General features: G+C 40.8%; 1 protein-coding gene across 1 annotated transcript; it reads left to right on the forward strand.

Annotated features, from left to right (window-relative positions):
• Positions 1 to 8,128: 8,128 nt before the first annotated feature.
• Positions 8,129 to 79,375, forward strand: LOC132397405 (deleted in malignant brain tumors 1 protein-like). Its single transcript, XM_059976177.1, has 16 exons — positions 8,129 to 8,415; positions 12,014 to 12,213; positions 30,742 to 30,774; positions 31,612 to 31,926; positions 39,945 to 40,256; positions 46,977 to 47,291; positions 50,313 to 50,627; positions 52,032 to 52,346; positions 54,289 to 54,606; positions 54,866 to 54,940; positions 64,243 to 64,554; positions 64,666 to 64,701; positions 66,438 to 66,554; positions 68,843 to 68,950; positions 77,114 to 77,224; positions 78,811 to 79,375. Exons 1-16 carry the CDS (start codon positions 8,129 to 8,131, stop codon positions 78,858 to 78,860), a joined length of 3,219 nt encoding a protein of 1,072 aa, XP_059832160.1. The 3' UTR covers positions 78,861 to 79,375.
• Positions 79,376 to 144,179: the final 64,804 nt, after the last annotated feature.

Below are 144,179 nucleotides of genomic sequence, written 5' to 3' on the forward strand. Positions count from 1 at the left end.
GGATTTGGAGGTAGAAGGGTGGGTTGGTAAGTTTACAGACGGCACAAAAATTGGTCGTGCTGTGGATAGTGTTGAGGAATGTCGCGGAACTCAGAAAGACATTGACAGGATTGCAGAAGTGAGCTGAGAAGTGATAGATGGAGCGCAATCCGGATAAATGTGAGGTTGTACACTTTGGAAGGACAAACTCCAAGGCTGAGTACAAAGTAAATGACAGGATACTTGATAGTGTCGACCAGCAGAGGGATCTGGGGGTACATGTCCACAGAACACTGAAAATGGCCTCACGGGTAGATAGGGTAGTTAAGAAAGTTTATGGATTCTTAGCTTTCAAAAGTCGATGGTGAAAGTTTAAGAGTCGTGGAGTAATGATGCAGCTCTACAAAACTCTGGTCAGGCAACACTTGGTGTACTGTCTCTAGTTCTGGCCGCCTCACTATAGGAAGTATGTAGAAGCTTTGGAAAGCGTACTGAGAAGATTTACCAGGATGCTGCCTGGTTTAGAGAGTATGCATTATGATGAAAGATTAAGGGAACTAAGGCTTTACTCTCTGGAGTGAAGGAGTATGAGAGGAGAAATGATAGATATATACAAGATGATAAGAGGAATAGAGAGAGTTGTCAGCCAGCGTCTCTTCCCCAGAGCACCGGTACTCAATACAAGAGGACGTGGCTTTATGGTAAAGGGAGGAAGGTTCACGAGGGATATTAGAGGAAGGTTGTTTACTCAGAGGTTTGTAAAATCTGAGAATGCACTCCCTGAGTCAATGCTGGAGGCAGATAAACTAGTCAGATTTCAGAGACAGCTAGACAGCTATATCGAGGAATGTATGGTGGTCGATTATGCGGAAGGCAGTTTTTAAGGGTCGGCAAAACTTTGTGAGCTGAATGGCCTATTCTGCGCTGCATTGTTTTTTGTTCTTTGTTCTTTATTTTTCTTTCCTCGTGATTTATTCGAATAGGGCAGGTCCTGGCTGTGTGATCAACAGATTTATCGTTACTTCGAAAGAACCGTTGTTTCGGAGAGGTCTCTCTGTAATGACTGCATTTATCACATGCACTTTTGAATATATCTCATTTAGTCTGTGCTTGGTTGATACCTCGTTCAGAACAGTTTCTACGTTGGACTGTTTGTTAGATATTACCGCCTAACTGTTAACTACTGGTAAAGTTAGTAATTTGCTTTATTTTCTAAGCTTTGAGCAGAGGTTAATAAATCTCTGGATTTGTTTTAAACACTCTCTCAGTTTCGTATCCATTTTCCTGCATTCTTAACAAATCTGTCGTCCAAACTTGATATCAATTTGCTTATTTAATTACCGATCTGATTTGGAAAAGGGAGATGCACTATTTTTTTTTTGTTTGATTGGTGTGTGCGTTAGCAGCAATGAATATTAATATTTTCCTGGATTCACCAACACATTCGGTATTAGCGTATGCAGCAACGGGCGAGGTGCAGGATACTGTAAGACGCCTGGACCTTAAAGGAATACAGAAGATTAAAACAAGTTTAGTACTTCAGAGGAAAATCGCAGAACACTTTACAAATTCCGCCGTATTTGTCGAAGCAGATAGGTAAGTTCGCTCTCAGTAATGAGGTGATCCAGCTGCAGCTGGAATAGGTAGCGTTTGAACACCTTAGAGTGGAAGCTGACTTGGAACGAAATCGATTAGAAGCAGCAGAAAATCAAAGGGATTTTCAGCTAGCAATATCAAAGTTAAGGTCCGAGAATCGGTCCTCTGGTTCTAGGGAACCATTTGGGACTAGTCAGGGAGTTAAATTGGTTTTTGCATACAATGTGGCAAAAATACAGGCGATTTCCGAGTTCTCATTTCAACTGGTTAAAATGGAAATAGTTAATTAAACACCAATTTATCGTTAGAAGTAAGCTTAATTTTATAATTATATGATATTTTAATAACGCATATTAAAGGCAAAGATAATGTGATTGGCGATTGCCTGTCCAGATGTTGAATTTACAATGTAATTTTTTTATGTAGTTGAATTTTATTATTTGTAATACTCCTACCCGATAATAGTTTATCCGGTGCTGTAAAATAATTATATGTATATTGTACAATTTATGGGTTTTATATATTTGTATATATATATAGTAGACGGTTCTTAAAATTCTGCGCAAAATAGATCAATATTTCACCTGTTTTTTTGGGGGGGGCGAGGGGTGTTCCAAGTTTACAGTTTGATCTCGGGACTGTGGGATGATGCAATGGTCTTTGAATTGGATGACGTAATGGTCTCATGACCGTGGAGGGGGGTGATGTTATGTCACGTGGTGACATATTCCAAACTGTACTTAAACCAACGCCGTGGTCTGTGATGTATTTCTTATTTTTTGTTTATGTGCCACGTTGTTGTTGACGGTCGGAAGCTCTACCCCGGTTTTGTTTGTTGCACCTTTGTTACTGCCATACAGTCCAGTATCGAAGAGTTAAGACATTACCGGAGTTATCCGAGTTCAAAGAATTGAAAACATTTAATGCCGTTCAGCTTCTTGGGAATGATAAACCTTCGTGACTTCGATCAGGAATAGTGGCATGCACATTTGAGTTGAAACCCTGCAAAGTCAGGAAGGTTTGTGCAATGAGCAGCCACCAGTCAAAAGGTCAGTTTCTTTGATTTCCTCGTGATTTCTGCGAACTAGACATCTCCCGGCCGTGGGTCGGCAGATGCTCGTTACTTCGAAGGAATCTTTTGTTTCGGGGAAGTCTCTCCTTAATGAGTGTGCAAATCACATTGACTTTTGATTTTTTTTCAGAATCAGAATCATAATCCTTTCTTATCTCCAAGTATGAGAACACATACAGGGATTTTGATGCCGATTTCCCTGACCTCTCTCTGGACAGCATTAAAAGCAAACAAAACAATAGTTCAAATAATCATAAACTATATACAATGTGGTCTCGCTAATTGAATGTACAGTTGAACTTGATTTATAATGGACGAAAATTCAAGTGTTCATAAGATTGAATGCATACGGAAAGAAACTATTCTTGTACCTATTTGTCCTGGCATACAGTGATCTAAAGCGCCTACCAGAAGGACGGAGTTGGAACAGCTGATGTCCAGGGTGTGATGGATCTAAAATAATGCTGCTTGCTCGCTTCCAGATTCTCGATGCATATAAGTCCTGGATCGAGGGCAGCTTCACACCAATAATCCTTTCCGCAGGCCTGACGATTCTTTGGAGTCTGTTCTTGTCTAGTTTGGTAGCTGATCTAAATCAGACAGTAACGGACGAACGGAGAACAGACTGGATTATTCCTGAATAGAATTGAATCAGCAGCTCCTGAGGCAGGTTGTACTTCTTGAGTTGACGTAGGAAATACAGCCTCTGTTGAGCCTTTTTGATAAGAGTGTCCGCTTTGGGTGTCCACTTCATGTCCTGGGAGACTGTAACACCCGGGAAACTGAAGGTCTCCACAGCAGACACATTATTGTCGAGTATAGTGAGTGGGGCAGTATTGGGGGGGTGGGCTCTTCCTGAAGTCCACTGTCATCGCCACAGTCTTGAACTTATTTAGCTCAATTTGTCACTTTAACCCTGTGCTTGGATGAGAACTCGTTCAGAACAGTTTCTAAGTTTGACTGTTAGATATTGCCGCCCAACTGTTAACTTCCGGTTACGTTAGTAGTTTGTTTACTTTTCTAAGTTTTGAGCTGATTTTAATACATCGCGGGAATTGTTTTAACCCCTGACTCAGTTTCATATTCATTCCTGTTGCAATCGTAAGATTCCTGCATGTGTGCTGTATCACTCACAGTGAAAACATACTTGGAACATAGGAGGCTGAACTGTGACGATGTAGTCACAGAAATGTATAGCACACGTTTCTATGTGTGTTTTTTGTGAATGGAAACATTTGGATTGTTAGGTATGTAGTACTTGACTGCTGATTACAGAATAACTCATACTTCAGCCTCTGCGTTGATAATAAATAAATATATCAAAAATTGCTGCGGTATCCTCCATTGAGTTTAGGGTGAGTTTAACATTCACTAAGAGTTTCATGCAATATAAAATTTCAATATGAACATCAATGGGAAGGGAATGCTTCTAGCATCCAAGCCCCGAAACCATCCACTTGGTTAACAGGTCATCCTGCATAATTGAAAAGTCTGACAAAATAATCTCAGCTTCAGCCACTTAGAACAAGGATGGTAAAAAAATTCCTGTAGTTTGAGCGTGGCGAATGTGCGGAGGTCATTGCCACAAATGGGGGTGGAGGCTAAATAATTGAATATAGTTAGAACAGACCGTTAGGTACTTGATTAATCAGGGCATCAAAAATTTACGAGGCAGCACAAGATTTGAGCTGAAAGCAGAAATGAATCAGCCAGAATGGGATGGCGAAGCCTACCTGATGTGACGAATGGACTAATTCTGCTCCTATATTCTAAATCTTTCTTATGGTATTACAGATTCGAATTCTAACATATTATATTATATATGATGAAATTGTGGTGGTGAAAACTCTGCATTTGCAGAATGCTCCTTGCTTGCTGCTAGGCGTCGCTGTTTGGAACATTCGGTTCAGTATGTGTGTCAAAGGTGATTAACGCCTTACTTCCGCAGAGCATCGTACTTAGCAGAAGTACAACAGCTTAGTTATTAACCGCAGGCTGAGACGTGACATACGATGTGCTTACTTTCTTTACGTTAAACCGTTTCATCAATCTGTATAAAGGTCAACTCGCATACGCGTTTGGTCAGAGTCATTATCTCCACCGTGTGGGTTGGCTGTCCGTGATCATCAGGACAATAAAGGTTCTCGCTGGGAAATGAGCCCAGAGAGTCTCTGTCTTTTATTTTAAGTAAAGTGTTAAAACTCTGCTACAACAGCTTTGGAGTAGTCAGGCAGGATCCCAACAAAGGGGTTCGGACAAAGAAAGCAGAGTTGGGTCTACAGGTGAGGTAAAATTTCCCCCTCTCCCGCGCGCTAGCCCCAGGGGAGTCCGGGTGAGAACGGCGGGGGATCGTACAAGAAGACACAACATTCATACTTTAGTCTACAGGGGAGTTAAAATCACCCAGTCCCGGAGTCCGGGTGAGTGCGGCCGGGGGTCGTACGAGAAGATATAGCTGTAGCATTATGGTCAACAGGGAAGGTAAAAATTCCCCCTGTCCCTGTTTCTAGCCCCAAGGGAAGCCGGGTGAGTACGGCCGTGGGCCGTACATGAGGAAACAATTCTAACTAATCTAATTTAATTTGACTTGGGCTCTGGTCGAGGCGGAACCTTAGTTGAGCGCTCTAATTGTCTGTCGGTGTCTGTCGGTGTTAAGTGTAAAGTATTTGTATAAGACTGATTTGCAGTTACCATGGGACAGAAGAACATCTCTGGTAGAGTGTCAATGAAAGACGCTCCCAGGCAAAGGAACAAGAGGGGATGTGGATCAAAGACCCCGATAAAGCTAGGAGATAGTGATCCAAAACTGTCGGGGGGCTAAACTAATGAGTCCTATCCCAGACCTGGATCACCAGCGGATATAGTTTATCGTGAGACTCAGTTAGGCAGTTATGTGACTCCTTTTTGTCCCAATCTCCACGGGGGGTACCGTGATCAATGTTTGGATGAAGGAGATTGACCTTATAATGGGACTCTTAAAACACATGTAATACAAGCATATTGGAATGATGTTAAGGCGGGAAATCCCGATTGGGATTTACCGTAAGTCTTGAGCTGTTTCCCCGTATGCAAGAGAATTGGAGGAAAATATAACTCGCCCATTACGGCGCGAAAATTGGGACCCCCGATGTTATCCATAAGTCCAATATAACAATCGACCGCCTGCTCACCAAATCTAATTATGGGTATATCTGCCCACTGATGTAAGTCTCCTTTTAGAAGCTGCCTACTGAACATCGTGGGCCAATATGAGCGATCTGTTTGCCATCCCCCTAGGTGAGGGAGGGATACGGAGAACCGATGACACCCAAGACGGAGAAGAGTCGGGATACCTGGCTGTGAGGGACAGGGAGAGAAGCGGTAATGCAGAGTGCTCAGCAACACGGGGACTTCTCCGAGGTCACTAGGTGTCTGTAAAAAAGAGGGGAAACGGTACCCGAGTTCAACGCCCGATTTAGAGAGAACTGCAATGAGTGGGCAGGGATTCCTCTAAATGTTAACCACCAGTTAGCGGTATAAACGCTGGTTAATTTTCTGGACTCCGGGTATGTTCAAACCTATAAACTAAAAGTACTAGACTGGCAGAATAATCCGTGGACCGACGTAATAACGACCCTGGTCAATATAGATAGGGCAGGCATGTTCCCTGCTCCCAGAATGAAACAGATGTATCGGTACCGACCCCACCGTAATTCCGATAACAAAACCAAGTGACTCCCCAATTTTAGGACTCAGCGGGATCGCTCCAATGATGTATGCCGAAGATGTGTCAGGAAGGGTCATTGGGCCAGTGATTGTATGTTCCCCGAAATCCCAGCTAACGCTCCAGCGGGACTAAGGGTGGCCCGGGAGGGAGGAGTAGCAGGCTTCTCGAATTAGAGCCTCTTGTGAAGGGAATGTGCCACCCATGATCAAACTCCAAATAGGGGGAGTGGAGGTGGCGGCCGTGATTGACTCAGGGGCAACTATGTCCTCCATCCCTCCCTCCCTGAGGATACAGCCCAGTGGAGCTCAACCATCGGAGTTGCAGGAATCCCCCTCCGAGGACCTCTATCTGTACCCACCCCTATTAAAGTAGGGAACCAGGAAATAGTGGACAGTTTCATCAACTCCACTAACGGACCGGTCCCTTTGTTAGGCAGACAAGCGCTTTGTAAACTACTAGCTATAATTTTCAGCACAAAGGAAGTGGTTTTCATCGACCTTCCTGCCCCACAGATGTATCAGCTGTCGCGTATTCTGACCTCCGAAAATATTTTTATTCCAGCCCCCTTGGTCAGCAAGGGGCCAACACTGCACTGCTGGTCTCTTCACTTCCATCCCTACCGCGATTTTCTCCACCACCTGTGGAACGCGCTTAGAACAGACCAGACCCCCGCGCTAGGCACTTTGCGCTGGGTTCTAGGGACTAGCAGACAACATGGCCGAATTCACTGCACTGCTCGGTACCTGAATTCCGATCTAGTGTACAAAGCAGATTACCCAGCTCCTGTGCACGGGCGATTAAACGAATCAGACACCTTGGTTCTGGACTCTCATATGTGTTTTTGACAGGAGTACGGGCTCAACTTTCTTGGCGTCAGGCAGACCTATTCCTTGAATCTATACATTATACCTGGACCCGCTTTCCTCAGGGGTACACCGAAAGCACCGCTGTTTATGCCGCCGTCGTTCACCGTGATCTGGAAGAATGCCCTCTTATCCGATCGGTCCTCCTCCAGTACGCCGATGATCTTTTAACCGCTTCCTCGGACATTGAGGCTTCAATGTTCGACTCCATCACAGTTCTGAAACATTTGGCGCATGGCGGCCATCGAGTCTCAAGACAGCAACTGCAGATCTGCCAGACTCGAGTGCAGTACCTTGCGTATGACCTGAGCGAAGGATGTCGCAACTGAGCAAGCATCGGATAGCGGCTCGCCATTCTTGGCAAGTGTTTCCCGAAGACGCGCCGGGAGGTCCTCGCCTTCTTATGCATGGTCGGCTACTGCAGTCAGTGGATGCCGGAGTACAGGTTACATGATGCTACCCTGCGTGAAGCCGCCAAGCAGGTCACCCCCGAAACAGCCATCGACACACCTGAGCGACAAGCCGCCGTTAACCATCTGAAATATGCCACATCCACTGCACCCGAGCTGGGAACACGTTACGACAGACCGTTCCGCCTTTATGTTAATGAAAAGTACATTTTTGAGACAGCCGTACTGACTCAGGAGCACGGCTCCGATCAGCACCCAGTAGCTTATTACTCTATCCTACTGCCACCTCTGGTCCAAGGGATGCCCTTTTGTTTACGGGTTGTGGCAGCCACCGCTGAACTGGTAGAGAAGGCTTCTACGATCATTACGGATTATCCATGCACTCTCATTATACACCGTGCCGTACTCCTACTCCTTAATACCAGCCGCCCGACGGACGGAGTATTGCTGGCCGGATAAGCTGTCACCTCCTACCAGAATGTGCTGGAGGTAACCCTTCCGCATGGTACGACAGCGCAGGGGGCCGAGCTCGTTGTCCTCCTCCGTACATGCGTGCAGGTCACGGAAAAATTCTGCTACTATATATACCGATTCCAGGTACACTTTTGGAGTGGTGCATGATTTCGGTCAACGACGGAAGAACCGCGGGTTTATAACATGCGGGGTGGAGGAAACACATCAAGCACTACCGACTGGTACGCGACCTGTTGTCAGCGATCCTCCTTCCCCGCCGTTTTGCGGTGGTCAAATGTGCGGCCCATTCGGGGGGCACCGACGCCGTAATCCTCGGTAATGCACTGGCTTATGCGACGGCCAGGCGGGTGTCCATGGAAGGTGACTGTAGTGTACAGGCGGCGTCCCTAGTTGCTCCCCCTCCTTTTCCCGATATTGCGCCGGCCCAACGACGTGTCACTGTCCCTGAACGCCGCTCATGGGATAGAGCCGGCTGCACGATTAGAAATTACATCTATATGTACTTGGATGTCTCCCCCGCGCCCTCTTTTTGCCCCTGGTTCGCCTCGCTCATGGCAGGAGTCAAATGGGCAAAGGGGGGATGTAGCACGATATCGCGCAAAACTGGCTCGCCCCGGGCATAAAAAGCAGTATCGAGAGGTTAATCCGACGGTGTGATGTTTGTCAGCGACAAGGGTGGGGGGGGGGGGGCTAATCCCCGGCCGGTCATGACCACAGCCCCATGCCGTTTGAAAAGCTACAGCTCGATTTTGTTCATATGCCCCGGCATTAGGATGCCAATACATTTTAGTGATAATACACATGTTCACTCGATGGGTTGAAGCCTACCCCACACGAAAAATTGATGCCCGCACAGTAATTAAGGCATTGACTAAGGAGCTCATACTCCGGTATGGGATCTCCAGGGAATTATACAGTGACAGGGGAACTTACTTTACCAATAAGATGGTACAGTCACTGACACAAGAACTAGGGGTTAAATGGAAACATCACACCTCTTATCACCCCCAATCCTCTGGCATTGTAGAGAGAGTAAATGGAGAAATAAGGAATACCTGGGGAGACTGTGCCAGCATACGGGACTGAGATGGCCAGAAGACCACCCCCTGGCCCTTCGCAAAATGAGAAATTTAAAAAATCGCAAAAACGGCCTCACTCCTTACGATGCTCTAATTGGGCGAGCCATGCCATCGGGAATGGAGCCTTCTAAGACACTGTCCGGGGTAACCTTAATGGAGGGTGGAAGAGCGAAGCCTCGGGTATGCCCAGGAACTCTGAAAAGCCGCTGGGAAGTTGTATGACAAAGTAAGGGAGGGACAGTGCCCTCTCACAGATGAGCCTATGCTCCCCTTTCAGATAGTAGACTTAGTGTTGTTAACAGCATTGAAAAGGGACTCTCTTTTCCCCAGGTGGAAAGGACCCTACCAAATGTTGTTTGTTAACCGCACCGCGGTTGAGCTACAAGGGAAAATAGGACTGGGTTCACGCCACCCACTGCAAGAATTACTCATCTCCCGACCCCCCGCGCCCAATTGACAGCACACAGGAAACCTACATCTGAACCCTGTGCACCAGACAAGCAATGCAGCCCCGAAGCCCGCTGATGCCAGATGTGATGGGCCATGCCTGCTTCGTACATCTAGTGGCCATCGGGTGGGGGGGAGGCAAAATGGGGAATTTGTGGTGGGATACCCACCTCAATTTATGTGGACCGGAGAGGGTGATATTGTGTTTGTCTGTGTATGTGGGTGTTTTCGAGCAGTTTGTATCAGGGCATGGAGTTCCTTGTTTACCTCGAAATCCAGAGACGATGTGGTGCAGTTAGTCAGAGCACCCACTCCCCATGAAGAAGAAACCTACCGCTTTCAGTAATACAGAAGCGAGGGGTGTTGATCATAATAGATTAAAAAGGGGGAACTGTGGTGGTGAAAACAGCAGTTGCAGAATGTTCCTTGCTTGCTGCTAGGAGCCCCTGTTTGGAACATTCGGTTTAGTATGTGTGTCAAAGGTGATTAACGCCTTACTTCCGCAGAGCATCGTTCTGCAGAGAACTACAACAGCTTAGTTATTAACCGCAGGCTAAGACGTGACATACGATGTGCTTACTTTCTTTACGTTAAACCGTTTCATCTATCTGTATAAAGGTCAACTCGCATACGTGTCTGGTCAGAGTCAATCTCTCCACCGTGAGGGTTGGTTCTCCGTGATCATCGCGACAATAAAGGTTATCGCTGCGAACTGAGCCCAGAGAGTCTCTGTCTTTTATTTTAGGTAAAGTGCTAAAACTCTGCTACAACAATATTAGAATAAATTATGATAGTATAGAATAATATGATATTATGTTACGAATTATAGTCTCCGTCGGCTTGTAGACAACGATAGGCTATGTGTGGTCTGTTCCTCCAGTGTGTGTTAGGGGTAGAATATGTACACCAAGATTATTATGAACAAAGGAGTAGAAGTAAAATGATTGACACTGAGATCCAGACAACCTCACGAATGAAAGAGCTGGAGGTGTTTGGACAAATTACACTCCTCTGAAATACTTGTCATAGGTTGATAAACGCAGAAGATGTCAAAAGAAATAGGTAACAATCCAACATATTACTGGACCCTGCAGCAGTTTAACACAATCTGATTATTTACAAAGTCACAATCAAGTGGAAATAATTATTCATCAAAATTTTGCTTTACGATGGAAGATCAGGAATTGAATCGCACCAGACTATAAATACCAGCCTAATCCAGTTTTAGAAGCAAATACTACTACTTATATTATGACCAATCGCATGATACAGATCGGGCAATCCATATATTCGTTTTGATATAATACTACACCATAAGCAAACGAGAACAATTTATTTAATAGATCTTGATATTCCAAACACACATAACTCAATAAATGTAAAACAACTGATAGATGCTGAATCGTAAGAGGACAATGAAATACTTTGGAAAATGTACAAAGTATGCATTGCGGCGGTTCTAATATCTCTACCTGGCATGATCGGAAAGGCACTGAATAGTATTAAACAATTAGGCCTGTACAGTAACAGCTACATAGATATTCAGCAAGCCACAATACTAAACACTACTGGAATAGTCCGGAAGTTTCTGACAATTGACAAATGAGCGTGCTTGGCTATGTTCCGCCTTCAGTTTCTACCAGACTGAGCTGAGACAGTAATATTACTACTACTACTATTACTATCTACAACAATAATAATAATTCTTGTAAATAAAACTCTGAAACGGAATCTTACCTTATTATAAATGCACGGCCGAAACGACTTTATAGTCAAAATTCCACAAATTATATTACCATCAATCATTTATTAAAGATGCAGCATTCCATAAGTCTGCCCCACTATACAAGATAAACAAGAAACAGTAAGTAACTTATAGATGTATCCATTAAATTCACGCACAACATTCAACTCTCAGTAAGGGAAAGCTTAGCTGTAGGCAACTGTCCAACCGAGAGGATCATGGTTTTGAGCCTCTGGTGGACGCTGTCCACTCCTGTGCGCAAGATTGTGCCGGAAGATTTGAACAAACTGCTGTTGCCCATACAGCGGTTAGCAACACTTTCCCCACTCCCCACCACCCGGCCACTGATGTAATCCAAAGGAAGAAGAATAACCGATATAGCTTCACATCAGTGTCGTCGTAAAGGTTTCCTGAGTGAATTTGTAATCAACAAATCACCTTAGGGACCCCGGCTCCGGATTTCTTCCTGGGGTTTCGTTCGGAAGCCTTCCTTGTGGGTGTGTATAGCCGTAGGCAGTGGAGCTTAAACTCTGTTTTCCTTCTACTAGGCCGGCTGCCTTCCGAAGCTCTCGAGCCGCATCTGCCCGAAGGAACTGGTTTTGAGGTATCGGTGGTCCGTATTTACTCCTTTTTTTCTCAGTAGAAAGAGATGCGCTACGCCTAGTAACCAAGCCACACGTAAAGGCGAAAAATTGGACGTGTTTGTCAAAGGGTGTTTCGGGCAGCACGCCATTTGGAGCACATTATACGTGGTGGGAGCTTTTCCGCACTACCAGCCTTGCTACGACAACCGTCGGAAGCAGCAAATGAAAAAGAAAATCATATATATAGTGGATTTAAAGAGTAAGTTGAAAGACCATAGAATATTAACAGGGTATATTTTGCCCCAGTGTCGAGAACGCCATCATCCCAAAGTAACTACAAAATTACATTAAAATAGAGTTAAAAGTAATATCTATGACATTAGTAAACATCAATCGAATACTCCAAAAGTACTATTTGACAAGAAATTGTCAAATGAGCATGATTGGCTATGCCAATGTGTGGTTTACATGGATAATTTCGAATTATGTGCTCTTTCATCAGTTAAGTTAAACCGATTGATCCTAATAGTATAACAATTTTCGGAAGGTAATAACCTGAACTTTGGACTGGATAAGTGTAAAGCATTCAACCAAAAGAGGTGTTCAAAAAAGTTAATAGGGTATTACAGTGCAACAGATACTGTACAAATCATAGATGGATATAAGAGATACAGATATCTGGGATATCAACAAAGAAAAATGATGATACTGCCATTCAAGTAAAAATAAATACATTCTTCAACGGTTCAAAAAATTTGCCCAATAGGGCTCAACGGTAAGAAATATCACAGAGGCAATAAGCCCGTTCTCAGACCAATAACTAAGTATTCTTTGGTCATAATATCGTTGTAAGAATCCAAATAACTGAACTTACAAGGAAAATATTAGAAACAGAAATAACAAATTTCAGAAAATGTTATATGCAATTCAGTACACTTATATTAAAGAACAAAGACGGGTGAAAGATGAAACAGACTTCTACAATGGGCACTGCAGTGCTGTGTCTCAGGGATCTGTTCTGGGACCCTTTCTCTTAGTAATTTTTTTCAATGACCTGGATGGGGAAGTGGAGGGATGGGTTAGTAAATTTGCTGAAGACACAAATGTTATGGGTGTTGTGGATGGTATGCAGCGCTGTCAGAGCTTATATCGGGACATTGAAGGAATGTAAAATTGTGCTGAAAAGTGGCAAATCGAGTTGTACCTTGACAAATGTGGGGTGGTTCATGTTGATAGATCAAATATGATGGTAGAATATAGTATTAATGTTAAGACTCTTAGCAGTGTGAAGATCAGAGGTATATTGGTGTCCGAGACCCTAGGACACTCAAAGCTGTTGCGCAGGTTGACTCTGTGGTTAAGGCAAGCGGTGTATTGGCCTTTATCAACTGTGCGATTGAATTAATGAACCGAGAGGTAATGTTTCAGCTATATAGGACCCTGGTCAGAACAGACTTAGAGTTCTGTGCTCAGTTCTGGTCACCTCACTACAGGAAATATGTGGAAAGTATAGAAAGAATGCAGAGGAAAATTAAAAGGATGTTGCATGCATTGGCGAGCATCCGTCATGAGAATAGTTTGAGTGAACTTGGTCATTCCTCCTTGGAACGACAGAGGATGAGACGTGACCTGATAATGTATAATGTGATGAGAGACAATGATCCTTTGGATAGTCAGAGGACCTTTCCCAAACCTAAAATAGCGAATACGATAGGGAATAGTTTTAAGGTGCTAGGAAGTAGGTACAGATGAGATGTCAGGGGTAAGTATTTTTTACGCAGAGCAAGTGAGTGCGTGTTATAGGCTTCCGGCAATGGTGGTGCAGGGAGACACAAAGGGATATTTTAAAAGACTCATGAATAGGTACATGAAGATGTGAAAAAATAGTGGGCTGTGGGTAACTATAGGTAATTTCTAAAGTAAGTACATATTCAGCGCAGAATTGTAGGCTGATGGGCCTGCATTATGCTGTAAGTTTTCTATGTGTCTGTGATAGATAAAATTTCGTGGAGAATGCATACGCTCAACGCAAGCTTATGCAATGTAATATGGAGTATACACTACTTGATTTAAACGAAAATATAGCAGAGAATACATTATATAAAATGGAAACGTAATTTGAGAAAATCTTAAGTACAATGGAAAACACTTAGAGTAACTCTGGCTTCGACAGAAGGGGAAGCAGAACAATAGAGATGACTCGGCGGTCAGATAAAACGTCTGCCGATAATATTCCATTACCGAAAACAATATTCAGCACCTCACGTGGCCAAAAGGCATTCTTATTTGAACTGCATTCCACTAAACTCAAGTAAGAGCACAACCCAGATCAAATGAAGTTATTATTCCTACGGTGGAATACTTTAACCAATATAAAAGCATCACACCACACTCACACCATGTAAGATATTCCTGTGTTCTCATCAGACTGGATGTAGAGGTGGATACGTCGTCGAAAGATTGGTTCAGATATGAAGACCTCCTCACAGAAACGGAATGGTTCCTTATGACAAATGAGGATGAGGATGTTTATGGAAAACAATAATCAAAAATACATAATAAAAGACCGCCAAATTCAAAATGATACATCTGCTGCCAAACAAAGACAAACAACACACTACAATCCAACACAATTCAGGATCCTCTAGCAGTATTTTGCCCGGTCAATCAGGTGGATAAGATCATCGGTTAAAAAATTGCTTAAATATACAAACTCATTAAATAAACATAGCTTACAATAAGTACAGGCCTGATCCAGGATTAGATTCTGAATAACACAAAATATATTATAGCGAACCAACTATTACAGAAAACTAAATCCATAATAACCATCTGGATGTAATAATATTGTATAAACAACCAATAACAGCTTATGTGATATATATTTCAGAGACATAGAACTTAGAGAAATCCACTCGTGAAACAAGCAGTAATATTATAAATTAAATGAAGAATTTGAAAGACTTTGGAACAGGAATAGGGTTTAAATTTTGCCAATAGTAATACAAACAAATTGTATCATTCTAAAGGCACAACACAATTGAATTAAAGAGTTAGGGCTACACAGTGATATCCATCTGGATCCTTAGAATAGCGCAACATTAAACTCCACTAGAATAGTCTGAAAGATCGGAGCAATTGACAAATGAGAGTGCTTGGTTATGTCCATGCCTTAGATTTAACCAGCTTAGACAGAGAGAGAAGAATAACTTCATGTTGCACCTTTCACCTATTAATATGTAGGCTCGATATGTTTATGACAGTTTCGAAAAAAATACCATCTGTATAGGTGTTTGATTTTGAATTGAAAGAAGATGAACATCCCGATTATCAATGTATTTGCTCAACAATTTTTGGATGTTGCATTGAGAACTAAAGCTGAAATTGAAGAAAGAATTCTTGGTCAATTGCAGACATGAAAATGGAAAAGTAAATGATGGATTTTGGACAAAACTGAATCATATGGATTTCTGTAACAATACTATAGCTGAATAAATTTGATTACTGAGTCTATATTTTCATAGAAACATAGAAAACTTACGGAACAATACAGGCCATTCAACCCACAACCTTGTGCCGAACATGTCCCTACCTTAGAAATTACTAGGCCTACCCATAGCTCTCTATTTTTCTAAGCTCTTTGTACCTATCCAAATGTCTCTTAAAAGACACCCTCCACCACAATTGTTGGCATCCCATTCTACGCATTCACCACTCTCCGAATAAAAACCTGCTCATGTCATCTCCTCTGTACGTAGTCCAAAGCACGTTAAACTTGTGTCCTCTTGTGGCAACCATTTCAGCCTTGAGAAAAAACTTCTGAATATCCACTCGATCAATGCATCTCATCATCTTAAACACTTCTATTATTTTGTGAACAGAGCTGATTTTACTTGTGACAATAAATTTTGCTTGTCCGTAAATACAGATTTTCTTTGTGCCTCACTGATAATTATTACATTATTTATAATACTGTTTACACTTAAAATTGCATTTTGATATTGTCTACTTTGGTTGAGCACCTGGATCAGATCTGCAACCATGAAAATTTCGATTCAGAACAGAGCATGGTGGCAAGCATAGATTAGGCTTTTAAATATTTCAGAGGGGAAGATAAAAGATGCGTAAAGAAAATTCCAATATAGCAGGTGTTTCCTGCCAGCTCAGTTTAAAAAAATGTTGTGACTTTGATGTGTTGCTGCAGAATGTTGTAAACACTTTCTATAGACATCAAAGTAAATATATGAATAATTAGACGCATTTTTCAATTACTTCTACTCAATGGTTCCTTGAAAATAGTTTGCAAAGAAAAGAAGAAGCAGCCCAGCAGGTTAAAATGTTTAATTACCACAAAACGGGAATATGGTTGAGTACATTTTTGAAATCCGTGGAAAATTGCCATGGAAGCTCAAACTGATTATATTTTTCTTTGTTCCGAAGCAGCTGTACATCTCAGCCTACTGGACAATGCAATTAGAAAGAGAATTATAGTTTAACAACAATCTCTGCTATTGGGCAGAACAGGGTATACTCAAGTATAACTTCTGGCAAAATAACAGTTTTTACCTAATGGGTCCATTCTGCAAACTCTCCAGATGCTAAATGACCAGAAACAAAAATCCGAATAACGTTTGTGCTGTGAAGATTAATACAATAAAACAGCGAGAAATCATCACTGTGAGCTTAATGAGGTTGGTGAAATGTGGCACATGAAAAGGGAAGGTTGAGGTTTGTAAGATGGTGCAAGTATTTTAGAACATTCTCAAATATTGCGTGGAAATGGTTCTTATTTTTTTTATTATTCTGACCATTCAAGGGAACTGATGAGGATTTTTGTATTAATGCTGTCATATTGAATTAAGTAGAGAAATACTTTAGTTTTGACAGATGCAGTATCACGGGTTCAATCGCATAAAGACGAGACACAGGGTGGGGCAGTGCCCAGCTAAGTGTAAAAATAAATCATCCACTCTGAACACAATAGGTCTTGGCTCCTATATTTACCTAATTTTATATTCGAATGGCATTTTTTGGATGTAAGAAATATTTTATTTCTCAACTTCATGTATCTGCATTCTACTCTGACTTCCAGTGTTAATCTGTGCTTTTCCATGTTTCATTTGATACATATATATATATATATATATATTGCTTTTTTTTTTTCCTTCACTCCACATGAGATAGGAAAGTTTAGACTGTAAAGGCAGCTCAGTTTTTCTGATGAAAGGTGATGTCATTTTACTGTACTTTCAGATTTCTTTTCCATATTTCCAAAAGCCTCAGAACTTTTGAATTTCCATTTCCATTTCAAATTATCCATGGGAGACTTCCATGTTCATGACATATTTTGGACGCCGTCCGTTGCCTGAATCTTTTCATGATATGTTCACTGATTACAACATTTCACATTGAAATGGCTCTACTATTATCTTGCACTCATTGTGATGAGATTGCTGGTAGCAAGATGACCAGGTTACCCATTACTTATTTCCAGAGATAAGATGAAGGATAAATACCTATCCAGAGAAGGAACTCCCAGTATCTTCTGCAGAGTCCTTTCAAGTTCAGCGAGGTAAAGTCACATTAAACGAGTAAGGAAACATTATTGGAAGACATGTCTGCATAAGACTATAACACCATAAGAGATAACCGGAGTTGAGCATTACATCAATCGAGACAGTTCCGCCATTCCATCATGGCTTATACCGGATCTCACTCAACTCCAGGCACATGTTTTCTACCGATACCCTTTGATGCCCCGAACAAACAGGAAACAATAACTATCCCCTTTAATTATACCCACGGATTAGAACTCTAACGTAGTTTGTGGCAGAGCATCCTACGGATTCACTACTCTTTGGCTAAAAATAACAAATAGTAAATTCTCCCCAACTGCTCTGAACGGCCTTCTCTCAGTTTTGATGCTGTTGCCTCTAGATCTGGTTATACCAACATAGGAACCAATTTTGCCACATCCAACTAACCTAGTCCTTTAAACATAAAGTAGATTCCAGTCAGATAGCACCTGCCCCAAACCCACCCCAGCATTCTTCTGAATTCCAGTGAGTACAGGACCAAACCTGCTGAACAATTCGAATATGTTAACCATTTATTTTCCAGAATCAACCTCCTGTGGACTCTCTGAAGTGACAACACGTCCTTTTCTGTCTTATTTTAACCAAACTCTTGACAGTGCTCCAAGTGCGGCCTGAGCGGTGTCTCCTAAACCTTCAGCATAAATTCTTTGATTTTATATCCTGTTCCCCGTGAAATAAATTCCAACATCCCATTTATCTTCTTTAACACAACCTGTAACTTATTCCTTTCAGAACCTTGATGGAGGATTCCCTAGTCGCTTTGCATCTCTGATAATAGTCTGCTCCATTACGCCTTTGGTTAAAATACATTATCACATATTTCCAAAATTGTATACTTCTGTTGTCCATTCTTCCAAACTGTCGAAGTGCCGCAGCAAACGCACTGGTTCATTACATTTCCCACTTCTGCACCTTGTCTTCGTAATTTCCGTAGGTTACTTTTTCAAAAATCATCAATTCCACTATCTAGATCATTCACAAACAATATGATTCTCCCAGAAACTCATGGTCCTCTCTCACTTTTGGCGTTTTCCACAGTGAATATGATGAAAAGCCTATTAAGCTCATCTGTCATTTATTTGCCCCGCATAACTACCTCACCAGCATAACTTTCATGCGATCGAAAAATAGCACTCACTTGTTCTTACTATGTATATAATTGAAAAAAAAACTTATCGTATTCTAAATGATTGTATTCGCTAGATTGCCATGAGATTTCATATTTTCCCTTCTTTTACTGTTTTAGTTGTTTTTGTTGGATTTTAAATGCTACCAAACCATCAAACTTCCCACTGAACTTTGCTCCCTTAAATGTTCTTCCTACTTCTGTTTTTGTATCAAATAGTAAACATTCCTTATCGGGAAGTTGACTTCCCCTGCCATTTGAGAACCTCTTCTTCGGGGGACTTACCTGGCCCCTGCCTTATGATTTGTTCTCAGAAATTTCAGACATCTCTGCTCTGTCGTCATCCCCACCAGTATCCTCTTCAAAGCAATCAGTAGACGCTCCTCCTTCCTGTTTCGTTAATCTCCTTTAATCCATTCTGATACTGATACATGTGACTTATTCTTCTCCATCCCATATTTTAGTGTGAATTCATTTATGCTATGTTTACAGACTCACAGGATTGTTAACAGTAAGGTCCTTAAATCATTAGCTCTTGCACATGTTACGTACTAAGTAACTGGGTATCGGACCAGCAGAAATAGAAGAATCAGTTGGAGTCTGGCGGTACTATAAGGTGTTTATTAGTAAAATAAGCAAAACATATCAAAAATGCAAATACGCATATAAAATTATATAGCAATTATATATCTAAAAGTGTAGGAATAATAAAAAGCAATAATAAACAAGCTCTATCAAGGTCTAGGGGTAAATGAATTGTCATAGAAGAGTCTAAAGTTCAGTTCAGTTCACGCGTGCTGAGGTAGTTGTGGTTGTATTGCAATCGTTGGAGAGAGATAGAGAGAGAAAGAGAGGGAGAGAGAGAGAGAGAGAGAGAGAGAGAGAGAGAGAGAGAGAGAGAGAGAGAGAGCAAGAGATTGCAAGAGATTGAGCAGCGGCAGCCAGAAAATCTTCTGTTGCCTTCTGATTCGGTGATACCGATGTGGTTATTCAGTTATGACCCCTCTGTTCTTCAGCTAGACCGTTCTTCTATGGTGGACTCGTCACTCTGGCATGAGTGGACACACACACAAGTCACCGGCCCTGACGTCAAACTGTGAGCTTTATTGACCGATCTCCTGATTCGGTCCTCGAAGCCTACACCTTCCTGTGGGTGCACAACACTCGATCAATGTCCACTGGTGTGTCAAAGGGGTGCCTCCCCAGACCTGTCTTTTATCCCCACTCACGGTGTATCAACGATCCATCAACTCAAAATGACCATGTCCATCAAATTAGGCCTCTACTGCTGTCACCTTAGAAATGTTAACAAGCAAAAGTACCGTCCTTGTAGCGAAATGTAAACAGTCAGTGAAGAGACAAAATACAAAAAAAAAATAACAGTCTCTCTCTCTCTCTCTCTCTTATCTGTAGCAGATGTTCCTACATCTGTGCTTCATCTCTCTCTCTCTCTCTCATTAGCGGCATAGCAATAGTAATGGTTCATAGTTCTCAAGGGGGGAGGGAATTGTTAACGCTGCACCCCATTACCATCAGGTCTGTTCAACATTCATAACACTCAATTTTGTACTTTTGGACAGCACCCAATCTAAGATAGCTTTTCCTTATTAGTCTCAATCACAATCTGCTATAAGCATCCATCTCTTAGATATTCATCAAATTCCATTTCTTGTGATTTGACGACAACCTGATTATTGCAAGCCCTGGTATATTTAATTTCCCTATAACAACTGTGACATCAAAGTTATTACATGTCTACTACAGCTCCTTTTACAATCACAACCCCACATCATGGCTCCTGAGAGGATGCATTTATATATTTCCCATAATTCCAATATAATTCCCCAACCTGGCTCACAGGTGACATAAAACAACCTATTACTCAATGTCAGCAGTATCAGCAATGTGGTTATAGATTTCAGAATGAGAAACCGATCTAGACCCCTTCGGGCGATCAGAGTCGGTTAGATATATCGACTTTAACTTCCTCTGTGCTATATTTTTATTCCATTGTCCATCATGTAAGTACGATGAAAGTTCAAAAGATTCCCTGCCTTCTGAGATGTTTTTTGAGATTCGACATATCTAACACATTAACAATCTTCTAGAGATATTTGGTGAAAGACAAATTGACTGTTTGCATTTTGACCTGGCATGGAGTCACCAATGGGCTGCAACGGAAACTCCTTCAAAATGGAGTGGATACTGCCCAGTTCTTCACTCGTAAAGTTCCCCACGATCTTCAGAGCCAAAAGAAGCCATTATCAAGGACCTCCACCATCCCGGCCGTATTCTCTTCACGATGTTGCCATTAGGAAATAAAATGCTGGCAGCTGAAGACGTACCACTAATTCAGCAGGAAGTTGCTCCCCCTCAGTCTCTCGTTCTTTTTTTTTTTAATCAGGGGGAATAACCTCTGTCAACTCCACTTGCCCTATGCCTAAACTATTACCACGACCTATGAATTCATTTCATCATCTTATGGTATTGATATATATTGTTTACTTATTTATATTATTAAGTATTTTTGCATCCTCACAATTTGCTGTCTTTTGCACATCAGTAGCTTCACAGCCCTGTTCCGGAGACTTTCACTGAGTCTATTGTTTGTTTTTTTTTTCTTTGATTACAGTTCTATCTGGTGAAATGTACGCACCTTGAAAATTATTTTCTTCGATCTTTGAAATTTGAAGAGAATAGCAGATATATAGTCATCGGAAAATGCAACATTAAAGGTACCGAACTGGAACCGATCCTTACGATCATACCGTGCACCGAGCACAACAGCAAATTATGGTAATTCCTTCTGCCTTCCATTGTTATTCACGCCAAACTCGTCATGCTCATATGTCCATCTGAAAGACACCCATGGACACCTAGCATATGTACTTCCACTGCTAACCATGGCAAAGTGCTGAAGGTGGTGATCCTCGTTGTGTAAAAAACTTACCCAGCAAAGTCGTTTTTAAACAATCCCTACACTAATTTTAAAGCTATGTAGCTTCTTTTTTCATTCCTCTAACATTTCTATGAGACTGGCTATTCGATCGACCTATTTCCCCCAGGCTTATACATTTTATCTGGCCTCTGCTCGGAATATGAGAACTTTAACTATCAAGCCCTGATAGGGAAGTCGCTATAACTCTGACAATTCCCTGAAAAAAAAAACCTCTTCTACACTATATAAGATGAAATGTTTACGTTTCTAAAATGGTTGACTTTAATGGAAAGTTCTCCTCCCGCTACTACTAGTCAATCTTTTTCTACAGCTACATCTATGAAATCCATGAAATGCTGACTTTTGTACAAGTTGGCCACCACGATACTGATATGGATGCCATTTGCGATCCCTTCACTCACTGAAATAACATTACCAGTTTAACGAAAGGATGGACCTTAGACCACTCCCAAAATAATACACCTGTTATCAACGAGGAAATTTACACGTACTGCTTACCTGCGTGCCTGCAATACCTGACACTTGCGCAGGTTGCCCTCGATTTGCAATTTTCCAGCCAGCTAGGTGTAAATGCTCTATATCATATTGCATCCGTTGATGATTTTCTTCTCTGTTCAGAACTTCACGATTTTGTGTCATCTGCTTAATAGAAAACAATGCATCTGCTATATCGAAATCAACTGATATCCTGGCAAAATATTAATGGACACAAAAGTTGAGCCAGAATATCGCTATTCCATCACTGGTGATTAGTCTGCACTTGATTAGTCACAGTATGCCCCTTAAATCTGTACATCAGTTTCTATCATTTCAAGTATTTTGAATTCCTGTAAAGTTGAGCAGTCAACCCTGTCGTAATCAGTGTCGCTGGTCTCTCATTGAAACAACATTATTGCTTCATGCAAAAATTAAGGCTCTAGGTTTACCTACCTTATATCTAATGCGCCTTGAAATCAGATCAACACAATATTATTCCTACCATATTCCTTAAATTGTTCCTGGCTGTCTTAGTTGTATTTATACTTCTTAGCTCTTCTTAACCTCCACAAATCTCTCCAACATTCTCTGCAGCTATGCTTCCCAAGGTCTGGCATTGTGGATTATCCTCTCAGATTGCAACTTGTTCACACCACCCTGCAAGTAAATTCCTTCTATTTCTGAAGATTAGCTGCACATCAAATAAATACAGGGTTCCTGCTACTACAGCAAAACGCCCAAAATCCCACATTACTCAAGCCTCCGTTCAATGCTATCTCCTGATCCATGCATTGACCTGTCTTCTTTCCCAATTATTTACCTCACCAGTTCGTGACATAGTCTGTAAGTCTCCATTTACTAATCTGGAATTCCTTCACTTTTCATTTTTTCAGTCCTGGTGAACTCCCTAAATTATGTTGGAAGTTGTACTACTGGCTATGCATTTGTTGCCAAAATAATCCACAGCTTATTGAGGCAAAACATCCCCATCAGCATGCCAGTTTCCTGCGTCATTGAGCCTTCGTTAAATGAGGCAAAGTGTCACTCTGGGTTCTGTTTTCTTATCACAAAAAAAAAAGAAAAAAAATAACATCGCATTCCGCTATATTTTGAATTTTTTTTCGCCTTTGCATCCCAGGATTCTGCAATGAACTTTGTAGATCCTCTTTCTGATTGCTACTGTTAACTTCGCGAGGGAACAGGGCAATTTAATAGCACGTTAATGGGTATTTCTTACAGAACTGTGTGAATCAGGAGAATACTGCATGCATACAAGCCTCCCTAATTATTTACTTATCTATATAGCTTATTATCTCATTACATTCCTCTCTACCTCTTCCGTTCCGCACAGGTGGTCCGGTTTCTACTGCTGACATATCTTTTACATCTCCTTGACTGCTCCTTCATTTCCCCATCTATGAGGAGGAGAAGAGTGCTCCATTGACTGTCCTGATAGTCCATCGCTCAATGAAACTGTCGGAAAATTAAGAAGAACGACAAAATAAAACGAAGGGTCTCGGCCCGAATCGCTGACTGCTTATTTCAACGGATAATGCCCGACCTGCTGAGTTCATCCAGCTTTTGTACGTGTTAAAATAAAATTTAAATTGCAGTTACTTTGACTTTCCTCATCTTCTTTTCTGAAGTCTTGTCTGTTCAAATATTGCAGTTAACCTCCTAACCGTACATCCACCGCAATTTAGTTAAGATGAATATGACTGCAGTAATACAGCAGGCCTTCCATTTTTATCGCTACAAGCAGTTATTTCTTGCTAATGACCAAATATCTAAGCAGTTCGGTGTCCTCACATCTGATGTATTTTCTCTCTCCGTCAGCTTGCTAAATTCTATTGTATTGTCTTTGCCTCCACTTGTGTGGATTTCTCTTACTGCAACTGCAGAAATTGTTGGGATTTTTTTTCTTTTGTTTTATACATTTGGTTGCCAGATCTCAAATTAAAATCGAAACAAGGGCCAAATCAATGAACTGTGGTGCATGAAAGGGTTTAACTATGGTGAGTTCCAGAGTGAACGGCAGGGAATATAATTGAAATAAAACCATTTGCGAAGGAACTAATCCGGAAAAAGAAGACGAGTGATGCTGGGAGACCAGAATAATTGAACTAACATGCATCTTAAGGCCAAAGAAAAAAATAGAACAGGTGCTGAGAAACATACGAAGATTTAATATCCATTCTTTTTTATGCTCATAATTTTGGGACGGAAATAAATTAAAACATTCGGTGCGACAACATGAAGTATGTACGGATTGGGATGGAGGTAAAAATGTATTATTGGGGTTATTTATTGGGAGACAGGACAGGAATCCTTAGCAAACCAGCAAGTGACCAAATGCATGATGGTGGAAACGAGGAAATTGAAAAGTGTGGTTTTATAAATAAAAAATTGCAGATCAGAATCTGTCTCCGTAATGATCTGAATAATCTCTCCCAGCACGGTCAGATGATATGACTTAATATATTATAAGTTGCAATTATCGGGTCGGTGACTCATCGCCATTGCAGATTCGCATAGCTGATTGATTTCTCAAGAGAAGGCCAATGAAAGACGATGGTCCCATGAAGTCCATTAATGGATAAGTTATCTCTTATAGGTGCGTTGCAGCAAATTGCTATTCACGCGTCAATTCAGTGAAAATCTATTGGACGATGAAAGAGAAACTTCATACTCTAAAAAAAAAGTTGTCAAAATATTTGCTTTCAGAAGAATTGAGGCATCAGAATATTTTGGAGATGCTCTTCTTTGTCTGCCGTGCCAAATCGTGTAAAATGCTAGAACGATCGCTCTCAATCACTGCCGAGAGAATACGGCGTTTTTTCTTTGCTCTGATGGTGTTGCAGAGCATGAATTGTGAGTTTGTTTAAATACTGATAGTATCCAACAACGTATTGACATGTTTTTAGCATTAATGTTTAAATTCGGATAACTTGATAGCATTATTACTGAAAGTTGAGTCGAATGGAAAACAACTTGCCTCTCTTGTTTTTAACATTTTGTTAACTCAATTTTGAAATAACTAAAAGGTGTAACTTATCTTTCTCTTTAGAGTTACATGTCAAAATCAATGGATAATGTCCCTCTGTATTTAGAGCATAGTGGCTTGATACAATCAGGAAGCATGCATACTTGTTTCCAATTGATGATGTGATGGAAATGTGGCGCTGATATTTGGAACTTGCTTTGTAGTTTCATTAATTGTGTTCGTTTGTCTTGTATTAGTAAGCTTAATTTGCTATTACTGGCGACGTAAGTGTTTATCTTAAATGCATGCTGTTCCCAATGATTTTCTGTCACACATTCACCTTAAAATTGTTCCTAAATGGAATTCGACTTCATTTCGGAAACCTCCCATCCGAAAATTAGCTGTTGTTGTCAACTAACATTCCACACTGTTTTCTAATCGGAGTTTCATAGAACTGGAAAGTAATCTTCGAGGGAACAAGCACGTCGGAATCCAAACTGCATCCACCAGTGAATACGAGCGGCAGCCAAAGCTGCAGCTATTCTTGGCTGTATGTTTGTACACGTTACCATCACGGGCAATGAGCAGTTACAGCTCTTTTGTACTACCATGGCGGATGCACGATCAAGGAAAGCAAATTGACTAATGCACTCAGACTCTAGCTTTAGAAAATATGTTAGCATTTTATATCAATGATATCCTCTTGTAATACAGAAGGGCCCAGAGCAAAGCAAGCATACTTTTTTTTTGTTTGTTTGTTTTTTTAAAATCTACATACCTTGTCCTTGTCCTGCTTAAACTTCTTGTGTGCAGATTTTAGAGGCAGATGTTGTATTTTTAATTTTCCATGGAAATTATGAAAAAAAACAACTCAAATATTGGAGTGTGGTACAGCGGGAAACACCAAGGTAACTGCAACATCAATTCTCGAAGAGTTAATATTAAGGCAGAATATGCAGTGTTTGTGAAATGAGAGAAAAAAAATGTTGACTATCTTTCTCTTTGCGCAGATGCAGCCTAATCTGCCGTGTGGTAACTTCTATTTCCTTTGCTGAATTCTTACTTGTTATTTCTTAAAACAAAATGAGTGTAAGAATACATCAGATTTTATTCGCAGATGTTTCAATCGCAGGGAAACGGCGATAAGCATTGTGAATTGTAAAGGCATTTACCATGTATCTGTTTTTTCCCGGCATCGAATTTTTACCCTAAATTCACTTTTTAACTGTTAGTTCATGCAAACCGGAGACTGACTACTGGAAATATTTACTCATGAATCCTTGATGGATTTAAATTCCAATTGAAATTGCATTATGGCTCAGGATATTGAATTAAGTTACCATCCATCTGATCTGAATATTGATAAGCTTTCTTACGTTCATAAAACATTAGTATTTAAGTATACCTTCTTCTGTAAAGTTTTAAATTTAATCGTTTAATTCCACGTTAATTCTTGATGGACATGGCAATGTCTTGATTTCATTCTCCGAAATACAGCTGTTCAGTCAAGCATGCGTTCAGTCCTTTCTGCCATCGAGTCTTTGCCGAGCAGCAAAATTATTGGAACATACTGGAAGTAGCTTTTTCAACAATAATTCGTGGTTCTACAACAGTTCGATGGTGACACCTCATATTGATTCTAACCCTTGGTTTAGTCTGTGAGATATTAGTGTATGTGGTACCGCTGAACTCGTCTAGTTCTCCCGAGTACTCTGGTTTTGTCCAACAAACAATAGAATGCTGATTGATAGGTTAATTGAAAGCTACAATCAATTGCTTAGTGAAACGAGACTTTTGTTACAAATCACAGATGATGGGCATTTGTGAGCAGCTGATCGCAGATAAGGACATGAAGGATTGAATTATCGATCTTCTTATTTAGAAACAGACGTTTCTTCCAGCTATTGAATAGCAACTTTCTTATCAGTAGCTAAGGTGTTCCAACATTAAAACATTTCAAAATTATTGACAAGTGCAGCTCATTCCGCTAATAAATCTGCCAAAATTCCTATTCGCATCCAGCACTTAAATAACTATCAGCATAGATGTGAAAGTCTCTAAAATACTACTCTCAACTGCACAAATTGGTAGTTTGCTCTATGTGTCCCCATTCCGTTGTCTATGTAAATGCTTCTTCATGTTCGTCTTAAAAATTCCTTTACATTTGTGGTCCCGAGTCCTTATTGATAGATTAATTTTGCAGTACCAGTTCACATCTACATTGCCTACACTTTTATTGTGTCTGAACAACTCTATCAAGTGCGTTGTCATTCTGCGGCTACATCGGCTAAACATTTCTTCAGAGAACAAATAAACGTACTCAGCCTCCTCTGTACATTTTCTGGTTCCTTCACATCCCTCCCATAATAAGGAGACCAAAATCGATCGGAGAACCCAACGTGTGCCTCACAAACACTATATACTTCTTCAGGGGAACGTCCCCAGACTTGAACTACACTGACATATTATATAGCCTATAGCCTATAGCCTATCAGCATTGTTAGTCGCTTCTGGGCCGATGTTAAAAGTGCGGAGTCCAACAAACACTTCTCATATAGTGCCCTTTCTAACTGAAGCCAGCCATTGCATATCTGCATCTAATATTTCTACTTCCTACAAGTAATATTTTCCATTTACTCTCATTAAATTACCTCTGCAATTTATCTGCTCTGATCTGAATTTTGCTTAGATATGTCTCTCTTGATTCTGCTGACGGGATTTTATCAGCCTGTCCCCCTAATGGTTTGTCATTAGCAAATGGATTTGCATGTGCTTACACAAATCATGAAGGTAAATTACAAATAAATGCATCCACAAAATTATCCTTGCGGATCCCCACTTTTAACATATTTGAGAGCTGAAAATAATCCCCTCACTACAACTCGTTGTTTTCTAGTTTTCTGCATTCATTCGCTCACTTTACCCTGAGCCTCTACCTCGTCTTCCCTGATTATTTTTCACTGCTATAGCACCTATTCAAATACTTTCCTAAAATCCAAACAAATTATATCAACGTGCACATTGTTATCATAAATTTTACATCCGTCTTAATAGAGTTCCAGCATATTACAGTAACATTATTTCCCTTTATGAACTTTAGTTCTGCTAACAGTCCTGTGCTTGCCATCTGTCTTTCTATCTTACTTTATATTATTGTTTACATCATCTATCTATGCTAGACGTAAACTATTAGTCTATAGTTAGGATCAGTGTGGTTACCCTTCTTGTACACCAGAACAATGTCATTCCATTTTCAATTCTCAACGATTTCACCAGTCTTCAATCACTTTTGAAAAATATATCTGATGTGGTTGTACATATATCATTAAGTACCCTTGGCTATATATGTTGTATGGGCCAGGGGGTGTATTCAATTTGAGACTTTTCAGGTGAAATAGGACGTCGCTTTCTAATATTTCGAAGTCACTTAAAACGAAGTTATTTTCTCCGTGCTTCGCAAGGAAATACTTCAGAAATAAACAGTGAGTTATAAGTATCTGCTATGTGTTTCTCTGTATAATTAGACACTCCACTCTTTTCCTTAATGCATTCAGCTACCTTCTTGTGTTTTCTTTCTCGACTGAAGTTTTGCAGAGTTTCTTAGGACCGATGGTTGCAGTATCAGCAATATCCTTCTCAAGCTGCATTTTAAAAATTCTAACTTTCCTCGAGTATACCCCTCAGATTTTCATATCCCTACGGATAACGTTAGTGCTATCCTTTCCGTATTGCTTATATAGTCGTCTTTCTTCAATATTTTTGTGTATATATTTATTCATTCTTCTGTTGATCTGTTGTTTTATTAAGTCAAGCACCTGGAACTTAATACACAGCGAAGAGATATAAGCAGCAATCTGAACTGGGTGACTATTAGTACAGCTTTCGCTAAAAAAAATGTAGAAACTTTACCTACCTCACATATGTAAATAACAAAATATAGAACATAGAAATCTACAGGCCCTTTGGTAAACATTGCGCTACCCATCATGTAAACGAATCTAGATACAGCCTCCTTGAATTTCCCGAGTGCATGGCTATCTATTTTTCTAATCTCCATGCACCCACCTAAGAGGCTTTAAAAATACCCGATTTTATCATTTCCACCACCGCCGCCGACAGTGCATTCCACGCACCCACCACTCTCTGTCTGAAACACCTACCCCTGACATCACCTCGGTATAAAACTATGACCGCTCGTGTTATCCATTTCAGCCCTAGCTGTAACATTATCTCAGGGTTCTTGAACTTAGTCCCACGACTGATAAATGCCAACAAACCATAAGCCTTCTTAGCAACAGTTGAAATAACCTGAGAAATGTAGGTAGAAACAAACTGTGGAATGTGGAGTTTGACACTGGAGCAACGTTGATCAGATCACGTCACAATCCGTTGTTGCTGCATCACCCTGTGTATCAGCAAACCTATCTATGCACTTTAGAATATAATTTTATCAGTATCCACAACAATATGTAGATATAAAATAACACTGCGCGCCTCAGTGAACAGACTGAAAATCAGGTTCATTTAGAGCAGAGTAGCTTAATTGATTTTGCATTCAAGTTGTATTGCACACAGAAGGCAATGTTGAGCAAGGAGAGTGTTATGAAATTCTCGAGTAGGGGTTAACAACTAGTCATTTGTAATATCCAGAAATACCTGAGTAGTGAGTTGAGATGGATGATGTTGAAAACGTGATGATATCATTGTTGTCGCCTTCTAAATTTAAGTTTAATAGGAGAAACGGTGTTGGCGACTTCAGGGTCACAAACACAATGAATGAAGCTATACAAAGGGGTAGGAGATTTGAAGCTGGGGTTGTATACGAGAGATGTGTGGCGTGGTCCTTCACCATCGAGTGCATACAATAGGCTTTTTTCACTGGAATACATCATCAGATGTATTCAACAAATTAGACGTATAGATAAACCAATTCCGGGGCTTCGTGGAAATCAGAAGTTAATTTGTCCAAAGCTGAGAGGAACAGAGATAAGGATAATGTACTTTGGCACAAGATTCCAAGAATCTTAAGGCAGAAGAACCATCACCAGTCACCCGCAGTTCTTTAAGATAACGTTCGTCGATGAGGCAGCAGTCCTGACCACAGAGCTGAAAAAGGGAGCATGAACAGACAAAGCAGCCAATCAGAACTTAATAAAAGCACAAAATGCTGGCAGAACTTAGCAGGCCAGACAACATCTATGGGAGGAGGTAGTGACGACATTTCGAGCCGAAACCCTTCATCAGGAATCCTTCACTCCTGATGAAGGGTTTCGGCCCGAAAGGTCGTCACTACCTCCTCCCATAGATCCTGTCAGGCCTGCTGAGTTCTGCCAGTATTCTGTGTTTTTATTTATTTCCAGCATCTGTAGATTCACTCGAGTTGCAATCAGAACATATTTCTGCCTTTCGTTTCAGGAATAAGCGATGGGAATCGATATTTGCTGTGACGTATGTAGAGAGTCGTAAAAATAGATGAAAAAATAATTCATACTTTGTAACAGTTTACTCTATTCAACCTCACTTTTATTGTCTGAACTTTTTTCTGTTAGATATAATAATTTGATATTCCGCCTAATATGAACATGCAGCTTCCTGCAGTCCACCCCTCAACTTCACGACACTTATTTCTATATTTCTCATTTCAGGCCGGCCGGTGGATAGTCAGACGGAGCCGTCAGGTAACTTGAGATTTTTTTTCACGGAAAGGAGGGTTGGGTGATTGAAAATAATTGTTATCGACGATGCAACTGAGAGTTGACGGCCGTGCTCATGGAACGACAATCAGCAAGCTCCAGCGTGGAGAGTAATGAGAGAAATATCCTGCGCTGACATTATCCCTAAACTCAAATAAACACCATTTTTTTTTTCATTTTCAGCATTTTAGTGCTGAGTCGAGTGTATTGTGAAGGCTCAACCTAGTTCTTTATCGTGTAGTATGCAGATCCAGGAATATCTGTACACCTGCAAATATGCTTGGTTCCATTAGCGGACCGACGACGTCTGAATACAGAGGGCGTTGACAGAGCAGCCCTCCCGCAGCTCCCCGAGGAACAAAAATGAACTAAAGTCACTATTCCCTTTCAGCTACGCTGGAAGTCTGCCAATAAGCAACTGAAAATCTCACAGGCATTTAGCCTTTTAAAACCAATTTCCAGACCATGTAAAATTTCTTCATCAGTGTGATGCTCGGTCCACAAAACACCGTTAAAGAAAAAAAGGGACAGCATCAACATGTTTTCTTGAGAGCCATCCATTTCTTTCCCAGGAAAGACCTGCTGATTCCCAGTTGTCCAGTCGTTCGCAAACACATTGCCTGTTTTGTTTTCTTTACCTCTGTCATTAAGCAGTTCATTTAGGTTTCGCAGAGCTTCCCCGTCAATCATTACAATGTGCTTATCGGGTTGAAATACTTGAGTCTGCATTAGGCAGAGTTCGCGATTTTGCGAGCGCTGTGTGTTGCTAGGATAAAATCTGTGCTGACGTTCGACATTGTTTTTTTATATGTTATTTTGCAGAAAGCATGTATATAAGGTTGGCGAATGGGGGAAGTCGATGTGCCGGAAGAGTGGAGATTCGACACAGGGGAAGCTGGGGGACTGTGGATGAAGATGATTGGGATATGCCCGATGCAACAGTGGTGTGTCGTGAGCTGGGCTGCGGCGCTGCGCTGAACGCCCTGACAGGTGCGAAGTTTGGGGAAGGATCCGGAGCAGTTTGGACAACTAATGTTAAGTGCGACGGGAATGAGTCCGCTTTTAAGGATTGTACATCACGTCCATGGGGAGACACTGGATATTCCCACAAATGGGATGTCGGTGTTATCTGCAAAGGTAAGAATCAGGCTTTGTCATTGCGATACCACGGTTTTGGTATCTTCGGGCGAGTCTCGAATGTAAAATATTTGAGCCCGAACGCTCTTCGCTTGTGTTGTCAATCGATATCCGATTTGTTTACATGAATTTTCCCGTCATGTTGGAATTATGAGTCGTGCTGTCAAACCACTATTGAGATGTTAATTAAACACCTACAACCGGTGTATAAGCAACCATCAGTCAGCAGAATACTTGGAGGATCTCAACTGATCCAACAATAATCGAAGAAATGTAACTGGTAGCTGCATTGATACGGACAGAAAAACGTCCAGACATCCTTCTCCATCACTGATGAATTGGATACCCCCAGTATCTCCATAGATGTTTTTATTTGCTCTAGATCCCAGCGTTTCCTACCGTTAATCAATACAAGATTGAAACATTACCGTCCAACCGCACAGCATCTTGAACTCATGCACGATGACGAACATTTTAATCTACGTTAATTTGATCAAATGGCTTCCCATATGCTCCAACATATTTCCTTTTCGTTTATCTGGCGAAATGCTTTTCAAATATTGTTATCTTACCTGCCTCAATCGCTTCCACTGGCATCGTCTTTCCATATACCATTTTCTGTATGAGAAATTTGGTACAGTTCTCTAAGAACACGCGTCCCTTCTGTCTGCATGATTATAGAACAGCTGTCATATATACAGTAGCTGTGACTTTGGCATGACGACAGGGAAGAGACAGTTGTCTGCAAATGTAAAATAATATCATAAACTATTAATGTTGTAAAACAGAGTGGCGTAGGTAGGGGAACCACGGCTAGAAGACACTATGCAGAATTTGTGGAAAAGATGTTGTTCAGACCTCAAACAAAGTCCTGAATGTCCGAGAATACTGCAACACCAACAATTGGTAATTTTAAATTTCCACCTATTGACAGAGTTTCCAGACTGTAAATGTACTAGCTGAGATAAACGTTATGAAATGTTTTCAGGATATGTCCTGAATCTCAAAGGTCCCCAGGGGAAAGTGTACATATTTGATCTGATATTAGAGAACAGGACAAGTCGGATTACAGAAAAAATGCAGAGGCAATTTTGGTTCCAGTGGAAAAACTTCCATTCCTTTCAAAGGGATTATATAAAAAAGAGGTCTGCTCCCTGAGTTGAAATTCGAAACTGGGGAAAGGGCAATGATGATAGTGTCAGAAAGGTTCTGGAAAACATGTAACAGGACTGTTTGATTCGGACAAAGTTTGCTTGGGAAGTGGGAAGCGTACAACAGTAAAATTCTGAGAGTAGTTAGCGCGACTACGTCTGTCTAAATTAAAGCGACATATATAATATTTAGGATCCTTGGTTTCCCGGAGAAATTGAGTCCATGGTTAAGGAAAAGGAGTGCGTTTGTCAGGCGCATGCTGGTAGGACCATATGAGATACCTATTTAGTGTAAGGAAAGCAACTGGACACCACAGAAAAAAAGTGTCGGGCGAAAGTAAGTCATTAAGGTACTGTACTCTGACAATCTGAGCGAAAGAGAAACCTAAGGGAATTTACAAATATGTTAAGAACATCGTTATTGCAAATGGCAACACCAGTGTTGCCATTTGCTTTCCAATGCGAGGAGCCAAAGGAGACGGGATATATCTGAAATTGCTGTTGCTTTCGTATTTGCATTTATTCAGGGCATAGGCAGGTATTTCACGGAAGTGAGGAAATCAACAAAGATTTCGTGGCCTCAATACAAGTTAGAGAGCAGAGGACATTTGCTGCCTTAAGTAGAATTAGATTTGATAAATCCTCTGTACTGACAGGGTTTTCCCTAGGACTCGCTGAGAAGCAAGGGCAGAATTTGAATGAGGTCAAGCAGAGATATTTAAATTATCCTTAGCGACATGTCAGGTAACGAAGCGCTGAATGATTGTTCATGTGGTCCGCTGTTTAAGAAAGGCCATACAAATAAACAGCGAATTTTATATGCAAATGTGCATACTATCGGTTGGGGGAAAATTATCAGAAGTTATTCTCAAGTCCCGGATATGTGACAATTTGGGTAGATAAACACTGATTTATGGATAACCAGAAAGGCATTGAGTTTGGGGCACTACTCAGTGCTGTGGAAATAAATGGCTCTGGAATGGGAGTTCCATACTTCATTGAACGCAAGGCGTACGTACACAATTTTTTAAATGTCGGCATTGGTACCAATTGCTACATTGGCCTTTGTAAATTAATGTGGGGTTCAGAAAATCGGACATGATGTTGAAATTGCTAAGTCATATATATATTTTTGTACGAGATGCCCGCCAATGTTTTCGAAACCAAGGCATTAGGTATTGTCTTCATTGTCTTTATCAATGCATTTGACGAGGTCCCTCGTGGGAGTTTGGTCACCAAGTTGAGATGGCTCTGCATTGGAAATAAATACCTAAATTGGGCTAGACATTGGATTTGTGAGAAAAAACAGAAATGAGAGCAGATGGTTGTCTCTTTGACTGGAGATGGCACATAATGCAGTGCCGCAAGGATCGGTTCTGGATTGTTATTATGTGTCGGCTCTATCGATGATCAGGATGATAGTGTAGTTAAATGCATTAGGAAATTTGGCAATAATGCAGATGCGGAGGTACAGTAGAAATCAAGAAAAAAATCTATCAGAGTTTATAGCGTGATCTGGACGGGCTGCAAAAATCAGCTGAATTAGGCCAGATGGGAGTTCATCCACACAAAGTTAAAGTGTTGTTCTTCGGTGGGACCTAACCTTGAAGGTCTTATACAGTGAGCTGTCGGTCACTGAAGAGTGCGGAAGAGCAAATTGATCTTGGAATGGAGTTCCATAATTCATTGAAAGAATTGTATAGATAGAAATGTTCGTAAAGACAACTGTTGGCACATTCACTTTAGCAAAATAGTGCATTCGGTACAGGACAGAAGATGTAATACTGAAGTTGCTTAAAACATTGCCTAATGTGCGGTGCTGCATGCATTCCTGGCACGGTCCTGCTGGAAATATGTATACAAGTTTGAAGTAGAACACAGAAAATTTATAGGATTTTGCTGGTTTGGATCCCCTGAGAAAGTGAAGATAGATACAGGTTTATTCTGTGCAACGTAGAAGGCTGAATTGAGGTTTGATTTACGCATACAAATTGTGTGATTGCACGCTGGTTTCCCTTTCATTGATGTTATGTGGATCCCCAACTCGAGGCCAGTCGTTAAGTTTGAAATGTGAAAACGGTAACCGTAACATAAGCAGAAAGGCTATCTCTCAGACGGACGAGACTGTGTGGAATGATCATAGAGAACAAATGGTGCACGTAAGCTCGATTTCAAAGTTTGAGGAAAAAAATGGAGAGATATATAGATATTACAGTTTTGAAGGGCTACAGTCCAAGTGTAAATCGATCAGGGTAGGCTATTTAAATGGTAGAGATTTGGGTAGATAGGCCGGACAGCTTGTTTCGCTGTTATAATTCTCAATGACTCTGTACAATTTTAAAGAAATATATAATCTGTAATTCTGCATTCTCACCGATACTGTCGGCTGGAATGTGGAGTATTTCCAAAAAATTGATTTTCAAACCAAAATTGTTCTGTCTACGGTTGGGGTTTTATGTGGACAGGACAATAAATGTGTGTCAGACGCCACTTGAAATCTTTCTGCAATTTATCACCAGGTGAATGGAATCCTCAATTTTCATTCACAAATTACGTAACTAGGACGTCACCTTCACTAATATATTTCCCTGATTTCTGAAGAATGACGATATGTGAACATAACTGATACTTACATTTCAGGGTGGCATTTGAGTTAGGGGCCGAGCTGTTGCTGTTCCCTCATGATATTTCCGAAAGTTACACAAAATTTTTGCTGAGCACTTTTCCATGTGGTTGTTCGAGGCTGCCTACTGCTGTCAACGGTGATAGTTATATTCCCTTCGTAAAATGGTGAAAGGAACGGTTAAAATTTTGATATGGACTCAGACAGGTGAGTTCAGTTAAAAAGCTTAAGGTTTTTTTAATATTATCTGAGGCATCGATAAAAGTATTGTCAGATTCTCATGCGTTTCGAAACTTCAGCGAAAGTATGGTGCCATGTAATCAACTGCAAAGCATTTACTAATTAATTTATTTAAGCATGCATGTATGTATGTATGTATTTATTTTGTTGGTTAGTTATTTTATGTTAAGGACACGGGACTTTCTGGCCCATGTGGGCTTCATTGCCTGCAGCCCAAGATATTGACCAGAGCCTAATCACAGGCAAATTTATAATGCCCAGTTAACATTATTGTTAATCACTATGTCATTGGAATGTAGGAGGAAACCTATCTGTTCAAGGTGAGGAATTACATACTACTTACACAGGGGACCTGTATTGCTTTCTGAATTCCCAGACTAAAATAGCTTTGCGCTAACAGCTGCGGGACAATGGTGATCCCGAAAGGTGAATCAAAAATGGCAGCAAAATGAAAGCTAGTCCTGAATCTGGGTAGCAGATAACGCTCACTAGGCATAAGTGTGCAAAAATTGCATAAGTATCAGTGTAATTTTCAAATTCCAGGCATGATGACATCTTAGCATGCCTCCACAAAATGCATGTATCTGCTGAATTCATTATTGTCATCATGCACCAACTTTCTCATGGCAGAAGGGAAAAATGGGTATACAATCGATTTCCCGTTTTTAGTCGAAAAGAAAGCAGGCACTTTAGTCAAACTGAAGTAGCCATTTGTTATATAAACCTTCTCCTCTCATTATACCATCATCGAGAAAGTGAAAGGCATTGAACTGAATGCCTCTGAGCCAAAGCATAATTTCGGCAGTGCATATTATGCAATAAATCTGAGCCCAGGTTTGCTTTGTTCGCAAATGTTTCGCCCACAGTAGAACTCAAAGGCATTTTTAATACGAAGAGTCATGCTCCGTCTTTGAAATCGAAGAGTATACTCGCCATTTATATGATAGAATGTTTCGCAACTGTTGCAAAATTGGTGAGATATTTTGCTATCATAAATACAACTGAAAATATAAATTATCTATTATAATATCACACAACGTAATTGGGAACCGATGCACATACAAAGGCAATGGGAGAACGCTGTGTACGTATTTTTTTATGATAAGCCATTCTATAATCAGTCCTGTCATGTAGCATCCGCCTTCAGTAAGCATGCATAGACATGACCAGACAAGATAGAGGACTCTTCAAATCACATTGTGTGCAAAGAATTAATTGACTGGAATTATGTATTGAAAAATAAACAACTGATTTACTTTAAATGTGCGTTATAGCGAAATGTTACAATGAATTTACACCGGTTTACAGCACTTAACACTTCTTTGTACTTAACTCTCCCCAGTGTCATTGTTCTGTTGATAATGCTGCATGAATGAGATATTTCAAAATAATATAAACAATAAATATTTTTGAAATAGAACTGAACAGCTCAGATTTTCCTTCCCGAATACTTCTAAGCGCCCAAGACACGCAGACACTTAGAACTACTAGGGAAATAGAAATAAGTTGCACTTTTGTCCAGGGGCATGTCACAGCATTGCCATATTTGCTTTCAGATGTGACAATGTAGAGAAAAAAAAAACGAGTCACCATGATAAGAGTTCATATAAGCACTGGTTAGACTAGACAAGAAATACTGTCTGCTGGTCCGTTAATTGTTTTGTAAGCAGCACGAGAATTTGCTCGAGGTGGAGCTGAACAGATGAATAACGTTTTGACTGAAATGGCGTTTTTTTGATACAAATAGTTGAAATAAGGATAAAAGATGACGTGATAAATATATAAATAATAAGAGGAAAAGCCAATCAGATTTTGTATTCCAATCCCGAACATAGCGACGAATATTTAAGATAAGTCGGATATAGGAAAATACAAGTTGCTCTGACGCAAAGTGCATGAAATCTGAGACCAAATTTTCCAATGTTAATGTTTCTTCCAGTTGACCTCATTATTCGAAGTTAGAATCCAGAGGTATGGGCATTTTTTTAAGCATGGATTAGACATGGTTGGGAGGAAAGACGTTTTTCAAACACACAGATATGGTCCGAGTTTAAAATTTTATTTTTCAACGTTTAAATGTAATGACGAGAACATATGCATTAAATTCAAAGAAACATTGGACCAGATGTGACCGTACTCACTAAACATTCTGTAACATTATCATATTGTGGTTTATAAAATCAGTAGTGGAATTGGTGGGGCAGTGTTTATTTCCTAGTTGGCAGAAGAGGCAGATGGATGAACCAGTGCGTTTTTCTTTCGATTCTTTTTTTATTTCCTTCCTATAAAAAGTGCAGCAACGCTTATTCTTTCTTTCTGAAATACAAATTTTGAATACAGTTTTTATTTTGCATTTTCGGTACTTAGGTATAATGGACCGAGCTTCTCCCAATGTGTTCTCTTTTTTTTATTGCACTCTCTTTAAAATACAATTTGGAAGTTTAATCCCTCTAGATTTAATATTTATTACATTTATAATCTCACAGCCTATTTACGGACATTTTGCTTTGACTATATCCTTTTCCCCGAATACCATCTGCAAATGGCTGCAAAACATCGCGACAGTTAGACATGGAATCAAAAGGCCAGCATTAATGTATAACAACAGAAACAGCACGATTTCTTAGCAAATAGAAATTATGTATTAGTTTAAGTATATGCTATCATAAAAGATTATATGGTCCCATTCTTATACATTATATATCTCAGAATTTTTGCCTGATGGAAATACGTCTCTACAAATGGAGGTGTACTTGATCCGATTGCTTAAAAGCCAAACTTTGTCAAGGTGTAAGATGTTGGCTGTTACACATCGCCGTAGTACAATACCCAGAAGAAGGCAATGACATACCACATCTTTCACAATCTGCCAAGAACATTCAAGGTGACAAAGCGAACTACAGAAAACAGAACTAACATTCTATTTTTCTAGTTAGCTATCTATGATCTTGTCTTACATGATGAAGAATGAGCGAATACGGCATTCTGCATAGCTCTATTAATCTGGTGTAAAAAATTTGGTATTTCCGAAAGGATGAGCCTATGGAATGTGGTGGCTTTGGAGGGATTGTTTGCCTTTTGCAATATTCCAGATCCAAGCTGTGGCAAGTATTGAGAACTGTATTTAAAGAGAAGAAGATTCAACGAAAGGGGAGAGTGTGTGCTCCTGTGCAGCAGAGAGGCAAATAATTGATTAGGTCATATTTTCTCTAGGTCGAATCGCAAAATCATATTGAGTGAGGGCCAAAGTTAGAAAATATTGTTATCGTGCTCGCGGATGTTAACAGACAATTAAAGAGTAGGGAAAATTATAGCTGCATATGAGTTAGATAGGCGTCTTCGCATCAAAGATTTGTCTTTGTAGCAGAGAGAGTGAATTATTGGACAATAATACAATCATTTGGAGAGGTGGTGAATCTGAGGAAAATTACTGCACCAAGAGACGGGGAGCTGTGTGATATTTCGACGTAGCGAATGTGAACAGGGAACAGGGAGTCAGTTAAGGTCAATTTGGGATCATGCATCTCAAGATCTATGGACGGAGCAGCGGGCAATAAAAGCACATTAATAAAGATAATGGATCTAGCTTAGTGAAAGAGAATTCGCAGGCCTTAATTTATAAGGAAGTGGTGAAAGGGAGCATTCTGTAGAGTTCAGAAATCCTAATGTGAAATTGGAAAATGTCGGCGAAAAGTCGAAATTACAGTATGCACTTGTGGTAGAAGTGTTGTTGGTTATTCACTTCAGAATATTCCCGATCTGAAATCTAGTCGCACCCTGGCCATAGGGAAAATTAGCCTGCAACTTTGGAATGCAAAATTTTCAGTTAAAATTATTTCTCCAGGAGTGAATAAATTCGGTGCTTGCTGATGGAGGAAACCGATGCTGAAATGCAAGTTGGAAAGGCGATGATTTCAGAACCTGATACACATTGTAAACAATACGATATGATTGCATATTTTTATAGCTGAAATGGTCATGCTTTGTCTTTATACTTTTCTCAGATCACAGAGCTGTAAAATTGGAGGCCGGAACTGACGCATGCTCTGGAAGACTGGAGGTGCAGTTTGGTGAAACCTGGAGCACGGTGTGTGACCTGCACTGGGACTGGAATAATAGCAACGTGGTGTGCAATCAGCTTCAATGCGGGGTTGCTGTTTCCGTGCTGGGCGGTGCGTATTTTGGAGAAGGAACAGGGCCAATATTGAAAAATGATCTACAATGTAAAGGTAATGAGTCGAGCCTAAGCGACTGCTCAGTTGGTTCAAGGACTTATGATTGCAGCCACAGGAATGACGTCAGTCTGAAATGTTCCGGTGAGTTCCGCGTTTCAGAACAAATCAATATTAAAAATTGATTTTATTTTGAAAGCAGTGGTCAGTTAGAAATAATTCTTCCTATTGCCGAATTATAAGTTGGTTTATTGTGATTTGAAATTGACCGGCAGTTTAAGGGTGGGGGGTGGTTAACTACATGACGAATTGATCTTTGGTCAGTATTAATGAACGTGTTTAGCGAGTGGTTGTGAAGAACGAAATTAAGAATAGCTATATTTGAAAACGTCTGTGCCATGGTAGAAGGATTAACTATCAAAATTGACTAATATGCTGATCAATTATGAATGGCTAGAGAAAAGAAATATTTCATTAGCAAGGGATTTTAGCATCAAACGTACATTTTCGTAATGGCTAGGGATTAAGCAGCACAAGAAATTCATTCTGGGTGAATAAAGAAATGAGTGAGACAAAGGCAAATGGTTCAAAAGATCTTTCGACAGAAAATATGGTAGAACATGCGACAACAGGAAGAACACTTCTAACGAGTTGCAAAGTAAAACATATGGAGGCAAACCATGGTGGAATTTTAAAGGCTTGTGAGAAAGAATGTTGGCTAGGTAGCACGATTAAAATTATCGTCTTAAGTTGATGCAATGCATAATAAGAGGATTAAGAAGACATTCAGTATGTAATGTGCTTTGGAAGTCGCGGTAAATTACCCGGTAAGTACTAGCTGATGATTTCTGAGAAAATCAGTCAACTGCGGTTAGATAACATATCGTAATAGAAACGAAATAAAACCAATTCGACCGATTCAAGAAATCTAATTATCTCAATGCGTAATCCAACGCCGACTTTACCGACAGAACAGATTAAATATTGAAGTCAGAAACCAGAGATAATCTGCAAGACACACAAAATACAAGAGGGTCTCTGCAGGCTAGGCAGCATCTATGGAAAACTATAAAATTGACTTTCCGGCAGAGACACTTCGAGCGACCCAGAACATTGGCCGAAGTATCACGGGTGAAAACATCGACCATACGCTTTGTTTTTCCTTACATTGCTGCAGCCTGGCCTGCTGAGTTCCTCCAGCATTCTGTGAGTGTTGCTAAATTCTGAAGTGTTCAGCAGGCGTTGTGTTTATTTTAAAATAAAGTGATTTAGCTAGTAGTAACACTGTTGCCTGTCGTCAACACTGAGACGATGTTTTAAGACATCGTTCATTTCGGTAATTAATTAATTTATGTATGTGCGAATCATGTTGAACTCGTTTCGGATTCCTTCAAAAAATACTTACAAGAGCCAATTTATCCAGAACCATAGAACCATAGAACAGTACAGACGGTACAGGCCCATACGCCCTCCATGTGGTGCCGACCCATATAATCCTTTAAAAAGTACTAAGCTCACACTACCCCATAACCCTCCATCTTTCTTTGATCCATGTACCTGTCCAAGAGGCTGTTAAATACCCCTAATGTTCTAGTCTCCACCACCATCCTTCGAAAGTCCTTCAAGGCACTCACAAGCCTCTGTGTAAAAAAAACTTACCCCTGATGTCTCCCCTAAACTTCCCTCCCTTAATTTTGTACATATGCCGTCTGGTGTTTGCTATTGGTGCCCTGGGAAACAGGTAATGAATATCCATCCTATCTATGCCTCTCATAATCTTGTAGACCTCTATTATGTCCCCTCTCGTTCTTATACGCTCCAAAGAGAAAAGTCCCAGCTCTGCCAACCTTGCCCCATATGACTTGCTCTCCTAACCAGGCAACCTCCTGGTAAACCTCCTCTGCACCCTCTCCATAGCTACCACATCCTTCCTATAATGAGGTGACCAGAATAGAACACAATACTCTATATGCGGTCTCACCAGGGATTGGTAAGGTTGCAACATGACCTCTCTACTCTTGATCTCAATCTCTCTGTTAAAAAAGCCTAACATCCCATAGGCCTTCTTGACTACCCTATTAACCTCTGCAGCGACCTTAAAGGATGTGTGTATCTGAAACCCAAGTTCCCTTTGTTCATCCAAACTCTTAAGTAACTGATCATTAATTCTGTAATCAGACTTCTAGTTTGTCCTTCCAAAATGCATCACCTCACACTCGTCCGGTTTGAACTCCATCTGCCATTTTTCTGCCAAACTAAGCAGCTTGTCTATATCCTCTTGTAACCTCCGACACCTACATCTCCCTCCACAACTCCTCCAATCTACGTGTCATCCGCAAACTTACTCACCCATCCTTCCGCGCCTATATTCAGGTCATATATAAAAATCACAAATAGCAGAGTTTCCCAGGACAGATCCCTGCGGTACTCCACTAGTCACTGACCTCCAGGCAGAATACTTTCCTTCCACAACTACCTTCTGCTTTCTTCCTTTAAGCCAATTTTTAATCCAAACAGCCAAGTTTCCACTTAACCCATGCCTCATGATTTTCTGGATGAGTCTCTCATGAGGGTCCTTGTCAAATGCCTTACTAAAGTCCATGTAAACCACATCCACGGCCCTACACACATCAATTTATTTGGTTAACTCTGCAAAAATCTCAATCAGTCTCGTGAGGCACGATCTTCACTTCACAAAACAATGTTGACTATACATGAGTACTGTGCTTCTCCAAATGCTCATGGATCCTATCCTTAAGATTCCTTTCCAGTAGTTTCCATACAACCGAGGTAAAAATCGCCGGTCTATAGTTCCCAGGTTTCTCCCTATTAACTCTGTTTTTAAACAAGCAAACTACATTTGCCATGCTCCAGTCCCCTGCCGCTTCCTCTGCAGCCAAAGAGAATTGAAAGATAATAGCTATTGCTCCTGCGATCTCTTCTCTCAATTCCCACAACAACCTGGGGTGTATCATATCCGGCCCTGGGGATTTATCAATCTTACTGTTTTAAAGAAGATCCAGCACTTCTTCTTGCGTTATCTCCACATTGTCCAGCATACAGGCCCGCTCGACTTCGAACTCATCCTGACCAAGATCCTTTACACGTGCGTATACTGAAGCAAAAGTATTCATTTAGGACCTCCCCAACATCCTACACTTCCAGGCAAATGTTGCCCTCTTTATCCTTTAATGGTCCCACCTTCATTCTCGCCATCCTCCTATTCTTCACATACGCATAAAACGCCTTGGGGTTCTCCTTAATCCTGCATGCCAAGGCCTTCTCATGTCCCTTTCCAGCTCACCGAAGTCCTTTCTTTAGCTCCTTTCTGGCTAACCAATAATTCTCATAAGCCCCTCCTACTTCTCACTTCTTCTATCTAACATATGCTTCATTTTCCTCTTGACGAGTTGCCTCACGTGTTTCGTCAGCCTTCCCCTACCATATTTTCCTTGCCTCAGTGGGACAAACCTATCCTGAACCCAGCTCAAGTGGTTCCTAAACTCTCCCACATAACTTCTGTGCTTTCCCTTTTGAACGTTTGTTTTCAATTTACTCTGAAGTATATTGGTAATTTGAATATTTTTGATTATGCCACACTATTTCCAAGCATCAATACATAGAGGAATGCAACTAAGTGAAGTTACTCTGTGGCATCACTATCGGCATTTGCCACTGCTGAAGTGAGCATGACTGGCAACTTTGATCACAAACAGAGGAAAAGAATAATGAGTCAGTGTCATCGACTTTAAACTAACAAATGCGAGCTTGTGTATTCCCCGCATTTTCAGATCAGGACGAAATATATCGATGGTTAGTTTGCAAAAGATTCAGAGAGCAAAGGAATCATATCAAAAGAATCAAACGTGGCAATCAATTAGAGAAACGAGGCAAAAATTTAAATACGCCTTCCAAACACATATCAATATCAAATTACTGAAGGGACGTCTAGGCACGTCGCCTGTAATCTTTCCCATAGATGCTGCCTGGCCTGTTGAGTTGCAACAATTTGTGTGTATTCCTCGGATTTTTAACATCTGCAATTGCTTGGATTTTTAGCATCCGCAGATTTTCTCTCGATTATCAATTGAATAAAATATCCATGCGGACTAATGCCAAAAAATCTAGTGAAGTCTACAGAATGCAGGGCGGCGGGGAGGACATATGTTTTTAGCAAACGTGGTGTCGGACGTATTTCTCTCAGCTAACTTGAGATTTACCGTTGACAAGTCGATGAATCTGATTATCCGCCAACACACTCACACCAACCCGCTCTGAGCGATCAGCGTCACCTGAAAGCATGAGAGCTCGTTGTCGATGGTCGTATCTTAAATTCAGATTACGAGAAAAAAAACATATTTTTCAGAATATCGGATATTCAACCTTGATAATGTGCAAGTAAAATAATATTTTAAAGTAACACTCCAGAAGAGGTTTTCCTGAGTACACTTAATTTCAATGGAGACATCGATACACGTCGAGTATCTGGTGAAAAGGCAGCGGATACGCCAGTATCAAATTCCAATAAAGCAATGGCTTTGTCAGGTAGGAGAAGTGAGTGTATTTAATATGTTTAGTTCTGTGGGACGAGGTTCAAAATAAAAACAGGGCAAAGATCGACAGACAACGGCATCTATAGCAGTATGTAACGTGGAACACTTGGAGAATAATAAACAGAGTCACTTTATTCATTTTTCAAAGTAATGACATACTTGATAAATCGATATAACAACCTTGTGGATTTGTGTATTTCAGTAGAATGGCAGGATGGTGAGAGATGAGAATGACGATTCTTAAGCTATTAGAAATGTTTTGATATTGACGCATGGATGATCTTAGCACTGACGAATCTGAAACTAATAGACAGACACGGATGAATCAGATAACTAAAAGTGTACACACAGAGGATTATGCATCTGCTCACTCCCATATTGGCAGATGTTCTAATAAAGCATCACAATAGTCGTGCCTGAGAGCTAATTATGCACCCTCCACCATCATTATTTTAGAAAATGAACTGAAGGCATTTTCAATCTATGCTATTTCACCAAACCAGTGTCGGGTGTCCAATGAAGCTCCTGATCACTGCTGGCGTTACTTAATGCGATACAACATTGCCATTGGAATATGGCGTTGAACTTGGGATTTTCTATTTCATTAGGAATGAAAATAAAAATTGCTCTGTAATGGAGCATCGCAGTTCCATATACATTCAAATTGTATTACTCTTACCCATAATAATCCTAGCATTAACATATACCCACTTCAAACTATCTGACTGAGCAAACCCTTTATTTTGAGTTTATTTTTCTATACCTCTGCTGACATCGACCTTATTTACAGAACTTTCAGTAAGTGAATTTGGGCTCTGGTTCCTTACCCCCAGCAAAACTAGTTTCAACACTCCTCAAAGCATAGGCAAACCTCTCGTTCAGATCAGCTGCAAAACTTCTCTCTTGTACGGATTAAAACTTCCTCATGAAAGGTTCAATAGTACACGAAATTGAAAAGCTTCCCCTGCACCTTCTAAGCATTAATTCATTCATTCATTCAGCCGTGTTATTATCCCATTAATAGCTGCACTGGCTGCACAGGGAGTAATCAGGTGATTCGAACTTTGGAGATCAGACAATTCGGTACGTGTCCTAACTTCTTAAACTTACTGAATCTGTCCTCTTCCTTTTTTTCCGTGAATGACATTGGTGACAATGTGCACCATAAGCTCTGACTGACCCCTTTCCCTGCTTCGGAATGTACATCAGCTGTTCGTTACATCAGCAGCCCTAGAGTTTGGGAGGCAATGCATTTTTCTTGTGCCTCTTTGGCCGCTACAAAATCTAATTTCTGTCCCATTAATTAGCATATCCCCTATAACTAACATACTGCTTGCCTCTACCCGACGCTGTCGAGCTCAGAGCCGCCCACCGTGCCAGAATCTAACGGGTTATACGCCATAACAATATAGAAAAGGGGAAAAGGGGAAACGTGTGTCTGATGGGGATAACCACAAGGAACACAGCCCTGACTTCGTTCTCCCCTCACCTCTTCTTTTCGTCTTTCTTCTATTGCGCGGTACCTGTAATCTCTGCAAGAATATCTCGTCTATAATTTCTTCTGCCTGTGTGCATACAACTGCAATTCCTAATTCTTCACTCGGCTAGTCAGGCGTTGAATGTCGGTGAACTTTCCGCAAATGTAGTCAACAGGTAAAAAGTTACGTATCCAGAATTCAAACATCTGACAAGAGGTGTCTTCCATCCTCGCCTCTAAATACTAAATACGAGAAGAAGGAAAATAATTTTAAAAAAGTCTCTTCTTCGCGCTGCTTTCGCTAGTGCACGCTGATGCCTTTTAAGCAAATACCTCGAAATTGTTGACACCAACACACTCCGTGAATGACCGCACAGTATGAGCTGACCTTTAATTTTCTCGTCGCTGAGTATAGGCCCCTGGCACTAACATATTTAGCGCCAGTGAAATGCAAAAAAAAAAAATCCTTCCACAAATCTTCGAAAGTTATCGCTTTTCCCAATTTGTACAGCTCTGATACGACACATGCTCCTATCGCATTTGCCGCCGAAAAAAAAGAAACGTTTTATTTTAATTTTGCATTATCTAAATCACCTGATTCTAATCTGGATCTCAACAATTTTCACAACGCTTAAAGTGTATGTATTTAAGAAAAGTGTTCGCGGATTTAGAAGAATGGCCGCATTGCACCTTTGAATGTGTCACCTTTCACAGAACGCTACAGATACAACTGAACGGCCGTTAGAACGTGAATACTCAAAAATTCATCTTATCTATTCTTTCAATCTGTTGTTAATGAAAGTAATCAACTGCCTTCAATTATTTCTAAAACAGGGAAAAATGGACCGAGGTTGGTTGGTGGGGAGAACAGATGCTTTGGCCGTGTGGAGGTCCTACACGGCGACCAGTGGGGTACAATTTGTGATGAATATTTCAGCCTGGAAGACGCAGCCGTTGTTTGTGAACAGCTACATTGCGGTGCAGTAAATGATACTCCTATAGGTGCTCACTTTGGCAAAGGAAACGGGCCGATGTGGAAGGATAACTACCGCTGTCTGGGAAACGAGTCCCGATTAGCTGAGTGTCCGGTTTCAGCTTTGGGTCAGAATAGCTGTTCGCAAGGAAATGACGCAGGTCTCCGCTGCACTGGTGAGTCGCAAGTAATGTGTGATTGAAACAAAGTAATCTTTGTTCGTAGAGCTTTTATGGCAGGACGCATTAACCGGCAGACAGCGATATTTTATTTTCCACTAATGACTCGTGTTATATATTGTAAAAGATGATGAAAGATGATGAATATGAAATTAAGAACCACACATTAAATTGGATATGCAAGACTAATGTTTCGCATTATTCTGTGTTCCTTTTTTGCTGTATTGGCGAGAGAAACGTTACAAGGTGGTAGAGCCGTTTTATTTCTGTATCTGTACGAAAGTAAGAGAGACTTCCGAAGGGTCCCGCTTGTGCCAACTTAGAACATAGAAATATACATCATATCAGAGGACCCTCAGCCCACAAAAGACCCTTTTGATTCTGCTTCTACCTGTGCCGGCGGCAGTACATTTCAGACACCAACCACTTTCTGTGTGATATCCCTTCGGTACCTATATCCAAGCACCTTTAACTATGCCCTCTTGTGTAAGCAATCTCAACATAGGAAGCAGCCTCTGGCTATCTACAGAATCAATGCCCCTCATCAACGTATACACTTCTATCAGTTTCCCTCTCGTCTCCCGTCGCTACAAGGAGAAAAAGCCAATTTCACTCCAACTATTCTCATAAGGTATGCCTTCCAATCCAGACAACATCGGCAAAATCGTTGTAAATCTACTGTGCATGATGTCTATACTATCCGCAATCTTTCCTATTGAGAGGTGACCTGCACTGATCATGCTTCAAATGAAAACTGACCAAGTTCTGATATGACTATAATATTACGTCACGGCTCTTAATCCCAAGGTTGATGAATGGCAATACAACATACGCCTTCTTAACACTGTCAAACTTCGCAGCAGCTTTCAGTGTCCAAAGGAACCGGACCCCAAGATCATTTAGTCGGCCCACAGCACCAAGGGTCTTAACATTAATATCATATTCTCTCTTCAAGTTTGACCTACCAAAATCAATCACTTCACACTTAACTCGGTTGAACACCATCTTCCGTTTCTCAGTCCTGTACTGCATCCTATGGATGTACGGCTGTAACCTCTGACAACTGTCCACATTATCCAAAACATCCGCAACGTTTGTATCATCAACAAACTAACTAACCTACCCTTCTGTTACTTCATCCAGGTCACTCATAAAGAAATTAGAAAGTGGACGGGACGCAGAACATCACTTTTACCGAAATCTATTTAAGACATGAACTATCTACAATCACCGTCTGCCCCCTGTTAGTAGGCTAAATCTGAGTCCTCAAAGCAAGGCCTCCTTCGATCATATGTCTCTTTAATTTCCGAAGGAACCTTGCAAAGGGAAACTTATAAATGATCAAATGCCTGACTGAAATCCATAGATATTACATCCACTGCTCCACCTTCATCAATATGCTTCGCAATGTCCTCGACGAATTCAGTAGATTCGTAAGTCACGAAATCCCCTCGACAAAGCCATGCTGACCATCTTTAAACAGATTAAGTCTCTCCACGTGTTTATAAATGCTGTCTCTAATGATCTTCTCCAAAACCTTTCCACCATTGAAGTAAGACTCAGCGGTCAATAATTCCTGGGCTGTCTCTTCTCTCTTTGGTGAACAAGGGGACAACGTTATAAAATCGGCAATGCGCCGGTACTTCTACTGTACCTAATAGTGATGCAAAGATCTTCGCAAAGAGGCTCAGAAGTTCCCTCCCGCAGTTCCCACAGCAACCTCGGATATTCAAACAGCTCCCGGTTACTAATCAAACGTAATGTTTTTTTTTCAAAAGTCCAGCACATCCTCTTTCTTAATATCTATATGATCCAGCGTTCCAGTCTACTTCAACGCAGTCCCACAACTGTCAGTTCTCATTTTTTCGTGATGAATACTGAAGCAAAAATTACAAAATGTACCTTTGCTACCTCCTGTGACTCGATGCACATGTTTCCATTATCGCAGCTGAGTTGTCGTATTCTCACACAGCTCAAACTCTTGCTGTTGACATACTTAAATGCATTGTGGGTTTCTATAATCCTGTTCACGAAGGCCTCTCATGGCCCCTTCTGGCTCTCCAGATTCCATTCATAATCTCCCTGCCTGCCACTTAATAATTGTTGAGCTCTAATGAGTACCTTGTTTCCTGAAGCTTTCGTAAGTTGCTTTGTTTTCTTTTTAACTATATATTCTACATCCTTTGTATTCCATGACTCTTTAAGCCTACCATTCCAGACCTCACTAAATGCAGCATACCTAAGTAGAACTCTATGCAAATGTCTCCATTTTTGCCATTGCATTCCCCTAGGAACATCTGATCCCAATTTATCCTCCCAGTTTCTTGCCTAACAGTGTCACATTTCCCCGTACATGAATTGAATATTTCCCCAAATTTTCTACTCCTATCTCTCTCGAGCACTACGCTGAAGGAGATAGAATGTGGTAGATACCTCCAAATTGCTCTTCCAACAAGAGATCTGACACCTGACCAATACCATATCAAGTACAGCTTCAAAATTTTTTTATCTACCTATACTACCGAAAAAACCTCTTTTAACACACCTGACAAACTGTACCCCGTCAGAGCACCTTGCACTATCGAGATGCCTATCAATATTCGGAAAGGTAATTATTATTGCACCGCTGCAGAATCGACTTCCACAGCTTCTCCTTGATATCCCAGTTACTCTCCAGGGAGTCTATAAAAAGTTCCATTAGATTAATTGCCCCTTTCCCGTTTCTTTCTTCCAGATTGGCACTAGTTGTTAGCGAAAATAATAAATACAGTACTGATCAATGAATAGCTAAATATAAAACGTTAACTGTACACATATATACTGTCTACCTTACTGAGAGAAGGTGCAGAAATTATTCCATTAACTCTAATATATTACGTTAAAACATGCGAAGTTCCTTGTCCTCCAAGTAAAATGTGGGAAATTACTGTACAAAACAACCACTGTAGCTAATTGCTGAAAATGATGCTACGTTGTAGCCTCCTAATAACCGCCTACCAAACATATTCCATGTTATAGATGAAGTATTGTCTGCGAGATTAACCGATGGGTTAAGCCGATGCAATGGTCGAGTGGAGGTTTATGACGGCCGTACCTGGAAAATAATGCAGGATAAAGTATGGAACATCAATGACGCAAATGTTGTCTGCAGACAACTGCGTTGTGGCAACGCTACATTCGCCTACAACTCTTCCAAGCTCCGAGACAGCGTATGGCCAGTAAAGGCGATGGACGTTCAATGTGAAGGAAGCGAGTCGCACCTCCGTGACTGCAGAATGTTGATAATGAATCGGTCGTCTTCTGACATCACCGGCGTTGGTGTTCTGTGCTCAGGTGAATAACGTTAAACAAAAATTCGAAATGGGAATTTGTACACTGGCATGACCATTGTTATTTTGATGTGTATCGAGTAATTTAGAGTCACTAAAACATGCAAATTGGCACGATGTTCCCTTTGGCACGATTTTATTATTAAGCTTCAATTATCCCATGCTTCCATAGCTCCGTCCCGCAGACTCTAGAACTTATTCTGATACCAATATAATTTACAGTCCGCCATTTATCTACCAATTTTCACAAGTGTGGGGGGTGATTGAAAAGATGAATGCAGAGGAATACCATGCCTTTCCATCTATCCTTCACATTGCGATAGTTGCTAAGTGATATCTATTTATTGCAAACGTCCATGGTTGCGACATATCACTTTTAAACATCTTATTTTATCTCAAGCTTCTCAAATCATTTTCATATCATGATGAAGAAATGGAAAATAAAACACATTGGAATGGCGGGAGGAAATCGAGCATTTAATTGAGTAAGGAACGTAATGGGTGAACAGTAGTTGACGAGGAGCTGAATAGTGAAAGGGAATATAGTCATTTTTTCAATGCTAATTCTACAACATTCGGTACAATTTGTGATTGCTAAAATGCCCGTGCAGATAGTCCATGTCTGCGTAATTTCTTCCACGTCCAAATGTCAATAAAGCTTTCAAGCCTGTAAATAGCAATATGCAGCAAGTATTCCAAGCCCATACGTCACTTTCATTAACTATATGATATCAGATGATCGATTCTGAATTGGGCTAAGCTCTGAAGAGGACTGCAGAGCCTATTTCCAATGTGCCAATCTAGCTGAGCTGGGATCGGTTGATCTGGGTCACAATATTCCAAGATCTCTATCGGATCCTATACGTGGCCTATTGGTAGAGGATGGGCCGCAAGCCACATGAATGCACTCTTCCTTACCATTTTGTGCAGTCTTTTTCTGTTACTGTCATGGCAATGCAGTAATCCAGCATTTAATCTCTGCAAAGGACTCCATATTGAGGCGTCCGTATCTCATACAAACCAAGGAACCTACTTCTCGGATGAGGAACTGTGTTCGACAATATGTACCATTTATGATCCAAGCTGATATCACATGGCTAAAGAATTACGTTCCCAGCGCAACACACTATGGAAGGTACTCCATGTTCTTGTGTCCATGACAGTCGATAAAATGGAAAGACAGATCATTGTTGAAATGTAAAACAGACACTACTATGACTCCTCAACTGGAAGCATGCTTCACGACTCGCGGTTTGGTTTCGAGAAACAATATCAACTTCAGAATTTCGACGACATCATTCTACAAAACTTTTAAAAATATAATTCCAATGGCAATAGCAGAAACGGTAATTGTACGCGGCATTCAGTCTGAACCGAGTGATTAACTTATGATATTATTGATTCTCAGGCCATTTGCAAATTCGACTGTCCGGAAGTGAAGATCCATGTGCAGGACGACTTGAGTTTTATTACAATGGTTCTTGGGGCACGGTTTGTGATGATTCCTGGGATCTGGATGACGCTAATGTGGTCTGCAGGCAACTAGGTTGCGGATTCGCTTTGGAGGATAAAACACGAGGTTATTGCGGAGAAAGTGCTGCCCCAGTTTGGTTGGATGAACTAAGATGTTCGGGGAACGAGTCATATCTGTGGGACTGTCCCTCAGAACCGTGGGGCAAAACTGATTGCAGTCATAAAGAAGATGTGTCAGTTATATGTTCTGGTAAGATTTATTCCATGTTTTGAATATATGTAGCAATCAGTGATCGCAGAATTGTAATAAAACATTTGCAGCGCCAATGGAGATAACTAGGCAAAAATGAACTCAACACCAACAGACTCTTTCCATCGCTCATAGCACCCCACTCAATTTTATAGATTTGTGGATGGTATCCAAATTTCGTTAAACTTATCGTAGAAAACAGATGGCTTTAAAGCAAAATGACTCGATTACATTTGTAACCGTTAGTTGAAACGCCAATAAAAAGAACTCTATTCTTCTCCATATCATTCAGATATGTTTGTCTATTTCAAAGATTGTATTGTTGAATATCGTTTCTTTCAGGAAACCAGAAGGGCGTTTTTTTAATTATTCCTGATTTGTATAAAATTTTATTATAGGTTTCATGACAGTTACAGGTCATTTCTTCTTTTCGAATTAAATTTTCAATCTCTGACTTCCAGAATTATCTCTTTACACAGTTCTTCTATATTTCCTGTTACTAGTTTTCGACCGTTCATCGCCTTGATTTTTGACACAGCTCTACATAATGTTACACATCAAACCCGAAGGATCAATCGTCCGTACGAAAATAAAGTCAAGTTTATTGCAGAATGAATTATGTTTTAACTATGTAGAATGAATTTCTTCTTTCAGTCATTAAGTTTCTTTTGTGAAACGTTTCCACAACGCTCCAACTGATTGAGCGAAGTGCTTTCAACAGAATCAGGTGAAATTACTCTTACAAAGCAACAATTCGAAAAGACTCGGAAGAAAGAAATTATCATGATTTTAGTCGCAACTCAAGAGGACGTGGGGTTTGCAGAACAATATATTAATTCTGATAGGGCATGAAAACATCTTTCTGTATAACGAGTAATATCGATGGTCAGACTAAACTGTCATGTTTGCAAACTACGCTGTTCATTATAGATACTCAGCTCATGAAGACACGGCCACAGTAATCAAATAAAAAAGAAACCTGAAACGTAGCCAAATTCAGAACATATTAAGAAACAGAAATGTTAAGCTCTGTTACAGGCAGACAGAATAAGAAAATAGTTAACGGTGGAAAATAAAATATTAATCTGCAAGGTTTAGTGTGCCCAGAAAAAAAATATGTCACAGAAATAAAGACAGACTAGGTATTCTATGGTGATGTAACGTTCAGTGAAGCTGGAGTCACGTTTGATATCCACCTTGGTAATGTCAGAATACAGATATTCTCTATGATGTTAAACATTTTTAATGGATTTCCGCATTGAAAGGCCTACAATAATCCCTGCAATATATTCGATTGAAGAACGTTTCGAAATATATAGCCCAACTGGAAATAATCTGTTCCAATTATGGAAATAGAGTACCCTAAAGCAACACTGTAGTCTCCATTAATTTGCGTCATACAGTGCCTTCAGTAAATATTTATTCGGTTGGCTCTCAGTAATAGAACAGTAACCATAGACAAGCGATCCTCATAAAAACGCTGAAAGGCAACTGTTTCTTACTGATTGAATGTAGAAAAGATCACCGTTTATATCCGTCCATTTGTTGTCTGCAGCAATGTTCGTACTTGCCCTCAAGATCAGAAGAATAACATTGTTTCCTTGCTCCAAATCTTGAAAACCAGGAAACCTCGCTTCATTTACTTACCATTGTACGCTCGTGAACCGCAAGAAGATTTCAGTATTAGGTATATGTTCTTCTATAGCACAGTTTGCTCCCATCACTTTTTCCCATGTTTTCAGAAATTCAGTAGAATATCTCACTTTGTGTTTCCGGGTTTGCGTATTCCTGCTCATCTACTGCACCCTAGCGAGTAGTTGGAACGAAACATGCATTTCTTTTTTATGTTCTGTATTGCCGGACGTTCTGTGTTTTGAGAAAGAGCTGTTTGATGTTGCAAGGAAATGTTCCAATGACTTTTGTATCGCATGTTTCTTTTCAGAGTATAAGCAAATGCGCCTAGAGGGCGGCAACAATCCATGTGAGGGGAGAGTGGAGGTCTGGTACAATAGGACCTGGGGAACAGTCTGCTCCACGAAATTTGATGCCAAGTCTGCGGAAGTGATCTGTAAACAAATGAAATGTGGCCCTGTGAAATCTATTTATCTTGGCTCCTATCAATATAAGAAAGGACTTGGGCCAATATGGTTAGATGGGATCGAATGTACTACGCACGAGTCGGTCCTTTGGCAGTGTCATTCACAACCATGGGGAAAGCACAAATGCAACCATTATGATGATGCAGGTGTTGCATGTCAAGGTACATAATAAACAAACAAACAAATAAACAAATAAATTAATATATAAATGAATAGATAGATAGATAAATCAATTACATGTGTATGTATATAATTTATGTTTTAAAGTTGATATAAATAATCAACGACATTTTCTTACGTTAACAGAAACCAAAATGACGGAAGGCACGAATGAAAAGGCCTCCATTTTTATATATGTATTAGCTTTCTAACATATGATATGTAAAATTGGACAATTATGTTTTTTTTTTCTCTCAACAGAAGCAAGTATTTCTTCAAGAAAAAATGATAAGGTCTGCGAACAAGTGAATGATTCGCTGATTGGCCCTTTAACAGGTGACAAATGCAACATATTTTAATTCCTGTGATGGAGAAGACGGATTAATGTTGCAGTTTTAGATCTACATGGAATGTTAAATTTCGTTGCATCAACCCACTACTAAATTGTGGCAGCAAGAATTAGCTTCGAGATACCACAATTATTGGCACTGCCAGGGCGATGCAAATTGTCAACAACATTGTTTGACAGAAAAGTGCAGGTAGTTAATTGCAATTAATTGAGATCAGCTGTTATCGGACAAGGCCACAACTTAACTGTATAAGATATCTGAGGACTAGCTGAGCACAGGTTGTAAACGAGTAGAAAACAGAGAAAGTATAGTTTGCGATGTATGTGAATCTGGGATGGAGGTAGAATTTGTTGGTTGAAAGAAAAACAAAACGTAGAAAACCTTATTCACAAGAAGCAGAAATCCCTCGGGGCTCTTGGGAAATGTAAATAAATCAAGAAAGTCTATGAGCAAAAGCTTTAGAGAGACAAAAGAATCCAAGGAATGTTTTTGGGAAAAAAAGAGAAAACACGAAACTATTTCATGCTTATATTAAAGGCAAGCACAATTAGATAACTTATTTTTTGGAGAGCATAGCATCACGGAAGGAGAAGGGCTGGTATTTATGCGGGGAGTTGGTAGGCGAGCACTTGTTCAACATTTTTCATTATGCATTGGTATTTGCTGTCGATAATGACATGGATGATATCGCGAGATCGGAGTTAGTCTTAATCGTCTGTTCGGATATGTTCTTATATGCTGCAAATCCATGGCTTGACATATTTTACTAGCTTCCCGTCGCATTCAAGAATAATATGGAGGCTGAAGAGGAAAAGTATTCTCCCTTGATGAGAAGATATATGCTTGCTGGAAGGGGTGAAAACAATTCGGTTGTCATTTGCAGTTTGTCCTTATAGAAAGTTATGAAATTCTAAGAGGCATAAGCACGATACAAAGTCAGATTCAGTAGTCAAAAATGAGAATTAAATACGAAAGGAACATATCAGACCGGAGAAGAAAACACAAAGTCGTCGTTAGGGGCAAGTTAATTTCTTAAATAAAAGGAGAAGCATAGATTTTTGGTGCGCACTGCCAGTTGTAATGGTAGAGGTACACGTTATTAAATCGTAGTGCTTAAATGGCTTATCTATAGAGCAGAAAATAGTAAAGAATCGAGAGATATTGGTGATGTACGACGGAAGAGAGGTAGTTTTATTTGGAATCGTGGTTGATACAGACATCATAGACAGAAGTGCCTCCACTTCCGGTCCATAATAGCGTTGTCGTTTTTTTACAAAACTGCATTAATTTACAATGAATGGCTATTACATAATGAGAGAGTGCAAACCTTCGGGCTTACTTTGGCGCTTCAATCAGCGGAAGGAGCAGAACACAGAGAATTACCTGAAATACAAGAGGAAAAGGCGGTTCGATCATTATTAAAGCAGACACTGTTAGGTCTCGGCCAATATGTAGAGGAAGACTGTGAGGCTTTGAGTTAAAAGAGGTTTCGGTTTTGAAGAGACGTTGTTCCTGGATAACTTTGTTTTTTTTCCCCCCATCATTCACTGTGTCTCGAGTAATAAATAGCCATTGTGTGGCCTTCATACCGTATGATGGAGGCCTGGGAGAATCGGAGTCTCCCAGGTGTACATATCTGCGGGAAGTTTAACCCTATGAAGGCAGTGTTAGGGATCTGGAGCATTAGCTGGATGGCCTTCGGCTTGTACGGGGGAGTGAGTAGATAATCGAACAGAGTTACAAGGAAATAGTTAGCACTAAATTGTAGAAGACGATCAGCTGAGTGACTCTCAGTAGAAATATAAATGTCAATAAGCAGTTAGCGCTGAGCACACTTCTGTCTATACTCCTCAGTGATACGTTTAACGTTTTGGATAGTGTTGTGGCGGATTGCATTCCAAGGGAATTCCACGGAGAGAAGTTTACAAGCAATGATCAAGGGTCCATGGGGCAGAAAGGAAAGAGGAATAAGAGAGGAGTGTTAGTAATTGGGAGCGCATTGTCCAACGGAACAGGCCGATTTTTTTTTTTTGTGCCCCTGAACGTGACATCCGGAAGGTATGTTGCCACCCAAGTGCCAGGGTCAGGAACATTCTGATGGTCCACAGCATATTTCGGGGAAGGGAGAACAATCAGCTGTCTTTATACATATTGGTACTAAAAGCATAGGAAGTAAACTCAAAGTGGCCATGAAAACAGAGTTTATATAGCTTGGCAGAAAGCTGGCAAGTAGTATCGCTCGTGTAGTAATCCTTAAATTGTTAACTGTGCCATGATCCAGTAAGGGCAGAACGAGCGTAATTAGCAGATACATGGGCGGCTGCGAAGATAGAGCTATGGACTGCGCTTCAGCATCTTGGTTAATCGGGAACACTTTTCAGGGAAGTTATGACCTATACAAAAGTGACGGGTTTCTACTGAAACCGCTGAAGAACAATATTCTGGCGAGCAGGATTGTTTCGGCTCCTAGGGAGACTTTAAACTGATTTGGCAGGGGTTTGAATCAACAGTGATAGGATTTAAGATAGGACGGATGATTAAATAAAACTAAGATAAGGTGCGTCAGATTGTCAGGAAGCTTGGTCAGATGATAGCACAAAATTGTAGCCAGGAGGATGAGTATCAGTGCACTAGGGATTCATAAACAAAGAGCAGCAAGTACAGTTCTAAAAGTATTCGATCGCAATGCACACTGAAGGTGGATGATTTTGTTGCGGATTTACAGATTGTCAGGTATGATTTTGTGATTATAAATGAATCAGGTCCTAAGTACAGTTGCAGCTGGGATCCAAATTACCAAGTTTTATAGAGATAGGAAGGTACGGAAAAGTGACTGGTGTGGCTTTGATGGTGAAGAATGACAGCAATTCCGTAGAATGTTGTGACATAGGATCAGAAAATGTTGAATCATTGTGAGTTGAGTTAAAAACAAACTGCAAGAGTAATAGACCCTTATGGATGTTATATGCAGCCTCTACAAGACTAGATGGGATATTATCCATTATTAAAAAGAGGGAAATAGAAAAGGCGTGACAAAATGGCAATGTATTGATAAAAACGGGAGATTTTAACATGCAGGCCCATTTAAAACTATAGGAAGATAATGGATCTCAAGAGAGTGAGTTTGTTGTATGATATTGCGCAGTTTTATTTTCTAGGAGTCTGTCATTGGGCATGCTAGGGGATCAGGCCATATTTGATTGGGTGCTTATTTAACGAACCGGAGGCGGTTAGGGTCTAAAGTTAAAAGGACCATAAGGAAGCCGTGATCACAATTTGATTCAGTTCAAATTGAATTTCATAGGGAGAACATAAAATCTGATATAGCGGTATTTCGGTGAAGTAAAGAAAATTACTTTGCTATCAGAGAGGACTTGGCCAAATAAATTGGAAGAAAATTCTGGGAGGGAGAACGGCAGTGCAGAAATGGCATGAGTTCCTGGGAAAATGAGCAAGGTTGTATTTCAAAATCAAATAAATACTGTGATGGCAAAACAGTTAAAGGAAGGCTGACCATCAAAGGAAAAAGTAAGTTACAAGCTCAAGTGGGAGTATAAAACGAAACAAAAAAATATATATATAGCAGGAAAATGGAGCAAGGGAAGCTTTTCAAAAACATTCAGAGATCAACCAGTAGATTCATAAGGGGAAAACTGATGAAATGAAATTAATATAGCAAACAATAGCACAGTGGATAATAAAAGATTTTACAAGTATTCCAAATAATAACAGGGAGATGGGTGTGGATATAGTGCCGCTTAGAAATAATCACGGCAAAATAATATCGGAACAAAAGGAGATGGAAAATAAACTAAATGAGCATGTCATAGAAACATAGAAAACCTGCAGCGCAATACAGGCTCTTCGTCTCAGAAAGCTGTGCCGACCATATCCCTACTTTAGAAATGATTCGGCTTACCTATAGCCCTCCATTTTACTAAGCTCCATGTGCCTATCTAATTGTCTCTTAAAAGTTCCAATCGTTTCCGATTCCACCACCGTTGCCAGCCGCCCATTCCATGCCTTCTCTACTCTGAGTAAAATACTTACCCGTGAAATTCCCTCTGTACCTACTCCCCAGCACCTTAAACTACAGGCCATCATATCAGCCCTGGGAAAAAAAAACACCTCACATTATCCACACGATCAATGTCTCTCATCAGCTTATACAACTCTATCAGGTCACGTCTCATTCTCCGTCGCTCCAAGGAGAAAAGGCCGAGTTCAATCAACTTGTTCTCATAAGACATGCACCACAGTCCAGGCAACAACCTGTTAAATCTCCTCTGCACCCTGTCTATGGTTTACACATCCTTCCAGTAGTAAGGCGACCAGAGCTGACCACAGTACTCCAAGTGGATACTGACGAGAGTCTATACGACAGCAACATTACCTCTCGGCTCTTAAATTCAGTTCCAAGATTGGTGAAGGCCAATAGATCCTACGCCATTTTAACCACAGAATCAACCTGCGCAGCTACTTTGAGCGTCCTATGTACTCGGACTCCAAGATCCCTCTGACACTCCACACTAGCAAGAGTCTTACAATTAATACTATATTCTGTCACTATATTTGACCTACGAAAATGATCCACTTCACACTTATTTGGGTTGAACTGCATCTGCTACTTTTCAGCTATGTTTTGCATCCTATTAATGTCCCTCTGCAACCTCTGATAGCCCTCCACATTATCCACAACACATCGAACCTGTCTGTCATCAGCAAACGTACTACACATTCATCCACTTCCTCATCGAGGTCATTTATATATATTTTTTTAAATCACAGAAAGAAGGAGTCCTGGTGCCACATGGAGACAGGAGGCTGGACCCAAGAGCAGGACGCAGGCACTGAAGTACCAGGGGCAGAACTGGAATAACTAAATAGTATAATCAGATGGGGACACCAGGGCGTCCGAAAGAGAAGGGACGTTTTAGCTAATCCTGGGGTTCAGAGAGAGTTCGTGGCCAGGCGGGGCCGCGGACTCCGTGGCGAAGCTGGGTCTGGGAGTTCGTGGCGAAGCTGGGTCTTGGAGCCCCTGGCAAGGCAAAAGAGCCCGCTGGGCAGCCGCCTAACTCCTGTAGAGGGACGCCTCACAAGCGGGAACACGGAGGCCCTGGAAAGTCGCAGGACACTGGAAATTACACACTGGAATTGAGGAGATTGAGAGGGGATCTGATTGAAACGTTTAAGATAATTAAAGGATTTGATAGGATTGAGGCAGGAAATTTGTTCCAGATGTTGGGAAAGTCCAGTACCAGAGGGCATGGATTGAGAATAAGAGGTCAGTTATTTAAAACAGAGTTGAGGAAGATCTTCTTTTCCCAGAGAGTTATGGAGGTATGGAATGCACTGCCTCGGAAGATGTTGGAGGCCAATTCTCTGGATGCTTTCAAGAAAGAGCTAGATAGATATCTGATGGATAGGGGAATCAAGGGATATGGGGACAAGGCAGGGACTGGGTATTGATAGTGAATGATCAGCCATGATCTCAGAATGGCGGTGCAGACTCGAGGGGCCGAATGGTCTACTTCTGCACCTATTGTCTATTGTCTATTGACACCTGGGATGGTAGCGGAAACAACCCATCAGAGTTGAGGGGTAGGAAGGACAGAATCCCCCGGCCGGGCAACGGCAGTCCGGTCTGCTACCCGACGGAGGCAAGGTATCGTAGAGGAATTTGGCTGACTCACAGAACTTGAGGATGAAGCCGTGTCCCGTCAAGCCGGGACGACCGGAACGAACAGAGCGGATTGGACGAAGCACCTCGGAGCATGGCAAACCAGCTCGTACAAGACAACCGGCAAAAAGGACAAAACAGGTTCAGAGCAGGGCGACCCACCAACTAGTCTCGGCCACAGCGTCCTTATATCCACGTGCTAGCTAGGCAACAGGTGCATCTTATTAAGCCAAGATGATCCTATTTCGCTTAAGCGTGACAGAAGGGACGGCTTCAAGGCCCGGAGTCCGGAGTCAGCGGACCGGATCAAGACCCGGAATGCGGGCTACGGACCAGACCATAACACCTAGAACAGATCACTGAGGCACCTCACTGGTAACCGACCTCCATACAGAATATGAACCGTCTATAACCACTATTTGCCTTCTGCGGCAGGCCAGTCCTGGATCCAAAAAGCAATATCCCCTTGGATCTGATGCCTCCTTATTTCTTAGTAAGCCGTGAATGGTGTACCTAATCGAATGGATTGCAGAAATAAATGCACACTACATCTACTGCTCTTCCTCAATCAAAGTGTTTAGACACATCCTCAAAAAATTCAATCCAGCTCGTAAGGCACGAGCTGCCCTTGGGAAAGCGATGCTGACTACTCCGAATCATATTAAACATCTCCAAGTACTCATAAATACTGCCTCTCAGGATCGTCTCATCAATTAACCAAATACTGAATTGCGACTCACTAGCCGGTAATTTCCATGGCTATCTCTACTCCCTTTTTTGAATAAGGGAACATCAAGAACCGTTCAATAATCCGAAACATCTCCTGTCCACATTGATGATGGCAAACATCATAGCCAGAGGCACAGCAATCCACTAGCTCGCCTCCCACAATAGCCTGCGGTACATATCATCCGGTCGGCGACTTATCGAACTTGATGCTTTCCAAAAGCTCTAGCACATCCTCTTTCTTAATATTTGCATGCTCAAGCTTTTCAGTATCCTGAAAGTCATCATTACTATCACCAAGATCATTTTCCATAGTGAATACTGAAGCAAAATATTCATGATTTCCTCCAGTTCATACTGTTTCCAAGTGTCACACTCAATTGGTCCTAGATTTTTACGTCTTATCCTCTTCCTTTCACATACTTCTAGAATGTATTGTTTTTTATTCTTAATCCTGCCCGCCAATGCCTTCTCATGGCCCCCTCTGGCTCTGCTAATTCCCTTCTTAATCTGCTTCCTAGTAACATTATAATCTTCTAGATCTCTGAAATTGGCGAGCTCTCTGAAACTTCTGTAAGCATTTGTTTTCTCTTGACTAGATTTATTACAACCTTTGTACAACAGGTTTCCTGTAACCTACCATAACTTCCCTGTCTCATTGGAACATACCTGTACAGAACTTCACACAAATATGTCCTGAATAGTTGCCACATATCTTCCGTAAGATTCCCTGGAACATTTGTTTCCAATTTAAGCTTCCAATTTCCTGCCTGATAGTCTCATAATTCCCCTTACTCCAATTAAACGCTTTACAGACTGGCCTGTTCCTAACTTTCTCCATTGTTATTGTGTAGGAGACAGAATTATGATCGCTATCTCCAAAAGGCTCTCCCACTTGAGAGATCTGACACCTGCACAGATTCATTTCCCAAATACCCAATAAAGTACAGCTTCTCCTCGTGTAGGCTTATCTACATACTGTGCGAAGAAACCTTCCTGAACACACCTAACAAACTGCACCCCATTTAAACCCCTTGCTCTTGGGAGATGCCAAACGATATTTGGGAAATTAAAATCTCCGATCACTACAACACTGTTATTCTTGCACATTTACATGATTTGTTTCCCTCCATGCTCCTAGATATCCCTATTACCATTGGGCGGCGTATAAAAAACAAAAAAAACCTAGTAATGTTATTAAACACTTCCGTTTCCTAACCTCCACTCACGGAGACTTCGTAGACAATTACTCCCTGGCGTCCATCTTTTCTGCAGCCGTGACACTAACTCTGATCAATAGTGCCACGCCCCCAGCTGTTTGGCCTCCCTCCTTGTCCTTTCTGAAACATTTAATACCCGCACTTGAGGTAACCATTCCTGTCCCTTAGCCTTCAAAGTCTCTGTAATTGCCTCCATATCATATCTCCAAGTACTGATCCACGCTCTAAGCTCATTGGCTTTGTTCACAACACTCCTTCCTTTAAAATAGAGACATTTCAAATCTTCGGTCTGAGAGCGTTGCTTCTCTATCACCTGCCGATCCTCCCTCTCGCACTGTCTACAAGCATCTCTATTTGTGCGGCAACCTCCAATTCCCCAGTCTCTTCACTTCGGTTCCTATTCCTCACAATTATAATTTAAATTAACCCCAGTATCCTGAGCAAAACTTCCCGCCATGATATTGGTCCCCTGGGATTCAAGGGCAACCCTCCTTTTTGTAGGGTTCACACCTGCCCCAAAAGAGTTACAGAAATCTGAATCCCTGCCCCCTGTTCCAATCCCTCAGTCACATATTTATCCTCCAGCTGATACTATTCCTACTCTCATTCTTCACTGAGGAAGGCACTAGTTGTGTACCAACTGTTCAGTGGTATGAGAGAAGAGATGTAAGCTTAGTTGCCAGTACAAGGTAGAACATGCATATGTCACCGGAAGAAGATGAATTATCCTAGTGTACTGAAAGTAGTACTGGTAAATATTGTGCTCTCATTACTAATGATCTATCAAAAATGTTTGGATTCCGGCTTGGTGACAGAGGTCTGGAAATTTGAAAGCGTCACTCCGCTCTTCAAGAAAGGATGAAGGTAGCAGAAAGGAAAACAAAGGCCAGTTAACTTGACATTACTGGATGGAAAGATGCTGGATTAAATTGTGAAGGATGAGGTTATGAATTACTTGGGATACGCGACAAGATAGAACCAAGACAGCAGAATGTTTGGACAGATTAGGAGATTAGTGATGAAAGTGGCAAATGAAATTCAATATTAGAAATGCATGCAGAGTCTACACAAGTACTGGCGAGTTTTCAGCTTGAGTATTGTAAAAAGTTTTGGGGTCCACATTTGAGAAAAGATCTGCTGACATTAAAGAATGTTCATAAGAGGATGATTCCTGAAATAATAATGTTATATTACGAGGAACGTTTGTTGTGGCGGTGATGGTACACGTTCGAATTAAGAAATATGAGGGGGAATCTCCCTGACACCTTTCACATTTTGAAAGCCGAGACAGAATTGATGTGGAAAGGATGTATCACACTGTGTGGGAGTGAAGGACAAATCGGCAGAGCCATAGGATAAAGGGTTGTCATTTAAAACAGAAATGCGAAAAAACAAATCTTTGGCCAGAGAATGGTAAACTTGTTGAGCTTGTTCCTGCAGACAGCTGTGGAATCCAGGTCTTTGGCCATAATTAACGCACTAATTGACAATTCCCTGATTGGTCCGGCGAAATGCAGGGTAGTGGGTGCGAGTTCGGGGTGAAAAAATGATCACCCATTATCAAAAGGGAGAGCAGATTCGATAGGCTAAAAGACTTAATTCGGCTAGTATGCCTTACGGTCCTCTGGTGCTAAAATGTCTGAATTATTGTCCTGTATCTAGGTCTGTCATTGCGTCTTTTCGCTGGCAGAAATAGCTGCGAAGGCCGATTGGAGGTGCGGTTCAACAACACCTGGGGCACGGTGTGCGATGACTCCTGGGATCTGGCCGATGCCCAAGTAGTCTGCAGACAGCTGGGCTGTGGTCTTGCTCGTTGGGCTCCAGACATACCTGCAATTACCCAGGGAGACGGTGATATTTGGCTGGATGAAGTAAAATGTTCGGGAAATGAATCTTCTTTGTCTAGCTGTCATTCCTCCACTCCCGGCCATCACGATTGTGATCACAAGGAAGATGTCATCGTTGCTTGTTCTGGTATGCACTACCGTACATATTGCTTATTATTTCCAAATTGAATTTGTGTTATAGACCAGAAACGAAATAAATGATTTTGCAATAAATATTTTTATACTAATATGTCCACAGATTCCAGAGTGACTACCAATAACAGTAGTATCCCAGGTATGTACGATTAATGACATTTTAACGGTTATAATTCGAATCTCTGATGTAGATACTGATACATGTTTATAGTAATAAAGCAAATGATAAAAATATGATAAATGTTTTACAAATTATCTGTCATACTAATTCCGTGAAAAATCGGGATCTCCAGGCAGATTTCTCTGTGGTATTACAGTACTAATAATCTTCAAAAACTGCTGGCATCGTACGATTAACGAAAGTTCAAATTAAGTTTGTTTTTTTAAAGGAAATATTCTTTACTTTCACAATTCTGAGTTTGATTTCCTTGCTGATATTCACAGGAAATAGAAATTGTACATGGAACCAATGAAGACTTTATCCACACGTACGCTCGTGCAACCAAAGCGAGAAAGACAAGGAAGCTTAAATGCGGAAAAATGCAAAATAAATTACCTGACACACGAATCAGAAAATAAATGAACAAATAAATCAATACATAGACAGATAGATAGAAAAAATAAATTGATAGATAGATAGATAGATAGATAGATAGATAGATAGATAGATAGATAGATAGATAGATAGATAGATAGATAGATAGATAGATAGATAGATAGATAGATAGATAGATAGATAGATAGATAGATAGATAGATAGATAGATAGATAAAAATTTAAACGTGTAAAACATAAAATTATAATTGGATAAATTCACCAATATATGAATGAATACAAAATACATATGCGCATTTTGAGAGCATCAGTTATAGAGTCCTTAAAAAATGAGTTTCTGTATTGGAGCCACAGTTCTGGTTTGGGGTTAATAAAGTTATTCATCCTTGTTTGGTGGCTTGATGTTTGACGTGTAATAAATTTCCCGAACCTTCTGGTTTTGGACTTAATGGTTGTGTGCCTCAGTTTTGATGGCAATAGCGAGAGCAGTACACGGCCAGGATGGCGTGGGTCCTTGAAGAAGGGCACAGATTTCCTGCTCTTTAGGGATCAATCATAATTTTGATCATTGAAATCAACATAACATTTGTGATTTGGAGAAGAAGTCTCGTAATATTACAAATGTGTCCAGCAGACCAGCAATATTTACTTAAATTTTCCCTTCTACTTCCTGTGTTCTCATCTGTTTACAAATTAACCGAAAGCTTTCTGTCGGCCGAGACTGCAAATGCATCATCTGCATGAATTCAGTTTTGCAGCTGCTAGTAGCATACAAGAAGTCATTGATATTAAATGGCATGTTTCTGACAATTTCAGGGTTTGATTGCATTCCGTTTGGGTTGCTATTAAATTGAAGCATTCCATATCAAAACCGCTGAGCGGTGGTCAGATGCAGACAGTGAAACATACAATGGCAAAAATCATAGTATATTTTAATCCTGGAGTTCTTTTCTTCACACTAATCCCAAATCACACCGGTATTCCTCCTCCATCCCACCCCACAACCCCATCTACTCGCCCTAAACCACCCCCGTTCCAAATCCAGAATATAACGGATATTAGGAATTTGTTTCGGCTGGTTTATACTGTTGCGATATTATGTGACTTGGAGTCAACGACAGTTATTTTCTTAAGAACACTTAATATCAAAGGGTATACTTAGCTGATCCTCTTTTCAAAGGCATAGGAAGATAACCGAGAAAACTCAACACAGTTCCTGAAATTAAACCTATAATTCCAGTTATTAAAACAAGCTGAAAATATGTTACCTTTCCGTCTACAACGCGTGTTTTTAATTTTCGCATTGATATTTATTTAAAGGATTTGGAAACGGGACCCCCTCCATTATGGCTATTGTCTGCATAACCCTTGGGATCATCGTCATCGCTGAGTTCTTCGTTCTTTTAACGGTAGTACGGAGAGGGTCAACAAGAAGCGGTAAGTATCAAAATTTACTTGGAATTACTACTCCAAACGATTTGATTTGCTGCACTTTTCGAAGCTCAGTTTTGTGTGTATACATGTAAACTTAAGTAATGCTTTACCTCGTATGTTGCGATGTCGACCTGAATTCAGTAAGATACTTTGAATGGCTAATTATATTCTCCATCAACGCACAACGTTACATGACAAATTTTCGTACGGAGCAGAACGCAAAATTTGCAGCTACAGTGCATAAAAAGAATTCACCACCGCCTCCCCTGCCTCCCCCCCACTCGGACGTTTTCATGTTTTATTCTATTTGAACATTACCTTACAATGCATTTAGTTTGGCTTTGTTGATAGGTGAAAAGTCAAATTTCGCATCTGAGTGAACTCAGATCTCTAAAAAGCGATCTAAATTAATTATAAATATAAACACAAAATAATTGCTTGCATAAGTTCTCACACGTTTCAACTCAGTATCTAACAGTTGCACCTTTGGCAGCAACTACAGTTTTGAACTGTCTGGTTACGTCTCTATCAGCATTAAACATACGGACACTGCAGATTTCCCCATTCTTTAGAAAACTACTCAAACTCTACTATATTACATGGACTTCGTTTGAGAACAGCCCTTTTCAAGTCCAGCCACAAAGCCCCAAGTAGATTGAGGTCTGAACTCTAACCACACCATTCTAGAACATTGTTGGTTTAAGGCATTCATCTGTAGCTTTGGCTTTATGCCTTGGGTTATTGGCTTATTGGAATACACATGTTTTCCCAAGTCACAGTGTTATTGCAGACTGCATTGGGTTTCCCTGCAAGATACCCTCTGTAATCCGCTACATTCATTTAACTCTCTACCTTCACGAGACTTCGGGGTCTCCGAACTTTAGAACTGTACTATCTGAATTTATAATTTCGCGCATGGATAACGGCAAACACTAGCCGAGATTTCATGTAAGTTTTTTTTTAACCGATCGCTTTCTCTTTGCACTCTCCGATAAAATTCGGAATGGTGAAGCATAAGGGTAACAAATTTGTATACGCTGTCTCTCCATGTCATCCACTGAGGATTTAGCTCCTCTGGAGTTGCCACTGGTACTTTGGTAAACTTTCTTACTAATCCACTTCTTGCTCATTCACTCCGTTTTTGAGGACGGCCTAGAGATATTTACAGCTGCGCCATGTTATTTCTATTTCTTGAAGATTGAAATAACTGTACTCTGGGATATTGTGAGACCTGGAAATCTTCTAGAAAACATCTCCTCAATTGTGCAATTCAATAACCTTTTATTTATGTTGCTCAGAGAGTTATTTTGTATTCATGCTGTAGCTTTTGCCTGCATACGTACTCACCAGCAGTTGAAACTTCCAAATGTATGTGTATATTTACTGCAGTCAATTCAAACAACTTGACTGCATGCAACTTTCCAAAAGCAGATCTCCATTTAGTTACGTTTGTGACTTCTAAGAACAATTGGTTGTATCAGTTATGACTTGGTGAGTCATACTCAAGGGGAAGGGCGTAAGAGTTTTATATTATATGTTATATGTTATTATTGTGGATTATTTTGATGAGATGTATTCTTTTCTTTCTGCGAAAGAGAAAGTTTCGGCTACTCAGTGACAAGAAGTCAAATTTAATCCAATTCATTTCAATTTTGTAGAAGAATAACAAATTAGCATATCCACTGTGTGGGACCGTAACTATATATTGGCACTATAGTTTGGGAAGAGCTGTTTTAATATTAATCTTAGTTTTAACTCATAATTCATTGAATGTCTGTTGCTTCTTATATTCTAGGTTCTGCTACAGTAACTCAAACATTCTGATTTGATAACACCTATCATATTAAGTCGAGGGATTATCCCAGATTTCTTCATCTTTGAATAATTACTTTCTGTTTCTTTATAATTATTCAACCAAATGAAGCTTTTCTATTCTGTGTTTGAAGGTGACAAACCAGCGGGATTTTCATCCTGTCGTTATCTACCATCATAATTGATGGCAGCAGCGCCTATTTCGTTATGGTAGTCAGCTTCCCATCAATTCAACTGAGTTATGTATTCATGACGGAAAGAAAACTGGGATTATATTCAACTTAATGCAAACTATATTTGATCGTTACAATGCGATAACAACTCGGTCGTGTTTGCAGCAGGGCAATTCAGCAACCATGTTCAGCAACTCATCGCCTTGATTATCATCCCTTTTTACTTTCTAATGTAATCACAATCGCTTAAATGTTTAATTTAAATTTACTGGATTAAGATGTTAATATCAGCTCTCTCTTCAGCAGATCCACTAGTGGGTGGCAGTGACTCACCTTTTGGCTTTTATCAAGCTATTTATGAAGAGATTGAAAACATTTCAGAGGGGAAGAGCTTCACTAAAGCACAAGATTCAGGTGTGTTTGTTGCATTTGCAATCCACTTTTGTTGCCGATTGATATTGTCCCCGTCAATGCAATACTGCTATAAAATCAAGACAAATGAAATAGTAGATATTTCCAAACTGAAATCAAAGCAAACCAAATAGGAATGCAGCCAATACTCTGAAGATATTCTGTGGATGCTGGAAATCTTGAGCAAGACAAGCAAACTGCTGAGGGAACAAAGCAGGTTAGGTGGCAATTATGGATATGAATATTCATTCGATTTTTCGCATCCAAACCCTCTCACTGGAACGCAAAGAACCAGGCAGAAGCCAAGGCAGCATTTGGAGACTTGCAAATGGAAGGCAAGTAGAGGGGAAGGAAGCTTTGTGGCAGAACAGAATGATGTAAGTGGCTGAGTGGCGATATGTGAATGAGAAGGAAGGCAGAAAATGATGCACTACTGTAGTTCCATAGTAAAACAATGTTTTGTTTTAATTATCTTCTGTCAAAGCTTGAAGATTTAGAGACTCCGATATGTTTGAAATTGTTGTACATTGAGAACGATGCAGATATACAGACAACACCTCTTCTAATGGGAATGGAAATATCACAGTCGTTACAATCGCCATTTGCCTCATAAAATGCAGACATTCTCTTTTCTCATTTAATCACAACTTTTCTCTGCAATTGCAAGCACTCTTCACTCTCAACTATTCTGCGGTTCCAAAGAAACTAGAATATAGAATTCACCGAGCATTACTGAAAGTTGCACTCATTTCCATGATGGTGTACCAATCTTCTATCGACTCCAAAGTCGATCTAAAATTGTACTCCAACACAGCCGTGAATTTGTCTATCATTAATGTGACTGCCGAAAAGATTGTTAAATATCCCTAACGTATTTGCCATTGTTATCCTTGAAATGGTAGTTTCCACAGCCAGCTCTCTCTCAAGGGAAAGAAGTTACATCTGACAGCCCCGCCTCCTACTCTGTGACATGTTCCTCTCATGTCATTAAAATTATTCCACATTGAAATAGTTTTTACCCACAGGGAAAATAATCTGCATATCTCTATGTCATAACCTATAGTCCAGGCAGCAGCCTCAAAAATCTCTTCTGGATCCTATCAAAGTGTCAACATCCTTCATTTCATAGGATGACCAGAAATAAATGCAATATTCAGAGTGTGCTCTACCAGGTAAATACACTTTTTAAAATCCACATTTTTATTCAGCCCGCAAATGCAAACGAAACGCTCTTCCACAATTCCCAACTATATTCCCGTTGCATTTCTTGAACAAAAGATCTAGGCATGCAAAGTTAAGTCTTAACACCATATGACCATAAGATATCTGTGCAACAGTAGGACGTACGCAACTCGAGTCTGCTTCGTCATTCAATCCTGGGCGGATCCATTTTTTCCATCATCCCCACTATACTGCTTTCACCCCATACCGTTTGGGGCTCTGGCAAATCAATTTGCAAATTTACAGTTTACAGTTGGCAAATCCAACTGTACTTGATTCTGAAGGAAATAGCTTGAGAGATTGCAGAATGATGGTAGGATGGTGAAGAAAGCAATTGGTACGCTGACCTTTATAAATCAGAGCTTTGAGTATAGGAGTTGGGATGTAATGTTAAAAATGTACAAAGCATTGGTCAGGCCAAATTTGGAGTATTGTATTTAGTTCTGGTCACCGAATTATAGGAACTATGTCAACAAAATAGAGAGAGGACAAAGGGGATTTACTAGAATGCTACCTGGGTTTTAGAACCTAAGTTACAGAGAAACGTTGAACCAGTTAGGATTTATTTTTGGAGCGCAGAAGGTTGAGGGTGGATTTGATAGAGGTATTTAAAATTATTTTGAGGGATAGATAACGTTGACCTGGATAGGTTTTTGACCTGGATGAATGCCAACAGCGCATTCGGATTCGTCACAACTGACTCAACTGGACGTTAACCTTCAGGGTGTCCTGCACAAGGACTCCCAAGCACTTTTTCATCTCTGAATTTTGAATTCTATCGCCATCTGTATAATAGTTTGCTCGTTCATTTCTTCCACAAAAGTGCATGACCATACACTTTCCAACATTGTATTTCATTGGCCCATTATTCTAAGCTGCCTAAGTCATTCTGCAGATTCTCTGTTACCTCAACACAACCCAGCTTCTCCTCCTATCTTTGTAACATCAGCAAATTTAGCCACAAATCCACCAATACCATAGTGCAGATCATTGACATACATAGTAAAAAGTACCCGTCCCTACAAGGACACTTTGGGAACTCCTCTTCTAACCAGCACTCAACCAGAATAAGATCCCTTTGTGCACACTGTCTGTTTTCTGCCTATCAGCCGATGTTCCAACCTCGCTAGAAACCTCCTTGTAATTCCATGGTTCCTTATTTTGTTCAGTGGCATCATGTTGGGCACGTTGTCAAAAGCCTTTTGTTAATCCAAGTACAGCACGTCTACTGCATTTCTTTTGGCTGCCCTGCTTGTAATATCTTCAAAGAATTGTAGCAGGCTTGTTAGGCAGGACACGAGGAAATCCGCAGATGCTGAAATCAAGCAGCACACACAAAATGCAAGTGGAACGTAGCAGTCCAGGCAGCATATATAGGAAGAAGCACTGCCAACGTTTCCCGCCGAGACCCTTCGTCAGGGATAACTGAAAGGAAAGATGGAAAGAGATATGAAAGTAGGAGGGGGAGAGGAAAATGCGAAATGGTAGAAGACCGGCGGTTGCAGATGGATGCAGAGCAGGAGAAGGGAAAGGATCGTAGGACGGTAGGTCCAGGGATAACGAGCGGGGGAGGGGAGCACCAGAGTCAGATGGAGAACAGCAGAGTTATAGGCAGAAAGAGAGAAAAAATGGAAGGGAGAGAATGACCTAAATACATCAGGGATGGGTTACGAAGGGGAGGGGGGACTATCGGAAGTTAGAGTCCAGTCTAACTTGATGCCCAACATGATGCCACTGAACAAAATAAGGAACCATGGAAATACAAGGAGGTTTCTAGCTAGGTTGCAACATTGGCTGATAGGCAGAAAACAGGCAGTGTGCAAAAAGGGATCTTATTCTGGCTGAGTGATGGTTAGAAGAGGAGTTCCCCAAGTGTCTTTGTAGGGATGGCTACTTTTTACTATGTATGTCAATGATTTGCACGATGGTATTGGTGGATTTGTGGCTAAATTTGCTGATGGTACAAAGATAGGAGGAGGAGCTGGGTTGTGTTGAGGAAACAGAGAATCTGCCAAATGACTTAGGCAGCTTAGAATAATGGGCAAATGAAATACATTGTTGGAAAGTGTTTTGTGGAAGAAGTGAACGAGCAAACTATTATACAGATGGCGATAGAATTCAAAATCCAGAGTTGCAAAAGTGCTTGGCAGTCCTTGTGCAAGACACCCTGAAGGTTAACGTCCAGGTTGAGTCGTTTGTGACGAATCCGAATGCGCTGTTGGCAGTCATGCCTAGAGGTTTGGAATATAAGAGCAGGGATATGACGTTGAGGCTCTATATGACATTTCGAGACCATACTTGGAATATTATGTGCAGTTTTGCGATCCTTATTTTAGAAACGATAGGCTGACATTGGAGGGTGTTGCGGAAAATTCACCAGCATGATACCAGAAATGAATTGGGTATCATATAAAGAACGTCGGGCAGCTCTCGTGCTGTAATCCCTGGAGTTCAGGGGATTCAGCGCTGACCTCACAGAAGCATTCCATATGCTAAAAGGCCGAAACTGATCAGATATGGCAACGTTATTTTACATGGTAGAGAATTCTAGGAATTCACGACTGACGGACGTCCTTTTAGAACTGAGATGCAAATAATTTACTTTAGTCAGAGGTTGGTAGATCTGTGGAATTTGTTGCCACTAGTAACATTTTAAATTTCCTAGTATTCCGAAACAATGCCAGATTCTACCGATTCTTGAAAGGTCATCAAAAATGCCTCTGCAATCTCTCTAGATACTTCATTCAGAATTCGAATGTGCATTCCATCAAGTCAATGAGATTGAAAGCCATATAACCATATAACAATTACAGCACCGTAACAGGCCATCTCGGCCCTTCCAGTCCGTGCCGAAAGTTTGCTCTCATCTAGTCCCACTGACCAGCACACAGCCCATAACCCTCCATTCATTTCCTGTTCATATACCTATCCAATATTATTTAAATGGCAATATCGAATCTGCCTCTACCACCTCTACTATAAGGTTGTTCCATACAGCTACCACTTTCTGAGCAAAGAAGGTCCCCCTCGTGTTAGCCGTAAACATTAGCCCCCTACCTCTCAGATCATGTCCTCCTGTCTGAATCACCCCTAATCTCATGGGGAAAAAACCTATCCAGGTCAACGTTATCTATCCCTCAAAATAATTTTAAATACCTCTATCAAATCCACCCTCAACATTTGCGCTCCAAAAATAAAGTCCTAACTTGTTCAACGTTTCTCTGTAACTTAGGTTCCAAAACCCAGGTAACATTCTAGTAAATCCCCTCTGGCCTCTCTGTATTTTGTTGACATAGTTCCTATAATTCAGTGACCAGAACGGTACACAATACTTCAAATTTGGCCTGACCAGTGCTTTGTACATTTTTAACATTATATCCCAACTCCTATACTCAACGCTCCGATTTATAAAGGCCAGCGTACCAAAAGCTTTCTTCACCATCCTACCCACATGAGATTCCACCTTTAGGGAACTATGCACCATTATTTCTGGATCCCTCTGTACTTCTGCATTTTTAAATGCAGTAGCATTTACAATGTATGTCATATTTTGATTATTCCTACCAAAATGTAGCAACTCACACTTATCAGCATTAAACTCCATCTGCCATCTTTCAGCTCACTCTTCTACCTGGCCTAAATCTCTCTGCAAGATTTAAAAACGTACTTCATCATCCTCAACGCCACCTAACTTAGTATCATCTGCATACTTACTAATCCAAATTACCACCTTAACAACCAGATCATTCATGTACATGACAAACAACATTGGACCCAGTACATATCTCTGAGGCACACCTCTAGTCACCGGACTACAACCTGAGAAACAGTTGTCCACCACAACTCACTGGCATCTCCCATCCAGCCACTATTGAATCCATTTTAGTAATCCAATATTAATACCTAATTGCTGAACCTTCCTAACTAACCTTGATGTGAAACTTTGTCAAAAGTCTTAATAAAGTTCATATAGATAACATCCACTGCTTTACTCTCGTTAACTTTCCTGGTAATCTGTTCAGAAAATTCAATAAGAATAGTCAAACATGACCTTAGACGTACAAGTCCATGCTGACTGTTCCTAATCAGACCCTGACTATCCAGATAATTATATACAACATCTCTAAGAATAATTTCCATTAATTTACCCACCACTGACGTCAAATTTACAGGCCTATAATTGCTACGATTAATCTTAGAACCCTTCTTAAACAATGAAACAGCACGAGTAATACGCCAATCCTCCGGCACCATCCCCATTTCTAATGACATTTGAAATATTTCTGGCAGTCTTCCTAGTATTTCTGCACTAACTTCCCTAAATGTCCTAGGAAATATCCTGTCTGGACCCGGAGACTTATCCAGATTAATATTCCTTAAAAGCGCTAGTATTTCCTCCGCTTTCATCATCATGGATTCCCTCCGTGTTTCCTTTAACTTACACAGTTCAATATCCTACTCCTCAGTGAATACCGAGGAAAATAAATTGCTCAAAATCTCCCCCATCGCTTTTGGCACCACACATAGCTGTCCACTCTGATTCTCTCAGAGACCAGTTTTATCCCTCACTATCATTTTGCCTTTAATATAACTGTAGAAACCCTTTGGATTTATTTTCACCTTAATTGTCAAAGCATTCTCGTATCTTCTTTTAGCTTTTCTTTTTTTGTAATTTATTTTTTTTTATTGAAGTTCATCATCAAACAATCATTTCCATAAGATGTATTTCAGACATTGTACATATATATCATATAACCATATATGTCACAAATCCCTTTATAATTTCTTTCTAGAGATTCGTTTTACATACGTTATATTCCTCGAGCACCTCATTTATTCCATCCTGCCTATATTTATTGTAGATATCTCTCTTTTTCCGAACCATGGTACAAATATCCCTTGAAAACCATGGTTCTCTCAAACTTTTAACCTTTACTTTCAACCTAACAGGAACAAAATGTTTCTGAACCCTCAAAATTTCAATTTTAAATTACCTCCATTTCTCTATAATATCCTTTCCATAAAACAAATTTTCCCGATACACTCCTTCTAAATCCTTTCGCAACTGCTGAAAGTTAGCCTTTCTCCAATCAAAAATCTCAACCCTGGGTCCAGTCCTATCCTTCGTCATAATTATACTGAAACTAATAGTATTGTGATCATTTGACCCGAAGTGCCGCCCAACACATATCTCCTTTATCTGGCCAATCTCATGCCCCTTCTCTAGTTGGTACCACTATGTATTGCTGAAAAAAAAACTATCCTGCACAAAATTTACAAAATCCAAAACCATTCAGCCCTTTTACTGTATGGACATCCCAGTCTATGTATGGAAATGTAAAATCTCCCACAATAACCACAATGTGGTTTACTACAAATATTATATATTACTACAATTACTACAAATATTACTATCTCATTACAAATTTTCTCCTCCAATTCACGCTCCTCAATAGTTGGTCTATAATTCATCCCTGTAAGTGCGACTACACCTTTCCCATTCCTCAGTTTCACCCAAATAGTCTCCCTAGACGAGCACTTTAATCTATCCTGCCAAAGCACCGCTGCAATATTTTCTCTGAGAAGCAATGGAACACCTCCCCCTCTTGCCCTTCCGATTCTATCACACCCGAAGCAACGAAATATGGGAATATTTAGTTGTCAATCACACCCCTCCTGCAACCATGTTTCACTTATAGCTACATCATATTTCCAGGTATCAATCCATGCTGTAAGCTCATTCACCTCTCTTACAAGCTTCCCATCATTAAAATAGATGCATTTAAGAAACTCTCCATCACTGACTCTCTGTTTTTTTTAATTAACGGTGCCACCTGCTTTACTATCTTCTTTTTCTTCCTTATCCCATACAGCTGTTCCTAAGCTCTGCTTCCCCTTCCCCCCCCCCACTTGTATCTAGTTTAATTCCGCTGGAGTCTCTCTTGCAAACCTTCCTGCAAGAATATTTGTTCCTCTCCAGTTCAGAGGTAAACCCTCCCACCGGAACAGGTCTCACCTTCCCTGGAAAGCTGCCCAACTATCTATAAATCACAGCAGTTCATTAACACTCAGACCATTGATCTTCCTGAGCACCATCTCAGTCGTAACTTTCAATGCACAGACTTCGTTTCCCTGACACACTTGAATGGTGGGTATATTGCAGAGGTCTTCCACTGTGAAGACTGATGCAAAATACGTATTTAGTGCCTCTGCCATCTTTGTATCCCTCATTACAATATCTTCATCGTCATTCTTTTATCTGTCCTCTATCTACTCGTAAATCTCTTTTAAGCCTTATATACTTAAAACATTTTAGTGTTTTCTTTGATATTAGTCGCCAGCTTCCTCTCATAATTCCTCTTCTCCTTCCGAATGACCTTCTTTTTTACCTTTTGCAAGTTTTTTAACATTTCCCCAAACTTCTATCTTCCCACAACTCTGGCTTCCTTGCATGCCTTCTCTTTTGTTTTTACATCGGCTCTGACTTCATTTCTCAGCCACGGTAGTGTCCTTCTTCCTTTTAAAAATGTCTTCGTCTTCTCAATATTTTTTTACCTGGCCATATGATGTTCTAAAACAACATAATTACTTAATTTATTGCTTGACTTATCGACTGAATACCAAGAAATATCGTGAAAAACTGTAGTGATACAAAAGCCTACCTATTCTTCTCCACCTCATACCCATCTCCTCTGCCCAGATCAATGGAAATAAGAGCAGTAAGATAACTGATTTGTCCCACACATATAGATTGCTTGATGTGCAGTTCACTGTGCCATATCTTCTCCTTGAGTGAGTCTATTGTTTTACTGAAATGTATTTAGCAATGATGACTCATGTAGTATATAAATCACTATCATTAGGATGATGATGGCTTGATAAATTCCTTTAGGGAAGAAAATCAAACAAACAGCTCCAACAGCTATCTTTTCCATTCCACTTTAGTCTCTGGATCCATTGATTACATCCATCAAGTGGGATATTACACTAGCGATATTCTTAATCCGGCGTGTCAGCCAGTGGAAGGTCCTGAAGAAAATTCTTCCAGTATTTGCGGTTGGTACCCATTCTTTTCCTCAATGTTTCCATCGTTAGTTTAAAGTTCAAAGTATCTTTTAACTCCTCGTACATATATGGTTGCATACACAGACCTGCGATTTGTTTACTTCCTGACATATATATTAAATACAGAAATGAATGTACAATCAATGAAACACAAGAAAGCAAGTAAGACACACAAAACTCGGAAAATCAGCCAGATTGATCGTAAGATATTAAACAAACAACCTTTTTGGCCGAGCCCTTCAAAAGGACTGATAAAAAATATGACATCCGATTAAGACGATGGGGGTTCTGGAGGAACATGCCTGAGTGGTAGGTGATAGGTGAAACTGGGAGTTGGGGCAGGATGACGTAATAGACTGCGAAGTCGATTGGTGAAAGAGATAAGGAGTGGAAGGTGGGTGAGGGAATTTGCTAGGACAGGACACACCGTAATCACAGGATACGATAGAATAACCAAAAGACATGCAGCTGAAGTGTCCCATCACAAAGAACGGCAGCTGCCTGAAAGAATTACAGTGAGCAACGAGTTGTCATCGCACTTGTTCTACTTGCTCCGCTTGTAAAGATAAGTACCACGAGAGCGAGGAGTAGTGAGGGATGCCTCGACAAGGTCGTCACGTTAAAAACGATCACTCTTTAATGCGGAGCATTTGGGGTAGGGAAGAAGAGTTGTCATTAGTGTCAGATGTTACATAAAATTAAGTGCCGGACGCGGCAGCACTGGAATAGGAGACGACAAGAGTAGGTTTGTACCTGGTGTGGCGGTGAGATGACAGAGTGAGCGCACACATGCGCTAGAAGCGGTTGAGGGCAGTGTTGGTAGTAGAGGAAGCCAAGCTTTTTTCTTTGAAGACGCAGGATATCTCAGTACTTCTGTATGAAAGCCCTCATCCTGAGAACAGATGTGGCAAGAGCTGAGGAAATGAGAGAAGGCGTAGCATTTTTACAAGCAACAGGGATGAAGGGCGTATTGTCCAGGTAGCCGTGAGAATCACTGGGTTCATCAAAGAGGGAATCAACAACCTACGGTTCCAGAAGGCGAACAATGTGCAAACATATTTCTATCTGTGATCATGGCCTGACAAGAAATAATGCTTGCCGGTCACGTCATGATGCGACAATGTAAATTCATGTTATCTTTTTCATGATTAGCGTTACGTTAATCCTGTGATCAAATTAAAATAGGTCTAACTTCTGCGGTCAAATCTTTCCTTGAATAAATTTATCATTCCCGCCCCCAACCTGACTTTGAATTGTAAGCCTTTATTTGATATGAGTTCGGAGGCTTCAAGAGTAACCCAGTTGTTCAGAGTCCCATTACTTTTGATGAGCCTAGCTTTGTCGAGTATATCGTTTGTATTTAGGTTTGTCCCTATATATCATTCCCGCCGGCTCCAATGGCATTCGTGGGCTCCGTGAACGTGACAAATTGTAGCGCTGGTGGTATCCTGATACCCAATGTCGTTGACTTTGCTCTGAACGCTCAGTCTCCTCAACACCCGCAACTACCAGAAATATATTCAGGAAACAATTGATCATATTGCTTGTTAATGCGTATCCGTTTCTTGTATGCTTAGAACACCGGTTCCAAAAATACGTCGTGTCTGGGAGGGCGTCCAATGAGTAGTCGCCAACTCCGAGAAGATCGAATACACATCAGATCACCTTTCGACAGCAAAGGGCGCATTCATCAAAAAGAAATGCATTAAAGCTGTAATTATTATTATTCCAAGGAGGACATTCATCGTTAAATAGTTTTATCTTTGTCCGTGCGAAACTGTCATTTTTCCTTTCAAATTGAATTATTCGTTTTTACACTCTCAGAATCGAGGCAGCAGATTCAGATGTGCCCTACATTCTCAGCTCTATTGTCAACGGACCACAATGACAAACTGAACTGCCACACATGCAGAGTTCCAAGTCTTTCTGCATTTGAATGCGTGGACGATATATCCTCATAATTTACATCATTAACATGAAGACAGTAGACAAGCTGTTCCTTCGTTTGTTTCCACTGTCTCTATCCCATCAACTGTGATGTGAGGTTTGCGTATTATCTTAAATTTCGAGACCAGTGTACTGTGTTCAAATATCAGCGGCACCGAATGGAACTAACATTATTGAGGAGCACATTTCCGTTTATTTGGGCTGATGTTAAATTTAATTTTATATTGATTTGCATTCTTTCATGATTACTGTAATATGTTTCAGAGAGACTAATATATTGCATTCTGTGATATTATACTAAACATGAAGTCTTCAATATATTATCATATTGCCCATAATAAACTACGAAACCGAAATTTATTAATACAGAATTAGTCTCAGCAATAATGATATTGGATTCCAGCCCATATTTTCCAACAAAAAAATTGTTTTGTCTATCAAGTAAAATTTACGAAAAGTGCACAACGACTTCTTCAAGTTAATGTATTGACTTATGAGAAATATATTGTAACACACTTCCCAGCATTTTCATTTAATCTGTGTGGGGGGGAAATCTGCATGTTTGTTTTATTTTCTTTGCTGTATTATCTTTGAAAATTATATGATGTGTTAAAACAGCATGTTGATTTTCTTCCTGTAATTGGCGAAATATCAGCTTTATTCCGCTTAGTAGTCGAGGAGGATAGTATACCTAGAATGCATATCACGTTGTACCTTTGAAAGTGATATCACGAATATAGTTTAATTGATTCATGCTTTATCTGAGTGTAATTTCGTTTTTTTTTTATACATTCGTAGATGCACAAAATATCTCTGGGCGTGGGTGCAGTGGGCAAGTGGACTGGAATGTTTAAACTGTGATGTGTTAACGCTTTTCTTTCCTTTGGTTAAAGGTATGGGATATTTCATACATGCATCATTCAAAATAATTATCAACAAAACAATAAATACTTTGGATGGAATTCTATGTCAAGGTGTTACTTTTTTTTTAAATCTGTGGCTAAAAAAAAAAACAAAAAAGATGCCCAAGCAGTTGTTGAAAATTTAAACAAGATATACCAAGCGGAAATTCGGGGCCGTGCTCCGATTCGGAATTTGACTGCCAGGAAGATGATAAGTTTTCATTATCAAATCTATAAATGCATTTTCATTCATGGGCCAAATGTTACGATTGCTCGTTACTTCGGAAAAGTGCTTGAATCAAAACATGATTTCTATTGCAAGATGCAGAAAAAAAACATCGTCAGTTAATTTTATGAGCCGGAGAAACCACAAGGATGAAAGGAACAGAATAAACAGTTAGCACAATTCTTTCTTTGCTTACATCCTGAAACATAAAGATTTAAGTAACAGATACAGATTTATACATGTCTTGAAAAATATTGTGTATATATATATATGTAATGCAAAATAGAGCAAAATCTAGTCTGATTGGAAATCTGGTATTGGGAAGAAAATAACTGCTGCGATAACGTTGACTTCAACTTCTTCAACCTTCTCTCCGATTATAGTAATGAGAGAAATGCATCTCTTTAGTAGCAGATGCTATCTTCATTGGGCACCGCGCTTTGTAAATGTCCTCAACTGTGGAGGGGCATGTGCCCATAATGGAGTTCGCTGAGTTTCCAACATTCTGCAAATTTCTGTCGGTTCATTAGGACCCTCCGCTAATATTCAAAATCCCTTTCGCTCTCCATTTAAAAGATGTGTAAGCTAAAAATTTACTAAATGGCACTGTAACTTCTTATGAAAAATCGTTGATATATAATGGGGGAAAACACTTCAACTTAGAACTCTAAGGTTCATCAGCAGAAAATAAGCAGACCCTCCAGTACAAGAAACATTATTCCATAATCTGAAATACTTACTTACTTCCATCAAGACAAAATATATCCAATTAATCAACACTCCTTGCATTCCATGCAAGTTAACCGTCCAGACCGCGTGACCAGATGGGATGTATTTAAAGGACATATTGGAGACTATTTATGGTTTATATAAAAATAATCATCATCGGTTAAGACATGTTCTGACAACCACAAAGATTTGTCTGTTAGGTTACTGAAATACTCAAATTGCAGAATAAGATTTTGGGGCTTATACTGAACTTCTCTGTTTTTGTTAATATAAGGGTTCATTTAAAGTTGGAATGCCTTTGCTCGCTATTATTATTTACATGATTTTCGACTTACCCTGCGCAGCGGGCATTTGTCTTTATTTAATTCTTTTCATTCTTGTTTCTTACTTTGTACATACCTGTTCTGTAATACATATCAAGGTTTTATAACTTAGATGTTATTTTATAATAAATGAAATATGTAATTTTAAAATATTGACACGTTATCCCTCAGTATTCTTTCTAATAACTGACCTACCATAGACAATCGACTAAACGTCTGTAGTTGCGAGTTTTTCCCTGCCGCCCTCCAGTTTCCAGCATTTTATTGCTCACCAACGACGATGTATAGATCTCAACGTGGCACTTCCAAATTGTCTTTAAGTGTACACAGTATTGGTGAATAAACATTATTAAGTCCAGAGATTTATTCATGTTGTTTATTAATTCTAACATGGTGTATCATTGTTTATTATGTAATTCCCCTATTTTTCAAGTCTCCATAAAACAAGCAAATAAACAAATATAAACATTCTGGGAATTAAGCAGTGCAGCTTCTCGTATGTTGCTAACCGACTCTCCTTGAATTTTACTTACTTGCAAAAGATTCTCTGTACCCAAAATTTATCTTTGTTCTTCTTCATTGTATATACTCTGGCCAGTTTTATACTCCTCTCTGGATTTAATTTGTCCAGCTGCTATTGGCTTACTTCATTTGTCTGAGTAAAGTGCCACTATCCCTTGCTATCCAGCGTTCCCTTTCACTGGTGGCCTTGCTCTTCATCCAACAGCGGCTTGCAGACATTAAACTATCGATACTTACCTCTAAAAAACTCTAAATTGGAAACATTCCTTTGCGTAAAACATTCTACCTTTCTCAACTTTACAAGTTATTGCCTGATTTCACTGAAATTCGCTTTACTCCAAAGAAGAACTTTCAATTTCGACTGGATCTAACCATTTCCACAGCACATATGCAAGAAATGAAACTCAGCTGATTGATTCAAAGTATCTCCCTACCGACGCTTCAATCGGTCTGTATGTCGTGTTACGTTCAACTTGCTGACTGGCAGTACTTGAAATGATGGAACGTTGTATGTTTAAAGTGTCCTGCCCAATGCTGGTAAATAGGATTATCATGCGGACAACAGTGTAGTTGTAGCCCTCTGGTAAGCATCAAGCTCTCTCAGCTCGCTTCCGTCTCAGGGGAGCAAAATTCGGTCCCACCAAACTGGGTAATCAGCTTGTGTAGATGCTCTGTGAAGTCCCCACCACGCCAAATAACTGGCAGTACACCATGTGCGAGTTAAGTAATTACACTTTATAGATCTTACTGGAGCCAAGTACTTAATGGAGGTACAATATAAAAGAATAAGAAAAAGGCGCCAAACTTATCAAAGTTTAACCACTTCCTGCACAGTCGATGGAGCTCACTTATCTAAGTCTTGTTGCCACCATTCGAACCCCTCCGACTTCCTAGACCCTCCGCCTGGGACCAACAGCGGTGGTAGACCAGACGGTCCATACGAATCTGTCCTCGTCTCCTCTCCCCACCGAAAACCCTTGGCCTCGGACCCCCGCTCGTGGTCCGTTCCATCGCCCAGCTTACAACATCGCGTCTTCTCCCTCTAACCCCCTCGCGCTGACTCCCCAAAATTCGCTGAACACTAGCTTACAGACCTGCAAGAAAGAATAACATATATCCCAATTGGTTAACAGACCTCATTATCAGTAATTATAACCCAAACAAGCTGCAAGAGAAAGCACTCTCTCACCAGTTAGCATAACAAAGAAGAATTTTTACTTTAATGAAGCCATCTTTTTTGATTTAGCAGTAACATAAAAGAAGAATCTCCTTACACTCTCCCCCCACCAAATTTAGTCATGCCCTCATGACTTCTAAATAACTCGCCAACCCTTCCTGCTGACACAAAATTCCAATCCATGTACAAACAGTGACATTGCTTCCCAAACAGTAGACCTCACGCCCTGTTCCTCTGGTGCTACATAGGGCAACCTATCTGGGAGTTTCCTAACCCTCCGAAAGCTCCGTTCTCCCTCAACTAAACCCTTCAGGCTCGGACGTAACTGGGAATACCTCGGGTCCGTTTGCCATCTCCTCTCTCAAACACTCACTCATGCCCTCATTGCAACTCGGAGCCCACTGTCCCGTGTCCAGGGCCACGCTGTAACCCAGGCTGTCCGCAGCAACCCTCCCCCCCACTACATTTGATGCAGTGGGGAAAGGGCCAAAGGTCTCTTCCTCTGTTAAGGGGAAGTTTGCAAAAGGCAGCATGTACAGCACATCGAGCACATCATCCTTAGAATCGGTATTCTTCCTCAGTTCCGCGATCGGTAGCTGCTCTTTGATTTCCTCCAAACTGAAGCACTTGGCCTTGACTGCTCCTGCAGCCACTTCAGCTTCCTCCAATCGAGACGTCAGCTTCTTCTCTGACTCGTCCAACACCCGCCTCAGTCTCAGCAATACTGACTCACGCTTCATGTTCATCTCCATATGGGACGCAGTTACTCCACCAGCTTCTTGTACCCAAACCTGAAAAGCAGCCGTTAAAGATAGGTCAGCCTCCAGTTTAGTGTTCATTGAACTACCTCCAGTTTTTTTTTTCTTCCTAATGACTTCTTCGAGGGCAACTTTCAAGTTTTCCACAGCCTTAATTCTTTGTCGCCCGGGCTCATGCACTAGCCACGCATCATAGTCCCCAAAGGCGTACGTAAACCGTAGACGATCATCAACATACGCCAAAACTCCAAACTCCTCCACATCCACCATGGTCTTCCCAGTGCCCCGCGGGAAAGTTTCAAGGGCTGCGGATAACCCATGTGGCAGCTTTTTTAGACCGGATGTATCATAGGGGACCTATAACGGTCGTCATCTCCTTGTCGGCCTCAATCATCGGAATCTGGCCACATCCACTCCTCGGACCCACACCTTAAACCACTTCGCAACACCCAGACGGGCCATATTCTATTCGGCCCGCAGGACCGTATTCTGGTCAATGACTGTACCCCTGATCAGAGTCCTATAATCCACGGATTCCCCGGCTGCAGTGGCCAATCGCCGAGATCTCTCTCTCACCGAAGTGTCTTCACCGGTCAATTCCCCGCCCTCGTGGTATTTCGGAGCGTTCACTAAGAGGATCACACCCTCAGATACTTTCCCCAGGCCGTACCACCACCGGTTCTCATGAGAATTCTGTACCGGCCCAATGCTGCTACACACGTCCGCACAAGCAGCCCGAAACTCTGGGTGCACCGGCAATGCCACCAAACAGCTCTCACCGGCCCCCTCTGGCTGGCCACCATGCGCCCTCTCACCTGCGGGATGTTGGAACCATCCAGAATCGAAACGCCACCCGTCTCAATAGTAGCCGGACACATCAGCATTAACGATTCACGAACCTCAGTCACCCCACAGTGGCCTCCAATAACTCCGTTTTCACTGACCAGCAACCGTCGTCTGGATAAACACCGGCACCGGTACCGTAACTGTCCAGTGCCCTCAATGTCGTCAAAGGTAAATGCTTCAAATACCGGTTGTAAAACGAATTGTACAGCAACTTGACCTGCGCCTCGGTATCGAGGATGGCTTTAGCGAGACATCCATCTATCCGTAACTACACCCCACAGCGTGTCCCTCTAAGCCTTCAGGAAGAGGGTCTGTCCCTTTCGGAATTTCCTTGGTACATTGCCGGGAACGTGCTCCCCCAGACACCCCAAGCCGTTCCTTCATTGGGCCTCCTCTACGTTTCCCGACACATCTCGGATCAGCTGAAAAATTGAAGGAGGAGCTGGCACACCTTGACTGATACCCCTGGTACCACAAACAATGTATCTGCCCCCTAGCCAACGAAGATATCAATCTCTTGCCACAGATATGGTAAGCTCTGCAGCTGCGGCATTTAACTTCCAGTCGGACCAAACACATTTTGTCCCGATTTCCGATAACTGGCAGCTGTCACTTCGAGGGAATTGAACCAGAAAGTTCTAACAACGTCATCAGCCCGCCTACTTAAACATCTAAACAACCCCTGTCGCTTACCCTGAACCAGGCACTGCCACTGACCTTAAAAATGAGAGGTCTGTTCCGCCAACGCCTCTGCCCCTTTAGGGCTGGATATTATTACAACAATCGGGCGGAGCCTACCCTACCTGCAACGTTCCGACCAGTTTTCCTAACAGTATGGACAGCCCATTGTCCCACCACCATTTCGTCAGCGCTAGTATGAACTCGAACAACGACTTCCGGGGAAACAACAGTCACCCCACCCAACAGGCATGCAGAGATAACCACAAAGGCACACCAGCGTTCCGTCCCCACAGCATGCATAATTTAAAGATGGCGATCACACCAGCTTCCACAGAATCCAATCCCGGACGAGTAAACCCCATAATGTAGCCCCCTAGTAAGCCTCAAGCTTGCTCAGCTCGCTTCCGTCCAGGGAGAGCAGACTTCGGCCCCGCCAGACTGGGTAATCAGTTTGTGGACATGCTGTGTGATGTCCCCACCACGCCAAATAACAGGCAGTACACCATATGCGAGTTAAGTGATTGCACTTTATAGATCTTACTGAAGCTATGTACTTAATAGAGATACAATATAAAAGGAAAAGAAAATGGCGTCAGACTTATCAAAGTCCAACCACTTCATGTACGGCCGTTGAGGCTCAGTTAACGAAGTCTTCTTGTTTCCATTGGATCCCCTCCGACCTCTTCGACCCGCTGACTGGAACCAACAACGGTGGTAGACCAGAGACTCCACAGGAATCTGTCCTCATCTCCTCTCCTCGCCGAAAACACTGGGCTCGGACCACCGCTCGTGGGTTCGTTCCGTCGCGTAACTTACAACATCACATCTTCTCCCTCTAACACCTTCGCGCCGTCTCCCCAAAAGATCGCGCAACGCCAGCTTACAGGCCCAGAAGAAAGAATAACAACTATCCCAATTAGTTAACAAAAGAATACAAGCCTCGTTAGCAGTAATTATAACCCAAACAAGCTAGGAGAAAAAGCACTCTCTCCGCAGTTTGCATAGCAATGAATCATTTTTACTTTAAACATGACAAGCTATGTTATTAGCCTTAGCAGTAACATTAATAAGAAACCGTTTACATACGCATGGGAATGTCGTACTTTTTTTACGGGACATAAAGTGTAACGTGTAATGAGACTGAATTGTCGTATTAAGGAAATCAAAGGATAAATAGTAAAAACAAAGAAAACATATTGATCATCTCTTGAAAAGAAAGAATGAAACGTGCAAAAGTATCAATTAAACGACGTAACAGATGGTGGAATGAAAATTGAACACGTCTGGAACTATCCTTAATTCCAAAGTTCCCTCTGTGTTTTAACATTAATACACACACACCAACCATTGCTCTGAACAGGAGGGATTTTTTTTGTACCAGCTGTGCTGCACGGATATTTGGGATGTTTAGGAATATTTGGTAAGAAAATTCGAAATGTATTTGAAGGGTATAATCGAATAGAATAAAGCAAAGAAAGTTTTCCAAAATTCGTAAACGTTTAAACGTACATACAATTGGCATTCAGATGAAAAGTGGTTTATTATCAATGTGCTAACCAGCTTTCAGTCTGGGTTTATTGTTGCAATTTATATCAGTGCTGCAGCAGGAGATGAAAAAAAAACACTGACGCTGTAAATATGCTGACGCTCTGAAAAGCTTAAGATTTTCTAGTTTCATTTAGAATTTAGAAAAAAAATGTATTATTTATTATTTCATTGCAAGCTATTTCACAATTATATTTAAGAAATTCCAGAAAATATATTATCAATAGATAATAGACAATAGGTGCAGAAGTAGACCATTCGGCCCCTCGAGCCTTTACCACCATTCTGAGATCATGGCTGATCATTCACTATCAATACTATCAGTAATTATCACCCTTTTTATGTCAACATAATTTCAAAGTTATATTAACATGAAATACAAGAGAATTCCATCAGCACAATAACAAATGTGAGGTGCGTGGGAACGTGTCATTTACCGCGCGGCCGGCAGTGCAGCCGATCGGTCCAGAGGGAACATTGCTTACTTCTCGTTGGGCATCGTTGTGGCCATATGCATAGGTGCAGCACATAACGGAAGCATATCTTTCGATTCTGAAAACAACATCTTCTATACTGCACGCATCGCCTACATTCGGGCCAATGTTATCCAAGGCGTCCTCGTCAATGTACTATTTTACAACTGCATCCACATTATCTACTTCATCCGACAGCTCATTCCACGTAATCACGACTCACTGTTCTCGTCTCTTACATATCCATTCTGGTAACCTCAAACTGTGTCTCTGGATTCGTCGCCTCAACAACGCAGGGAGAACTACTATAACCCAAGTGCTCCTTATCACTTATGACTTAATAAACATAAGCTAAAATGCAAGGAATATTGAAAAGGCGTGGCCTCTCTCGGCCTATCACTCCGACACTTTAGTACCGGCAACATGTTTTAAATCTGTTTTGCACAAACTCAAGTTGACAAGGTCTTCCTTTGAACAGGTAGAACAAATGAAATCATATTACCCCAATTTCATTCTCACTACCGACTTATATAACTCAAAAATAATATCCCTGATGGTAAATTCGATTATAACAAGCATGCTACCTGCTTTCTTAACTTCGTTATCTACCTGGTCGGCCGCTTTTGGCGAACTGTGCAGTTGTACTAGGAGACCCCTGTCCTATAAGACTCATTAGTGTTTATCCTGGTATGAATGTTCCCTATGCATTGGCTAGCATTTATCTGAACTGAAAACAATTTGCTAATCATCAAATCATCTCAAAGATAGATCATTATGTTTTCATACTTCAGAACAATAACTGGCTTCACAACGAACATGGCCTCTAATTCCATGTCAGTAGTAAAAATGCCAAAAGCTTTGAGAATTCATATCCAGGTTGTTTGAATAGTGTGAAGAGGAAACTTATAGCGTAAAGCAGAAGAGTGTGAAGGAGGTTGTGCACCGAACTTGTTGCTGTGTTTCTCTGCCCAGAACCAGCAAGGGGAAATATACGTCATGGGAATCGTATATAGGATTTCAAATAGATACAAAAATTAGGGTTTCAGATTACAATTGGAGCTCCAAGAGGCATGTAATAAGCAGCGTCACAATTGTAATGGGGACTTCAACAGGCGATAGTAATTGGGAAAATCAGGTTGATGTCGGATTGTAAGAAAGAATATTTGTTGTATGCCTCCCAGATGGCATATAGAACAGCTTGCACTCGAACCTTCCCGGGTAAAGGCTATTTTAATTGGTTGTTGGGTAAGAACCCAGATCATATTAGGAACCATAAAGTAAAGATGTCCTCTGGAACAGTGATCATAACATGATCGAATTCATACCACAATTTGAGAGAGCGATGCTTAAGGCACTTGTATCAGTATCGCAATGGGAGAAAGTGAATTACAGAAGCATGAGACCGATGCTTGCCCAGGTGGATTGGAGAGCGATACTGGCGGGAATGCCGGCATGACGGATGTGGTTGAAGTTTCTGGGATTAGTTCACTAGGCGCAGTATACATATGTCCCCAGAAAAAGAAGTTGCCAAATTTAGGGCTAACTAGTTCTGGCTAAAGTGAAGTTCAGGACCGCTTACAAAACAAAGCAAAGAACATATAATGGAGCAAATGTGAGAATGGAGTTTGATGATTGGGAAATTTTCTTTTCAACAAAAACGATAACAACTAAAGGCAAGTAAAATCTATAAGGAAAATATTAAATGTGAGGGCAAACTAATCGGTAATATACGAGGCATACTAATTTTTCCCCGGTTATATAAAGAATAAAAGGATGGTGTGACTTCATATACCGACACTGGAAAATGATGCCTGTGAGTTAGTAATAAGTGAGAAATAGATAACAGATGAACTGAATTTTGTTTCAAACTTTCTGTGGAAGACACTGGCTACGTGTCAGAAGTCCGTGAGTGTTCGAGGGGCAGTAATAAGAGTCATTGCTACTACAAAACGAAAAAAAATTGCTTTGCAACCTGAAAGATATTAAGTTGGCTCCGTGACCTGGACCAGCTCTATTACACCCTACTGACAGAAAAAAGTTAGCTGAATAACAACAGACACATTGGTGAAGATTTTTCATTAATCACTTGATTCTAGTATGGTCCCAGCGGACATTGAAATTGCAAATGCCACTTCACTCTTTAAGAAAGGTGGAGAAAAAAGGATGAAATGGTATATGAGCTAGCATAAACTCAGTGGCAGGGATAGTTTTAGAGTTCTGTGTTAGAGACGAGTTTGCTGGATGCTTTGGAGATTAAAGATCAATTAAGTCAATGTCAGCATAGTTTCCGTGAAGATAAATTATGCCCAGCAAATCATTTTGAAGTTCTGAAAAGAGGTAACAAGCAGGGTAAACAATGGAGAGGTGGATGTCATCTATTTGGATTTTTAGGAAGGCATTTGAAAAGGTGTCTCGCATGACGCTGCTTAACAAGATAACATACTATGGTGCAGCAGGAACTCTACTGGCAAGCATAGAGAAAAGACTGCCAGGCAGAAAGCGGTGAGTGGATATAAATGGGGTCTTTCTGGGTGATTCGTCAGAGGTTAGTATTGTCACCCCTAATTTTTACACTAATTCTCGCTGATTTAGATAGTGGAATTAATGGCCGTTGTGCAAAGTTTGCGAATGATATTATGGTAGGTAGAGTGATAGCTGGTGCTCAGGAAGCAATGTGATTGCAGCAGGATGTAGACAAATTAGAAGATTGGGTAGAATGAGACAGACAGAAAACAGAGTTGGAAAATGTAAGATCATGCATTTTAATAATAGGAATAATACTGCAGACTAATATCTAAAGTTAAATAAAATTCAAACACAAGAGATGTAAAGGGAATTTGGATTCCTCGTAAAAGACTGCCAGCAGTTTAATTCACAGATTGAGTTTGCGAAAGAAGAAACTTGCAATTTTGTCATTTATTTCAAGAAAAATTGGAATATAAAACAAGAATATAATACTGAAGGTTTAACAGCACTAGCCAGGCTACAGTTGCATTATTGACAACGGTTTTGAACCCCTTATCTGTGAAAGGATGAATTTTAATTGGAGAGAGACCAGAAGCAGTTTGAATGGACGATTTCCGGCATGAAGTGGGTTAACATACGAGGACGAACTGGTAGTTTTGGGTCTCTACTCACTGGAATATTGAAGGAAGAGTGGCCATCACATTGAAACATACCTAATACGGAAAGGACTAGAAAATCTGCAAGTGGAGAGGATGATTCTCCCGATGGGGATATTCAGTACTGGGGTACAGCCTCAAAACTGAGGGACATTTCATTTTTAGAACTGAAGAAAGGACGTTTATTTTATGTTCTTTTATTTTAAAGTTTTGTGACACTGTGGAATATTGTGCCAAGTAAAACAGAAGTTGATAGATTCTTGATCGTTCAGGGAATCGAGGGATATGGTCAGGCAACACCTATATGGTTTGAATGGGATTCAGCGGACTCTGTCGCTGCATGGCCTAATACTGCTCCTCTGTCTTATAATCTAAAGTAAAAGGCCTAAGTTTGTTTGTATGTTTGTTTGTTTGTTTATTTCATCGCACCGAAACTCTGACTGTGCTACTGATCTACTTCCTGGTATTTGTCCTCCACACTCTGATAACCAGAGAGAAGCGCAATGCAGAAGCAAATAAAGGACGTTATTCCCGTGGGATTCGTTTTGTCCTCCACATAGCCAGCAAGTGCAGGGTTCACCTTTATGCAGAAGAGTTATGAGGCCCACTGTCCTGAAGTGATTATAGAGGGACGAGTCGAAAAACGTCCGGGATTCGTTACCCCCTTCCACAATTAGACAATGACTTCAAGATTCTCCAAAACGGCAATAGTATTCTCGGAGCTAGATTTCTATAGAGCGAAGAATCTGGTTCAGTTAAAGTGGGAGACTAGTGGAAAACTATATTCAAGATATAATCATCACACTATGAGCAGCTCGTCATGTGTTTCTGCCTCGAGAATGCACAAGCAGATTTCCGGACGTTTGAAAATATGTGCTGCGGTTTCCTCTCCAAAAGTCGGCCTTCATCTGCTTGGATATAACCTGAAGTTCTCGAAGACCTTCGAATAGTACGTCACTTACGTCAGAGATATCATAAAGAAAACATAAGAACATTAGAGATAGAGCAGGAGTACGCTGTCTGGCCTGACGAGATTTCCCCACCTTCAATAAAATCATGGCTCATCTGCCAAAGGACTCAACTCCATTTACCTGCCTTCTCCCCATAACCGTTAATTCCTCTACTATACATAAAATTTGCAAACATTGCCATAAAATATTTACCGATTACTGCTTCATTGTGCAGAGAATCCCAGATATTTTCCACTCACTGGGGTAGAGAAAAAGCAGTTCCTCCTCATATACAGCCTAATCAACCCCGCACCCCACCTCGAGTGCATGCCCCAGTTTCAGTGCCACTTGGCAGTGGAATCAGATTGCTTGCCTCCAGCTTATCCATCCATTTTATATGTATCAATAAGACCTCATCTCATTCTTCTGAATTCCAGCGAGCAGAGTCACAGGTGACTCCATCTCTCCTCATAATATAATCCCCTCATCTCTGTAACCAACCTGAAGTAACTCCTCTGCACCGCCTCCAAAGACAATATATCCTTCCTCCCGTAAGGAGACCATAGTTGCACGCAGTACTCCACGTCTGCCAGATCAGTACCCAGTATAGTTGCAACAGAATCCTGCTCTTAAATGCAATCCTTCTAGAAATAAAGGCCAACAATCTATCTGCCTTCTTGATAGCATGCTAGATATGCAAACCAATATTTTGTGATGCATGCACTAGTATTCCCAAATCGGCCTGCACTTCAGCATGCTTCCTGTATTACCATTTAAATAATAATCGGCTGTCTCATTTTTTAAGAAAGTGGATGACCACGCATTTGCCTACATTGTTTTGAATCTGCCCACTCACTTAAATTTTCTATATCTCTAAATATCTAAATTCTCCGTATTTCCTGCACAATTTGTTTTTCTTTTGCACCTAATATAGTGTCAAGAGCTTTCTTAGTCTCGGTCTCCTCCTAGAGATTGTTATTATACATGGTATGCAGTTGCAGCCCAGCGCCGACCCCTTCAGCACACCGCTCACCACGGACTGTCAACCATAGTAACATCCATGTATCCTGCCTCACTGTTTTCTATTGATTAAAAAATCCTTTTTCGACGCTAACTCATCAAGCATTCCTCCAACTCAATTTTTCCCTATTTAATGGAGAAATCTTTCATGTCGCACTTTATTGAACGCCTTGTGGAAAGCCAAGTAAGTAACATTCATTTGTTCTGCTCTATCCACTACGCTCGTTATATCCTCAAAGAACTACAGTGCGTTAGTCAAACAGGAGCTGCCTTTGCTGAATCCATGCTGCCACTGTCTGATGTATCCATTGCTTTCCATACGTCTTGCAATTTCTTATCTCATAATAGTTTCAAGCATTTTCCCAACTACAAATGTTAAACGAACTAGCCTATTGCTCCCTGTCTTCCGCTGCAAGCTTACTTTGAACAGTGTCGTTATATTCATCTGCAAATTATCGACCTGAATCTGCCGAGAGTCTGTAGAATGTTGGTGCACTATCAGCAAAGAGTCAGCAATAACTTCTGGCCATTACTTTCGTACCGTGGGATACATTCTAAGAGGACAAGACGAAATGCTTATCTTCAGACCACAAGTGTGCTCAGCACGACCTCTTCAGTGATAGTTATAGTATCGACGGCGTCACTACACACAACATCCAAAACATCTCTCTTTGCCATACACTAGAAATTCAGAGATTACCATATTTTGGGGTCTGCTTTTTAACAATTCCCAGCTGCTCAGATTCCCTCTGCAAAACTTCATTCTTCATTCTACCTATGTCATATGGACTGAAACATCTAGGCCTTTCCTCTCCAAATACAAATAACATTGCAGGTCTCTTAAAATGTCCCAAAGCCGGGCACCAGGCAGGCAACACAGCCTGCGGGATGCTTTATCCTCGCGATAGCGGTCTCTGTCCATCAAAACAGGCAAGAACTAAGGTTCCTACTGCCCTGTCTCCTCCATGCAACTACCCGCCTCACTCGCATCACCCCCTCTTGTCGCAAACTACCGACCAAATTTGAGGCAGTTATGATGTGACTACCCGTTGAAAGTGAGCTTCCAGGTAACTCCCCCCCTCTTGACGTGCATCAGCGTCGTCGCTCGGCTTCCAGCTCTTCAAGTTTGGTCCTGGTTTTCTCGACCAGACAAACACTTGATGAATTTGTGGTCACCAGTGGCCGCAAAGAGATCCAGCAGCTCACATATCATGCAGCCACAGTACATCCCCTGATGCCGCATCATTCCTACCTTATTTAATTATATGTAATTAGTGACTTTCTCTTCAACCATTACCAAATCCTTACCTGCTACTCTCCTGTCTTCGGAGCATCCAGTTGTACCGAAGCATAAAAAAAACAGTTTTTCGTAACTGCGGCAGTTTGATAGGTCCTTTAGTTCCATCAGGCATTAGTCATTAGTTAATAGTCTTTAGTCCTTAGTCATTAGTCTTTGGTCCTTAGTCATTAGTCATTAGCCATTAGTCACTACTCACTAGTCACTAGTTGAAAAAACTGGCTGCCTCTCGGACTTTGTAGACTAATTCCAACGTGCACAGCTCAGTTAATCTAATGGAACGTTATAGTCTCCAACCGTTATGTTTTCAAACCGGGCGAACCCTCCCGAAGGTTCGCGAGCTCTTCTTAAGCCTCGCGTCGTTTCTGAGAAGCTCCTGCGCGCGATGATACCCGTGACCGAGCTAATGCTAACCCAAACACAGTGACAGCAGTTCTCTTCCCCATGAAACAGTATCTCAAGTTATGTAAAGTTCAGCATCTTACCGCAGATTCCAAGGCTTCTCACGAACTGCCGCTGTGATACTGCAGAGACCCCCCCCCCCCCCTCCCATCAATGTTCCGGGCAGAAGCAGTACTAAGGCAGTAGATTCCGTCCGGTCTATCAGTGAATTCTTGCTACTGCTTTTAAATTTTATTTTATTTTTTGCCTCTCGGTCGCAATACTTAGTAGAAACACAAGTTTGACTTGACACCCATCTAGTTGCTTCCAGAAGATAGTCCAAAATACCACTAAAATCAAATTATCTATCCATGTTTTCCTAAACATTGAATTTGTGCTTGCATTCACATCTTGAGCTAATAGCTTGTTCTAGACTGGCGCGAACATTCACGTGAACTACCTTCCCCTAATATTCACCTTAAACCTTCAACCTGCTTATAGCTCCGTACCTTAACACTTTGGTTTCTACTTCTTGATTTCTTAATTCTGGGGGGGAGGGGGAAGATTGGTAATAATTGTCTGACCTGTATCTCTCGTAACTTTAGAGACATATGTTTCATTGTCCCTCAAATTCTTCTGCTTTAATATAATGTACTAATCTGCTCAATATCTCTTTGTTTCAGATTCCCTAAATCCCGGCAATGATCTCTTAATTGTCCTCTAAACTCATTCTTGATCATTGTCCCTAATTCTTTCGATAACACTCAGTTTTTTTCTTTGTCATCCTCTTAAATGAAAGCAAATTTTTAGCTCCCTCCCACCGCCACTCTTTATCTCGTGGTAGACAACAGTGCTGTGCATGTTTTCCGCCGTTTCGCACAGTGGACTTCAATATTGGCCATTCGTCTATCCGTTAACAGTTCGTCAACGGGACTTGGCTTGGAAATTCACTCCGAAACTCCTTATTAATCGAAGCTCCAACGTTATTGACTCTGCACAACCAACAACGTAGCTATGTTGACCGCGAGCCAAGATGAATATAGCTTAAAAAGAAAACAAACATTCACGATTACTTCAAATAATACAGATGAAGATTATTTGCATTATTAGATCGAAAGACTGAAGAAATGTGCTCAATTTTACATGGTATATCAAAGCATTTAGATTCAGATTCAGATTCAGTTTGCGTCATTTAGAAACCACAAATGCAATGCAGTAAAAAAAATGAGACAACGTTCCTCAAGAATAACATCACAAAAGCATATGACAAAACAGACTACACCGGAAAATCCACATAACATTTGGCAATCCCCAATCCAGAGTCCGGAGAAGCTGCTGAGTATTAATATCACGCTACCTTTTTATCGTGTTCCCCGGAAAGGAGCTCGAAATACATCAGACAAACAGGACCAAAAACTAAAGCTACAAAACCTGTACAAAACCACATAGTTACAACATATAGTTTCAACAGTACAAAGAATAGCATAATTGATAAAAGAAAATAACAGATCTTGGGCACAGTACAAATAGTCAAAAGATGTTATAAGACTGCAAGATCAAAAGAAACCACCACATAGTTTCCACAAGTTCTCAGGGTCCCGACTGCCTCGTCATCCCACGCCGGTGACAGAAGGGAATACCCCCTCTATGGACTTCCAAGGCGCCGCCAGACTCAGCCCCGCTGACGCAGCAGAAAAAAAAAAGCGAAATGAGCGGACTCCGAGTCCATCGACAGTCCGTCGAACCTCCGGCCATCCCCCCTCCCGGCACAGCTTCTCCGAGCACCATCCTCTGCCGAGCCTATTAAGACTGCCCCACCAACGGCCATCGGTAACGGCACCCCGAGAACTGGAGGCCTGTTCTTCCCAGCAGAGTCCCGGACCTCACAGCAGCAGCAGCAATGAAGAAGGTCTTCCTGGAGATTTCCCGATGTTCCTCCGTGCTCCCACGTCCGTTTTCAACCTATTATGATTGTGCAAGGCACCCCATTTCACAAATAACAGACAGTCATCTCTGCAGTGGCCGCTGCCAGCTGAGTCTCGCAGCCATTTAATAGTAAATAATAATACCTAAGCACAAAATCACAGAAGGAAATCAAACACAATCACACAAAAAAAAAAAGAAAATTCGAAAGGCATGTGGCATGCGACCATACAGGGGAAGAAAACATTTTCGATATTCATTAGATACAGGAGCAACATAATAACAATATTAAGCAATACATATACAAGGATGTACTGTATTTTAACGTTTTAATCACAGTTCCAAACCGTAACTTCACTCCCAAATGCGATGGATGCTGCACATCATTATTAGCTTAACCCATATGAAATTTTATTTTCTTGGATAACTCATCCCATTGTTAAATAATAGCCTAATAACTATGCATAACTATCACATTCTGCTGTAAGATAAAATACAGTTGAGAGAGCAATAATTACGTATCTAAGAAAGCACAGCAGTATAGATTAATTAACAGATAGATAAATGAGAGAGAGAGAGAGAGAGAGAGAGAGAGAGAGAGAGAGAGAGAGGGAGAGAGAGAGAGAAAATCCTCTAGGAAAATGCATCATTCCTTTTTAATGATAAGAAACAAATCAAACGGCTTTGTTGGTGCGAACTTCAACAGGTAACAAAGGACTAGCAACAATTGACGCTATAATGTTTGTGGTATCTGTCACATCACAAAGTAAGACAGATATGGAAAATCATCGCACTCCAGCCCAACTTGAATTAGGTTAGCTGGTGTACGTGATGATGCATTATATTATTTCTGATTTTTGTCCACATCAACAATACCGCTACATTCACGACAAGAAATAATGCCACCACTTACTTTTATCTTAGTACTCCGTTATTTTCTCAATATTACCGTTATTCATTCGCACATATCAACATACATAAGCTTAATGCCTTTTATGTTATGTTACCTCAGATCTTCAGAAATTCCTGGTTGTGCATGCAACCTTCAATTGTGTCTACGGCCATTAGTCCAACAGAAATAAATGCTTAACGGCAGGGTATTTTCTCTATTCTTTTGTGTTTCATCCATTGATGGAATTTCGCCATTGAATTGTTCACAACTTCTGTTCAGACTGCAGTCAAGCGAAGATCAGTGGTAACTTGGTAAGATAGTTCCAAAAACAAATAGATTTTTATTACAGCGTTGGATAATGAGGTTTTGCTTCTTTAAACTTCTATCTCTAGCTGAGGCAATGTTTTTTCTCTAAGACCAATCTAAAATCGCTTTTCAATTGTGACATTTTGATTTCTGAAAGGAACTGTTTCAGTCCTTGGTATATCATATTATTGCTGCTGCTACACAATATGCTTCTCGCACAATTGCACATTGTATGAAACTCATATTATACACAGGCAAAATAGACAAAGGCATAATTATGTAGGAACTGAAAACATAACTTGTAATTATTGCCTTCTGTGTTTAGTCACGGTGTGAACGTTTTCACTCTATTTTCTTCCTGTTCAAAGTTACCTTGTGTAGGGTTACTAATGTGCCAAGCATTCTTTCGAAAATAACTGGCTGCAACGCCGTCAATAGAAATACCTTGAATGAATCACGACTCCACTCACGTTCACACGAGTGCGACCCATAGATCTCTTCTTGCCACCCGCTTCGTATAAGAAAAGAACTGGAAATATAATTAATGAATAAAATTATTAATTAATTACATTCATACATACATGCATACATACATACATACATAAATACGGAAATAAAACAATCAAATTAAATAGATAATTAGATAGATAGATAGATAGATAGATAGATAGATAGATAGATAGATAGATAGATAGATAGATAGATAGATAGATAGATAGATAGATAGATAGATAGATAGATAGATAGATAGATAGACATATACAACCCTTTGCATCTTGCTCGGGTTTCGGTTTCTGATCTCCTTATACCCTCCCCATTTCTTCTGAAACAAATGGGTCTCTGCAACAAGAAAAATTGCTTTTGAACCGTAGATTATCTGCAAGGAAGGTAGAAATATTAATACACTTTCCAACTACATGCCAACTCTACAGTACCAGGGATGACTGAACAGAACTATTGAATTCGAGCATCCAGCAGTAGCTCGATAAGTGTCTGCTTTAAGATGATAGGGAAATGAATGCTTAAATGCACCTTAGGCCAATCCAATACTTAAATTGAACTTCTATTTTTAATTTACATGACATAAGGCAGCTTGTTTCAAAATGTTTTCCAAAGAATCTGAAACTCAAAATTATTATGCAAAAATCCTGAACAACAACTTTGAGTTTCTCTTAATGAAATTATTCTTGTTCTTAAATTCGTTTTTAGAATCGTTCCAGGAATATCCCAATCTTCGCAAAATTTTTTATTTGAATTTCTCAATTTAATTTGCCACTAATTAGTAATTCCACTGAGTGCCGATTTTCCCTCTATCAGGAATAGAGGTGTGGAGTATATATTTGCATCTCAGACGAGCTTGCACATGGCCAGTGTGAAATAAGGATTCTCTCAAACGACATGCCATGGAAAACAAATCAAGACGCATAAACCAAAAACACTGAAAAGACACAACACAAAACTACACGGTGGTATTGATCTTCCTTCAGCACCTTCTGCAAGTAACTGCAATACTTGTAGGAGAAAATATATTCCGAACATGACAAAAGATGTACCGATTTGCAAGAGATCAAAGGGAAAGGGAGTATTTGGGGGTGGGGGGGCAACACCTTAAGATATTGCGCATACTATTAAGGGGACATCCTTTTGAAATAACCTTTGCTCTATCTCAGCTACACCCTGTTTCAAGTGAATTCACAACTGGCTACATTTTACACAATTAAAATGATAAACTGTTCACACTTTGAACCATTGCAGAAAATGTCTCGTTCCTAGGGTTAAACCGTTGCCAAAACACCATTCAGGAAATTCAAAGCATGACCGCCGCCCCCCACATCACACAAAATTTCGACATATTCGGACCTTTTTGTAACTTCCATCTCTGATCTGTCGTCGGATGCAGCTTGAATGAACTGCTTGCTGTATAGCTCTGGGCATTACACAGTTGAATCGGCAAATCTGAGCACAGTACTCGAATCGCTGTCAACAGCCTCCTCGATTGAACCATAGAACCATAGAACATTACAGCACAGTATAGGCTCTTCAGCCTTCCATGTTGTGCCGACCCATATAATCATTTAAAAATACTAAGCCCACGTTACCCCATAACGCTCCATTTTTCTTTCATCCATGTGCCTGCCCAAGAGGCTCTTAAATACCCCAAATGTTTTAGCCTCCACCAACATCCATGGCAAGTCATTCCAGGCACTCACAACCCTCTGTATAAACAAACTTACCCCTAATGTCTCCCCTAAACATCGCTCCCTTAATTTTGTTCATGTGCCCTCTGGTGTTTGCTACTGGTACCCTGGGAAACAGATCATGATTATCCACCCTATCTATGACTCTCAGAATTGGTTGAAAGTGCACTCCGGCGCTGCATGACGCTGTTACAATCGCAACGCCGACTTTTATCCTGAACTGCATTTCCCCACACAAAGGCACTCAAAGATACAGGAAAAGCTACATTCACTTTGCCCTCCGATTCTTAAATGGAAGTTGAACCAGTGAAAAGTACCTCACTTTTTAATATATATTAATTTTGAAGGGTTATTAAATATATCCAAATTTAGTATACTGTAATTGAATTATTTATTTATCTTTTTTCTTCTATATTATGGTTTGTATTTAACTGCCGCTGCAGTGTTAACAAATTTATCTGTACATGCTTGTGATAATATACCCGATTCTGATTCTGATAGGATTAAAGAAGTGCCTTCTGTTATCTGCGAACCCAATCAATTTGAATATTGCATTCTATTGTCATAGGCTGTAGTTCATGTGCCTCAAGGTTACACTTATTTATTGACTCTGCTCCAGTTAGCAAACATTTAATGTCTTCTTCCAGCAAGTGCCACTCGGTAATTTCTGGCTATAACACTACGGGAACAGAAGACAAAGTAACAGAATTAGGCCATCTGGCACATCGACGTTATTCATTCAAGTCATTTTTTCCCTGTCATCAGGCCTACACCCCGGCTTTCTTCCCGTAATTTATAATGCCGTGACCATACAATAATCTATAACGCTGTGCCTTAAATATACCCATTGACTTGCTCACCCCAACCTCCACCCATCCCCCAGCTGCCTGCAGAAATAAATTCCACAGATTCGCCATACCGGGAAAAATAAATTTTTCCACATATCTTTTTAAAATAGATGACCCTCCATCTTGAGGCTGCGCCCTGCTTTCTGGTCTCCTCCACCACAGGAAATGCATTTACTTCAGCTGGAACATTAGAAAGATTACAATGTAATCTCCCTCATCATTCTACATTACAGCGAGTGCAGACCCAGAACTACCAAACGTTCCACTAATGGTAACCCTTTCTTTCCCAGAATCATCCTTGTGAACCTCCTTCTGAACCTTCAAGAATGTGACCACATCTATTCGTAGATCTGGAGACCAGAACTGTTCACAATATTTAACGTCATGTTTCACCTGTGCTTATAAAGTCTCAGAATCAGATCCTAACTCTTCTCATGTTCAACTCTTGAAAATAATATTAATAGTTTATTTGCCATCCTCACTACCTTCTCTATCTCCAACTTAACTGTTAGCGTATTGTGTACAAGGACAACAAATTCACTTTGAATATCAGATTTTCGGATTTTCTCCCCATTTAGAAAATAGTCTTGACAACTATTTCTACCACCAAAGTACATGGCAACATTATATCAAATTCTCCACACTGATGCTCTTTCTCTTTATCTGGCTACATCCTTCTGCAGCTTACTTGCTTCCACAACACAACTGCTCCATCATCTAAACCATTGATATACAGCATGCACAGAGGTGGTCCTATATGGATAACCACTAATTACCGGCAACCAACCAGAAATGTATCATTTACTTACTTCCCACGAGCTGCCTCCTACAAGTCAGCGAATGCATTCCAGCATGCTGAAAATTTTACCATAATGCCGTGAACTTTTAACTTTGAATGCAGCCTCATATGCAGCACCTTGTCAATTGCCTTCTGATAGACCAAACATAATGTTAACACTGCGTCGTCATTAAATCTCCTATGCATCATCTCCTCAAGGTATGGCTAAAGGTTTGTCAGCCAATATTTGCCCTTACGGAAGTAATGCTTTCTTTAGCCGTTGTTTCCTTTTGTGACCAGATACCCAATAACCATATGCTTAACAACTGAATCCAAATTATTCCAAACCCATGAGGTTAGGTGGTCTATAAATTTCTTTCTACTGCCCTCTTTCATTTCTTAAATAGTGGAGTGACATTTCCAGTTTCCAGTCCGCTGTCACTATGTCAGACTCCAATGATTTTCGAAAGATCATTACTAATCTCTCCACTTTATCTACCGCTATCTATTTCAGAACCCGAGGCTGCAATTGATCTGATCCTGGTGACTTATGCACCTTTCAGTCTTACAGATTATGAGCACGTTTCTCCTTTTTATAGTAACTGCACTCACATGTTTTTTTCTCATGCATTTCATCGTGTGTCACACTGCTCGTGGCTTGCACAGTGAGCACTGATGCCAAATACTATTTTACTTTATCTGACACCTCCTTGTTCCCGGTTATCACTTTATGGCCTCATTTTCTACCAGTCCGATATCGGCTCTCATCTCTGAATAAAAACATCTTTTATTTTACGCTATGATATTGTTTGCTACCTTCCCTTTCATATTCCATCGTATTCCCTCCTAATGATACTTTTAGCTGTTCTCTTTAGGGTTTTAATAGTTATTAAATGTTCTGCTTTCCTACTACTTTCTGGTCTGTTGCAATGCCTCTCTTTTGCATTTGCATTAGCTTTCACTCTGTTCTCAGCCACAGTTGTACCAGTTTGACTATTTCTTCATTTTTGCAAGATATATATATAGCGCAGCTTCCTCATTTTTCCAAACAATTTCTGGCATTGTGCCCGTGCTATCGACGCAGCCAACGACTACTTCCAACTTAGTTTTGCTAACTTCTCTGTCATCGCAATGTAATTTCCTTTATTCCAATGAAATACTGTTGCATTAGACTTTTCCTTCTCCCTCTGAAACATCAAGTTGAACTCAAACATAATAGGATAACTGTCTTCTAACGGTTCTCTTAGCTTAAGAACACTACTCGCCTCCGGTTCATTGTAACACACCCAGTCCAATATTGCTAATCCCCTCGGATGTTTAAAGAAAAACTGCTCTAAAATACCGTCTTGTTGGCATTCAAAAAAATCTGTTTTGACATACATTTTCAACCCGATTTTTCCCAATCGACCTCCTTGCTGAATTGTTGTATGACTGTCACAACGTTGCCCTTTTGAAACTTCTTTTGTAATCTGTGCGCAGCATTCACAGGTACTGATGTCAGGTACGTATACAGCTGCAAACAGCACTCTTTTAAGCTTCAAATTTTTCACTCAGTCCGCAAGGGTCAAACATCTTCCGATTCTATGACACATCTTTCTAAATATTTAACGCCATTGTTTACCAGCAGAGGCTCGCCACCGCTTGGCATACTTTCCAATCACTCCGATATAACACCATGATTTCTCTGGTGAAGGCCCTTTCGTTTCGACATGTCAAGTGCACTGATACTCAGCCTGCTGGCTGCATTGATGTCCTGTCTTCTGCCTGCCCACTTTGACAGTCTGAATGCACGAAATTTTTGATTGCATGTTTATTTTCTTACCATCCGCCCTGTCTTTAGTTCATTCACTTCGGAAGCCAGACCCCGAGCAAATTAGTTTAAACCTTCCGAAAATTCTCCAACAGTCCGTCCCGCGAGAGTATTTGTCCCACTCAGATCCGGTGCAATCCATCATTTTTGAACAGATCATAGATCCGAATGATCCATTATCATAAAACCATGCCCACGGAACCAGCCTCTCAGCCACTCATTAATCTGCAGAATCATCATGTTTCTATCCTCAGTGGCTCACGGCACTGACAGCAATTGAAAAATTACTATCTTGGTGTCCTGCTTTTCCGTTTTCTAACTCGTCTCTAAATTCTCCCATTCGGAAATTTCTGTGTTTTGTTCTTCTTTAGCTCATTGATACCAATATATCCCAACATCTGGCTGTTATCGCTCCATCGACAATATGTTTGTGGTCGAGTTCGGAGGTGTCTCTCATCCTGATACGTGGGGGTGGGGCTGAGGGGGGCAACATACTAATGGGTGTGTCGTTCAAGTCCACAGATGTCCTGTCTGTTTCTATGACTATTCAGACCCCCATCACTACTGCCCGCTTCTTTCCCCTCTTCCTTTACAGCAACACGAACTTATGCTCCAAGCCACTGACCCAGTCGGCGTGGCATCCCCTTGGGAGGACACCCCCATCTCGGAGAACAGTATCCAAGACGTTATAATTATTATTGAAGTTAATGGCCGTATGGGTGCTCTATGCTTTCTGCCTATTCACATTTAAACTTCTCATAGAACGTAGAACAGCACAGTACAGGTCATTCGGCCCACAATGTTGAGAGGGCACTTAAACCCTGCCTCCAATAGAACCCCCACCTTAAATTCCTCGATATACTTGTCTAGCTGTCCCTTAAATTTCACTAGTATACCTGCTTCTACCAATGAATCTGGTAGTGCATTCCACGCATAAACCACTCTCTTGAGTAAAAAACATTCCTCTAATATCCCCTTTGAACTTCCCACCCCTTACAAAGCCATGTCCTCTTGTATTGAGCAGTGGTGCTTTGCGAAAAAGACACTGGCTGTCAACTATATCTATTTATCTTAATATCTTTTATGCCACTATCATATCTCCCCTCATCCTCCTTCTCTCCAAAGAGTAAAGCCGTAGCTCCTTTAATCTCTGATCATAATGCAAACTCTCTTACCAGTGAACATCTTGGTTATTCTCCACTGTTCCCTTTCCAGAGCACCACATGTTTCCTATAGTGAGGCGACCAGAACTGGCCACAGTACTGCAAGTGTGGCCTAACCGGAGTTTTATAGAGCTGCGTCATCACCTCGCAACTCTTAAGATCTAGCCCTCGACGTATGAAATCTAACACCCCATAAACATTCATAAATACCCTATCTATCCTCTTACCTACCCTATCTACCCTATTCTTACTTACCCTATCTACCTGTCAGGCAACTTTCAGGGATCTGTGGACATGTACCCCAAATGCCTCTGCTGCTCCACACTACCAAATATCCTGCCATTTACTTTGTATTCTGCCTTGAAGTTTGTCCTTCCAAAGTGTACCACCTCACACTTCTCCGAGTTGAACTCTGTTTGCCGCTTCTGAGCGCACTTCTGCGTCCTATCAATTTTTCTCTGCAATCGTCGACAATACTCTACACTATGCACAACATCACCGGCCTTTATGTTGTCTGCAAACATGCCAACCCACCCTTCCACCCCCACATCCAGGTCGTTAACAAAATTCAGGAAAAGTAGAGGTCCAAGAACCGATAATTGTGGGACACCACTAGTCACAACACTCCAATCAGAAAGTACTCCCTCCACCACCACCCTCTGCTTTCTTCAGGCAAGCAAATTCTGAATCCGCCTGGCAAAACCGATTCTAACTTTCTGAATAAGCCTCTCCTGTGGTACCTGAGAGTCACTCAACTAGTCAACATCCGGGTGAATACTTCCCTGTACCTCTGATCGATTATAACCTCGCTGGCCCGGAGGAGTCGAGAGCTTTATAGTACTGCTCAAGATCCTTAACACGATGGTCAGGGAGCTGCAGCCCGATACTCTTGTAGCATATACAGTTCCTAGAGATTTCGGTGGCTCCCCGGCCTCCAAAATCCGGTATGAGCAATACACATCAGGCAGTTTGTACAGACGTGTTTTTTTTTTTGTCTTTTTACGTTTTAATAAGCTTCGCCAACCTTCGAGAAACTTCGAAATTGGGTCCTGTTCCTGGCACTGATTGGACTTTCGAAATTACTGTTTATTCCTTCAATAACCTGCTCGAGTCTGTCCGGGGAGGCTCAGACTCCATCATTTACAAACTGACATGTTATATTCTATCAACAACTTCTCACAAATAACGTCGTGTTTCGATATTATCTCTAGTCCAGAAAATTATCTGAAACAACATTGGTTTTCCTTAAAAAAACAGAAAGTGATGCAACTTCATCTCCGAAAGAGTCCCACAAAATTCAACCTCCAAACTCATGGCCGGAACGAACACTTTTCTCTTAAACTCTATTTAACCCATTTGAATCGGTCGTGTTTTTTTTTCCATATTTGAAATGCGCCATGAGAAATATTTCGTTGTTATTACGTTTTGACGAATTCGATATATTTCCAGTGCCGTAACATGGGCAGGCGGATTGGTCACTCAATTAACAATTTCAATGTTTGCTATCTTGATGTCTCTCTCCATGGTCAAATTGCATAGACGATGTCGCTCATACACAAGGGTCCAGCTTGGCCATTGAGGTACAGTGCCCTTCCGATAGTTACAATATACTAACAAATAAATTACTCACAAAATCAATTTAGATTTTATTTAACCTTTCCTGCTAATATTATGATATAGTTGCTTTCTGATCTTTTGCTTTCCGGCCTGCGTTTACCACAGCAAGACTCACTTTCTCTTGGGAATTTTCTAATCCAGCTGCCTGTACTTAAGTGAACATAAGACATCTGAGCAATGGTAGGCCACTCAACCCCATACACGTGACTTATTTCCATAACTGTTTATGCCCTAACTGATGAGGAAACTGTCATATTCCGCCTTATGTATACGCAGAAAATTGGCCTCCACCGAAATCTGTGGTAGACCATACCAGAGACTCACAAACCTTTTCAAATAAAAGGAAAAGGAATCCCCTATGCTCTCCACTTACGCATGCCCACCTGACAGGAATCATCCTCTCGGCACCCAAAGTATCTTGTCGTTTGACCTTTGAACATTCGGCAGATTTCAATGATATCGCACCGTGAGTGCAGGCGCAATGCAGATAGAGGCCTCTTATATGTCATCCCCTGAATAATTTTCGTGAACCTTCTGCAGACTCTTGCCAATGACATAATGCTCTTTTTGAGATATGACGTCCGAAATGGTTGACAATATTCAAAGCCCCAGTATGAATCGTGTCTTATAAAGGCTCAGCCCTACTTCGTTGTTTTTATATTCTATCCCAATTGAAATAAATGCCAACATTGCATTTAGTTTCTATACAACTGACTCAAACTAGTACTTTTGTACCGGGACACTACATTCACCTGCATCTCTGAAGTTTGAACATTTTCGAATTTTATATAATAGTCCGCAGCATGTATGCTTTTTCACGCTTTTCTCAACACGACATTTCAACTGCTTCTTTATTGCTCTCTCCTCCAAATTGTACAAGCGCTGCTACAAACGTATTGCTTCCTCAACAATACGTATCCCTCCAGCTGTTTTCATACCCTCCCTGCACGTTGCAAAAAATATTAATTCCGTTATGAACATAATTGACAATAAACGGAAAAGAAAATTGTTTTCACTATATTAACCACTGAGGAACACGAATAGTCTCCGGCAGCCAACCAGAAAAAGACCCTTTTATTCCCAATCCTGCTCCTGTCTGAGATCCATTCCGCTATCCTTCCCAGTACATTCGCTGTAATCCCATTAGATTTTTTTTTTTTTTTTGCAGCTATACCACATTTAGAAACACAACTCTATTTAGAATGTATAAGTGGCCTATCTGACATTCATAAATGGGCTACTGGTGTTTAATAAATATTTCAAAGATCTAAAATCCATTTCAATATATACGGGTCAAATTTGACCCGGAGCAGTTTCAATGTACAAAGACCACTAGCACCTCTACAAAAGTATACTGCATTAAAAAATATATTTTCATTTTTGCGCATTATTGATCATTTTAGGAAAATTCCTCAAAATTCGGCTAAAAATGGAATTTCAGGTGATTTTACTGCTATGCCAAATGTCAAAACAGGTTAACTTTGACCAGAACAGTACGTATGGGTTAACGAGCCCCATGTGTGGCACCTTATCCATCTTCTATTGAAAATCCAAGGGAAATGTTTCAACTTCCTTCCCTTTTCTTCCACCTTGATTGTTTCCTCCTCGAACAATTCTGCACATTTTCAGGTAAATGTTCCTTGACAGAAAACATGCTGCCTTTGACTTATTTTATCAGTAGTCTCAATGTACCCCAAAACGTCATCCGGACAATCTTTACAGCCTGCACCAGTCACTAATCTTCGGCTAACTAACCAGTAATTTCGGTTATTTTGATGTCCGCCAATCATAGAGAGTGGAGTAACATTTTTAAATTTCCTGCCCTCAGGCCAAAATTAAGTGATTCCCGCAAGAGCTTGACCAGTGCATCAGTTATCTCTTGAGCAAACTCTCTCAGGATTCTGGCATGTAATCCATCTCTTCCAATTGCCTTACAGTTGGTTGGCAGTTTTCATTGGATAGCAACATGACCCATTCCTAATGGCTAACCCTCACGGATATCCGGCATACTGCTTGTATTTTCCACAGTGTAGACCGATGCAAAGTACCAGTAAATGTCTTCTATCATTTCTGTGTCCCACATCACTACCGCATCGCTTCAATTCTCCAATGGCCCAATATCAACTCTCCCACCCTCTTTCTATGATTATAACGGTAAAAAAAATGTTTCGTATTCTGATTCATTAATTTAGAACTACTGCCTTCATATTTCATTTTTTCCATTCTTACGGTATTTAGATCCACTACCTTTTGTTGGATTTTAAAAGCTTTCCAATCATTTAAATTCTCCCTGATTAGGGTCCTACTTACTTCGCCCTTTCGAACATTGTCACTGCGGTACAACTTAACTATTTATTCTGTCTGCAAATGTTTCCGATCGTTGGTTTCTCTGTTTCTTTCTGAATTCCCGCTATTCATTTTCTCACGTCCGCTCAATTTCTACTTATGTTGTTGGCACTAATAGATACCACAATCTGACCGTAACCCTCTCTTTTCAGTATATTGTCCACGCATTCAGAAACATCCCGGACCCTGGCACCTGGGAGGCAAACTACTTACTGTGTTTCCTTTCCGCGTACTTAGAATCGCATATCTCTGCTCCAACCATCCAGATTCCTATTACTGCTGCCCTCCTCTTAAGATTCCTGCTCGACTTTGCCACAGGCAGAATCAACAGGGGAGGCACATTCGCTGTTGCTTTCGGCAGGTATATCGTCCTCTCAAATAGTACTCAATATGAAGTACTTATTGTTGAAGGGATATGATCGCAACAGGGCGCTCCACTATTTAGCTGCCTACTGTAACCTTTAGACAGATTTTGTCCCCCAAGGAGAATTAAAACATCCCTCTTCATTCAAAATTCCTATCTCTTGCGATTCTGCCGATCAGCCAGGCATAGAGATTGAACTCTTGATATATCATTTTTACAAGGCTTTCACTTGTTATATGTTCCTCTACATACAGACAATGCAGTACTGCGTGATTTTGCGAATTCCTGTCGAATAGTTTTAAATTATGACCTTGCGAAAATTTGGTAATGCATTCTCGTTACAAGATCTATCTCCATCCGTCTATCTAAAAGTAAAAGAAAATAGGTCACTATTCTCAAATTGCTTCTCAAGCGAAACATACGTCAATTGGTACAAAGAGTTAATCGCCTGGTAAAACAAACGGGAAGATCGACAGTGGAAATTTATGCTGTTGAGCGTTTTCGTATGTGGCTTCAAAAGTCATAAACGTGTTTATGTCTTGTTATTCATCCAACAAGCTTGGAAGGACAACATGTGTCAGGAATAAAATGGACCCATTTGTGATGCTGAGGTGTTGAAGGAATAATAGCGCCATGTAAAAGCACTTATGAATTTACTAAATAGCAAAGATTTTTATTGTATTTTTATGTTTTTATGGGAAACCTTGGAAAGAACGAAAAGCAATTTCAACAAAATTAATTAGGAATTAACCAAGGGCAATTCTCTTAAAATTACAGGAAGCAAACTGGAAATTGAACTGTTATTATTGGCAGAAAATTGAAGATTTTACCTGCTGCAAAGTGTTCGGTAACCGGAAGGCAGAGATTAATGATAATTAGCTATGAAGCAAATAGAAAAGATCAAAAGATAATTTGAGGCTTCATGTAATTGTGCAGGTCTGATGTGAAATTTATCTGAACTAAGTATCCAAACTGTTTCAGAACTGCAACTCATTGTTTCTTGTATGTGCGAAAGATATTATCAATCACACTGATATGACACTCGATACATAAAAGGCCAGAAAGTTTTCCCCACGTCTACGATTCATAACAATTCCCCATCATGATAAATTCAGGTGTCAGTGATTGATTTAGATTGGCCCAGTCATGACTGCAGCGAGCATATTTTGAATTTGCATAAGCCAATGTCATGCCGATTTGTTGAACAGAATCATGCAGTCCCCGAGATTAGAAATTTCCTTGAAGGCTGAACAAATCCATGTCCGCATCGGATAGCTCCCTGAACTAACCCTATTTCGCAAAATATATTCCGAATCGTACTCGGCCTTGATGATTCATGTACTCCATCGCATTCACTCTAAATGGTGTAATGTAACTTCCTCTTTTCCCCCGTAGTTCTCTCTGTATGGTCATATAAACTCGAAGCATTTGCACATCACATCAACCATGCAATTTGTAGTTTCAGAAACTCTGCTGAAAAATTTAGCTTCTAACAGCTACTTTACTATGCCTCTCAATATTATCAAAAATTTGGTTAACGTTTTCTCACTCAGTGAGTTATGTTTCCAATAAAGCAAAGACTGTACCACATCCAAAAAGTTATCTCTTACTTGTTGGAGAAGAAATCCATTTGAATTTCCTCCGCCTCGCACTTCAGCTAGTCGATATGTCTCCGAAAAAAACGCATTGCCTCTTCAACAATAATTTCCGCATCACTTCAAAACACCTTTAAATCTTCCAAGCCTACATATTCGTTTTACGAATGAAGAGGCCGAGAGGAGAAGGCGGTGTAACAAGGGCTGCACACTTCGCAGTACAGCTTGTAAATCACATGATTTACTGGAAATTCAGAAATTCAAAACTAGGAAATATCTGTACACAATTGCTAAGCTCAATTCGTAACCGTTCAGAAAGTAGTCTACCTCTTTATCCCTTCTACCATTGCATATGCTATTCATATTTTCCAGTTGCCAATTATGTGATTAAATTTGCTTAGACCGGGGGTCGGCAACCCGCGGCTCCGGAGCCACTTGTGGCTCTTTCACCTCTGCGCTGCGGCTCCCTGTGGCTTTGGGAAATAATTGGTCAGTATTTAATTAAAATGTATTTTATGTTAGTTTGTTAGCTTTTGAAATGTAATTCTAAATTTGAAGATTGTGGTGATCTTGTACAATCTAAATAAGACTTTGTGGCGACACATTTCCTGGCACATCCGAAACGGCTCACAATTAGCCAGCATTCAGGCTAAGGGAGATAGCCTACGGGGGTTTGTGAGTACGCGCCTTTTGCAGCATCCGCGCCCATGGGGGCTGGGTTGAGGGAGGCTTAAAAGCAAGGCTGTCTAGATCGAATAAAGTTATTCGACTGCAGTTTACTGATTGCGTGAGCACACCGCTACAAATTGTTTTTATCGCTATTAATATACGTCACCACTGCCAATACCTGACACCCGTCAGTGCGCGATTTCTTTAATTTTTCGATCCAAGGTAAGCCAACTATGGAGAATTCTAAAAAAAGAAAAGTGACTGAAGAAAACAGAACGTTTAATGATACGAGGGCAGATTCATTTGCTTTCACTGTTGACGAGACTGGTTTACCGGTATGCTTAATCAATACATCAATGAGAAACTAGCAAACAACAAAGAGTCAAATATCGCAAGGCATTTCCAGAATAAACAGGCAGCCTTTGCTCAAAAATATCCGGATGGAGATGAGAGAAAAAAAAGCCGTTTCGGAACTGATGCGGAAGGTTGATCTGAGCAAAAATCATTTCCAGAAATGGATGATGTCTGGAAAATCAACGACATACGCTAGTTATATTGCCGCTCAGGAAATAGTCAGGCACGGGAAGCAGTTTACAGATGGTGAATATATAAAAGAATCTTTCATTAAGATTTCAGAACATATATTCACGGACTTTAAAAACAAGAGTGAAATTGTGCAGAAAATCGGGGATATGCCCCTCTCTGCAAAGACTGTCAAAGACAGAACCATAAAAAATGGCAGAAGACATCACAAGACAGCAAATTAAAGACATCAATTCAGCTGTGGCCTACTCGATTGCCTGTGACGAGTCTAAAGACAACGGTGATATTGAACAAATAGCGTTGTTCTGCCGGTATGTAAACTCTGCCGGGCCACAGGAAGAACTGATTGAGTTGATACCTCTAAAAGACCAAACACGGTGGGAGGACATCTGTGAGGCTGTCTTGAATTGTTTAAGAGCCAAAGGAATAAAGACCACCCATCTGGTGTCAGTAGCTACTGATGGGGTACCGAATATGACGGGAACGCACAAGGGATTTGTGGCTTTACTGCAGAAGTCGCTGGACAGAAAGCTTTTCACTGCATCTTGCACCAAGAGGCACTGTGCGCTCAAACATTTCCTCCGGAATGCACAGAAGTAATGGATGTTGTCATTCAGATTGTCAATAAAATAATGGCAAAAAGTTTAAATCACCGTCAATTCCGTTTGTTACTGGACGAGCTGGAAAGCGCATATTCTGGTCTCCTGCTGCACAACAAAGTCCGGTGGCTGTCCAAAGGGGAGGTGCTGAAACGCTTTGTCGCGTGTCTGGAAGAAGTGAAAACTTTCCTGGGCAGCAAAGGGCTCACCTTTCCTGAGCTCGAACAGCCAGAGTGGCTGGAAAAGCTACACTTCATGGTAGACATGACAGCGCACCTGAACACGCTGAACACAGCTCTTCAGGGGAAAGGACACACAGCCCTGCACATGTTGGAGGATGTTTTGGCATTCGAGCGCAAGTTGACAGTGCTTGCCAGAGATTTACAGAAAGGCACTTTGTCTCACTTCCCCAATTTGAGAGAGTTCAAACAAGGTCACGATATGATAATTTCGGAGTATTTACATTCTGCAATCATCGCAATGCAAACATCGTTTGGGAAACGCTTCTGTGAGTTCAGAGAGGGAAAAAAACACATTATCCTTCCCGGTCACTCCCTTAAGCATCGATCCTTCCCTACTGAATACGACTGCATTGGCAGGTGTGAGTAAACCTGATCTTGAGATGGAACTGGCCGACATAGCCGACAAAGACATATGGGTGTCCAAGTTTAGACGCTTGACAGCAGACCTTGAAGATGTTGCCCGTCAGAAGGCCGTTCTTGCTCAGAATCACAAATGGAGTGATATTGAAAACCTCCTAAAACCGGACAAACTTGTGTTCGAAACATGGAATGCTATGCCCGACATTTATGTAAACATGAAAAAGTATACGCTTGGAGTCCTGTCGATCTTTGGATCCACATATGTATGTGAGCAGGTGTTCTCCAACATGAACTTTATTAAAAAAACATCGCGCACGCCGCACAGATGACAGCTTGCGATCCTGTGTAAAGATGAAGGTGACGTCATACAGCCCTGATGTGCAGACGCTGTGCGCTGAGGTCCAGGAGCATAAATCCCATTAACCAAGTATGATAAATATTTTAATTGCCTATTATTTTACGTATATTCATATTTTTATTCATAGTCCTTTTATTTTTCAGGCTGACAGCTGGCTGATGTTATTTTTGGTTTGCTGCTGGCGGACAATTTAAGTTCGGCGTTTTTCATAAATACAAGAAGGACTCAAATAGACATTGAGTATTTTACTTAAAAGTAACCTTCAACCCAACGTCTTTTTTTCGCAGTTCAAAATGTTATTGTTGCATGCAGAAATGTAATTTCGTTTTCTCTGCAGGAGTTCATCAATTTCATAAATGCAACACATTATAGTTTGTTTATACATAGCATAAAGGCAAAAAAACACGTTGTATGCAATGTTATTTCATTTTAAATGTCAAACGGGTTTTGCGGCTCCCAGTGTTTTCTTTTCTGTGGGAAACGGGTCCAAGTGGCTCTTTCAGTGGTAAAGCTTGCTGACCCCTGGCTTAGACCATGTGAGGATTCTCTACAACACTACTTGCCCCATCCACCTATTTTCAGTTCGTCCACAAACCTCGGCAAAATGCAATCAATTCTTTCATCAAAACTATTGACATGTGTTGTGAGAGGAAGTGACCCAACACCGAAACTCACAGGACACCATTTAAAAGTAGCTAGTCAGCCAAAGTTCTATATATAGTAGGATTTTTCCTGCAATACTATGGACTCCTTTGGTAGCCTCATATGCAGCACACTGCTAAACGCCTTGTTAAAATACTAGCGAACAAAATTTACTCATTCACACTTCACTATCCTATTTATTATTATTGTCAAATAATTTCAACAAATGATAACTTGTCAGGTAAGATTCCCCCTTAGGGAGACCATGCTGATTTTTATCTACTTTATTACGTGCTTCGAATTACCTCCAAAACTCATTGTTAATTAAGAACAATCACATATTTTTTTTGACAAATAAAATCAGGCTTCTCAATTTCCTGTATTTTCCAATCGTTCCTTCTTGAACAGTAAAGCGCCATTTGCAACTATTCAGTCATTTGGAACCGTTCCAGAATCATGTCTCCACAATCTTTTCAGCGACCTCTTTCAGAACCCTGGGGTGTACAAAATCTCGTGCAGAGGATTTACCTTCTTCACACTGTTCTGCTTCCGAAACTTCTTGCCCGTGATGACACTGACTTCCAGCCTTGACAGTCTCGAATTAATGCTAATGTCCTCCACAGGGAAGACTGACACATAATACCGAATATGTCTGACCGACAATTTTTTACCACGGTTATTTCGTTTCTAGCATTATGTTTGAGAGGTCCGAAAAATATTCTTGGCACTGTTTTATTCTTATATAATTGGGAGCTAAAAGCTTAACCTCTGTAATATTGTTGTTTGCTGACCTTCATATTATACCTTTTCTTTCATTGCTTTAGTAAATTTCCCTGTTTTTTTTAATGTCTCCTAGTCTTGTAGCCTCCCGGTTTTTGCTACAGTTACGCATCCCGTTACTGGATAACTTACCAGCAAAGATAGAGAGGTCCGTTGAAGTCTGATGTCACTATTTTCAAACGTTTTTATTTATAAAGGGGCACAAAAGTAAGGTTAATACAAACATTCAGATAATGCACGTCGTCAATACTCAAGCTAAAGCGCGGGTATAGTAATAATCATCATTAAGAAATGAGCTCTACGGTTGTCTAGGGGATAATATATTGTCCGTTGGAAATATAAAAGTCACTCAGAAGTCTGCAGGCTTCAGCCTTTTGGGAATCGCTGGATTTCACGAGGGGCGACAGAGAGAGAGAGATTGGGGAGAAGAGGAAAGACTTGCCGGGTCTTTATGAAGCTTCCGTTGAATCGGAGGAGCGTTGGTTCCCCCCCGATGTTAGTTAAAAGCGGTTTTCCGTGATTCCAGCCACAAATTCCAATCCCGGAATCTAACGCACGTGGCTTCCTTCAAAATGGCTTCCCGCTACGGCGGGATCACTCTCTCGTGTCTTCTTGGTGCGCCTGAAGGGGCTGTCCCCCTTAGGCTCTCCTTTATGCTTCCTCACGTGGTCGCAGGTGTCAATCAGGTTGGGAAGATGCAATCTCTCTCTCAACCAGCCCACTTTGCCCGAGGGCTTGCAACGTAGTCTCCATGAGACAATAGTCACTGTCACCTTATTTTGCATCCCGGGTGGTACACAGCGGTTAAAACGGAGTGGTACACAGTCTTACAGGATTTTTGAATCTAACACAATACACAAGTTTTTCTTTTCACAGAGTACTACCGTTATACATTCAAGTCAGTATTTAAATAGTTAACGATTACAGAGTCCCTTTCTTTAATATCTTAACATCGCGTACCGTACTGAAGTCTTGTAGCATCAGACTTCAATTCAATAACCACCTATTTAATTTTTTTTTCTTCTTCAAGGAGATGTGACCTTAGCTTAGGTGCATTTACAAAAGTTTATGCGAATACTAATCGTTTCAGTCGTTTTACTTAACCAGCAGATCTCCAAAGGGGCTGTCTTTATTATTCACAGGCTTTGGCGCAAACCCGTTCAACCTGCTTTGCTGGTTAACAATGGCATCCCCATTAACCGTCGCCTCTTTTCCGGCGAGCCCCCCCCCCCCCGTGGGGAACTTGAGTAATTTAGCGTGGTGAACTCCCGCCCGCCTCGTTCAGCGGGGTTTTTTGAGCAACACCATGCCCCAAACTTAGACCATTTTCACCCAATTCTTTGATTTTACCCAGGTGGCTGGCCCTTTTATCAGTACCCATCAGGCTATTGGTGTTTAATTCGAACTCTTCGCTCAAGCAGCATTTCGAAGGCGGCTTCATCACACCCCATCCTGGCATAACAATAGAGTGGGGGGCCCCGCTATCTCCAGGCTCACTCTGGGAGCGATATGCCAGGTTTAAGATTTCTTCCTTCGATTTGGAAACTACAGACTTTCCGTTTCCTTCAATAACAATCCTCATCCACCCATTCTTAAATTCTGCGTTAACTTTGAACCCACCTTCGAGTACAAACACCGGGGAACTCACACTTCCCACGGTTACCAAGGTTAACCCATTTCCCACTGAACCAAGTCTATCTAACCCACAAGGACGGCCGCCCCGTTCCCCTGAATCAGATACCTCAGACTTCTTCTGAGCTCCGTTACCAGGTTCAGCACCACGTGCATCCTCATCTTGGAAACTCTCAAACGGGACATTGGCCTCTTCCAGAGTTTCAACACCCGTACCTTTTTCAAATTCTAATTTCCCCCTATCCTCCCAGTTACGCTCTGGGCAGCTCCCACCCGGGGAAGGCGCAACTCTGCGAGCTGAAACAACTTCCTCGGCCTTTTCAGCAGAGTCCTTCGAGGCAAGGGTACCCTTTCCGTCTAGGACTGCTCTCACCTTATTATTGGGAACACCTTTAGAACTCTCAAGTTCTTCAAACAATTCTGCCACACCAGACAGATCATCCATGTCCAACTCTGGACCTTTTAACAGCTTTAACTGTTTCTCATATTTTTTTTCTCCGTTTAGGACCTTTCTCTTCGCTAAGGGCAGATCTATCTCCACTCCCTTACCCCCTTTCACTTTACTACTCTTCGTCTTACCACCCTCTAAACCCTCATGGCACAGGGTCAGCAAAGACGTCTCAGCCGAATGAAAACTGGCCAGATATAAACAGCTCTCGTTCTCAGCTGCCTCTCCCGACAGGCTGCGAGTGACCGCGCCTGCGAGATAGTTCTTGGGCGCTAGGGGCGGGGCCACGACACTCGCCGGTTGGCAGGTCGGCAGGATTGCTGACCAAAACTTACCCCCTGCTAAGTCGTTTCCCAGCAGGATGTCCACGTCAGCTCTCGGGAATTCTGATGGCATTCCTATTTCAACTGATCCATACACCAGCTCACAATCCAGAATGACTTTATGTAAGGACAGCATTTCTATCCTTTTATTTATTCCTTCTACCTTTATCCTGCCCATTTTCCGACCAAATTCTAGTACCGACTGCGCAGCCCCCGTGTCTCTCCAGATTCGTACGGGAACTGGTGTTTCTCCCTCCGTCACATACACGGTTCCGTGTGACAGACAACTCTCAGAGCCTTCTCGTACTCTGTCTACACTCTGCTCTCTGGTCGATTTACTGATTACCAGGGCACACCCGATAGGGACTGCGGATTTCCCTCTTCCTATCTCTTTCCTCGGAGCAAAGCATCGAGATGCAATATGCCCCTCCTTTCCACAATTAAAGGAGGTCAAACCCGGAAACCTCTGGCCGTCTTGCCTTTCCCCCTCAACCTTACCGCTAGCTCCCGGTGGGATCTCTGCCTCACTCGTCGGACTTTCTCGATCGTTCCCACGGTGTCTCTGGGGACCTTTATTCGAGGAAGTCATTGCCTTGTGGGTTAGGACATATTCGTCCGCAAAGCTAGCAAATTCGGAAATGGGCTTATCCTGCTTCTCATTCAAATACATCCGGATCTCCTCCGGAACACAACTTTTAAATTCCTCAAACAAAAGTAACTCCCTGAGACGCCCATACTCCTCGTCCACCCTTTCCGCGGTGCACCAACGGTCCAAGAGCACCCACTTCTCATGGGATAGCTCGGTATATGTTCGATTCCACCCTTTCCTTAAATTTCTAAACTTTTGTCTATAGGCCTGAGATACCAATTCGTTAGTCCGGAGAATGGCCTCCTTTACTTCAGCATAATTCTCCGCTTCTCCCTCCTCCAGGGACAACGCCGCATATGCTCGTTGGGCTTTCCCCTTTAACACACTTAGTAACAACGCCACCCACTGCTCTTTTGGCCACTTCTGATTTACTGTCACCTTTTCAAAAAGCAAGAAATAACTATCAACATCTGTCTCCTCAAACGGGGGTACAATCTCCACACCCTACTAACATTAAACCGCTCCGCTCGGTCTAACCCTTGATCTCTTAGCTCGTTCCTCATCTTCTCAGTTTCCCAGTCATGTTAGCTCTGTTTCTCTTTCTCGGCCTGTTCCTTCTCTTTCTCGACTGCTTCTAGCTCCTTTAGCTGAATTTCATGCTGTCTTTGCCTCTCAGCTTGGTCCTGCTCCTTTTTCGCCTCTACCTCCTTTAGGTGGAACGCCTGCTCCCTTTCTCTCTCAGCCGCTTCCAGCTCTTTTAACTTAATTTCATGTTCCAACCTTAATTTCTCTACCTCTAACTGAACCGTCCCACTTGATGGTAATTTTTCAGGGCTATCTTCCAATACCTCAGCTTCAAACACATTCTTCCCAAAGTAATACTGAGTTATGGTCATTCGCACCTCAAGCTTTTTCATGGACGACCTCACTTCCGCAAGATAATATATCGTCCGTTGGAAATATAAAAGTCACTCAGAAGACTGCAGGCTTCAGCCTTTTGGGAATCGCTTGGTTTCATGTGGGGCAACAGAGAGAGAGAGAGAGAGATTGGGGAGAAGAGGAAAGACTTGCCGGGTCTTTATGAAGCTTCCGATGAATCGGGGGAGCGTTGGTTCCCCCTCCCCGATGTTAGTTAAAAGCAGTTTTCCGTGATTCCAGCCACAAATTCCAATCCCGGAATCTAACGCAAGTGGCTTCCTTCAAAATGGCTTCCCGCTACGGCGGGATCACTCTCGTGTCTTCTTGGTGCTTCTGAAGCCGCTGTCCCCCTTAGAGCCTCCTTTATACATCCTCACGGGGTCGCAGGTGTCAATCAGGTTGGGATGATGCAATGTCTCTCTCAACCAGCCCACTTTGCCCGAGGGCTTTTCACGTGGTCTCCATGAGACAATAGTGACTGTCGCCTTATCCACCCGGGTGGAACGTGCTATTCGGCACGTTTCTCTCTCTCCCACTTCCTGGGTCTACTGACCCCCTTCAACGGGTGCTCTTGCGATTCTCACAAAGGAGTGGGCTGGGATCATAACACTACGCTGTTTGCTTTCTTTTGCTTATCTTTCATATGTGTGTTCCCCTTTTAGCCATGGCTGCCTCATCCATCATTTAGAATACTTCTTCTTTGGGATGTATCTATCATGCTTCTTTTGAATTACTCTCATACTCTTGCCATTTCTGTTATTCGGTTACTATACTTGTAACTAATTGCCTTCAAATTTTTTTCTCATGATTCATGGCTCTGTAATTACCTTAATTCCATTATACTACTAATGCAAAACCCTGAGAAAAGTTTCACAGCTAGTGCAATATTTGTTCTTGCTGTTGTTCTTTTTTTTTTCTCTCTGTTGAAGCCCTGATAATACAATGTGTTTTTTTTTCCTTTAACAGCAATGTTTGTGTTACGGCTAGAGATAACGGAGCTTTAGAATATTCGCCGTCCAATGAAAGGAGTGCTTCTTTTTTTCTTATTGTGTGTCAGAGGTCGAAATTATCTGGGTCTTTTATTCATAGAACATGAAGAGAGAAGATGCCAGAAAGGAGAATTGTTAGACACCAGAAAGGACTGGATTTGGGGAAGCCCGAGCAAATTGATTTTGGACAATAAGAAGTAAGTGTGAGTTCTAACGTGCACATTAGACCGTTTCATCCCTACAAAGAATTAGACTAATGAGTCTGATTGTACTAACAGTCTAAGAGTCTAATGTTGAGCCCTTTTGTGTATTGCTTTACTAACGCTTTTGACAAATTAAGAATCATAAAGATAAATCGTTCGATTACACATGGTGGACTGTCTTTTATTTCCTGGTACTGATTTGACAGGGTAACACATCATGCAACATCAACAGAAACAGAAGGTTTTGCACCAAACGTTACATACGTTTAGAAGACGAGAGACTGCCTTCCCCAGACTAACGCTGCAGGTCGAACATGCGGTTTATAATAATATATCTGATTGTAGGTTCTCCCTCTCAAGCTGAATGGCGAATTCGAACATATTATGATCACTAAGCATTCCGTTCCTGTAATCTACCAGCATTGTCCCAGCAAAATCTTTTTCCATGTAGGATCAACCACAAGTTGCTATAAAAGTCCATCTCGTTGGAAGACTCGAAATCCGTATCCAGGAATACAACATCAACTTGATTATTCCAATCCATCAGAATATCAAAATGCGCGTGATTATCGCAGCGTTGCCGGTTCTGTATGGCTGTTGCGATCTCCACTTGTAAATTGTGCCCTACATAAGGGCTTTCGTCCGTAGATCGGGATACAGGTCATATCGGGGTCTTTTTCACGCTTACAGGTTCTTAACTTTCTCCACAAATAGTTTACATCTTCCGATTCTATGCCACCACTTACCACTTATAAGATTTCATTTTTGACCGACAAATTTATACCATCCCTTACATAACTGCCTGGCATTTCCATATGGTGATAAAATCCTAGCTATTATTTTCTTTCAGTCACGACTTAGCGATAGTTAATTGTTTTCGTTGCACTTCAAGAGTGTTCACGGTATTCCGTTTACTGCCGTTATTCAATTATGGCAACATTAAATGTTTGCATTGGCCTATTCAGATGTAATGGGATGTTATTTCCGTCTTTCCAAAACCTTTGTCTAATTTGTTATCAGTGTTCCCACAAATAGCCTTTAATAATTAACGTAATCAATTCAGCACTGCATTTAAACACCAGTAATTTATTTTTGTCAGGAGCGGGGACAGAAATGGAACCAATTGCAGGACGCGGGCAGAGCTTGATCTCAAAGTTCAGGCAGGCAAAGCGGGATTCCGGTGTTCCGGCGAGCAAGGCGGAACAGACAGGCAGAGCAAGATTCCAGAGTTCAGGCAGGCAGAGAAGGATTCCAGAGTCAGGCGAGGCAGGAGGATCCCAGAGGTCAGGCAGAAGGATCCTAGAGTTCGGGCCGAAGGTGGGGTCTTGAGGTACATGGCTTGGCTGGAGGAGTGCCCGCTGGGCGGGACGCATATATCCCGGGTACGGCAGACTCCCAGGCGGAAACACGGAAGACTGAGCAAGAGGCGGACTCCTAGGCAGGTCCGGGGTACAATCCGTCGGAAGCGGTGGGAGGGGGGAGGGGCAGAATGCCCCGCCTGGCAGTGGCAGTCCGGTCGGACCTGCCGTCAAAGGCAAAGGGGTAGAACGGGGTCTAGGCCGAGTGACCAGCACGACAGCCATGATTCCCAGGTAACTCGGGAGAGGCAGGTAGTCATCGCGACAGTGCGATCAAAGCAAAACGGGAGGAACAGCGGGTCCAGCCCATGGGAGAAAAAGCAGCGGAAAAAGACCAACCTGGTCAGAACAAATACAGAAGAAGTCGGAACCTGGGCAGTGTAAACAAGATGCGAAGCACGTCAGAACCGGGACACGGTAAACAGGATACGCAGCAGAGTACGGAGCCGGCAGAGAGCAGAATACGGAACAAACGACCACCCGCCTGGTCTCTGTCCCAAGGCCCCTTATAAACACCTGCAGCTTAATGGGCCACAGGTGTGGCTCCTTAAGCCAGGAGGATCGTAACTGGCTCAAGGGTGACGGGTGGGACAGCTGCAAGACCAGGAGTCCAATTCCGCGGACCGGATCAAGACACGGAACGCGGGCACATGACCGGAGCGGACCCCGATAATTTTATTGCATTTTATTTTTTGTTTTAAGTGCTTTGCTTCCTGGAAATAAAATGGCCACGCGTCAATTGAGAGGAAGCCGTTAAACAACAAATGGACCATGTTCGCTTGAATTCTATTGGGCACAGAGTATAATTGTTGGGATATCTCGGTGCACCTTAATAAAACATTAGGTATTATGCAAAATACCCGTTCACTTCATCTGCAATCTCCTTGTTTTCCGTTATCATATCCGGGCCTCACCTTCTAGCTATCCTGTATCCACACTCTTTTATTAATAACACCTTTGAAAAGGCTTTTAATATCCACTTAGATATTCGTACGAACTTTCTAGTTGACATCAGTTTATCCAACCTAATCCGTTTTCTTGTTTTCTGTATGTTTTTTAATTGCTTCCTTATCCTCAGAGTTCCCGGTGATTTTGTTCCATTTTTGTACGCAGCCTCTTTCGCTTTTATATTAGGTTTGAACACCAGCCCCTCCACCCCCACCACCCCCCCCCCCGTAAGCCAGTTTTGTACTAGTTTGCCATTTGTGTTCTTCTTTGATTTTAGAATACGTCCGTCTTGCAATTTCCTAACTATCCGAGCAATTCACGGCACTGCTGCCCTGCCGTATTCTTTACCAGTATCTCCTTTCAATTTACTTAGGCCAACTCTTCTCTCATACCAATGTAATTTCCCAAAAGCACTGAAATACCAAGTTGAACTCAATCATTCAGTGATTACTGGCTCCTAAATGTTATTTTACCACAAGCCCCCTAGGGTCATTTCACCATTACTGTTTCTTAACTCAACCGACAAGAATTCAACCTCTTCTGCTTCGATCTTACGACATGTGTGAATTATTTGAAAGCATTGATTACCAACAGTGCCACGCCACCTGCCCTGCCTACATTCCTATCCCTCCGATAGAACGAGCAATCTTGAATATTCAGTGCGCATCTACACAATCCTTTAGCCAAGATTCTGTGATGGTTTGTACAACAAGAAGGCCCTTCAGAAAGCTTTGACAAGATGTCACACATGAGCCTACTTAGCAAGATAAGAGCCCATGGAATTACAGGACAGTTAGTAGCGTGGGTAGTTCTTTGACTTGTCGGCAGAAAACAGAGTGTGAGAATAAAGGGATCCTGTTTTGTCTGGATGCTGTTTACCAGCGGAGTTCCACAGGGACCGATGTTCTGCCCACTGCTTTATAGAATGTGCATCAATGATTTGGAACACTGCATTAGTGCATTTGTGGCTAAATTTGCCGATGATACGAAGATAGATTAAGGAGAGGGTAGTTCTGAGGAAACAGAGAGCCTGCAGAGAGAATTTGATAATTTACAGGAATGCTCAAAAATTGGCAAATGTAATATAATGTTGAAAAGTGCATGCCCATGCACTTTGGTGGAAAAAAAACCTACAGACTATTATTTAGACGAAGATAAACTTCAATATAGAGAGTTGCAGAGGGACAGTGCATGCGCAAGATAGTCTAAGGTTTAACCCCCAGGTTGAACTGGTTGTGAAAATGGCGACTGCAATGTTGCATACATTTCTAGACGTATAGAATATACGAACGGGGATGTGATGTTGAGGCTCTATAATTCACTCGGGAGACGACACTTGGAATATTGTGTGCGATTTTTGGCTCCTTATTTTAGAAAGGATATACTGATATTGGAGGTTTCGGAGAAGACTGACGCGAATGATAGCGGGAGATGGAAGTGGGAGGGGGGGAACTACCGTATGGGGAACGTCTTGCAGCTCCTGGTTTGTATTCCCTGGAGTTCAGGAGAATGAGTGGGGATCTCATAGAAAAATTCCGAATGTTAAAATGCTAAACGCTGGCCTTTATAAATCAAAGCATTGAGTACAGAAATTGGGATGTAATGTTAAAATTGTACAAGGCATTGGGAAGGCCAAATTTAGAATATTGTGTGCAGTTCTGGTCACCGAATTATAGGAAAGATAGCAATAAATTAGAGAGCGTGCAGAGACCATTTACTAGGATGTTACCTGGGTTTCAGCACTTACGTTACAGAGAAAGGTTGATCAAGTTAGATCTCTATTCATTGGAGCGTAGAAGGTTGAGGGGGGATTTGATCGAGGTATTTAGAAATTTTGAGAGGGATATATAGAGTTGACCTGACTAGGCTGCTTCCATTGAGCGTAGGGGAGATTCAAACGAGAGGACATGATTTGAGAGTTTGGGGGCAGAAGTTTAAGGGAAACACGAGGGGGTATTTCTTTACTCAGAGAGTGATAGCTGTGTGGAATGAGCTTCCTGTAGAAGTAGTAGAGTCCAGTTCAGTTGTGTCATTTAAGGTAAAATTGGATAGGTATATGGACAGGAAAGGAGTGGAGGGTTAGGGGCTGAGTGCGGGTAGGTGGGACTAGGTGAGATTAAGAGTTCGGCACGGACTAGGAGGGCCGAGATGGCCTGTTACCGTGCTGTGATTGTTATATGGTTATATGGTTATTTAAAATGCCTGAACAGCTTAGATATGGCAACGTTATTTTCTTTAGTAGGGGATTCTGGGACAAGAGGCACGACCTCAAGATAGAAGGACGTCCTTTAGAACTGAGATGCGGAGAAATTATTTTAGTCAGAGAGTGGTAAATGTGTGGAATTTGCTACCAAGAGCGGATGTGGACTCCTACCATTTGGGTGTACTTAACGCAGAGATATATATGTTCTTGTTAGGCCACGACATCAAAGGGTATGGTATGAAAGCAGGGCAATGTGGAATGGAGATAACTGGAATGAGTTGGTTCAACACATGATTGAATGGCGGGACAGAATAGATAGGCTGAATGGCCTACTACCGCTCCTATATCTTCTAAGCTTGTGGTCTAAGATTACTAATCTTAATTCCTATGCTCCAGGTTTTGAAACATAACCCTTTGAGCACTGTAGTTGCTATTCGCTTTGATTCTGCACCCTTAATGAACTTATAATTACACTGCTGTCTGAATTGTTGCCCGATCCTTACTGACAGTTATACTTCTCGCCATCATTGTATTTTTTTTCACAATCCGTCATAACCTGAGTGCCAACACTACGGATCACACTCCCTGCCACAACAGCACTAATAAGCCTACCTGCTAGAAAATATGTACAGTCAGGTCCAGTAACCTTTCGAAAGGTCATAGCACCCCCAGAAGAGATCCCAGTTACCTAAAGCCTGAAGAGTTGTCCCCGCAACTGCTTTTCTGTCACGTATTAATCTGCCTATTCGAATTTATTCTCCCCTCCCTGGCGCGTTACATAGGCAAAAATACAGAAATCGCTACCCTGGAAGTACTGCTTCGTAATATTAACCTGCTGTCTAAATTATTTGAATGTCATTGATAGCAACCTGTACCAAGATGTACCATCTGGCTTTTCCGCACCTGCAAAATGCTGTTGATGCGTTTTGAGCCGTCAGTGACCTCATCATTTGGAAGGCAACATACCATTCTGCTGCCCGTTCACGTCCACAGAAATGCCACTCTGCTTTCCAGACAATTGAATCCCCTATTATTACCACTCTTCTCTTCTTCCTTTTTTTTCTTTCTGAACCTCGCGTTTTTCTTAGCGATTGTAACCCTGTCTCAGTTGCATCGAAAGTGGTATCTTATAATTGAGAGGAATGGTCACAGTGGTTTTTCTGCGCTAAATGCCAAATGACATCCCATTCCCCTGAAAGTTAGCGAGGCACTCTCGTCCTGCAACTTTGGTGAGACTAGTTTAATGTTAGTCTCAGCAGTTATCTACTGACTTTCGCATACTAGCCGGAGGTCATCCAGCTGCTTCTCAAGATGCTTAAAGCGGTCTTCCAGAATTTGCAGCGAGATGTAACACGCTAATATAGTGTCCTGGGAAACTCTGGTCGCCCAGAACTCCATAATAGCGCATGACGGACACAAAAAGTCCATTTTTATACACGATTGTATATAAGAAACAATAATCTTGGGACTTTAGCGGAAACATACCTAGAGGCAACTTCTGTTTCGAGCCGACGCCTCGCTTGAGCGAAAGCCTGTAAGTCTTACTCGCAGCGCTGGCCTATTTCAACAGTGGCCTCCACTCTTCTCCCTTCTGTACTTTTAATCAGCCGTCGCCTTCCTTCATGAAATATTGTCGCTGTGTTTTGGTCCTGCCGTAGATTGAGCTGCGGAAGGGTATTTCATTTTGTGTAACACTAGTTTTAACTATATACAGTGATAATTGTAAAGCTTTAAGTATATAAATTGAGAACGTACAGTACTGAAATTATGCCAGAAATAGAAGACAATTTTTTCGTGTAACCTCAGCGAAGATTGCCAATATAAAGTGTGCGAATTATGTCGTAACCTACTATATATATTATGTGTATATTTATGTATGTATGTGTGTGTGTGCATACATATAAACACACACTCTCACACACACACATACACACATATATATATTTGTTTCAAGACCAGGGAGAAAGGAAAAAAAAAGCTTACATAAGGAAAAAACAATATAAAAATTAGTGAGTTCCAGAGAATCAAAGACATAAAAACATAAAAAGACATAAAAGACATAAAACCTATCACACATAATTTCGATTTTCAACGACACCGAAAGCAACCAAACCAATCGCTTTGCTTCAAACCATTATTTCAACTCTAAACTGATTCTTGTTCTGGTATAACCAATTAGACAATTTCAACTTGAAGACAAGGATCTTCATATAATGAGCTCTAAATCTGGAACCATTAAGAGACAAGTAGTTACGTATAATGTGAAATGTCAGCTCCCACCAAGCAGCAGTTTGTAATCTCATTAGACTCAGCATCTGAGTGGCATAGTTTAACTGTTTTGGACTGGTCAGAGTAGACATGAACAAGCATGCAGCATTATGGGGCAGAACAAAAAAAATGTTGTGTTTTTCTTTTAGTAATCCTGGACTAGAGCAAGTACTATCGTGGCCCAAGTAGATCAGGTGACGTTAAGCCAATGTGATGGAGGTCCATCATTTCCACAGAAGACGGACAATATAAGAGTCAGGAGCTCCAAAGATATAACGGAGATTACTCCACAGCAACCAGAGACTAACCGTCGTGGATGACGAGGACTCGGCAGACAGTCGGAAATGGGGACCACGAGCAACCACCTGGGTAGCGTATAGCCCTTTCCCGGTTAATGCCGTTCTCTTCATAGACTGTCCATGGAGGGTAATGGATTTCCGGTAAGAATGCACGTAGGTAGTAGGACTGTAAATCCAAATGTCCCTTAGGTGAGAGAGTAAAACGTACTTGTCGGTAAGTGCAGTATCTCCCTGTTCCTCACTGATCATAATTACAATGGGTCATCCACCTCACAGAATTGAAGCCCACCTCGTGGCGCGAGGATGCATCTCTTCGTTCACTGTTAGAATGGAGATCGGGAATGCGTCCTGTAGTACAGAGTGATCTGGGACAGGATAGTTAACGGCATATAATCCAGGATGAATAATTGAAGAAATTATGCCAGTCAGAAGGTTTGATTTGCTTTGATTGGGAGGGAAACCGTTGGCACGTGAAAACATAGTTTACAAGGCATCGGACTAGTAACTTGAAGGTCGCTGGTTAGAGCCTCAGCCGAGGACGAGTGTTTGTGTCCTTGAGCAAGGCACGTAACAAAACATTGCTCTGCGATGACACCGGTGCCAAGCTGCATGGGTCCTAGTGCCCTTCCTTTGGACAATGTCGGTGGCGTGGAGAGGGGAATACTTGCAGCTTGACCAATTGCTCGTCTCCCATATAACCCTGCCCAGGCTTGCGCCCTGGAAAAACCTTCCAAGGCGCAAATCTATGGTCTCATGAGACTAACGGATGCCTAGGAAGGAAAAGCTCTAGAAACACTAGTAGCAATGTGTACTCAATGCGGAGTTGTTTGTCCACACTCGCTGCAAAGGATTAATTTTAGTGTTTGTCGTTTGGAATATCGACCAAGTGAGACTGTCCGACTGCAAGTTTAAATAATTACAAAATAAGTAGGGTTAGTTATCTTTTTTTATTTGAGGATTTCATGCAATTATGACTGAATACTAAGGCAGAACTGCTCCGATTTGAAAAGGAAAAGGAATGCCGACAAAAAGCAGAATCTTTGCCGAGATATCTTCCAGCAGAGAAATCTTGTATTGTAGAATTTGGAAGAAGAAAACGCAGAAACCGGCGGAAATAGATTACGAAAGGAAAATCGTAGAAAATAGGCATACAATTAAACCCAAGCGGGAGAGCTTGCAAAAACAACTGGGAACCTTTCGAGAAGGAGATACTGATTTACTTAACCAGCAAGGCGTGTTATTAATACATATGTAATCCGTTTCAAGTCAGGTCCGAAAATTACTCTTTAAAAAAATGTAAACAAGCGAATTCAGCCAAACTAGCACAGCATGAAGTGGGATGTTTTCGGAAACAGTGCAGTATTTAAAAACGGCTCTGAATGTGCACATTTAAGGAATTATAACAATGGCGTTCAAACAAAGTCTTTACAGCAGATATAAAAGCTGCAGGACCAACTTGCTGCATAGAAAATTATAATATGTGTTTTCGGTTTTGAAAGCGGGCGGGAGGTTATTATAGAGTCATTAACTGAAGTGTTTTTGCAGATGGAGCTTGCATTTCGTTTTATGATAATTAGAACACTCCATCTCTGGAAGACCATTCCCCGGCACACTACCAGCGGGACCATTTGGAAGCCTTAGTTACTATCAGAAAAGGGGAGCTGGATAATAAATCATATTCGGAACATTCGGGGTACAAAACCTTAGAGATATTTTTAAGGATATTCGGACATATGTGTTCGGAGACGAAATTCGAGAGTTTTTCCTAACAACTAGTTATTGGAGAGTAACTTAGATGACTCAGAGGAAAGGAAATTGATTATAACATGTCTGCAACCAGTAGGCAAATGTTACTCCACTTTTCAAAAAGGGTGGGAGACAGCAGGAAGGAATCTATAGACCTACTTGTCCGACACCAGTGATTGGGATGTTGTTGTTGAAATTGTTGTTAAGGATGAGATTACGGAGTACCTGGTTGCAAATGTCAAGAAAGACTAAAGCCAGCAGATGTTCCTGAAAGGTAAATCCTGCCTAACAAAGCTACTGAAATTCTTTAAGGAAATTACATTCAGGATAGTCAAAGGAAATGCAGTAGACGTGGTGTACTTTGATTTTCAGAAGACCTTTGACAAGTGGCTGCACATGAGGATGCTAAACAAGATAAGAGCCCATGGAATTATAAGGCAGCGACTAGCGTGGGTAAGCATTGGCTTGTTGGCAGAAAACAGAGTAGATATAATTAAATCGGATTCTGACTGGCTGCAAGTTACCTGTGGAGTTCCACAGAGGGCGCTGTTGGGAAGATGCACTTTACGATGTATGTCAATAATATTGACTATGGAATTAATTGTTCTCCAGCTAAATGTGCTGCACACTGGTCACAGAGAACCTGCAGAAAGACTTAGATAGTATAGAACACAGGGCAGAGAAGCGGAAAATGAATCCAATTTCGAAACGAGTATGGTCATGCACTATGCTGGAAGAAATAAACAGGCTAACTATTATTAGGAATGGGGGAATATCCAAAATGCAAAGATGCAGAGGGACTTGGGAGTCCGTGCGCAAGATACACTAATGGTTAACCTCCAGGTTGAATCAGTTCAGAAGAAGATGAATGCAATGTTGTATTCATTTCTAGAGGTAAAGAACATAACAGCAGGAATGTGATGTTGAGACTCTAAAAGGCAGTTGTGAGATCATACGGAATATTGCGTGCAGTTTTGGGCTCGGTATTTTTGGAAAGAATAGAATGATATTGCTGAAGGTTCAGAGAAGTTTCACGCGATTGGTTGCAGGAAATATAACGTAACGGTTTGAGTGAAATCTGGCAGCTCTTGGGCTATTCACTGGAGCTCTGGAGACTGAGTGGACCTCATACAAACATTCCGAATGTTAAAATGTCTGAACAGATTAGATATGGCAAAGTTATTTCCCATGGTTGGGGGTTCAAGGACCAGAAGGCACGATTTCAGCAATAAATGACGTCATTGTAAAACTGGGATGCGGTGAAATTACTTAAGTCAAAAGACGGTAAATCTTTGAAATCTGTTGCCACGTGCGGCAGTAGAGGCCTAGTCGCCTTGTCACTGGGTGCATTTAAGGCAGAGATATTTGGTTAACTGATTACCCAGGCCATGAAAGGGTATGCAGTGAAAGCAGGGGAGTGAGGATGACTGGAAACACTGGTACAGCCAATGATTGAATGGCGGAGCAGACTTCTGCTTTTTATTGACTTTTATACAGTCAACTTTGCCAGATATACGACGACACCATGGAGGTAGAAGTGAGGAATAATAGAATTCAATATTCACTTTTGGGAGTGAATAGAGGCACACGGAAGATGTGTTAGCCAAATGTTATCAGAGCAGAGCTGAGCAACCCACTGCGTTTGTGTCCTGCTTATGGAAAATGCTCCAAGGCTGGATTAAGAGTAGACCGTAAACACTTAGAGATTAAACCCAACATTGGATGACGATTTAAGAGGTCACAGTATATTGCAATATGGTTAACGTGGGTATTTCAGCTTTCAAATTGTTGAATGTTGTATACTTTCCAATGAAAGTTAACTTCCAACCATTATTTGAGTTCAAGTGTCGTGAGGTAATGTTACAGCTGTAGAAGTCCATGGTCCAATTCTACTTGGACTATAGTGTTTATTTTTGGTCCCCCACTAAAGGGAGGTCGTGGATAATATAGTGGGAGTTCAGAGGTGATTGACAACGATGTTCCCTTGACTGGAGGGCGTACATTATGATAATAATTTAGTGAAAGCCTTTTCACTTCAGAGCGATGATGAGATGCATTGATTGCGTGGATAGTTAGAAGCATTTCTCCGGTGCCGAAATGGCTCAAACGAGGGGTCGTAGTTGTAAGGAGCTTAGAAATATCTACCAAGAGAATGTCATGGTTAAGTCTTTTTTTACACAGAGATTGGTGGGTGCGTGGAATGTACTACCTCTGGCAGTGGCCGAGGCAGATATAATAGAGTCTTTAAAACTCTGATATAGGCACCAACAGGTAATAGGTAAATCTCTCTTCACTCAGAGAGTGGTAGCTGTGTGGAAAGAGCTTTCAGTCGAAGTGGTAGAGGCAGGTTCGATATTGTCATTTAAAAAAATGGATAGGTAAATAAACAGGAAAGGAATAGAGGGTTATGGACTGAGTGCTGGTCATTGGGATTAGATAAGTGTAAGCGTTCGTCACCGACTAGAAGGGCCGAGATGACCTGTTCCGGTGCTGTAATCGTTATATGGTTACATGGAACTTATAAAAATGGGCTATGCACTAGGGAAATTCTAGGCAGTGTAGAGTGGGGTGCATGATCGGCATAACTCTGCGAAACGAAGCTCCCATAATGTTCTGTGGATTTCTATGTTCTATGTATTATCTGCTATAGCGGATTAAGGTAATATTTTTCCTCGGTTTTGCTGTGTTCTAAATGAATATTCGGAAAAGTATTTGAGCTAAATAATAAAGTATTCTTAAAGTGGTGCAAAAGTGCAATTAGTTTCCATATTTCCAATGTGTAAAAAGTAGCCAATTTTCTGAAAGAATGTGTGTGTGTGTGTGTGTGTGTGTGTGTGTATGTGTGTGTGTGTGTGTGTATGTGTGTGTGTGTGTGTGTGTGCGTTTGTGAGCACGCGAACGAGCGCGTGGGTGTGTAGGAGTGTGCGGCTGAGGGAGAGAGAGACAGTGAGAGAGTGCAAAGGCTGTTTTAAGAGGTTATGCCATTAAGAGTTTGCATCAATGTGTTAATGTGTCGAACAGTTCTTATTTTTTTTCTCGCTGCCTTCGTTCGTTCAGAAATGTATGCTCGTTTTTCCTAGAGGCAATTATCTATTTACTTTAAGTCTTACAGCACGGGGATGTGTTTTTGTTTGGCCTGTCTGTGTACTTGGGTTTGTGTTTCATTATTCCTTTTCAGATTTTAGAGAAAATCGTATCCACATGGGCCAGGTTAAGCTACGTTGGGAATGATATCTGAACATCTCTTTTCTGGATATGAGATACCCACGTTTCTGAGGGAAATCGAAATTTGGAGAAATTGCTCATTTTCTGAAGTTCGGAGCATTTGGAGAGTGATCTTAAAATCTGCTTTTATTAACAGAACAGCTTCAATTTCAGAACATAAACGGCATTGCTAAAGATTTTTCGCATTGACAAAGAGTTTGAGAATCCTTGGGGAAATAGTTTTGAAGCTAGTCAAGTGCTAGCTTAGTCAAGTTTATTCCCATTTTGACTGAATTGCTTGCCATACAATATGCGTTGGTGAGACATATTATATAACAGCAGCGGATACAAGTTAAACTGAGAGACGGAAACCATATTGTTTGCAAAATCACAATACCGGCAGAAGAGATGTGGCTTTAGACCTGACTATTGGAGACAAACTTTGATTTAGCCTGAAAGAGAAGCAGTAGTGAACGAGATCTTTAATATCCACGCACTGATGCAGATGAATATAGTGGAATATGTTGTCACTGATCTGCAACCAGCTGTTCACTTGTCTACAAACTGGACTGGCTTTGTGGAGAACTCAAGGTAGATAAACCAATATAGTGTAACCAGACTAAAGTAATAAAAATACATGCTGATAACTCCAATGAAGTACTGAGTGACACATTATTTTGGACTAAGATTTGGTATTGGGGAACAAATGTTTAAAGGAGGTTAAGAATAGTATCACATGCAGCTGTATAACTATATTAATATGAGTTATTAATTTCTAACGTTTATCCTAGATGTACTGAGAAAGTGAATAACTGACCAGTAGCTGTATCTTTTTTTCGTTATGTAAAGCGCCAGACCTATTAAGGAGGTAATCTGTAACCTCCTTTTAATCAGTGACTGGGTCCCCTAGTTTAACTGGTTTGGACCAGTCAAAGTTGAAATGATCCGATGCACAAGGGTCGGAGGGGTGGTGGGGTGGTGAAAGTGGGGATAGAACAGAACAGTTAAACAAGGTGGTTGTAGACCTGCAGTGGAGATAGTTAGAAGGTGAATTCTGTACGTCCTTTGACATTGAAGAAATGTTACAGGTATCAATCCGTTAAACTCATCCGGAACACAAACGAATAGTCAACTCTCATTTCCTAACTGTGATAGTTCTCCTGGAAATAAAGATTAACCATCCTAGATGAGTAGGTGGAAATCGGGACGACTGGACTATTCCTGGGCAGCGCAGATTCCTTTCACGAGTAATACCTTTTCTCATCATTGCCTGTTCATGTAGGGTCAGGTAACTCTACTGGACGTGAATAGAACTGGATAGTTTGTGAGCCGACATAGTTTTAGTTGATAAGTTGAATTGTTGATAAATACATGTTTCCTCTGTGCTGAACTGATCATGATTACAATGGGTGATACTTATAACACTCTTTAGTCTTAAAGATCAATATTTTACTAATGAATTCATCAGTTCAGTGCCTGGAGATAAAATATACCACTAAGTTGGATAAGGATACGGCGTGTTACCAAATATAGATTTGTTTACTCAGTATTTCAGAACACAGGATGAATAAATGAAATGAGCAGAAAATCCCACAATTGCAGAGGATTCTTATCAGCTCAAATTAGAAATATTTTTGCAGAGACTTTGCTCTGCTGCTGAAGAACATTGCAAGCAGTTTTGGCAATGAAGGCAATAAACAAATAATATTCACAATGCTCAATTATTGCTGCTCAATAATTTCTTGCAGATAGTCTGTATGAGAAGGAGGCCGCTAATTTAAATTGGAAACATTTTATAAACATAAAGCAGGAGTGTTGCTGATTGCATTTTCTTTATGTTTACAGAGCAACGTCGAGTCCAGTATCGAACAAAGAAAAAGCATTTTAACTGGATACATCGGAAAAATCTGTCAGATTTGCTTTTAATTTAGTTAATCGAAAGAGCCCTAATCGTGTTGGAGAACTGAAGATTGATGCAATAAATCAGCGATCAACCATCTTTTTGAGCTGTACCTGATTGTTAAATTTCGCACATGGAGTGCTCAAGTAGAAGCTTGAAAAGGGTGGATGTATTCTGGGCCATTGTCAAATATTGTGGTCATAATTCTTTGTAGATTTTCATAATACCCTCCTTTCGAGGGTAATGTCGCATAGAGTAAAATAAAACACACAGGCTGAGGCAATGCTCAAGAATAGGAAGAAAATCATCTTCTATTCTAGACACAATAGAAAAAAAAATCTTGTATTTTACATTAGGTATGCATTTTTTCCAAGGCATTATATTCAGTTTAGGAACAAATACTTACGGTATCTCTTTTTTCAAAAATGTCCCTGTACATTGCCCTTCATTGTGGATCTGTGTTATTCTATTTTTCATTGGACATTACAGCTTTTTTTCCCTCTTAATCCAATTGATTAAAGTTCAGGTTGTAAAGACAGCTCAGCGTTTCAGATAAAGCAGGAGGACATTAACTCGGTAGCTTCAGCAATGTATTCTACATTCCAGAGCGTCGCTAAGCTATTCACATTTTATTTCTCCTTTCCTCGTGTTCATAATTAAAGCACTTACTTGAAACTTAAACGGGGCTGGCATCTGCGTTACAAGAAGGGTTTCTATTCGTGTCATGTTTAGAGGCCCAATAACTACAAATATTTTCCTCCCCCCATTTACCTCGCACAGATTTTCAGTTGAGCTCTATAAATCAGTCCGCTTACTTTGTTTTGAGATTGCTGGTAGCAATGTGACTATATTACGCACACCGAATTTGCAGAGAGAAAGTGAAAGAGATACCTTCTGGAGAAGGTATTCCTGCGGTATTCTGGACAATGCTCTAATGTACGATGTGGTAAAGTCACACAAGAGAATGAGGGAAACTTTTTTTTCGGATACATGCCTGTAATTGTGTCTCATATCGTGAACTCACTGATAACGACAAAATATATGGAAAATTATATGGATTTAATGTGTAAGAGATTATAAAAGCAAGATATGCTGGAGCCACAGCAAAAACATCTTACTTGACGCCAGCAGAACCAATGAGATAATTGTTGACGAAAGGCAGGTTCTCGTCGTGATCAGAGCTGGACGAAACTAGCAACGTTGACTTGTTGTCTTATAAAATCTGCTGTTGGTCCAGCACGTAAGTACAATGATAACATAGCATTCACTTTCCTTGGAAGTTTGTGATGGTTCGGCATGATATTTTAAACTATGAATATCTTCAACAGATGCTTACGGAAACTTAAACGTTTACATCCTCGAAACACCAATGATTTGGAACGTGCAGTCCTTCAAAAATTTTAGATACTGCCCAAGTATTTTTTTTTAATCACTGATAATGCTCCCGACAATCCTGAAAACTATCAAACGAACTGTTGTTGGAGGAAATCTATTTCTAAATCTATTATCAAGTACCTACAGCACTCAGGCCCTGCTGTCTTCACGATGCTACCATAAAGAAATAGACAGCAGTAATGTTGAGTTAACATCTTTCAAAGATTCAATCAGCTTCACTCGTCCCATCTTTCAATTGTTCCCACAACCTATGATGTAATTTTAGCATATCAACGTAATGATATTTTTCATTATTTGTTTATTATTGTTATGATCCTATGCATCTTTACAATTTAATGTATTTCTGTATTGGGTGTTTTTCCGTTCTGGTGGTTACTGGCTTTTGTTGATTTTTATGTCCCCCCCCCCCGCGAATTAGACTGCAAGAAAGTGAAGCACACGGTTTAATATGGTAAGGAGAATCACTTTAATAATTGACTACTATGCACTATGAACTTTGAAGAGCACAGTCGATATATTGGCAGGATAAAATACAATATTATAGGGTACGGCAGAGAACAGACACTTGCGACCATACAACAAATTGTGATTATCCCTCTGCTGCATACTTTTATTTATTCCAAGCGCTGCATGTCGATGATCCATCGGAAAGTCTCCAAAGAGCAAGTACCTTATCTTCTTCCACTCTTAGCCATGGAAATGCGTTGTAGATAGCTATCGTAGTTTCATAAGCAACTTGCCCAGCACATTCGAATTAAATATTCACTCTCTTCAGATTATAGCTATGATTTGTCGTAATTTATCTGTCGAAGATTAGGACGAAATTCTGGTCACCAGATCTATCTAAGTCCCCAATGTTTAAAGTTTTTATAAAGGTCTCACCTTGAAATAATCTGTTATGTTCTAGAAGTTGACGCGTTATAATCTTGGTAGTTTGCTGAAAACATTCGTCGACCCGAACTTCAAAACTTCCAAGTGTTTCTGCCGTGCATAACAATAATGAATCGTAGTAGTCCCCGTGCGGCTGAAAAATGTTTTCTACAGTTAAACTATTGAGTCATAACGCTCACATCCGTTGCCCTCATCGATGCTGATATGGATGAAATGTGTTGTCATATTTATTATCCCAACTTACATTATGAATTTCAGTAAGAGCTGAACCCCAAGGTTTCTCCTAAAAGAATGCAATAAGCATTTGTCATCGACTAAATGTGTTGTATGTTTTATAGACCTGCTTAAGTGCAACACCTCGTACTTACCCAAGTTGTTCTGAATTTTGCAATTTTTCGGCCATTCGTGTACATGATTGAAATCTTACTACATCCATTGATGATTTTCTTCATTCTTAATACCTTCACATGGTGTGTCAGACACTAGCTGAAAACAACACATGTATTAATAAAATACCACTGACGTCCTATCATTGACCGCTGCAGAATACGAATAGATACAGATTTCCAGATAAGATATCACACTTCCTCATCCTCAGCTTTTCAGTTTTGTGTAATGAGTTTTCAGATTCAAAGCTGTCAACTAACCGTGTTTACCCTGCATCTTAATCGTTCTGATATGTTCACGTAACAGACTATTGATAAATAAAGAACACATCATCCAGGTCTAACCAAAATCTATAACCTCGGTTATATTCTAAAATCCTGAGTGCAGTTTTTAACTGATATCTGGTTCCAGAGAAAGACTTGTTGTTTGCCAGTAATATGCTATAAACATACACTGTGATGAATCAAATATATTATAATTCACTCCCGTAAACTGAAGCAACTGACATGAGACTCAGCTGTCTTTATCTTACTAAATTTCCCACTTTGCCGTCTTAATCAAGTGGACTTTTCCTGTCTTTAAATTCTTATTTAGTACTTTACAGATCTCTAATTTAAAGCAAATATTAATTCAATCATGGTTCAGAAGGTAGGTCCTCTCTACAGAAAGCTTCTTGTTTGAACTTAAAAGAAGGATAGTTGGGTATTTTTCTTATATCTAATGTCCATGTTATTATTACTATTAGCATTCTTATTTTCTCCTTTAAATGATTACCGCTTTGTTTATATTTCTAAAATAAACTGTACTCTCTCTCTTCACTGAATGTGATCTATGCACCTTTTGCTTTCTGACTAAATATTAGGAGCCAGACAAAAATCCGAAAAGTGTGATTTCAACTTTTCAGCTGTAACAGTTTTGTATCAGTGAATGCTTGCATTATCCGAGTAGGTTAGACACAGAGCACGATTAGCTACAGACTTTCCGCCATCATTTTCATTTGTTTTGTTTCTATCACTTCAGGCATCTTGCAATTCTGGAATGTTGCGCATGTATTACTATGTCAATTACAGTCACGTCTCTCTCATTTGACATAAACATTTTTTTTAACTTACGAATCCAGAATCTAATTTCATCAACTTAAATCTCTAATATTAGAGTTCAGGTAAACACCATATTATTTCAACGGTTTTCGTTGAAGACGTCGACACTTCCATTACTCTCCCCATTCAAATTTGAAATTTTTGGATCCCACCGTCAGGCAATGTGGTTTAAATGCCCCTGAGTAAAACGAACACGTTCCAACCAATACTTTTACTATAGGGCTGGAAACCGCACTTCCTGTACTGGATTTGCACCGGACCTAGAATAACTCAAAATATCTCACATTTCTGAAGCCTCCACGGTGTGCCAACTGCTGGCCCATTCATTGAAAAGCACCCCATTTCAGAAGTTTACATCACCACAAAATGGCGCTGGTATTAAGCTTCTAATTACAGTTCTGCTGTTCGGGCACATTTTTTTCACTCTGGTTTAACTCAGTGAATTATATTAGAATATCTACTGCTGCTTATAGCATTGATTTGAAAATGCGTTACAACCAATTGCAACACATGGTCCGTCCACAACGGAATGTCCTCTGTCCGTTCAAAAATAACTCTGAGTCCATGCTTAAATGGCAAAATATCATACAGGTTTCAGACTATGAGATCACAAAAAAATATTCCTATTCATTTTTATTTAGAATTATACGCGCCTTTGCATCACAAGGTTCTACGCTGGCGGTTGTTGTTTCTCTGTTTGGCTACACTTCTATTTTTTCTTTCCCCTGAGGGGACTCCACAACATAGGAGCACATAAATGTGCATACCATTCAGATTTTAGTAGCCCAAGGGAACACGTCAACGCATGCACACCTTCTCTGTCAGTCACCAATCTATATGGATGACTAGCTCTCCACTATCACCTCTGAAATCTGCATGTCTCTCCTTGGGTACAAATGGCATCCCAATTAATTCATGCTTCCTGAAAGGATTTGAATCTGGACGCAATTCGACCAGGCTATATTGACTGGAATTTGTGTCCATCTAATAAAGTAAGATGTCGGCAAATTAAGGAGAAGAAAAGGAATCAAACATAGAACAAACAAAAAAGATTATCCCTGGCTTATGTTGTCGTTCCTCGCACTCTCTCCTTGTCTGATATCTTCAACGCCCTCAGTTTGATCTCACAACTGCAAACCCAGCTGAAATTTGACACAAAAAAAGGTTCCTAGAAACGGTGGGTTTCCCATTTTGTTTCGCAACCAAGAAATTCGCAACCGGTTCTCTCTCCTCATATCTGCTGTATTTTCTCTCTCAGTAACCATTCCATATCACATTGGAGACGCATTATCTGTTCACAGATTGATTTCCCACACTGCTGTTGTTTTATTTTGCCTCATATACATTAAATTGCCCAATCTCAATCAAGAATGACGGAGTACGACAAAGTCAGTACATTGTTGTGTATGAAGAAATTCAACTAGAGTGACCGCTGGAGAGGGCAAGACGGAATATACTTGAAATAAATACTTATGGGTGATAATCATTCCAACAAACAGAAGACGAGTAAGACGAGAGTTGAGAACCGAAATAATGGAAGTACCATGCATTTTAAGGTCTATAAAAATAGGGTACTCCAACAACATGGGATATAGAATTTCATTTTTTTCAAATTCTTTAGCCTCTCTGCATGGAAACAACATAAATAAATTGGTGCGATATACTGGCATATATATAAATATGAACAAAACATCTCTAATTTATGTTCTTTTTGAAGGCATTGGGAGTCGAGATAGAATTGATAAACAAATTATATGATAAATATGATATATGTAATATGATATGATATGATACGATGTCGGAGATAAAAATGTGAACCCAGTGAAAGCCTATCAGAACAGGAAGAGCATCTTCAGTCGTCTGAATAAAATATGTTGGCACGGTCAACAAAATATGTTGTTAGAATGCAGATATCGGGTCGGTGACTCATTGCCTTTGCAGATTCCCGCGACACAATGCTTTCATAGGAGAAGGCGAAGGAAGCATGATAGGCACATCAAGTCCATTTATGGACACATCTTTTCCCATTGGTTCGTTGCAGCAAATTGCGCGGCAATTGAGTGAAAATTTATTGGATGCTGACAGAGAAGTACTGAATGCATGAAAGAAAACACTGACGTTCCCTTCAGATCACTTGGAGCGTCTGAGGATTTTGAATACGATGTTCCATCACTTCAGTGCCGGCAAGAGCAATCGATCTTAATACCCACAGACAGAATGTTATTGCGTTTCTTGGCAGTGATGGTGTTGCAAAACTGGAAATGTGAGCTTACTTAGAATATTGAATGTATTGGATAATGATTTCAAATTTTCATTATCCTTCCAGTGTACACTTAGAGAAATGTTCAGCATCGTTACTGAAAGATGAGTGGAACGGAAATTAAGAATTGTAAGAAAACAGAATATTGCTGTTCTCTTCTTTCCAATTTTCTGTTAAATCAATTGTGTATTTCGCCTTGCAAAGTACTTGTTTAAATTAATGTATAATCTCAGAAGCTGGAACGTTTTTAAAAAAATATTTCTGTCCGTTACTAAATGATCAGGTTTTGCAGGTGCATATGTGTTGCCCGTGGATTGTTTATCTTTTCGGATCCAATTGTTTATATTTACACTCTATCTCTGTCTCTGTCTCTCTCTCTCTCTCCCTCTCCTTTTCTGTATTATGTTTCCGTTGTTTCAGACGTTTCATTTGAGATCATGGGAATTCATCCCTTTGTGTATCACTTTTAGTCAATTTGGAATAATGTAATGTGCACGTTATTTTGAAATTCTCTAATCCCTACGTGCCCCAGGGTGTATATCAGGGTAGCATGCTAACCTCTCTCTGTAAGTAGTTTGTGATATTAGGCAGCTGAAACGCAGATCATCAAGTTGCAGTGACATAGCGCATAATTCTTGATACTCTATGAATGGGAGCAGGTCCAAACATTGCAGCTACTTTTGGCTGAACTTCCGTACACAATCTCATAATTGAAAACCATCAACTATGGCAGCTGTTTCTACCATTATGCGGCACAGTCAAGAGAACAAGATTGACACATGCATTTAGACACAGGTCTTGGAGAGTTTTCACAATTTTATTTCGTTGAAATCATTCTCTAATAGAGAGAATATTTAATATTAATTTTGTTATTACTCCTCGTTTATTCAATGGATTGTAAGAATGAAACATTTAATTAGTGTTGGTTTCATTAGTTTCAATTATCTTCAATTAAATAATACTTTATATAATGTTGTCTTAATCTATAAATATTCCGACAGCCCTCACTTAATGAGTGTCAACAAATTGTTATTGATAATATGAATTGATGAATATATTGGAAATAAATTGAACTGGAATAGCAGAAATATCTTGAGCAGCATTTACAATCTGCACCAATCGCACTGAAACAAAGAACATGTTAGAAATGGATTACGAATGAATAAAAATGTCAGCCAGTTCTTAACGATGATGTGCTGTTCATCTGAGCAATCAGACATGGAAGCGTGTTGTTGCTGGATAACTCCGTGTATCGGTGAAGTCATCCGTAAACTTTACAGTATCATCCTATAAATGTCCACAAAATATCTTATAGATATAAATTAGTTATGTAGTGCTAAATGCAGAGCCGGTAAAGCAGGATACTTTAGAGCAAGTAATCCATAAATCGGCATGCAAGTTAGTTGTCTCTTATTCACCATGCAATGTCGAGCATGGAAAGTGTCGTACATATCAGTGCAAGTAAATACATAGGATCGTTTTTCATATTCAGAAACTCATGGGTGTCAGTCAGCAGTGAGTTAAGATGGACGAGTCTGTCAATATGATAATTTCCTGTCTTTTTTTTTTTTGAATTTAAATTGTATTTGTGTGTCGGAGCCGGCATCTTTAGTACAGAAAAAAAGAAACCTACTATGCAGCGGAACAAAGGCATAGGGCAGCAGTTGGAGATGGGGGAAGCAGGGGTTTAGCCGGGCGTGGCGTGGCGCGTGTCTTCAGCATTGTTTGCATACAATGTCATTTTTTATTCTTTGCTTTCGTGTATTTTATAATCAGAGTGGCATCACAGCAAAATTCAAGGGCTATGTGGAGAAATTGATAGGTCACTATTCGGACTGGTCAGAATACTGTGCTATATATCTGTTTTATGAATATACAAACATTTGTAGATGAAGTTAATCTCTCTGCACGTACCCATAGTTCTGAGTGGGTAGAGTAATTGTTCAGACATCAGTCATGACCTTGGACATGAAAAAAAAAGTATGTGCCCTTCAAATCAGTCAAACAAAAAAATTCAATAATGAGCAATACGAATTACCAGTTGCCAAAGCATTTAGAGTGTCGTTAAAAGAGATGAAACGTTGAAATTACTCTCCTTGATGGTCCTGTGTTCTCCACATCAGTTAATTGTTAAGGCATTCCCTTGGTAAATTTATTAACTTGATATTCCCTCTATCCTCACATTCTATCTCCCTTGGGTCTACCCAAGAATGCCACAGCCAAATCAAATGCTGCATTTCTCATTTCAGGCCGCCCAGTTGATGGTCAGCCCCAGCCATCAGGTAAACTTCAAACGTAATCACTGAGCGGGATGGAGGAATGGGTGATGTTCGCGCTTCGTGAAACTAATTGTCACAGAAGGTGTATTTGTGAGGTAATTGTTCTTCTCATAGCGGAACAGTCAGTAAGCTCTATGGTCGGAAGTCAGAAGATATAAAGTGCCCGCTGAGCTTGTACTACAGTTCAGTTAAACTCCACTTTCTTTTAATTCCATCCTTTTAATACTCAGGCAGGCTCAACTTATAGCCTTGTGTTTGATTGTTCGCCTATGGTGTCCAGTTCCAAGAATATTTGCAGACCTGCAGACAATATTGGGGTTCGATTATCTGGTTGATGAGGACAGCGTGCACCGGTGCACTGACAGAACAGCCCATGAGCAGTTGTGCGAAAAAAGTAAATGATCGAGCAGGAACTTCTCTGTCTGAGCTGCCTGCGTGACTGCCAATATCTGAAAACCTCACTCGCATTTAGCCTTCGATGCCTTGCCCTAATTGTCTTAAAAAGTCAATATTTATTTATTTTAGATTTGGAAATACTGCGCCATGTAAAAATACAGTCCGTGTAAAAGTGCAGGCCGTGTAAAACCCTTAGCAGACCAATGGATTGCCCGCAACACTGCTGAAAATATTAACTAAAGGTATAGATAGAAATAACCACCTTGTCGTACTGGAATCCACCCATTTCATCCCCTGGAAGAATCGGTTGATTGCTACTGCTCTGAATTTCGCTATGTCATTGCCTGCTTTTTGTGAAATTAAATAGCGCATTCGCGGATTGTCAGATTTGGTATATTTGTTCATTTTTTTCAGAATATGTGAAGTTATGGTTGGTGAATGGGGGCAATCGATGTGCAGGGAGAGTGGAGATTTACTACAAGGGAAAATGGGGCTCTGTGGATCATGATCTTTGGGATCTGCAGGACGCGACTGTGGTGTGCGGGGAGTTGAGTTGCGGAGCCGCGCGGAAAGCTCCGGACGATGCTTACTTTGGGAAAGAATCCGGACCCATTTTGACGACGAATGTTCAGTGTCATGGGGCGAAACTGCTCTCCGGGAGTGTAAATCAGTTCCATGGCGTGACACTGGATTTTCTCATATTTGGGATGCCGGGGTTATCTGCGCTGGTAAGAACAGGACTTCGAAACTGTTGTCGTTTTAATAACTTTTGGTTTGTCTCGGATCTGAAATATCCGATAATCATTTCCCTTCGCTAGTAATACCAAACTAAATCAGTTTTTTTTTTCTACGTCCTGTCCTAGTGCTGTTACAATTACCCTTGTTCCAACTACAATTGTGCATCGGAAAACAATACGTAAACATTGAACAGGCAACACAATTATTAGAGGAGTTGAGCGAATTTTGAAGTGATTGGCATGTGAAATGTTTCCTTTAGGACAGCAAAGATCCGGACCTGATATGTTGTGAACCCCTTTCCCTCCATAGATGATACGCGTGTTCCCTGCATACTTTTGTTTCAATTGCTTAAGTTTCCATCCCTTCACCTTTTAATTACTAGAATAGTGGAACTCGCAAACAGTCCTTAACTTCTCCCAACTCTTCGATGAGGACCAACATGTCAATCTACATTCATTTTACCTTATAGCCTCCGATAACGTCACCCAAAGAATTGTTAACTGTCCAAAATGCTTTGAAATATTTTTCACTTAACTTCTTCCATCGCTTCCTCTTGCACATCATCCTTCCGCATACCAACATCTGAGTGAAGAACTTGCCCTACAAGGACTTTCGAAAGATTGTCCCTCACCTATCTCCAGTGTTTTCAGTTTCTGAAAACTTCTCCACAAAAATAAATACAGAATGTATGTATTCAAAGGTTCATGTTTTAAAGGTAAATTTAATCGCAGACAAATGTATACAATATACATCCTGAAATGCTTAGTCTTCGCAAATGTCCACGAAATCAGAGGAATGCCCCAAAGAATGGATGGCAGTTAAGTGTTACAACCCCAAATACTGCCGCCCCATCTCCTCTCTCTCCTGCTTGTAAGCGGCATCAAACAACAATCCCCCTTCCCCAACGGCAAAAATAAAGTACACCCGCTACCAGCACTCAAGCTTGAGCAAAGCAACAGCAAAGACACAAACTTGCAGTTATCCCAAAGAATGCATTGCTCACCCGATAATTCGACATGCTGCAGTCTCTCTCTCCTAATAACGGTAAAAGGTGACTCTATTTTCAAACGATCGAGAGAGATAACAAACAACTCGCTGGTTTACGATGTTAGAATTCCGTTACGTCGCTTTTTCCTTCGAGCTCTGTGGCTGGAGATGGTAAGAATCACCAAATTGTGTACCGCTATCGGGTTATCACGTTTAATATCACCGGCATGTGTCGTGATGTGTTTTTTTTTAAATTGTGGCAACTACTTTGCCCTAGATATTACACTTATTAATGTTCAGGGTGTTTGACTATGCTTCCAACTCCCTTCAGCATATTTCAATCCTGCGCAGCAGCATCCCTCTGCCATCATACGAGCCAGTGATGTAGCCAGTTAGAATGTTCTCCATGGCATATATGTTTTTTTTATTAGTTACATCGCAAATCTTCTCAGTATTGAACAATGCCTCTCATTATCGTGTACACTTCTATGGAGGTCACCTCTCATGCTCCGTTGCTCAATGGAGAAAATGCAAAGATCATTCAACCTATTCT

The sequence above is a fragment of the Hypanus sabinus genome, chromosome 1 (genome assembly GCF_030144855.1).
Source record: "Hypanus sabinus isolate sHypSab1 chromosome 1, sHypSab1.hap1, whole genome shotgun sequence".
In the NCBI taxonomy this organism is placed as follows: Eukaryota; Metazoa; Chordata; class Chondrichthyes; order Myliobatiformes; family Dasyatidae; genus Hypanus; species Hypanus sabinus.

Bases quoted from the DNA above. Each gene is read 5' to 3' on its own strand.
- LOC132397405 (XM_059976177.1), top strand. From the start codon at position 8,129: ATGGTACGACAGCGCAGGGGGCCGAGCTCGTTGTCCTCCTCCGTACAT. The intron at 8,416-12,013 runs GTAATGCACTGG...TTTTCTCAGTAG, and splicing joins CACCGACGCCGTAATCCTCG to AAAGAGATGCGCTACGCCTA. The intron at 54,607-54,865 runs GTACATAATAAA...TTCTCTCAACAG, and splicing joins TGCAGGTGTTGCATGTCAAG to AAGCAAGTATTTCTTCAAGA.